This window comes from Aquila chrysaetos, chromosome 2 (assembly GCF_900496995.4).
Source record: "Aquila chrysaetos chrysaetos chromosome 2, bAquChr1.4, whole genome shotgun sequence".
Classification (NCBI taxonomy): Eukaryota; Metazoa; Chordata; class Aves; order Accipitriformes; family Accipitridae; genus Aquila; species Aquila chrysaetos.
Genome location: NC_044005.1, coordinates 10,605,563 through 10,712,544, shown reverse-complemented (window position 1 = coordinate 10,712,544; position 106,982 = coordinate 10,605,563). Strand labels below are relative to the sequence as shown.

Sequence of the window (106,982 nt, the reverse complement as noted above, 5' to 3'; positions counted from 1 at the left end):
CTCATCTTTAATTAGCTCACCTGAGTGAACAATTGTTTTATGAAGAAAAAAAGCACCTTCTAATTGATGCAAAAATGTTCTTGCCATACCAGCTGGTTCAGAACAACTGATGTGAACTCTATATAGCTCTTTATCAACAGAACTGTGCTAGAAAGGAAAGATAGATACTGGCTCAGATAAGTAATCGTCACCTCTAAAATGAGAGTGGGCTTCAGATAAGTACTGTTAGGGCTTTCAGAAGCCTTTGTAGACATCACTTTCTTTCTCATCCATTTTAGAAGGAGCCTGGAACAACAGGTGAGTGACCTGTTCAGTAAATGACAGCAGGTTAATACACAATTCAGGGCAATGTCTGAGAGCTGTATGAGAACTGGTCTGCTAATTAACTAGTGTTTGTTCATTTCCTTGGCATGAGTTATATATATATAAATTCACGTAGAATGGTCTTTGGTAGCCGAATATCTGAAGCAGTTTCATCTAACTCCACATGACGCTGGCAATGCCCAAGACCAAAAAATACCAAAACCAGAGGTCTGAGGTATTGAAGACTGAGGGAGTCTCTCTTTGCTGAAATTACCCACCAGGAAAACACTCTGGTTTGTTACTGGTCTGTCTGTTGTCTGTCACCTGGAGAGCTGAGTCTTATGACTGGGAGGAAGGAAAGAAGATAAGCAGCCTGGTAAAAATGGGAACAATGTGACCATCTTGCCTTTGGAGAGTTGCAATTAATAGATGACTTTCCCACCCCTACCGTCTTCTAGTAAGTAATACTTTACATGGGGTCAAGCTGTAGCCCGCTCCTTACTCCTCGTGAAAGTGGCCCAGCTAGCTTCCTTTACAGTAACATTTCATATCCACCAGAGAGCTGGTTTCAAGTGCTGGATGTGTGCAAGAAGTATGAGCTGACATCACCCTTTTAACTAGGCATCAGGCAAGAAAGAAAATCCAGCTCCAACCATCTTATCTTTAGAACAAGTCCCTGTTTGTGGTATAGGCACTCTATCAGGGGAGTAGCCTGTGGATTTGTTGGCTACTAATTGAAGTGAGTTTGTTAGTGGTGGTATCGTCTCTTTATTAGATCCATGTTGCCAATGAAAAAGAAGGTGCCTGAGGCTTAGAGCCTGCTTGCCTGTCACAGTGCTACATGGGATTCATAGGGTGTGAGAAGTGGTATTGTACAGCCTGCTTCAGAGAGGTAGGAAACTGGGTTCTTTCCTTCCCAAATCACAGGTTGTCCTGGTTTCAGCTGCGACAGAGTTAGTTTTCTTCCTCGTAGCTGGCACAGTCCTGCATTTTGGATTTAGTATGAGAGTACTGTTGATAACACACTGATGTTTTAGTTGTTGCTAAGTAGTGCTTACCCTAAGTCAAGGATTTTTTGGTTTCCCATGCTCTGCCAGCAAGGAGGTGCACAAGAACCTGGGAGGGAGCTTGGCCAGGACAGCTGACCTGAACTAGCCGAAGGGATATTCCATACCATAGGACGTCACGCTCAGTATATCAACTGGGTGGAGTTGGCCGGGAGGGGCGGATTGCTGCTTGGGCATCTGTCAGCGGGAGGTGAGCAATTGCATTGTGCATCAGTTGTCTTTTCTTGGGTTTTATTTGTCTCTCTTTTTGTTATCTTCCTTTTCATTACAGTAGTTGTTGTTATTATATTTCAATTATTAAACTGTTCTTATCTCAACCCACGAGTTTTACTTTTTTTTCCAATTCTCTTCCCAGTGGAGGAGGAGGAGTGAGTGAGCAAGCGGCTGTGTGGTGCTTAATTGCTGGTTGGGGTTAAACTACAACACAGGTCCATCACAAAGGAGCTTTGGTAAGGAACACCTTTTACTCTCAGATGGGGCTGGCTGAACCCTTACATATTGCTCAAATTTAAAGTAAATATTATCCATGTAGATGTCAGCCATAAAGTGAGGCATTAAAGAAGTAAAGTAAATAAGGGTTTCAAGATTTTGCCTTTTAATCTCTTATATACCTACAGGAAATTAGTTGTTCTAAAATACCTTTATGTGTTATTAATATCTGTACAGTTCTGGAGTAGAGACTGTGCATTAAATATTTGCCCATCAGCCCTGTGAGACTGACTGTAAGAAAAAACAACCAAAAAACAGGAAAGAAGATCTTCTATGAGTACATACGCTTTATAGCTTCCTTTAATGTAGAAAATTTTGGCTGGCAGCTGCATTTTGCAGTGGTTGCAAACAGTACAAATTCTAACACTGTCTACAAAAATGTCTTTGGCAAGGAAATGTCTTTGGCAAGGAAATGTCTTTGTCAGGAAAAAAAAAAACACTCATGTATTTGAATGTTTTCACAGTCTTGAGATAATGTACTCTTCCTTTGACAGGCGTTACCTTTTAGAAGTTGAGTACATACACCAGAGTTTACATTACAGGCCTGTAAATAGTGCCTCAAACAACAGCGTTAGGTTTCAGGAGATACCTTTACAGTGCTTGGTAAGTGGCGGAGCACTTCAGACACTTTAGGTGGCTGCTGAAATCCTTAAAATACCCTGGGCAGAAGCACTGGAGACATGTTTTCTTAAGGACTGCAGAATACAGTCAACTATACATGCCCTTACAGCAGAGGTGGCAGTATCCATCTTCATCTTCCCCTATATGAGACAAAACTTCCAATGCTATCTGGGCCTAATTCTTCAAATGCATGGAAACGGTGTTTGCCGCTGAGGTTTGTGAAGCCCGCCTGGCCTGTAAATGGAGATGGTCCCATGCAAGGGGTGCTGGAGTCAGCCTTTGGTGAGTCTGACAAAATTACAAACTTGGTAAATACAGCGTATTACCAGTCACTATTATAAAAAGGTGTTTCATGGTGTTCTTTGCTTCTGAAGAGAAAACTCCCAGTTACAAACCTATTGTATTTACACTTATGTTTCCACTGAAGTTCTTAAAATAGTGCAGCACTCTGCCATGAATGGAAACCTGTCCTTTGAGTTCTGAATTGTGGAGTGGCTGACAACAAATGGCAAAAACCTTGATAAGCTTGAGGGCTGGGCAACGGAAAGCTCATGAAGCTCAGGAAGAAGCGCAGGGTTCCCCGTGTCTCAGTACAGACTGGGAAGCACCTGGCTGAGGAGCAGCTCTGCTAAAAAGGACCTGAGGTTTACAGCAGATGCCAGGGAGAATATGAACCAATGATGCACTTGCATCTTGAATAAAGCAGACGGCCTACTGGGCTGTAGCAGGAGGATAATGACCAGGAGATGGAGGGAAGGTATTTCCCATTACTCATGTTGGTGAGTAGTACCACTGATTCATGCTAAATACCCACTGGCATCCATTGTAATGGCATGGTTTGTGTCCTTAGTAAATGGGTGAAGAAGAAAAGGAGAACTGGGGAGATGATGTGATATTGTTGTTTCAATAATCTGCCTTGCTACAGGTAAGACTAGCTACAGCCCCAGTGCACAGTCACGTGTACGTCAATACTACAGTTAAAACTTTACTGCTTAGTTAGCATCCTATAGCATCAAAAATAGGCAATGCAGTTCAAATTTTGAAATTTGCATTTTGTACTCCAATTTTCTTCTGCTTCAGTTGTTCCAGCCACTGAGGCTGTGCCCTTGTGGTGGCTTCATCCTGCTCTGCAACAACTGTTATCACTGTTCCACACTTCAGTTTGCACTACAAAGTAGTGCACCCAGTATGGAAAATGGGTTCCTTTCAGATGAAACTGAACAAGAGATGCTTTCCAGCAGTGCCCCCGCTATGCTCCAGATGCTAATCAGAGTTCAGTCCATGGGACCAGACAAGAGCTGGTCAGAAGCAACCCTCCACCTACAGTGTGGATATTGGCTCCTGAGCACCAACTACTTTGCATATTTATTCCTGTAGTGCTGCACTGCTTGCTAATATAGACACACCTTTTGAACATCAGCCATTCCATCTTCCCTTATCCAGTTCTTTGTTCACTTTATACTAATCCCTAACTAATTATTCCCTGTATGGTTCTATATCAAATGCTTAATGAAGTCTAAATAGATTATAACCACTGCATTTCCTTTGTCCATAAAATCAGCTGTTACCCAAGCTACTCAGGAGTCATCTATTTTTAAGTCCATCTCGCATTTTATCCCATTTTGCATTTACCTCTATGTTCTTAGTGAGCCTTTCCTTGAAAACATTGCTGAAGTCTTACAAACTACTGAGTCTAGACTATTAACCCTCTGTTTATGAGCATAATTTTTTCACTGCGTCCTTTAAAAGTATTACATTTTCAGTTCTCCAATAATATAATACCGCTCTCAACTTGAAAGGTTATTAGAAGCATTTCTTCCAGCCCTGCAATTGCATAAAGCCATTCTTTCAGAATTCAGGAATGCAGTTTGTACCTGTACCAAAGGGGCCGTAATCGTGTCTATGTGAGATAGATTAAGTAAAGTTTGAAGACACTGAGTAAATTCACAGAAGGTTTGCCTTGCCATTCTGAAACAGCATTAAGTTTCTATCTGTAGCTTCTAAAGAAGAAAAGGTAACTAAGTTACCTGGAAAAGGTAACTAAGACATCAAACCCATTTCCTGAGGATTTGGTCCACTGATTTTAAGTATATACATTCTGCAGAAAAAAATAAGAATATACCTTCAGTGATCTCCACTTGTCTACACTGGGTACTGAAATAAATAGGGGGCTAGACAAAGAAGCATCTCCAACCTTGCCAGAAGAACTGAAGTTGGAATTAAACAGCAGCAAGCTCATGTGCTGGGTGCTGAACTTGGCCAAAAGAATGACAGGTGTCTGGGATGAGTACTGAAAGTCTGTGAATTCTGAAGAGCTAGGAGGAATGTCAGGCTACTCCCCTCCATTATTTAGTCAGTTTTCAATGCCAGTATTACAGTTTTATATTTGCACCAGTTTCAGTGGTGATACATTTGTATATATAGGTAGTCCTTCCTAGAGTTTAGGTCGTGATAAAAAATCAATATTAGAAACAGGCAATACTGAACACCTTCACCATCAATCTGGAGATCTTCCAAATCTTGCAGACAGGAAAGAAGAAGATACAAGTGTGTCACACCAATATCTTTTCTGAAATTCTCATGCAGAAAAAAAAAGAAAAAAGATAAATGCATATACATGACAGGAACATACTGAGCATAAATATATAGAATAAGTTATAACGCATTTTAATATACATGAAAAAGAGGTCAAGTGGAAGAAATAAAAGATGTTAGCTAGTTAACGTATTACAAATGGGTAAGACATTTTTTCTGTTAGAGATTGATTTGCACCAGACTACATAATTAAAATGCCAAAGCTGGTACTGATGGAAGTCTGAGCCCTATGCAGAATGTATTGATGATTTCTACCCAGAGGAAACATGCCCAGCAGCACAAAAAAGTCTCATTCGCTTAATTGGCACCCTGGATGGTAGGCCTAGGACTGAACATTACTTTTATAGCTTATATCACACCGCCCATGCGAACTGCTCAGCAGAGAGCAAAGAAAATGAGTGCCTTCAAGACTTCCCAGTGTAAACAGATTTCAACTGAAAAGGCTGTACTAAGAAAATTTCCGCATTAGCCCTACTGATGGTCCCTGTAGCTGTGGCATGTTATCCTGGCAATGTTCAGGGACTCGCATTGACTCTGTGCAGCTTCTGTTTTCTAGACAGAGATCTTCTCTGTCCAGGATTGACGATACAGCCACACATATTTAAAGTAAACACACTTTGTGGGCTGCTGCTGGGGAACCATTTGTTAGACATGGTGAGTGCAGAGAGCCTGGTTCTTTGCCAGCATGCGCTGACATAGTCCCTTCGAGCTGAATGGATGGACCCTGAGTTATTCCAGCTAAATGGCTGCTTCAGGGAGTGGATAAACGTCAGCATGCGAGGCACAACATACAAAGCTGTCTCGAAGGAAGGATTCCTTTCCACAACAAAATAAAAAGACCAGGGCTGGATGCAGCCGCAGTGTGGAGGGAAGAAGATTTTGCCCAGCCCTTTCCATGCCATGTGAGGGAGAGGATGTTTTGTACTGTGTGGGGCTTAGTGAAAGGGCAGAGGTACCTGTAGCCTCTCCCAAATCAATCCACATTGAATAGTGGAACAGCACCATTTGGACACACATTTAAAGAATTCTTAGGACAACCACCTAGTATTAAATGAAAAACATTGTCTCCTGCAGAGAAAGAAACCAGAACACCGTGGCACCACGTTAGGTCAGGAATGGCAGTTAATCACTGTCAGAGCTCAGTTTTCTTTTTTCTTGATAGATTAAAATAATCAGGAAAGAGGCAAAATAAAAGGAAATTGTGTGCAACAGAAATGAAGGCACACAACTGAAAAGGCCAGGAACAACAACCATGAAAAAAAAACCTGGAGAAAGCAGCCCCTTTGTAAACCCTGCACATTGCTGTCAGCAGAACAGTAACAGCCTTGCAACAGCAAAACCAATTTATAGTCTTGAGAGTGCCCTCTAGTGTAAGTGGGACCTTCGGCCGTTGGTCTGCTGGGCAGAACTGGTCTATCTCATGGCTGGCAGAATAGTAACATGCTGTGAAATTTAACCACGCCATGCTAATTTAAGAGCCAGTACTGTCTGCCGTGCCAAGATGGCAGAACCTTGGCTTAACAGCAGCATACTTCAGGAGCCAGCCCTTAATCCTGCACATTACTGGTTTATCAAATGTTTTTTGATGCACGAACCAACTCATCAAGATGAGGGCACGAACTCCGTTGCTAACAAGTCATAGTAAAACGACGTGCACTTGTGAACAGATAATGTCTGAACTGGGTGTAGTGCTTTGATCCGCGTTGTAAACATGTTGTCTGCTAAGGCTGATGTGCTACGGTACTGTAGGAAAAGAAAAGGGTACAAAAGAAAGGAATCGGCCCCGAGCCATTCTAGTAAAACCAGGTTTATTCAAGGAGGTTTTTTTAAATCTTCGAATGCGTATTGCAGAGCACAGAAAGAAGAGTACAGTGGGACTGAGTGCATGGGGTGCGGTGCTTTACTTCAGTCCTAACAGAGGGTGTGTGTGCATCTTGATACTCCAGCTGACTTACTTAACACAGATTGCATGCTGACGCGCGGCCAATTACATCAGCTACTCTAACATGTATTCCACTTAAAAGATTTTCCAGAATATTCCTTTTGCCATTTTAGCATGAAAACATTATAAAAGAACCAGTGAGTTGGCCAAAATCCACTCTTTTTATATCAATACAAATTGAGAGCAGTCATTAAGGGAACTCCCTATTTAAAGTGGTGTAACAGAGAGTCCTGCCTCTAGGTATTGTGTTTTGATTTCTTTCTAAATGGCCTAATAAGGAAAGAATAGAATAAATGGCGAATTTTTACTACAAGCACGTGGAGAGGAGGGCTTTGGTATAAGTGAAGCTGGAGAGAAAGATAAAGTATTTTTAAGTCCCTTCTGATGCTTATGGGAACCTACTGTTAGGCATTTGGAACAGTTTAAAAGCTAATATAATCTGGATTGCTATTTACCTGCCACCTGTTCCTAGAATGGAACACTTTAACTTGTTATGGTAAATGGATAAAGGTTGCTTACAAAACAAGGCATAGAGGGGAAGAAGTAAAACTGATGAATATTTAGATTCACAAAGCCAAATCAGCCATTGTGGATATTTTGTCTGACCCTGCCTAAAACAGAAGACAGAAGTTTCCTCAATTTGATCTTTTTCAAGTTTATAAGTTCTTTTCCTTTTAAGAAAACCTCCAGTCTCAATTTGCAATGTCTGTGACTTACAGTCTATGATTTTTATTCCAGTCTACCTGTTTATTTCTAATTATATTTTGGAGTAGTTGGAAGCATTGGCTCACAGGCAAACATTTATTGTGATTGTCTTACAGATGGATCAGAAACAAAAAAATCTTAAAATCTGTAATTGCTTACTGGAGTATTTAAAATCTAAATCTACACATTTTGTAGGCAAAGCCTATCGTAGTTCAGGTCTGAATGTGATATATTTAATTAAATTAGTCTCAGTGCAAAAGAACGCAATGCCAGTTCTTACAAAGGGATCGGTGTAATCCTGAGGACTGTATATCGGTAAACCTGAGGAAGCTTCTGGCAATTCAATGTATTTATAAGTACTCTGAGGAAAGGAGATGAGCAGTGCAGTATACGTGTTTACTGCATTATTGTTAGAAGTCAAATCCAAAAGCCAGCTGGGAAGAGCTGCAGCTGTGTATTTTCCAGGCTCTCATGATACCAAACAGGCAATAAATTGGCAGTGTCAGTAAGTATGCAGTACACGTGGGGGAAAAATAGCCTCAGTTATATACATAGAGTGATGGGTTCTGAATTAAGTGAGTAGCACTCAGGGGAGTGATGCTGTAAACCATTTATGAATAGTTCCCTGAAAGCATCAGTTTGGTACTTTAGCAGTAATCAAAATGACAAATCAGATGTTAGGAATTATCAGGGAAGGGACCAAGAAGAAAACACCTTTAGATTTGTGCTGTCCGGTTGCATAGCATGCCCGCAGCTGGTGCACTGGCCACCCAGCTTCAGGAAGGACGTTAGAGGCTATGAGAGGTATGGAAAATGATTTCTGAGGCTGTCTGTACCCTGTAGCTTAGGTACGCTGGGTGCACTCGGCCACCTAGTCCTCCGCTGCCCAGAGCTCTTGGGGCACCCGGGGCTCCCTCCCTCCCTTCCCACGCACCCCAGTCGCTCTCCAGAGCAACAGTGCACGTTCGAGAATTTTCCTGTGCCGTGAACTGGGATGTGGCACGGGTGATGTGGATCGGGAGACACTGCAAAGGAGTGCTTCAACATGGCAAAATATTTCATCTTGAATAAAAGATGAAGGAGGATGATATAGCAGATGTCTTTGTAGTCATGGATGTTATGCAGAGAGTCAATAGGGAATGGTTATTCATTATTTTTTATAAAACCAGACATAGGAGACACCCAAGGAAATTAACAGGCAGCAAACTGAAAACAAACCTGATGAAGCATTTTTTTAAAATAATACATTACTAAGTTATAGACCTTGCTAGACAAGATAAACAAAACATTACCAGTTTTGAGAAGGGGACTGGACAAATTCGTGAAGAGTGGGCCTACTGACAGCTATTAAACATTAAGATCCAGATGGAAATTTTGGCTCAGAAAATTTCTGAACTTTGAACTGCTAGAAGCAAAGAAGGTGCACTATGGCCAGAGTCCTTCTGTGGCTGCCCTGACTTTCTTAGAGCACTGGTAGAAATAGAATATTAGGAAAGACAGACTTAGTGAGCACAATCCATTTTGCTCTTTAAATTTGCTTACTGGAAATGGAAACTATTGAAAAAAAACAAAATTAAATTTTTCTTTGTTCTGTAAGTGACAAAGCTGTCAACCAGGCAATTTGTCTGTAATATTCACACAGGCACAGGAGAAGCAAAGGAGCAAGAAAAAGACTGTCATTTTTATTCTCTGCTTTTTTTTTCACAAACACGTTTTCAAGGATAAACCAAAATCATCGTATTTCACAATTACCATTAGTGGTCTGGGATTTGTTTCGGTTGCTTTTTCACATTCAGAAGCTGCGTAATGTAACACATGATCTCATTAACTAACTTGGGAAGTTGTTAGCATTAATTTTCATGAGCGCTCAATGCCAGCAAGCTTTGCCAGATCAGATCTCAGCCTTTCTTCTACTTCCAAATCATCAGTGGACCTTCCTCAAGGCTTACTGCTATGAAAGTAATAAAATACTCAGAATCATTCTGTTGGGTAACAAGTCAACAGACTGGCAGATGAACCACTTCCCTCCCTGTAGGATGCTAAGGTATGTTGGTACAGACCAGACAGAATTATTTTGCCTTCATAGCTTACAAATAGGGAATAGCTGGTCAGTAACAGATGTTGTTAAGTTTGGGGCTTGCAAAGCAATTAAGAGATGTCACTACCTGAGGCTGACTCAGCTGCAACAGAAGATTTCTGCATCTGCCCTGAGGTGGGGTGGTGGTGGCACATGTCAAACCTAATCAGCCCTCAGGGAAAGTGCCCTTAAATTTACCCTTCAGTGACAGCACCAGAAGCACTGCTGCAGCACATGCTGCTTACTTTCAAATCTACTTCATATTCTGAGATGAGTGTTTCAGAGCACTCCTTCTTCACAAACAGAACAGCACTTTTAACTTTTTTCTTTGTATTTCACGCCGTTCTCAGACGGTCGAGTTCCATCCACACTTATGCTATGCCGTTAATGTTAATGAAACGTGTGATCTGCTGCCCTCTATCCTGACAGGGCTCCATCTGACTGGGATTACATTCTCATTCACCCATATTCCCCAGAGAGCTTCAGGGACATCAGAATGTACATCTAATGAATATTTACAAAGAAATTTCCTTAAAGAGAAAGAGAAGACCATAAGTTTTCAATGTGCAGTGGAAAATTGTCTGCTGAACATCTTTAAGCATGCCTTTGCAAGTGCATGCAGAAAAAGCCAAAGTAGAAATCTTCACAGCTAAAGAAAGCGTGACAGGAGTCAGACTTTGGCGCTCAGAAGGGATTTTTGTGAATTACCGTGCATTACAACTGTAGCTTCCACTCCACAGACCACAAGCCTGGGCTGATCAGCTCTACAGAAAAAACCAAACCAAACCAAACCAAAACAAAGAAAACAAAAAAAACACATTAACCTGTATGAAATCAGTATGGCTGTGCCTGCAAACTAGCAGCAGTTCAGCAGCTAGTGAAACTATGGTTTTGGTGTTCACTGATGGAAAAATCACCCTTACGCTTGGTCGTGATTTTGCTCAGAATCCTAGCATACATACAGGTGAAGGTTTGAATTCAAAAACCTCTCTGGAAGAAATACAACTGTCCTGACTGATTACCTTCTTTAAATGACACAAAGCATTGCACCAGGGACACCACCACCAGTTTTAAAGGTCTTGTTTGCCCTGCGGAAAACAATGTGTTTTCAAAATATACATAGCAACCAGACCGACTGCTACTTGGAATTGAACACGACACTTTTGATCTGTGAAACGATACCGAGACTGCTGTAGACAGTTTACCTATAAATAGCAAATTAATTGTAGTAATTCCCGGTCACACAATGACAGCAGAAAGTCTCAGGGAACTCGGGTGACTGAGCTGAAACCGGGCATCAGTCCCCGCAGCCTCACTGAGCACCGCGAGTGGCGAACCCGCCCTCCCTGTTAGCAGGCCCTGGCCGGCCGGAGGTTCTCCAGCCTCCGGGCTGGTTTTTAAAAAAAAGTGAGTTCTTGCACTCCCACACATTCTCGTTGGTTCTACAGCATTGAGACAGCTAGAGCTTTGGCAGGTGGTTTAAGTTTTAGGAAAAACTGGGTGAGCCCGAACCCAGACGTAACCCGCAGGACTTGTGGAAAGGAAGGCGAGTCCGAAACCACTAACGGGGAAAGAGGGTTTATTGGCAAACCCGAGTTTCAGAACCTCGTTTCGCTTTGTCCTGCCGGGTTCTTCACACCAAGGACCAGACGCACGGAGGAGGAGACGACCTCCGGCCGCCGAGACGCGTGAGGAGCGGCAGGGCCGGCCGGGCGCCGCAGACGGCCCCGGCGGGCGGCAGCGGGCGCTCGGGGCGCGGCGAAAAGCGAAATTTTTCCTGCGGCCGAAGCGCCGGGCTCCCTGCGGGCGGGTCCCGGCTCCGGAGTACCTCAGGCTGAGGAGGGCGGCTGCGGAGGGGCGGGGCGGGCTCCCCGGGGCCGGGCCTGAGGCGACACCGCCTCCCTCGCGCTTCCCCTTGCCGCCCCGCCATTGGCCCTGCGCGGCGATGACGCCGCGGAGAGCGGCCGTCCGTGGGAGGAGGCGGCGGCGGGCCGGTCCCGCCATGCCGAAGCGCTCCTGCCCCTTCGGGGAGGCGGCCCCGCTCCAGCTGAAAACCCGCGTGGGGCTGCGTGAGCTGAGCCGCGGCGTGCGGGGCGAGGAGTACCGGCGGGAGGTCTTCGGTGAGGCGGAGGGCGGGGGGGGGGAGGGGGGCGGGAAGCGCCGCGAGCCGTCGCCGGGCCGGGCCGGGCCTGTGCCCGCAGGCCTCCCCCGCCGCCGCTGCCTCCCAGCCTGCCGGGCCTGGCGGCGGGGTGTGAGGGGGGAGAAGCCGCCCCTAACCCTCCTCTCCCGTCCCGCCGACAGAGCGGACCCGGCGGCTGCTCTTCAGGGGCGCCCAGGCGTACATGGAGGGCGCCTGGCCCGCCAGCCCCGCCGCCGCCCGGGCGGTCAGCCGCTCGCCGGAGCCCGGCGGGGAGGCCCAGGACGGCAGCGCGGGGCGGCGGTGGAGCGGACAGCTCCTCATCGGCCACGACGGGAGACTGCTGAGGGGCCCCGCCGCCACGGAGAAGGGTGAGTGGGCCCGCCGCGGGCAGGGGGTCCGGCGCTGCCCTGCGGTGTTGCCTGGAGCCAGGCTGCGGGCGCTGCTCTCCGCCCGCCGGGCTTCCAGGCACACGTTGGGGGGGGCTGGGGGCTGTCCCCCCGTCCCTAGTTCTTCTTTGTTGTCTTTTTTTAAAAGAAGTGTTAGATTTGAGCTTCCCTGGCGGATTTAGAAACTGTTGCACGTATGGTCTGCTGGAGAATCTCTTGGTGGTCTGCCATTAAGCAGAAAAAGTACCAAGAAAGTTACAAGTAGCGGGCCCTGTGCTTGGTGCCTGCTGCCGCCTGTGGCTGCAACGCTGAGCGGAGATAACCGCGCTCTGCAGTTCTTAGAACTTCCAGGTGCTTTCTCTGTTTTGCTGTAAAGTATCTCTCTTCTTAACTGCATCTTTTCAAAGCAGTTCCACCCGTGGGAGTTTCCAAAGCCTGTTCATCGTGTGTAAGAACTGCTGATGTCAAGGAAGCATGTACACAGTGCGACCAGTTTGTCTGCCAGAACTGCAGCAGGCTCTGCAGCTGCTGTAACACAGTTACCTGTTCTTTGTGCTCCGCTATTGAGTAAGTGCCTTTTGAATTTTTAAGCTTATTTTAATTATACATGCCCTGAAAATTGGCTGTAGCCTATGAAGACCCAGCAGATATCTAGCTCGTCCACGTAAAGGACTTGAACTCTTCTCAGGTTGCTTTAGCAGCAGTAGAACTGTCTGAAACATGGAAAATAAAATGTCTGCATGAAGTAGTCTAATCAATCTTAGTGCAAGTCTCGTTTAGCTTTTCATTTAAGTGTTCTAGGAGGCAAAAATTCCACTTGCTTTCCCACCAGCAATAGAGTATGCTGGCCAGTGATGAATGAATGCACTCCCAAGGAGTAATCTTAAGTTTTTGCCATCGTTGTTAACAATTCTATGATTTGAGTGTGCTGTGTGGGAGTCCTGTGGTTACAGTTGATAATGGAATAGGATGGCATTCTTTATGTTATGTTCCAGAAACAGTAGACACACTGACATTGTTTCTTTTGGTTTTCTTTTTTTTTCTTTTCCCCCTCCCTAGTTATGGTGATGTTGGAGAGCAAGTTCTCTGCAATGGTTGTTCAATATTTCAAGTCTGAAACTTGATGAAATAGCCTTTATGGCTAGGATGTCCATAAATTTCATGAAGTCTCCTCCTTACGGCTGGTCAATTAATCCTTTCAGCATGTGAATTAATTATGGAATTTCTATGTTTTATATCTTTATATTGTACTTTTTAATATTGTAGCTAAATAAACTTTTATATTTTGAGGCTTTCTAGATTATTTCGGGTCAACTTTCTCCTTTTCCCTAGTTGTGATATGCCTATCTGGAAGGGGGCCACTTTGTGCTCTTACCTGGTGTTCCTTATGTGATACAGAATTCAGAATATTCATCCAGTGTCTCTCCACTTGTTGCTCATGTTAGGACACACTTTTCTGGGATCAGAATAGAAATCGCTTGCTCTTCATGTGCTTTCAGGTGAGTGTAAATCTATTCTGGACACACAATGTTTTCTTTGTGAGCTAACTAGGAAAATCAGCTAGGCCTGAAGGTTTTTCCAAGCAGAGAGTTTGCTGATTTCTGTCAAATTTGTTTAAACCGTCACAAACTTCTTATGACTACTGACAGCTTGGATGGTTTTAATTGTTCTTTCCATGGTAACTTTGATAAAAAGAACAATGGTACACCAGGCTTAACTTCTCAATAGTTAAGTGTCAAAGACTAATTTTCCTGTACCCTCCTTGCAAGGTCTTTCTTGGAAAGCGGCTTGTTTGTATAAGTTTATCATCTACACTGTGAACTTCATATTTTCCTGAATACCCACTCAAAAATAGCTCATGAAGTGGTCTGAAAGATGGTCAGCACTGAAGCGTACATCTCCATAAACTAGCTCGTTCTTCATTTTCCTTTGATATCGCTGCAGAGACCAGTTTGCTGAGTATTGTTTGTGCTGTAGGAGTAAGACTATCATTAAGTACTACTGCAAAGCCCCTCAAAGTAATTTTCTTTTACTATTTTTGAAAACACCAGACTTTTCATTTTGCAAGCCAACTATATGTAAGACAAAACTACAGTCGTCTTCATCTCAGGAAAACGATGACTTAAGCGGCTGATTTCAGACTGTAGGAGAAAAGGAACAGAGCTGAGAGAAAAAAGAAATTATCATGGCACTCATAGTTAGTACTCAGTTTCCCAAATTATTTGCCCTGAATTCCCAAAGCAAAGTGTGCCACTCATGCTTCCCAGCCTTCTCAACTGTGATTAGTGTGTTTTGCGTGAGGTAACATTTTTTTACCTATTCCCCTCCACTCTAGCCATTTCTATTTGAAGACATTGAAAGGCCCTTGCAATGCAAGTTGAGGGGCATCTTTATTTGACATGCTTTTGAAAGCACACTGGGTATTTTTACACTTCAGAATACTGCAACTAACCAAAATGGAACAGTAAATGCAAAGGGTGGGGTGATAGCTATTGCTGAATAGCGGTACTTCTTCATAGTTGCACATTGCATGGCTTTGGGTATATGAGCCACAATGAGGTACAAGATGACGTTTTTTTTTCTAGCCCCTGTGTAATACTTTGTATAACTACACAGAGACACTTCAAAAGCATTTGTGCCCTTTAGGGTATCCTGGTGGGAGGCAGGGGTGTCACTTCACTACTAAGTCAACCATCTGTGTGCTAGCCTAGTGTGCCTGATGGATCTGGTTTGTTTCCCTGTTCTGCATGCTTTGTAGCCAATTAAAATGGGAGTTTGCTAGTTCTTACTCCAGTCTTGATTATGAGCAACTGTAAAATGTATCTTGTCCTCACCCCCAAAACAAACACAAAAAGTCATAAGTCAGTCAGGTGAGCTAGTAGTGGAAGTATTAGCCAGTGTGCAGTAATTCCACAGTATTATCTATCTTTTCAAAACTGTAATAGATTAAGGCAGATTGATGCCAGATCTCTGGTGCAGTTCCCAGCTGTCAGGTATCATAGGGCAGATAAAAATGTTGCTGTGGTAATCATCTTAAAACACAGAGATGAGTTTTATGAATGGGAAGAATCTGTGGGTTATTGCATTTAAATGTTAGTTTTAGGAAAAAATTTTAAAACTTGGCTTCATTTCATTTGAAGCCTCAAGCAGTGAACAGAAATGTTTTTCAGTCAAGCATATTTTTCAAACTGAAACCTTCAAGTATGTGTCTGCTTTTTCTCATTCTCTCCTGGCGGTGAGAGACTGAAAATACTGTTTTACTTCTAGGCTCCTGGAGACATGAGACATATTGTTTACAAATGATTTGTGTTTCAAAGTAGTTGATAAATGTGGGGTTTTGGCTCATTTATTCACTGCTGTATTTCATAGAAAGCTGTCCTCTGTAAACAATGACATGGATTTCATGGCTTAAAGTTCTTATTTGTTATCCTCTAGCCTGCTCCTTGAAAGATGGTTGTTCGTTAGGACAGATACCTGATGCGGAGTGAAGAGCTGGGAGAAGGAAGAAGCAGGAGGGGAGGGCTGGAAAAGAGGGGTTAGTGGCTGGGAGGAGCAGGGCAGGAGGAGCACAGAACAGTGTGGGTCAACTCTTGCACAGGGATGGTGCATCACACATGTAAGAAATTTTTCTAGTGGCTTACCAGCTGACTTGCTTCTCTGGCTTCAGAAGGTGTTAAAAACTGCTTCTCATGTGCTTGTATCTCCCAAAAGATTCAAATATTATTGAGGAAGGTTCCTGCTCTAGTCCTGCAGTTCTTAGATGAACAATGGGAGGTAGGACTGGGGACTGTTCTTAAATCTTTATATTGCCTACAGGAAAAAACTATGGGAAGGGAAGAATCTTTGGGTGAGAGGTCCAAAGATTTTCCTCTTTGTCTAATTTACTCCTACTCACAAGGCTTTGTATGTTGCCACTGGTCAAGGAGCTGTACGTTGGGTAGTCCTAGGACTGCATAGCAGAGCCAGAGAAACTGGTTTATTAATCGAGGAGGAAATTGTTTTTTATACTGTGCTTTGTTGTTATCATATGTTCTTCCCCTCCTATTCTGTGCAAAGTGTCAAAAATCAAAGTTTGTCTGGTGTTCAGAGGGAAGGCGATCCTCCGAGGAGCCAGCATAATGTTGGGTGAAAATACCCTACAGTAATGATTTTACAGATGGATGAGAAACTTCTTCTGAGGCCTGTATATAATTACTGGTGAAATAAGTCTCCAAGAACACAGTTTTATGTCTAAAAGGAAGTCAGCTGATCTGATCAGGGTAAAACAATTTCTTTTAAGCCTAGTATGTGAGTAAATACTAGAAATGTATGGTTTCAGCAACACCAGATATTCCTTTAAGGACAGTCTAAGGTGGTAAATTACTTTAGTAGTCTCCAGTATCTACAATCTGCATTAGAACAAAACCACACAATATTTTGAAGAACTTCAGTAAAAAGATCAAATACGCTTGAGTTACCTCCTTCGATAGCATTTATCCATTACATGCATCCCTCATAGTAATGTTGTGTTCTTGGTGTGTAGATCAGATTTAGTGGTTACACAAATAACCTTAGTCCTGTGTGCACAGTAAGTCCTGTATGCTTTGCAGATCAGGTCAGAAGCCTGTTTGCTTTCCAAGAGAAAAGTAAGCCATTCTACAGATGATCCAGACAACCTAAAAAAAAAAAAATTAAAACCCAAAAATCTTAGCTCAGGACACAAATGTAACCACTGCCATCGTGTGATCGGTACATCTTTTGTTTAATACAGCCAGCACCTAAGCCTCTGCTGCTCCTTTTGTTTTAGTGTCCTACGCATTTGGACCTTGACTTGTAGCCAATTCATAGCCTTTTTTAAAATTTTTTCTTCTTTCTGGGCAGGTGATAACTAGATGCAGTTGTATTTTATCTCAGGACAGGGCACAAAAACCGTTATTTGGGTGTAAGCGAAAAATTATGTCCTTTTTTTGTTTATGAATATGGGCAAGATATTTATGCTTTGCTTCTGTGCTATATTTGCTACCATCGGCTGTGAGATACTAAGATGTGGCAGCAATCTACAAATGGTTTAAGTCTTCTGAATCTTTTCTAAAGAGACGCAACCAAGAAGTAGAAATGGAAACTTTATCTTTGTCCCTAGGTTTGTTAGGTCTGATTCTTCTGAAAATGCACAACTAGCTTCAAGGTGAATTGGTTAGACAACAGCAAATGCCAGCACTATGCAAGTAATACATACTTCTGTCTTTTTCCATGCAGGACCCTTGTAGTAGTTGCATGATGGTTTTGAGTTTTGACAAGATCAGACTGTATTAAAAAATTGAATCCTACCAAAACTTAACTACCATTAAACTCCTACCTATGCTGTATGTGTACAAACTTACATATACTACTCCTCTGTAATTTTTGGTTAGTTGTAATATTGTTTCATCATGGCAGGTGATGCAACTATTAGCTATTTGTGCCACCTTTACCTTCCATCCAGATTCCAATAGTGCTGACTACCTAGGCATGAAGTCCTCACTCAGTGCTTGGGGAAACTCCAGTTAGTATAGAGCATGGCAGTATATCTCCACAGTTTATTCTGTACACATCAAGCTTGTCCTCTGTCCTATGGAGTAGTTTACCATCGATTGTTAGACTAAGCTTAGATCCCAAGCTACTGTAGAAATGTGTGGGGTTGTCCAAGCAGGGGGAGGAAAACTTCAAACCACCCAACAGAAGCACTCTACTGATGCGCAGAACAAAACTGCTACAGCAGCACAAAGATTGTATAGCCAAACTTTGTAGCATAACATTGGGTATTACAGCTTTGCAAATGTGAAGTGAGAGGATTGGTGGGAGGCTCTTCCAAGAGACCGTCTTTCTTCCAGCAGGCTTTTGCCTGAGGACAGATAAGGTTAAGACAGACCACGTGTACTGTGATGTTGAGTTTCCTTGTGCTGTTTCTTCCACTGTCTTTAGGGTTTCTCATTACTGAATCTTACAGGGGAAGGTAGCAAAGCTTTGAACATTGTGTTTTGTTCATTTTGAAGCAAATTGGTTAACCTATTAAAAGTAGCCAAGAGGCTTTAGAAAATGTTAATGCTTCTTTAAAAATAAATAGGAGCTATGTAATTCAAAGAAAGACCAACACTGCTTGTGGATAGAAATTGGAAGAAAATGATTCTAAATCTTACTTTCTATTTTACATTAATAAAATTGCAATAGAGTGAAAGTGATCAGACACTGTATATTTTATAATATTTTAATGACTATCACAGTTATATACATAACTCTTTTATTTCTTCTGTATAGATACTTTATTTCTAAAGATACTGAAATACCATAGTTCTTATAGTTGATTGCATTTTGAACTGCTACCATTGTAATACAAGTTTTAATGATATTTGCTAGTGTTGTGTATTCTGGGCTTTTGTTGTTTTGTTTTTTCCCTTAGGAAAAGCTGCAGCTGGAATCAAATGATTATAGCTTACACTTTAATTACAAGTTTTTAGTTCTTGTGGTTGTGATTTCCATTAAAACCTAGTGATAGATGTTATATTACTTATCTCTTGCAGAGGTTATTATTGCTTAAACATTTTGTCATTGTAGGATTTACTTTAAACTTTAGGATTTATTTAATTGTATTTGCTTAAATTGTTTTACTCAAATGTAATAGTTCTGCCCTTCTCATTTGTTCTGTTGTCACTTTCTCTGTAAGATATGGATATTTTTCTGTTCTTTCCCTGACAAATACAGTTGTAGGTAGTGGGGCCAGATGTCCACTTGATAACCTGCACAGCAATATCAAAATCAACATAGTATCACCAGGTACTATCTTGATCTGTTCTACATACATATGCTCTTAAACTTGCACTGAAGTTCTGAAAACTGCCAGCAGCTTCTTGTGCAGAAGTCCACTTTATTCTGATTGGAAGATAAAACATAACCATTCATCCTACCTTTTCAGCAGAAGTTTCATGTTGTAGCCACAGGGTGGCATCACTATGTTAGTTTTGTGTAGATTGTTACCCAAGTTCTTAGTTTTTTCTCAAGTCCTCACAGCTTGATTGATACTATTATAATTGGACTGTTGGGGGGAAGGGGGGGGCTGGTGTTTTTAAAATATCCATCTCATAGATCTGTAGGTCCAAAACAAATGTTTCCAAAAGAGAATTTTTTTCTCCAAAATACTTTTTACCGTTCATAAAAGATAGCCTGAAATTCAAAATGGACCATTTTGCTGTCTACAAAGACAAAAGCAAAATGTAAATCATATGCATAAACATAAATTGATCACATTTTTTCTTTTGAATTTTAAGGTATCAGTATCATAAACAAGGATATTTATATGCCAGACAATATGTAAGTTATATCACTCTTTTCTTAAAAAAACCAAATGCTGACAACAACAAAAGACCCCCCCAAACACCCACATTCCACATCTTGTTGCAGTAAATTAACGTATCACACGCAAGTTGCTTCTCATAAAGATGTGAAAGCATGGCGATAGCTATGCCAATAGTAGGACTGTAATGCTGAACTTTGAAATCTACTGGAGGGCGCTGAGCAAGCCGGCTAACATCACTAGAAGGCTGCTGTCCATCACCTTTGAATGGCAGTGGCAACTGGTGGATGGTCCTGATGACTGAGAAAAGGTGAGGATTATGCCATTCTTTGAAGACAACAATTTTGGGAATTATGGGCTGGTCAGTCTGACCTCAGTCCACAGGAAGATTATAGCGTGAATTCTCACAAAAGCTGTGTCTAGGACTATATCCAGACACGTGAAGGGCAAGAACATAATTGGGAACAGTCAACACAATTTTATCAAGGGCAAATTATGTCTGACCAAGCTAACTGCCTTTTCTGATGAGATGAGCAGCACCAGATGAGAGGAGAGAAATGGATGTCATTCACCTTGACATTAGCAAGGCTTTCAACGCAGTCCCTGAAAGTACCGTTGTAGAAGCTCTATTGGAGAGGTGAACTGTAAGGTGGGTAGAAGCTTTGCTGGACTGTCATACAAAGGGCTGTGACAGGCAGGACAAACCCAACCAGCAGCAGATTACTAATAGCATTGCTCAGGGGCTGTTACTGGAGCTGATGCTGTTTGATGTCTTTGCTAGTGACCTGGACGATGAGATAGAGCAGACCCTTGGGCAGTCCCTGGATGATGCTGGGTTGGCGGCAGTGGTCAGTACCTGAAGGGTGGTGGCACAGGAGCCTCAGCAAGCCGCAGCAGCGGGCTGGCAGGGGCCTCCTGGGTTTGGTGAGGGTAAGTGCAAAGCCCTGCTCTGGGGACAGTCATGCCATCCATAGCCCAGGCTGGGTGCTGACAGACTAGAAAATGGCTTTGCAGAAAAGGACCTGGATGTCCTGGGTTGCACCTGAGTCAGTGTGTCCTTGCTATGGTAAAGGCAAACTGCTGGGCTGCATTAGCAAGAGCAGAGGCAGCGGTTCCCCTTGTGCATGAGATCCAGAGCTGTTACTGTTGCACACGGAGGCTTTAGTTGTCCTGAAGACCATACAGTGCAGACAGACAACGCTAAGGGACAGGAAGCCTGGAGACTTCCACTTCACAGATGGGGCATGTCTGTGGCCTTCGGAGTATCAAAAGCACAAGTATTTTATGATTTTTCTTGGGATTGCAAGGCTCTGTATTCATGTATGGTGCTTTTGAATACACTTGGGAATTGATAGTACTGTTGAAACCCTTCAGCAGCCTTAGACCTGCTACATTCTTTTTCTCTTCTCCTGAGCATTGATTACTGCTAGTCAGAAATGAGGAACTGGTAAATGGATATGTGGTCTGAGTGTGTCCACTCTTACATCCTGTTTACTCTGCTAGAACTACTGATATGATGAAACTTACTCATATCCTCTGTGCTGTAGAGTGCAGCACTTCACAGAATATAGACTCCTGACCCTAAAGAAATAAATAATTAAATTTTCAACCAAGTAGCTTACATACAAAAATTAATGCACTTTTATGTATCTTAGTCCCACTGATTTACATTTTAGGAGCTTGATTCTCCCACGCTTTCTTGCACTGAGTAATACCTTGCTAAATGAGTAGTCTGATTGTTCTGATTCCTCTTTCCATGGTAGCAAGATTATTTACTGCCCCAAACTAGATCTTAAAATATTTTTAAACCCAGTGAAAAGAAGCTTAGAGACCTGGGACTGTAGTCATTTTGGATGAACAGTATAAGGAATTAAAGTATAGTGAAATGTAAGGCTGAAAATACATAGTCAATGTGCAAGTTTTCATGGTCTCCTCACAAAGGTTAGAAGAAAGCCAGCTGAAATACTTCCTTTGTACCTTGTTTCATCAGAAGATGAGTGGTTTAACTCCAGGTTGTTCTGGAAGTCCTCACTTCTCTGAAAATGAGAGAACTTAGTCTCAGTTGGATATAGTCACATGTATTGCTACTTTACAGAGCTGGTTTAGGATACCTGTGTATTTAGACAGGTCAGATTTTCACATGAATGCAAGAGCTTTCTTACTCAGCCATTGCATGGAGTAAAGAAGTTCTGTAGAAAACTGCTTCATTCATGTGAATTCTCATGAGCACTGTTGAACACAAGCATTTGTAAGTCTGGAAAATATCCCGTGTTCCTCACCTATCCAATATTGGAGTGCACTGTCTTAGTGAGACCAAGAACTAGAAGTTATTGTAAACCAGGTTAGAGGAACTTTCCCTCTTCACTGGTACAAGTTGTCTATTCTTTGTTTACTTCGTGCACTTTCATGTATCTATGTATTTGTGTTTAGGATCATTGCTATAACCTTTTTTCCTTACATCTTGTACTGACTTTGTCCCTTCTGTGCTGATGCTACTGATATGGATACAGCAAGAGCTTGTGCACTTCTGTTCACTTTAACACTAGTAAGTTTTCCATTTGTGGAAATTGTGCTGGCCTTGCTCTGCTGAAGAGTTCATCAAAGCTCATGATGCTTCATTGCTGCTGGTGCTTGTAATCTACTGCAAAATGACATGATTTGGGGTTCTTTCGTTTTTTCCTTAGTGGCAGGTATTGTCTTTGGTTGTGTTTTATAGTGCAAGTGTAGCTTAATACGCAAGAGTTGTGGCTTTGAGCTGTATCTGAAATGTCTGTAATATTAATTTCACACATAGTCTCTTCTGCCCAAGTTAAATGAAAACTTTCATAATAATGAGTGCTTCAGAAACAAGACTACTCTTTAAAGTTTAGTGGTATACATCACTTGGACATGAAAACTAGTTCAAACCTCAACACTTGTTCTCTGTATTTTCTCAGGAATTTCAGTTCTTGTGAGGCTTTTAACTTTATTCCTCCACTCAGAATGTTTTCTTAGTTTGCTTAACTCATGCTACCATCTGTTGTTCAGTAACTACTCAGAGCCAAGACGGCTGATGGAGATCTGAGTTCTCTTAGATCAGCACTTGGCACTGTGAGCTTTTTCACAACCCAACAAGCAGTTCCAACAGCTGCATGCATGAATCACTTAAGTTATAGTACCCTGCAGCACCCTGTAAGAATGGGTTTTGACAATCTGGTCAGATACCACACAAGCAAAAGTGCTATGAACTGAGCTCCTTGGAAGGTGTGACATAAATTTAAGATCATTATTTTGATACTTATTTTAATGTAATGTGCTCTAAAGTTTCATTACTCTTCAAAAAGCTTTGGGAACACCTAGATTGCATATAAGAATTTACCATTAATTACAAAAAAAATCCAGTAGGCTGGAGGGGGGACGTGTGCGTTTGTTACAGCAAACTGTTCTGACACATTGCTTATGGCATTTCATATTACTGAGAGACAGTTTGCCCCAGGAGTAGAACTGCTCTTCACATGCTTTTGGGTCAGTCTATATTTAAACCTGTCTCCAGCAGTATTTTATTTCTGTTGTTTTAGTCTGGTTTGCTTAGCTGTGGATACATTCTTGATTATGCTGTATGTTTATTGAAAGATTTGCTATCATAGAATCATTTAGGTTGGAAAAGACCTTTAAGATGATTGAGTCCAACCGTTAACCTAGCACTGCCAAGTCCACCACTGAACTATCTCCCTAAGTGACACATCTATATGTCTTTTAAATACCTCCAGGGATGGTGACTCAACCACTTCCCCGGGCAGCCTGTTCCAATGTTCATGTACTGTTCTTCCGCAAACACTACACAACATCATTTCATTCACAGTTTAGCAGGCTGCAAGAGCACTTCTTTAAGGTTTGCAAGAGGATAGTGTGGGTTCCTTGTTGCTTTCGTAGCACTTAGTTAGCTGACTGCACCAACACCAAGCCCAAAGGACTGGTGTCATTGGGCAAACCGAGCTGCGCAGCTGAGGATCTTGTCCTGCATATAACTTGTGTTATGCTCTAGTGTTGTTATTTGTTTAATGATAACCATTGCTTTGGCTGAGTGTTTAAACCAAGGCCGTTCACAAAAGAATTTATGGTGTCCATATGTTTTTATTTCACTTAACTGCCTTAAGGGGCAGGGGGGGAAAGCACTATGGAGGTTATATTGTCTTGATTTTTATTTTGAAGCTGCATCTGCAAACTAGCTGGAGCCAAGCAGGGTAACTATAGGATGGGACAGTATCATCCAGGAATAGAGTGTTGAAACTTCTTGGGCAACTTTCACAGAGCTGCCTGGCAGGACTTCCCCCACAGCTCCTTGTAGAAAATTAGATCAGTGGGTACGCAGGGGATAATGAGGGATGGGTGCCAGAGATGGAAAGCCTCAGTGGTTCTGCAGGAGGATGGGAAAGGACATGATTAATTCTTGTGTTCTAAGAGTTTAACCAGTTTTGTTGAGTTGGACTGCAAGCCTTTCACACCACTAGAAAAGTGGTCTTGGGATGTACAGTCTGCAGACTGAGGCAGTGAACTTGAGGATGCTGAAGAAGGTTGGTGTTAAGTTTCCCACATTTTAAAGAGTTCTTAAAGAGTTTATAAGAGTTTTTAAGATAATATGTAAGTGTCTTCCAGCAGCAATTTTCAGTTAATGTCTTATCAGGGATTTAACTCTATTTTTATAGAGACCTCTGGGTAAGTTAAACTTGATAGTTCATCCCACAATGAAAAGATAGGCCAGATAAAGGGCAGAGAAATGGTCTATTTTGCTTTCCCCAGGTTTCTGACATTTATCAGCTGAAAACGACACAAATTTAGGGATGCCCTGGAACAGAAATGGATGCCACACAGTAAGGGATGACCAGATTATTTTTTTGGAAAGCAACTGATTCCACACATTCTTATTTCTTTAGTACAGTTAGAAGGATGAAAGGCACGGGGCAGTTACCTCCTCTTCATACCCTAGTAATTTCTACTTGTGCTTCTGGAGCAGAATTGATATGGAAAATACCCATGGGAATAGGGAATCACTTTAAAATTCAATGGGAGACATTCTGTTTATTTTGGTTAGGCCAGTATTTCATGCCAAAATACACCAATCAAGATTCTACAGGAAACTTGGGGGTTTAGGTTCATATAGACAATGTAAAGTGGTCCTATAGGTTTGGGTCAGATGACAAATTTCAACTCGCCCAGCTTTGCTACATTAAGGAACTGTAGTATCCAAACAAGCTAATACACCCATCCCTAAAGTCAAATATTTGGTTGTCTTCAGTATTTTGTATCTTCTAGTAAAGTCACCCACACCCAGACCAGTCCTGACCCATGCTGGTGCCTATGGCCAGGACTTTCTCCCAGGCCCTGTGCCACACCAGACAGTGCTGATGGGAAGAGGAAGGACTACACTATAGGCTTTAACTACCATACCTCCTTTTGCTCATTAAATCTGCACTTGTCTGAGAGACCAAGTTTGAGGGTCTTGCAGCTTCCTTTCATTATTTAAAAGGGAGCTTAATTGTATATTGGGTCTCTGAAGTCTCCACAGTGACCCAAGGAACATCCACCATCAGGACACTGCCCAAGATAAAGTAAATTAAAGAGATACTATGTCAGTTCATAACACACCCTCTAGAAAGGACTGCAGAAGATCAGAAACAGGCTAAGTCGGCATAAAAAAGAATGAGAGAAGGCAGGGGAGGAGGAAGGAATCCATTGTTGTCTGCTGGGAAGAGAAGGGAAGGAAGAAGGTGTCATAAGGAAAAAGGCAAAATAAAGAGAACTGGAATTCAGACAGAACTGACTAAGATAAGGGAGTGGGGACAGAACAGAGCAGCCTGGTCTCTACAGGTAACGCCCAGCAATCTGCATCCAACCTCCGTGCAGCAGGGAAGTGAAAGCCCACCTCCATGTGCCAGCTTTTTTTCTGCTCCCAGGAGAGGAGGTCTGCTCTGCAGAAGACAGACAGATGGCATTGCCATTGCCTGTGCTCCTGTGGGGGATTTTTCCAGATGGGGAGTTGGAAGCTTCTTTGTGCTGCTACAGCCTTCCTCTCCAGCAGCCCTCGAGTGCTCAGGGCCTCCACCAGTCTGCGTACCCGTATCATATGCTACTCAGACATGTGCGCACATGCATCTCAGTACTGTGAAAATTTCAGCTGAATCTGTTAGAAAAATAGCTGTATTTATATCTAGGGTTTTCTTCATATTTGAAAAGTATCTGTGTTGACTTTTCCTTTCTTGTAACATGCACCTGTGTTTTTACATTATCGAGAGATTGCTAATAAAAACCGAGTTACCAGCAGTGATCTGAAAAGAAAGTTGACACGACTGTTTTGCAGAGAGGAACCTCAGACAACACTGTGTCACTCACACACTGACTTCATCAGTCAATCTCAATGCCTTCCTATGTTCTTAGGGTACCTCCTGTACCTCTGACAAAGCACAGGTGTGACAAGTTTCTCAAAGTTACCTGGAAAAACCACTGGGCAGCCCAGGAAGCATCACCCTCCTCACAACTCAGTGAGTTGCTTACTAGAATTAAAAAAAAAAAATCCATTTTAAATAACAAGCAGCCACCTTTCACCTCACTTCCTTAACAGATGAGCAAATGAGCACAGAAAGTAAAACTCTGGAAAGGTAACGTGATTTCAAGTTTTACAATCAAGTAAAGGGAGATAATAAGTTTAATCCCTTTCTCTTAGTTACACATTAAATTTATGACAACCTCACCTGTGTAAATAAGTACATTTTGTTCTGCTTTCTTGTACTTCCCTTCCTCTTCAACTTTCCAGTCTGCAGTTGAACCAAGTGACCTCTTTTTTTTTTTTTTTTCTCCTCAGTTTCAGTTTATACTCATTACTGGACTGTCAGCAGGTATTCCTGTCTTCCTGTTCAGTTTCATTTCCCCCAGTAATATCAGAATAAGGAACAATTGCAGCAGCTGAATGTATCATATGGAAAGCTTACTATATGCTGCAACCAGCTTAAGAATAGAATCACTCCCTTTTTCATTACTGAAGTTCATTAAAGGGCTTATGTTTTGATCTTTCTGCACATCCATAAAGCCTTCAAAAATCATTGGAGCAATTTAGCCCTTCACTAAATTAAAAATAAAAAGCCAATTTCAGGGTAAGGAGCCCCCACAGCGCAGACCTTGCCCTCAGCCATGCTGGTGCTCCTTATTGACTGAGGCACTGTGGAAATGTGGTGAGCTGCTGGTTCAATTCTGCCAGGAGACCAAAGTCAAACTGGCATTTTCAACAGCAGTCAGCAAACTGGAAGCATATATAAATCCACAGGGTACAGCTGTGCAGCTCCAGGTGCAAGCTACCTTAAGGGAGCTGGCAGCTCCAGCCTGCACTAGAAAAAATTTATGAGTGACTTGTGTCAGAGAGGTGAAAAGAACATTAAAAGGAATCTATTCTGGGCATGACACTGTGGAAAGGAAAAGCTGCAACCACCAAAACCAAGCAGAGATGGAAGTGCCTGGTGGCGATGCTGTTAATGCAGCCTCTCAGAAACAGCCAAAGAATCCTGTTAGAGTGCAAATGCTAATGCAAAGCAGACATCATCCTTCACCCGAAAGAGTAATCACTCAGGGTTTTCTCTCCTAGTCATGCCAGGAGGAAACCTAGAATATCCAGCCTGCCTGCAACCATCTCAAGCAATGCAAGGGCAAGCGGTTGGTGCTCCTGCTTTAGAGGAATGCGCCAATAACCTCCAGTTCAGTAAGTGACAAAATACTAGAATAGAATGTACTCTTCATATCCCTGAGAAATTACTTGCAAAACTGTAATGCAATAAAATGCATATCAATTCAACAAAGATACATACTTTGCTTAAAACAGTAAGTGCAGTGAACTTGGGATGACCAGGGCCAACGACATAAAAGAAAATGAGAAAAATGCAGGATTTGTACTACTTGGAAGCATCTCAAAGCAAGGCTGGTGCCGAGTCACATAGATTGTATGACAGTAGTAGAGAGGTTGTGTCAGTCTGGAAGTATAAATACATACCAGAGATGATAGGAAAAAAAAACAACAACACAAACCATGAAGAACCTCCTTCACTAAAGCACATGCTCTCAAATCCAGGACCTAAATCATGGAATAGACTCACAGACTCGTTGAGGCTTGCAGGGATTTCTGGAGATTGTCTAGTCCAGTGCCCCTGCTCCAAGCATGGTCAGCAAGACTTCCCCAAAGGGGTCCAATTTGTTCCAATCACTGTACTTCAATAAGATGAAGGAAGAACAGCACTACTGGTTTTGCTTTTTTTCCAAAACAATATAAAGTTTAAAAATGTATTTTATGATCACTTTAATCCAATTTCTATGAATTCCTAGGCACTGTGCTGAAAATCACCATCGCTATTTTTTTGTTCTGATACAGGTTTTCTCAGTACTACACAACAGTTTTCTGGCTAACAGCATCAGTACTGTAAGAATACAATAGTGCAAGGAAATAGATATGGTGGAGTTTACAAATAACTAAAGATCACAGCATTTGGGGTCGGGATTGTGTCTCCTCTGTTTCTGTGAAGAATTTTCACTCTTGTACTCAGAATAATTACAGTATCTTCTGTGGGATGAAAGTTATGTATTATTATAAAAATGTGCAGAATTTGAGACCCTCAGAAAGACAGCAACCGCCATCTGTGTTGTCATTATCTTCTTGAAAGAAACTCAAAGACCTGATGAAGATGCAGAATACAAGCAGTGACAGTAATATGACAGAAGACAATGAAGAAACTGTGTGGAAAAAATTCCTGCAAATAGAATCTTAGGTTAGACCAGGGTTACATTTAACACAAGAGGAAGTTCCTGAAGTCCATCTCTAGAGAAACAGGTAGTGAGCAGTAACTAGCAACCAACCACATGAAGCAGCGCTTCAGCAAAGGAGAAACTGAGAACCAAGCTACCAGCACGCTAAAAAACCACAGAGGGAAGAAGTGTTTTCACATACAAAGTCTTTGATCTGATGCTCAAGAAAGAACCCACCATGCTTACAAAACCAGGATGGTGACCAGCAGTTACAAAAACTAAAAAAGAAAAAGGAAAAAAAAAAAAAAAAGAGAAAAGTGGCATGCAGGGACTACTGTAACAAAATGGTTTTGTTTAAAATTATTTCAGACACAGAGCAACTAGTCATCACCTGATTAGAATGCAACATATGTTCCATTAGACAGCTACCAAACGTCTGTAAACTCAGCTGCATTGGGAATAATAAGCTCCCATTTGCTATAGGCACTGTGTGTTCTTTTCGTTTTACTTCTAGTGGCAATTAACCTCCCTGCTATTAAGAAAATTGAGCTAAAAGTGGAAGACAAACACACTTGTTTGCAACACTGAAGAAACAAGATCCTTTTACGTTCGCTCATTTCTTCAAATGTGTTTTTACCTCTGAAGCTCTTTTAGACACAGTGAAATAAATCAAACCTTCCTCCTGAATTACCATTTCTGAAACTTCTCAGGCAGAAAACCCATGCAACAGTCACAGGTGCTTTACATGTGTGTGCTTCTCTTCCGCAACTCCGTCTCCATCTTGGAGTCTGCATTCCCACTACAGGTTGTGACCTCCAATTTGGGACCACCATCCTAAATCCTGCTCCTGGAGATAAAAATCTGACAGCATATGCTCTAAAAAGCAAAGGGTTATCTTCTCTGATAAAGATTTAAAAATCCCACAAACACTTAGGAGTATGAAGAACACAGTACTTTTGTACTGAGCATTTAAATGCACATAAGCAATCCAAAGTAGCAGACAAGAAAATTCACTCTCAATTAAAGCAAAGATCATCCAATTCAAACAATCAAGGGAAAGTTTTTACCCTCACTCAGATGTCCAAAAACTATCATAATTTTTTTCTCAGGTGGAAAACAGGGAACAAATTCAAATAGCAGCTGAGATACTCAAGGCCTGCATGAGAGCAGTGCAGCAGCTGGAGAGCATGTGGAGGTTACCTGCTGGAGGGGTGATGGTGGAGAAAGAAAAATGAAGAAAGCAGTTTGTTTTATTGTGGGGGGTGGAGGTCACAGTTTGTGCAGAGTTGGGAATGCTATAAAGTACAGTGATCTTCACCCAGTTTAAAGGGAGAACAGCCTGCCATATCCTAATGGGATTGTACTGGATGTTTTAGTTACACAAGAGAACATAAAATGGAATTTGCAGAATTACCTGGCTTCTGCCAATGTCTCTTAACCCCAAATAGCACGAGCAGCAGTGTATCTCTTCTGACCAGTGCTCAGCCGACCTTATCTTCTGAGTGCAGTCAGAGGCACACAGAGAACTGCATGTTACTTACTTGCTCTTGCAAAGGTTTTTTCCTATTTTTCTTCCAATCCGAGTTTACAACCAAGTTCCTGCGCTGTAACGTACATACACTACCAGTGTTCTGCACTTGGGATGCTACCATCTTTGCTGCAACGTACAACACCAGAGCAAGATGACATTTGTCAATGCCAGAAGGAAGAATGAGGAGGTTTTGGCTGTACAGATAGAAAAGTTTTGGGTTTTCAAATAAAAAAGCTAAAGGAACATGCAAGATTTAAGCAGTCTCCACGTATCTGGTACAAAAGCAATCCAAGGTGAACGACACTCAGGTTATACAGACTTTTGTGATAGGATTTTCTGTGCTAAATCAAAATTTAAAGGACACATTTTATGTTTGCAGGTAGACAGCTGCAATGCCAGTAATCATTCAGTTATAGACAACAGGCAAGGTGTTTTAATAATCACAGGCAAAATGAGGGGAAATATCCAGAAGACCCTGCATTCAGGTGTGGCACTCATGGCTCACTGTTGCTAACAATACTAAGATTCCCAGACTTTTTTGGCTTTTTTTTTTTTTTTTTTAAGTTCCATTTTATAGATGGGAATTAAAACAAAAATCCATTAGCAACAACTGGCAGAAAAATACTGTTCTGAGACATAATCAGCCTCAGCAGAACCACCAGATCCATGTCTGTTCCTGCATTTAAAAGACCAGATTTTCCTGGGGCAGATTATGGTAACCTTTGCTCATTCGCGTTGCCTATATTTGGATGCACGAAGTGTGTTAGTTCAGAACTTGTCAGGGCTTGTAGACTTGCAGAGGAGTTCTTTGGACTTCGTCCCTTGGCTGGCTGGAAACTCAGATGAAGGTTTGGAAGCAAAGGAAGGAGAGCAGTTAGGAGATCATACTTGCAGAATGGGACAGGCTGTCCAGCATCAGTCTCTACAGAAACACACATCACTTCTTTCACCTTCCCTCCTTGCATAAAAGTGCAGTAAATTGTACTGGGAATTACAGCTTATTCCTTGAACCAAAAAATGGTTTGCATGTTTAATGGCTTACTACAGTCGCAACTTCTGTGTTCGCAGTTGTTCTTAGACGTTCTTTTATTTTTCTCTGTATTCTTGTTTGAAAAAGGACATTCCAGCCTTGTATAACTACCTCCTAGAAGCAATTAATATTAGTCCCTAGAAAGGAAATGCAGTATTATATATTGTACTGGCCCAAGTGACTGGAATAGAAATACCTTTTAAGATTAGGGCCTCAGTAACACAATCTCACTGGCATCAGGAGGACAGCAAAATGAGGCCTGTCCTCATTTACCTCAAGATAAACTATTTCTGGCACAGGGTGTATTTCTTTTAACAAACATTTTCCAAAATTATCTTTGCATAATGATCAGCACAGAGATGAAACAACTGAGGAGGGGCTAAAAAGCCTAAATCCCTCAGTAATACGCACATCAAAACTCGAGAAACTGGAGCAGTTGTTGCATCTCTACAAATTCAGAAAGCTCCTACCACAAGAAATAAGAACCTAACTTGTTAAAGCAATTTTTATTTAAGTATTTGGAGGGAAACTTTCATACCATGAGTAAAAATACTAGAGTTGAATGTTGTTAAAAAAAAAAGTCAAAATGATGGGCTCTCTGTGCAAACACAGCAGTTTCTGATGGAAATGGGAAGCGAGGGTTTTCATAACATACTCCCTTTCAAATAAAAAAATTAAATGCTAGTTAACTGCAGTACATGTCATCATTTTTTTATACAGTCAAGAGAATGAAAAACAAAAAAAAGCTATTTAAGAGAACGCAACCTACAATGGAATAAATTCATTCGCAGCAGAGACAGAATAAGACTGCTTTTATGAAAATTACAAAGAAACATGATACAACAAAAATATGGTGTGGGGAATTTTCCACTAAGATTAAAAATGAAAAAAAAAAAAATATTCACTTTTTGAACACCATTATTATTCAAACACATATGAAGTTTCAACCTAGTTTTTTTCTTATACATGGGAAACACTGTTAAAGTGAATCTTCAAGAGTGAGAAGGCACCATGAACTGTTGGCTGATACCTTTAATGCACACTCAAGAAAGAAGAAATGATCTGGCATGATGCAAAAAATCATTAAGTGTTTATATATATTCATATATCTTTTCATAAAAAAAAAAAAAACAGCGGCAACAAGTCATTACTTCAGTGCCAAAATGTACTTTTGTCTGGCTGACTCACTCATTAAGATGATTTCTCACTTAGACCTGCATGGTATTTTTATACAGTGGTGAAAAGTGGGTGATTTTGTGTTGTTGCATTTCATATTAGATTGGTAAATCAGGCGTTTTCTAGGTTCTGAGAAGCCAATCCTATGAAGTATTCCTACACTCTATGCAAATGGAATAATTAAATGCACTGTCTAGAATGGAATACTCATCTGTACGACGTGGCAATTCCACTGGATTCAGTTTGATATGTAATGTCTTGTAGCAGATGTTATAACAAAAATAACTTTTGCTTTTTGATTTACCTCACTGAGGCCATTAATGCTGTTCCTATAGTTGGTTTTCTGGAGTTGGATGACACTTCACTGCTGTCCAAAATGAGTTTGAACCTTAACCCTCCAGAGTTTGTTCACTTTGTTGCTTATATTATTGCACTAGCTACTAAAGTCTTATATCTTCCTATATAAATCTAATTGTTCAGAGTGCAGATTCTATATTTAGATAATGAACTGTATGAAATAAATAAAATAAGGGGATTTTCTGGTCAGAGTTGCTGATATGTTGAATACCTTAATTATTTCTAAAGTAAACAGTTTTGGTGTATATTCTTAAAAACCTGTGGTCATTCAGCATAAAAGCCTTGACGTAATACTTTAAGAATGGATTTGTTTTCCTTCTCAAAAATGCATCAAAGAATTGTTTTAAATACAGAATCTGTGAGGCTTCCTACAAATTCATCTAAATTGTAATACAAACACAGTTTGTAATTCAGATAATATAGAAAGTTCTCTAGTGTCCATTGAAGTAAGGTCCCCAAAATGCAGTCTGTTTTGTTTCTGAATGGGAAAACATTGCAAAACATTAAGCAGTTCCACTGGCTGAATAGGAGAACTGAGGAAAATGAGGTCTTCTCTCGTTATCTACACAATCCATGCTGTCATCTGAAAAATGGAAAAAAAAAACAAACCAAAAAAACAGTAGACAACATTTGCCTCCTTTTTGATTTTAAGTAAACAAACAGTAAGATAATGCATAGCAAAGTTATTTCAGAAAATTTCACTGTCGCCTTTTTCTTCCACAACTTGAAGGGACAAAGAAACAGGAAGTCTTAAATCTCACCCCATTAAATGGGCATCACAGAAGATCCCGATTGTTGTATGTAAACAGTTGTTCAGATGTCCATTTAAAATTGCTAAGAGCTGCATTGCTTAAATCCATATTCAGTGTTCTGAATTTCTGGCAATTGCTATTTCAGAGCATCAAGTGTGCTCAGTTACCATGAAAATAAAATATACTTTGATTGAATATGAACATTAGTCCACATTCAATTGACTGCTTGCATACACACAGTGTGTGTGCAGATGTACACATGCAAAACTCACGAACAGAATTATTCTCCAGTGGGAATGTGCAGATTTGGAAAAGACAACAGTACAAATAATTTCACTGTCTTCTAAAACAGGTTTTTCATTTCCCAAACTGTAAAGACAGGTGGAAAGTTTCACATCAATTTACCAGCTTCTTGGTCAAATACATATATGGAAAACCAGCGAGTTTAAACTGATGCTTTTTCACATGGTCTAAAGAGACCAGGTAACATTACAGCAGATTATTTCTGGTGGTCTGGAGAACACAGTGGGAAGCATTTGGGAAAACTTTACCTTGGTCAGGAGGAGTGATTGTTATCATCTGTGCTGTAAATTCTTCATCAAAGTATCTTGTATCTGTTTCAGATGTAACTTGTGGCTTAAACAGAGGTACAAGCTATGAAAAGAAAAAAAAAATACTGTCCACTTACAGGTTCTTGCAGTACTGTTTGAAACAGGTAGAATTTGAAATAAAGTTATAAGCTACAGTGCCTTTTCCTACATTCCTAAAATAAGTTTAAAAAAATGACAGTTCATAAAGAAGGAACCATATACAGTAAGAAGTATTTATTTAGGTGGGCCCTTCCTATTGATGGGGCATTTAAGGCATTTTGTCCCTAGGATTTAATTGCACAAAGAAAAACCTAGAATCCTAACATTTCTTCAAGTAATAAATAACAAGCTTACAAGCATTTAAAAATAATAGTATATACTGGTTCCCCACCTAATTATAAGGCAATTGTCAACTGCATCTAGTCAGATTTATGCATAAGGAGGATGAAAATGAGTAAAAAAGATGCTTAGTGATACCAAACTGACTACCTAGACTTGCGTATCGCCACAAGGGCTGTAACGTTCACAAAAAAAAGTCAGCTACAGAGCTACCGTGCCCATGCAGCTCTGACTGCAACTGTGCTGTCGGTCCAACCAACCCAGGAGAATTTAGGACAAGGCAGCAGCAACATTAAGCTTTTATACTCCCAGTTCCCAAAAGCAGTTTGATATCAACTCTGAACTTAGAAAATCTGGAGCGCTTCCAAAAAAGCCAAGCACACTTAGCAGTGAACATCCTCCTCTTGTTACACCACGAGTCGCACTATTTGGGTTTTATTCTTGACACTCGCTTGGGCAGACAAGCTAGAAATCATCCATGTGTACCTAGGCAAGCTCTGGCAAGAGGAACTCCAGATGGAGCAGAGCTGCTTGACTGGGGCTGGAGGAGGAGCCCGCCTGGGAAGCGGAGTGGTGGAGCTGGTTGCATACAGATGCACAGAGTTGGAACATGTACAATTTTGGAGGGCAACGGAGCTGGGATTCAGACCTCGCTCACCTCCCCGCTGCACGGTGCGGTAGAAACAAGAATGTAAACACTGTTCTTAGCCCTCCCACAGAGGACATGTAATAGCTCTCGGCGCTGGGCTTCACTTCGCCCACCACTGGGGTTAAGCATGGGCATCTTTTAATAGCACAGAGCCACACCAGGCAACAATTTAGGAGCGTGATTGAGGAAGTATACGGCTTCCAATCTGAAACTGCAGGGAAAGGTTTGTCAGGGCAAATGGTAAATTGCTCCAACTGGAATTAAGCAGTGACCCCGAGACTTGCACTTCTGCTCTTCCAGAAATAAGAACGATACCAACAGAAATCACTACCTGGAAAACATCAGCAAATCTTGAATGTTCAAAACACCTCTTTCCCACCTTCCATCTGAATAATCATTTGCTTGGCAAGTTGGTAAATAAGAAAAGCACTAGCTTCAAGCTCCCTATCGTCAGGATCACCTTTCTGATCTGTTTTGAGAGCAACTAACAGAGTGTTGTCCTGTCTTACAAACAACAATCCAATGAAGCTCCTTCATTTTCAATGTAAAGACTTTAAGAAATGCAATCTACACATATTGTAGTATTTCCAAATACAAAGAAACATTTACTGTTTAAAATCAATCTATAAAAATTCAGGGGCATAAATATTCTGTTGATTATAAAAGAGTACAATTATAATATACATTCTTTTTTTTTTTTTTTTTTTTTTTTTTTTTTTTTTTAGTTACTAATGATCCTCTGTCCCTAAGGACAGCTTAAAGGAGCCTGGCAAATGTTCCTGTCAAAAAAAATTAGGTCCTTCGAAGTGGTCTTTATGTCCTGAATTTAAAAAGCAAAAGGAAACAGGATATCCCAAAGTCACAAGTCACTCTGAGCCTTACAGTCCTCCTGAAGCTATTGAAGAGGGAATGCTTCACATTATAATGTTAGTAACACTACTCTCAATCAAGTCACACCAACATATTATATGTAAAAACCCTGCCGAGGATGAGCATTCTTTCTTTCACATTTTAGCTCTATTCTCTTTCTCCTTATACCAGTTTTCTGCCTACTCCTTAAAGTGAACCTTGGCTTGGTTTTGACAAGCTGTGTGTGCTCACATGTGTGAAGTTCTATCTGTCCTTTTAAGCTAATGGTGGTTTTGGCACTTGCAATGCTCCCAGTTGCTCTAGCTCGCTGTGCGCAGCACAGAGTGATTTAGGACTTGGGCACTGCAGCAGACACCTGAACTATGCACATCGGAACGACTCGGAGCAGCAATCCTAAGTCAGAACACACGTGTAATGGGCTAGTGCTGCCTGTATAATTTTCCCTTTCATTTTAGTATCTGTTAAAAGCAATTTGAGACAGATTATGATGCACCCACAAGACAATTTTTTCTTCCCCTAGCTGTCAAATTCAGAACATTAAGCTGGAAACAGAGGGGAAGCCGCAGAAAGCTCTAATGCTGGCTTTACCAAGCAAATATGTTGCTTTACTGAAAAGCTGTCACTGCAATAGCTCTGCAGTTCAACTGGCAGAGAGGTGCCACCTGTAGCCTCCCACTGCTGCAGACCAGCGTGATACCCGCAGGCTTATGTTGGTTTAAGAGACAAAAAGACCAGAAAAAAACATGTGATTAAAATATCATGGTGTATGTTTCGCTTGTGGGTGGGCAAAATACTGCAAATTAAATCGCACCTTTCTTTGCACCAGAGACAAATAACAACACTCTTCCAGGAGAGTCTAATGAATATTTTAAATTCTTGGGACAACCCCAGTTATTCAAAACTCCTTATAATTCAAAGCAAAGCTATGTTTCCAAAAAGCTTAATTACAAAGTAAGTGTTCTCGATTACCCCAAATCTATATTCATCAACATATTCACCATTATCTGGAGATAGTGGGTAACCAAGCTTAGCACATAAACACCTCTAGGCAGCTCACAAAATTCAGCTTTTATCCATGAGACTGCATTTCAGGTAAACGCTGCAAGATCCTCTCTGGACCACCCAGAACATAGGCAGCAATTACTCACAGGCTTTTTGAAATCTCTTCATTTGCACAGCATGGCTATTTCAGATGCACGTGCTAACGGGACAGGAGCAAAACCAGAATCTAGCCTCCCTGGATATGCCAAGGTCAGAAATAGTCTCAATTAGCACACTGTTTTCTCCAAAATATGTAACATTTGGAATTTCCTGGTAATTTCCACAAGAATCTGAGTCAGTACTACTATGGGACAATTTATGAAGGCTTTCTCAGTCCCACAGATAAATAAATTGCCTCTAGCTTGTGTGATTTCTCCTCCATTCAGGAAACCAGGACTACCATCAAATAACAAATAACTTCACTGAAGACATTTGAGCCCCATTATCAACTTTTTACCTTAAACTACAAAAAAAAAAAAAAAATCAAAACCCCAAGTATTCAGCTTGTCAGCTGGGTGAAAATGGGGATAACCTCCTGTTTAGCACAGTAATTCAGATATACTTTTTACATTATACTGAATAAACTCCACGCAACTCCCTCCTGCCCTCATGACTGCACGCATCTCTCTCTCAAGGGATGCTTTGAAAGGACAGAGGTCTAAACTCTATCTACACTTTCAAGGCACAAAAACTTATTTTATGATTTTCCAATTCCCTTTAGCCACACAAATCTGTGAGGAAGTGAAAGAAGAGAAGGAAACAGAGCACTCTTTGTAGTTGTATACAGGCACTGGACAATTCTCCGCCTACGGTATAGAAACCAGTGGTGTTATGCTCTGTTTTTTTAAGAATACAAACATTGCTCATAGATCACCATATTAGTTTTACCAAAAGAATCCAAGGAATTAAAACTCAGTTTCTGCTAAATTTCTTACCTGCTCCCACCAACAGGAGGGAGAACTAAACTGTATTTAGAGATCAAACAAGATCTGGTATTGTGAGGGGCTGCAGGGGGAAGGAGGGAAATCAAGAAAGGCTGGGATTGAATGAGATCATGTAGCACCAATAGATGGGAGCCCTGAATCACCATATCCATGTTTTAGTTAGCTGCATTTCACATGAGTATTACAGAAAATGTGGCTGGTGAGAATCAAATGGAAGAGGACAACAGCAGATTGCCCTGAGAGCACAAAGCAGGGCATCTTGGAGGAATGGAATGTTATCTGTGAATGAAGGGACAATGAGGCATAGACAACTGATGAAACACACTCATACAGAAAGGGCTGGGCTCTTTGACTTCAGTGGCTCCCACTGGAAAGCCTACAAACTCAGTGGGTCTCAATGAAAACCAGTGAGAAACACCATAAAGTGCAGACACTTCACATCAGCCCTCTGTCACCAAAAAAACCTAAGTATTAGGCTTGGTTTGATGTAAAAGCCTACACTTCTCTGCACTTGCCAATTCAGTCTAATTTCATCATTCAACACAGGAAAAATGCAAAGGGAACAAACAGCCCATCTTCCACTACTGCTTCTAGGAAGTTTTGCTTCAGGTGCTCAGGAACCAGCAATAACTCCTGGGCTTGCAAGAGATATGTTAGTTGATAGCAAGGAACAGCAACAAGAATTCACAGGAAAAGTCACTTTAAAAGCTTATGTACGGTCTAAATTTGGAAGCAATTTTGGTTACATCCTATTTATTCAGTCACAGAAACAAGTATCTCATAGAGATACTCCTCTCATTGTGAAAAAAAGCTTTGGTTCAGAAGTAATCTGATTACAGTATTTTAAGAAACATGAAGCAATTTAGCCTTGCTAAAACAACTGCAAACCTCTTCCGTGGAGGGCTTCTGTGTACCTTACAAAGGGCAACAAAATTTGAAACATTCAGTATATCCACAGCTACAATTCACCTTGGGAAAACAGTTGCACAAGTACCTTTTTCTCGTATACATCTTGCCAAACAATGCCAGCAAAGAATTTGTGCTGCATAATCTCCTTGGCATCATCAGGACCGCCACCTAACCTGTTTGGGGCAAAATAAGTAATTAAATGTTTGAGCAGAGTTATTTTTTCTCATGCAATTTTTATTAAACTGTAGTGAAGAAATTCTGAGTTTATATAATACATTTGGGAGCAGTTCTAGCATTTGCTTCGTATTTGTTTTTTTGTGCAAGGGCTGCAGGATAGTCCATTTTAGGCTCCAACACAGTTCCACTAAAAGATTTGAAAACATACTAACAAATAGAATTAGAATAAAGGTCTCTCTTAAACAAACAAAGAAAAAAGAAATAATAATCACAATTCAAAAGACCTGCCCTTCAGGAAAGATGTTGTCCTAGGGACCACAGCAGATCCTGCAAGTAAAAGGTCTGAGCCACACACCCTTCTCTCTTTCTAAATTAACAAGTGACTACCACTTAGAATTTTCTAGAGCAGAGTGATGCCAGCACTAAAACTGAATTTGATTTTGAAGTGTAAGAGAGGCAAGGATTTTTAAGACAAACTGATTTATGCAACCTGATTTAAATTTCCATTAAAGAAAACAGTTGACAACTGCAGTGATAATATCGTGTTGTATGCAAATCTTTCCTCCTCCTCGGCTTCATGAAAGCACAAAGGGTGTTTTATTGACTTAAGGTATATCAAGATAAAGCACTTTTATTCCAAAATAAAACTGTCCACACAGCTTATAGATGCAATCAGTTTAGTTGCAGTCTTGAGCTAATAGATGCTTAAATTTTGCTGTGGAGGTTAAAATGTTCTCTAAAAGACTGAACCACATCTGCAAGCAAAGGCATGCACTGAGAAAACAAAACACATACTGAGTAATCAGCGGGAGACTTACTTTCAGGTAACAAGGTTAAGAAGACGCCCAGGATTCTAAGTACAAGAGGTGCCACCACATTCATCCAGGCTGACCTCTAGTATCTGCCTGTTCTCCGAGTCTTCGTACCACTGGCAAACTGAGATATTATCCCCATTTTAAGAGCTTGGAACAATGCCTCTACGTGACCAAGGCTAGAGTTATACTGCTACAGAAAAAAGGGCCAAAGACTGTTCTTTGAACCCGAAGCCAAGCTGTCCGGTCAGGCCTCCACCCTTGCTGCACAGCAGTTGGCCCTGAATCTCCTCCAGGCCACCTGCAGTAACGTTGCAGCCCTAATACATGATTATTTGGGGACAGAGGGGAGGGGTTTGGTTCAAAATATCAGAGATAATGTGAAGGCTGTGCTAAAGCCCACTGAAGTGGTATTTTTACAGCTTGAGACTGCACTGCATGGTGTGGGATGCAGCTTGAAGGCACAGTGCTACTGGGACAGTGTTGGACGATCGTTTAGTGCAGAGGAGACAAATACCGTGACGCTTTGTCCATACTGCCGACTGGGAAGTGATCCCGGTGCATGCAACCCTCTCAGCCATGCCCGAGCACTGTCTTCAGAGAACGCAAGCTGGCAGAGGCCAGCTGTACCAGACAGACCAAGCAGCAGAGGTGCCTGAGAGTTCAGAGTCCATGCTTGCTTCCTGGCTCTCTTCCATTTAGCAGCACAGCAACCTAAAGGGTCTGCTCCTTCACGTTCCTTCAGGAAATGTGCAGTGGAACAGCGAACGGGTCCCCAGTCTTCCAGTACCAAAGTGTTGGGTGATGCTCTCCTTCCCCAGGTAAGCTCTAAGACCAAGCCTAAGCTCACCCTTGAGCTCCACAGGCCAAACCAATGGCTCTCCCATCCGCCTGGCAGCACCTTACACAGCTGCAGAGCAGCCTGGAACAGAGACAAACTCCAGGGCAGCCTGGGAACAGAGACAAACTCTGCGAGTAATCATCTCTCAGCTGGCTTCCCACAGGTCTAGAGGCTTTGCCAAGTCTCTACCAGGCTCCTTGTTGCTTCCCCAGCACAGATGATGATGGCCAGTGAAGAAGAGGGTGGAGTCGATCCTCTTTATCCACAGATGACAACAGACTGCACTTCTGCACGGAAGTCCAGGAGTGACTATGAGCTAAGAAGAACCTGAATCGCGTTTTGCAGAAGCATGCAGGAAGGCTGGCTGGCTGGCTGCACCCACGTAGGAGTGTTTTGGAGAATACGTTATCTAATACGAGCCTTTGTTCCATGAAGGGCAAACACATACTCGGGGAAATGCCAAGAAAAACCCCAGATGTCTTACTTACCTTTTAAAAATCTATACTATTAAACAAATCCATTCAAAGCAAATGGGGAAATGATAGAAACCTCATATTTTGGATATGGGCTTATTCCAAAATACACTCTTGTTTCTCAGAATTATTATGAAAGGACCCTCTCAAGGAGAACAAAATTATATCAGCACCTAACGCAAAAATCATGGTTAAACACCACTGAGAACTGAAAGAGCAGCAGGTTTGTCTTTTGTAAGGACATGCAACAACTGCAGAAAAATACAGCAGGAATAAAAGTCTTGAAAAGCTTCTTGTATAATAAAGTTAAATTCTGTACATTTAAGTCTTCAGACAGAACCAAAACCAGTTTTAATAGGACTTCAAGAGAAAAAGCTACTGAGATTTACAGTATACAAGGAAATATAACAGAAAGTGTAGAGGCCAAAAAGCAATTAAAACCCCCCCCCCCCAAAATCCTCAAAGCCTAAACTTCTGTCTAAATTGGTCTCCTTAAAAAATACCTGCCAAACAATTCTCGTTATTCATTTAACTTCCATCTATATTTGAGAGCCTTTGTTTCTGTATTTCAGCTAAATCCCAAGGAGAAAATTATTAATAAAGTGCAACATCAATATTAAACTGAAACAATTTCCACATTTTTAATTTTTCATGAAACTGTGTATTGCTTGCAAGTTCCTTTAATCATTTAATGACAAATGTCTGTGCTCCGCAAATCAAGGACAATCAGCTATCAAACTCCACAGATAAATCATGTGCAAATATTTTTAAAAATTTATGTAATTTTTATATGTATATAAAAATATAAATATAGTGTATAAACACACAGTCAATAGTGAAAGTAGTATTATCACAGGCCAGAAGATTGCAATTAGTGGATCACAAGAAAAATGCTGTTTCTCTACTTGTCCATGTAAAAGTAAGCAGTGCTCAGCACCCAGGTCCATTCCCACCTCTTTAAGAAGAAACCCACAAACTTCTAGTTTTATAGTTAAAAAGTTTCTATAGTAAGGACTGCCAGGGTCCAACACAGGAAAGTGGGCAGCAACCGCCTTCACTCTGCCCTGCCAAATAATCCCATTCATAAACTCGTGCTTCACCATATTAGGAGCCACAATACAGATTCTGACCGTGGGCGAATCCTCATCTGAAAACTGTCATACTTTCAGGTGACAGATTTCTGTTGTTTACAGATTTGCACATGCACCACCCTCGTCTGAGAAAACGGCCACAGTTTTAGACACCACTTCTGCTGCCGTTCTCTTTTCACATGATTTCTCCGACTCTCTCCTGCCCCCAAACCTGGTTCTACACCAGTGCAAATGTACCCACCAGGCTCGAGAAAATCAGTGCAGCAAAACCTATTGGTGTTCACCAGCTCAGAGCACACAGACGCCTATTTCTCCTTCCCTGATACAGTCAGGATGGAGACTAGTAACTTATTCTACCATGACCCTTACCTTCAGAGGCCTCTAATAGCCACAGGGAAAAATTTAGGAACTGCATCTACATCGCTTTCCTGTGACCAGCACTATCAGCACAGAGAAGCTCTGCCTGGCTTTGGGAACAGCATGATTTGATGACTCCAGATTTGGAAGGAAAAGGCCACATTATTCCCAAAGCCCTGTACACATACTTTGGGGGCTTTCCTGCTTAGAGATTAAGACTTTGGAAAGCCTAATGCAACTCCCTGCTCTGTGCTGAGCTTTACTTCCCCATTTTTTCATTAACCACCTGCGTACAACACAAAAGTAGTGGATCCAGTAACACTGGAAAAACTCCCACTCCCCAACATTAGTAACCACAGTCATGTTTGAGGATACTGAGGCTTGGGAAGTCTCTGAACTACTGATTTCTAGAAAGCTGGGAAAAAAAAAAAAAATCTCTTTAAATTTGCCTTTTATGTTTTCCTCAGCTTCAATTTAGATCTCTTATGGGTGAACTGTTTGAGTTTGTCCAAACTTGCTCTGAATAGCTTTGGACTGAACTGATTTAGACTAAAATTATCATATAGAACAGCTAAATCTCAGTCTACTTCAAAGCACCTGGTGAAACATGTATGAAGACTTGATGAGCACTCCGCAGTTCAAGTGATACCCAGGACACTGGAGCTGTCTGGAGATAGAAACACTTTTGTACTCAAGACACACCTATTTCGGAGCAAACATAAGACACTTGTCGTGTGGTTTTAAAACTCCGGATGCCCACAACAAATGAAGTCTGCTGCCTAAGAGGACCAGCTATTCAAGGTTACGTCCTCCTGCCTGCCACCAGCTAGCTGCAGTCCCCATGACTGTCACCTCTACCTCTTCCAAGTCCAGCAACAGCTGCATGGGCTGCAGACCTAGCTGTGTCTGAGAGCAAGTTTGCTCAAGCCATCTACCCTTCCTGTAGCAGAGCACCACAAACAGAGGACACAGACATACGCCTTAACTACAAATCGCCTCCTTTCATGAGGAAAAAACCCAAGGAGTTTGGTTTTCATGCAGGTAAAGGCTTGATTGACCCTGATATTCCTGAGCATCTGCAGCCGAAGTTGCACTCCAGACTTGGAAAGAGTGACCATCACTAGAAAGAACAAAGTGCCAGATCTCTGTGTGGCTGCAAAGACTGATCACCAGATCCCAGCAACCACCTTCGGCACTCCAAAGCCACAGCTACAACTCTGTGAAATTATTAAATCTTTTAACAGGCATTTGTGAAATGCTGCATCTTCTTCCTCTCATTCTTCCTGAATGGCAAGGTCCAACAGTACCACAGAAGATAGAAGTAGATGAAGCAGCTTGTGACAAACCCCACCTGAAAGAGGCTGAACAACCCTGACCTATGGCAGGGAGCACTAAGGCATGTAGTGAAAACACATGATCAAAATTCAGATGAAACTATCCTGAAGTTCTCTCAAGTTTAGAACCTGCCAAGATTCAGAGCTTGCAAGACACTCTGCTGATTACAAACCCACCCACTCATCTAAACTCAGCCCGTTTACATGGATCACTCTGATCCCTGCCCACTTTCACAGGTTGCAATCTCCACAGCCAGAGAAAGAATAATAAAAGTTAAAAACTTGGCTGTTTTATGTGTGAAAAAATGCTCTGATTACCTCCTTCCATTTGATACATGCCACAAAGCAGTGAAAGAGAATTCCGGGTCACATTAAAAGGAAATACTTACAGAACAGATTTTTTTCCTTCTTAGGAAAATTAGGGGCTCACATTACAAGATTAATAAACTTATATCAATCCCAAAAGAAACTTCAAAATTCCTTTTCTCTTACAAAATGGATTTTATATGACCAAATTTAGAAAACAGCCATGATTAAAAGCAGAATGCAATTTATTGGTCTTCACATTTTCCCCATATGCCTGTGAGTGTGAGACTGAACCGGTATTACTGAGCGCAGAGTGCTAAGACTGCTTCTACATATCCAGCTCAGGTACAACAGGTAATTTTTAAGATTTAATTCACTGACGCAGGTCACAATGCTCTAGCTCCTTGATATTTAACTTAAAATATCCTCATCACGGAGCTTTCTTATATCAACCTTTTTTATTGTTGGGTTTTTCTGAGGATTTTACGGGAAGGGACAACATCTCCCAGTTTCATTTTTCTCATGGTTTTGGCCGTCTCCTCCGTCTCACTCTGAAGTTCATCAGCAGTTACTAAATGCTGCCAATTCTGACGTTTTCTGCCACAGACAACATTACGATGACACCAACTTCTGTCTACCACTGGGCTTTGTGGAAGAGAGGATTTCTGTTGAATTACACAGTGGTTCCCCAAAGCATCATCAACGGGCTAATGTCAACCAGACCACTGCACATTATTTAACTTTTCACTGAGTGCATTTCGTAGCTATCTGGCTGTTTTTCTTCAATATGGCTCCATGAACTCACTATGAGTCAACTACCAAGTATGCCAATCACCCACCCCAGCACATAGACCACACAATAAAAAGAACATAAAACTACAAGGCTAGGACTCAGGACTTCTACCCCTGGTGCTTCCAGCTCAGTTCTCCGTACTGTCTGAAACGCTGTGAAGTCCAGGGGATTTGCAGAATCACAACTTCAATTAAAAAGTTGGGTGAACGGTGATTGGTGAGAAACCAGTATTTAAGAATGGTCCACGATCCAAAAAGCTTGGGAAGCACCAGTGTAATTAGCAAGCTGCGGGCCTGTGTGCAGGCTTGTCTAGTCTATAGTTATTTCTATCAGCAGCATGAAAATCATCTGTCCAACAGATCAGAGCATCACTGGTTCAAAGCCTGCAGAAGATACATGTGAAGAAGTGGCTATTTGTATAAAATGAGCATATTGTGGAGTAATTATTGGCATTGGGAAAACCTTGTAATTAGAAACAAGTGGCATTCTTTGTTTGTAAACAAATTACATTTTGGTTCATCAGAGATGCTCCTTTAAGAACAAATTACAGCAGATGCTGCTTGTTTCCAGTGATTGAAAGGCCCCACCTGAATAAGCTACAGAAGGGTCACAATTGTATTTAACCTGTGCTTTCCTGGACAGGAATCCTGTTGGCAGGGGCTGCAACCACACTCGCAGAGCACAGTACCTGGGGGGGCTGCTAATCAATTACACAACCTTCTCCTGGAGGTCCCCTTGCAGGCACTGGGTTCAGGAGGCGCGTGCAGCTGTTGCCCCCTAGTACAAGGCTGGCCATGTTCCTGACTACAACTGTTCGTGGTTCCCCATGTCACTGCTAAGTTGAATCCTCTGGCAGTACAAATTGTGTATTTGCGTTAGAAGACCTCTCAACAGGATTTTCCATCAAAAACAGCGATGCAAATAGCCTACAGCGATGACAAAAATCCTTGCTACAAGTATCCACATACTGGCAAAAACCATTCTCCTGCTATGTGCATGCGCGCGCACACACACAGGGAGACTAAACAAACATCAGAAAGCAAACCGGAATACTCTGCTTGCACCTCACATGAAAGATTTCCTATTTGGGGCCCATTTACAGTGGAAGGTTCAGGACAGGAGATCAGGGGCAGAGTCACAATATTATTTGTTTTTAAAATGTCTGGGTTGACAAGATGGCAGGTTTTTAAACTGATGTTTATCTTTGTGCAAAGGTCAACATCCTTTTTGGATCTTGTTCTATTTTCTGTTTGTTAGCCATTAAGAGCTTGGGGTTTTTTTGTTTTGTTTTTTCTGGTTTTAAATCAAGCATTACTTTTTAAATAATACCACATAGCAAGAAAAGAAAAAAAAGGAGAAAGTAGGAAAAGTAGATTAAGCATGGTATGAACTCCACCACAAACATGGTACGAACACCACCACCTACTGTCTAAAGCAGGATCTTAAAACACTTGCACGGATTTAAGCAAAAATTCAGAAAATGGACAGCAGCCTGAACTGGGACAGAAGGTGAAAGCATTCAGCATAGAGCAGCTTATAACCCACAGCAGCCATTGGATTCGCTATGACCGAAGGCAGGGTTAACTTGCTTTGTCCCAGGCTGTAGTTTGAGTTAATGGCAGCCATCATATTCTGAAGTTCAGCCTTCTGATCACCAAAGCTGCTCCATGTCACTAGTTGCAGTGTCAGCGCATGTCAAAAGTTAAAACAAAAATGAGTAGGTCCACTTGCTGCATCTTGGTGGATGATCATTTTGAATGGATTAGAAGCAAAACTACCATTTTGTCTGAAATACCTTCCTCAACTTTAAATAAAGAAAAATGGCTGGCACGCATACATGCAATAGCCCTTTCAGCAGTACCATTTTCAATTGTTTTTCAATGATGGCGATATGGGCATTTCACAAGGCAGCATAGAAACAGTCACTTTTAAGTCGCCTGTCTTGAAGATAGTTCCCTTTCATAGACATGCCTCTGCATAGCACAATTATTAACTTCTTTGTGAAGTTTTTTTTGTATTTCTGAGGGCATGAGTGCTTAAAAGCACAACTATTAAACAAGTGTCTCACCTTTGCTTGGGATCTTTCTTCAGCAAACCTGACAAGAGAGATTTTGCTTCAGGTGACAAAGTGCGTGGAAATCTAATCTCCTCCATAAGGATGAGTTCAAAGAGCTTTTCATGGTCCTGATTGTAGAAAGGGAGCCGGCCACACATCATTTCATACATCACAACTCCTAAACCCCACCAGTCCACTGCACGACCATAGTCATTGTCTTCCAGCACCTGCAGAAACGTAAGGAAAAGGCTTTAGAAGACATTCCCAAACCAGGCATAAACACAGAACTTGAGAGGCAAAATCTACCCCAGCAAGTTCATCTTTTCACACGTCACAGCCGTATCTACCAGCAGAGTATTTGCAGAGGATCCATTTGAAAAGAACTGGCATCCACATTCACCGCACGATGTGAGCAGAAGGGGGAAAAGGAGGCAGCAGGTACGTTACGGCAGCTTCCTTCTCTTCTTCCTCCCACCCTCCCTCACATTATGGTCATAAGCACAACCTTTGAAAGCCCAAAGGCTGAGAACTGTTCTCATGTTACAAAGCCAGCTGTTAAATTCTCACTTATTCATCACAAACTGTTCCAAATGGGATCTAATTTTTTAGAAAAATCACCAAGGAGCCAGTACAGGGAGAGCGGAAAAGACGGTCAACCTGTTATGTCACAAGCAACAAGCCAAACTTCCCCATCATCTTCATATCAACCTACACCCCTCAAAGGGTGGCTCTGCACATCCTGAAGGACCACCCACATATACTAAATGACTAATCTACATTAAAACACTAAGAGCCAGAACGCCACTCCTAACATTTGACTGGCTGTAAAGGCCATAAAACAGCAGCCAAATTGTCTGGAAATGTTTCCCCTCCTCCCTCTCCAAAGGCACTTGCTTACTAGCTCTAACACTCCTGCCTCTGCTTAGAGGGCTGCAAACCCAGGAATTGTCAGTGGGGTGGACTTCTGCCAGGTCTCACAGCAGAAGGAGTCCAGCACAGTTCATTTTTCCCTTCCCCTGGGCACTTCTACCTAACAAAGCCCCAGCTGGTGCAGGGACCTGGGACTCCAGCAGTGCCCTCCATCTCTCCTGCTTGTTCTGGAGAAGCCCTGTCATAGTGCATTTCTGATCTTCCGCACTGAAGGTTGCTGAAGGGAGCGGGGAGTGTTTTGTGGCTTGTGGAGTGGATGTTACAAGGACTTCTCTAGACTTTGTGTCTCCTGCGCAGTTGTCTGTAGCTGACACCAACAGTCTCATGTTCCAGACCCTGTCCTCAGGTTTTAGTTGCCATCTTTACTCTTTTCACGGGTCTGCACTCAACTGCTTACTCTTGCTAAGAGCACAAACCACAACCGCACCACCATCATGTTTTCTCACTGCATGGTGTCTGTGTGAGCTTTAAATTGCTACAATTCAGAATACTTTACACTCAGAATTAAAAGGGTGAAAGAGCCAAACAAAGTTGACCCAAATTTAACAAAAGCAGAATCTGAACCTCTTACAAACCTCGATAAAGGTTTTGCACACAAAAAAGAAGCATTGAGACACTCCACATAACAACTGTTTGCGTTCTGTCTCTCTTTATTCACTAATTATTCCCCTTAATTATCTGAACGAGGGGAAAGGGCCTGCAGTAAAAATCAAAAGGCTGCCAGGTATTAGATTACCCCACGTTGGTCTATTTACAGCATCCCCTGCCGTATGATTCACACCAAACGACAGCTGGCTGTGCAGCTGCCCCGTATATGTATACGGCCGACACAGCTGCTGGCCGGACAGGATTCCAGGAGCCGGCCCTGTCCTTCCCAAGGCATCGCGGCCCTTCAGCTCACAGGAGATATTGTGTGACAATGCAGTTACCGCTCTGAGTCACCCTGTTCAATAAGCGCTTCCTGTTCACACTCCCCTACACTTGGGTTACCTAAAATAAAACAGTCATGGGGCCTCCGATTTTTATTTTTTAAACTGCTGCAAGAGATGCAATAGGAGAGACTGAAAGAAAAAGAAAACCACAAAGGCCTTCATTGTGTATGTAATAAATGCTACAGGTGCTTTCGAAATGCAGCAAATACTTCAAAAGTTACTTTAGTAAGCTTATTAATAGTCTGTATTATAATCTAGATTACCAACTACAACTCTTTCCTTCACCTCCATTAATTCTAAACAGAAAATAAAACGCTTATTTCTTCAAAGTTCTTTATCACAACGAGCATACACTCTTATTAGTGATTGCACAAAACAGAGCAATGGTGTTAGTATCAAAAATATATTGCAACAAAAAAGGTATTGCACTCATCCATGATTTATTGCAACACACAGGATAGCTAGGGAGTAGTAAAGTAACAAGGTCATTTCACTTAAATTAAAGGATCATCATTTCCTAACGAGCAGCTCCAGACTGCTGTGAGATGGAATTTGAAAGAGAAGGCAGAACAGCTGTAAACATCACAGCCATCAATGCATTTGACACATCAAAGTTGACATGGTTCAGTCACTGTCATCCATGCACAAGATTCCACTATGAACCTAAAAACAACGATGCAACAACTGTACAAACATGCCGCTATGTCAGATTCAAGTTACAAATGCAGACAAGAAGATCAAGACCCCTGCTTTTAAGGATGTATGACCTTAAATGCACGGAATATTGCTCGTGCACAATTTCCAGATTTTTTGCATGCTATCGACCAGATGACAAAAGCCTCCAGAATTTAACACTCCAACTCACAGATGGGATTTGCAAGTAAGGGAGAGAGCGGGGTTAAACAAAAGGACTTGTCCTTCAGGGTTTTGGATGAGCCAGCTCACCATAAATATTAAAAAGAAAAATAACAGCAAATAATGTAACAGAAAGAACAACATAACGCCTGCACAGGGAATCCCCACATTCCACGTTAGGAAAAAACAAAACCAAAACAATAAATATTTTTAGTCTCCTCAAAATCCTTGATGAGAAACTGAAGTTCAGCAATTGATTTTAAGAGGGAAGCTAAAATAAAAGCCATGTTTATGAATAATAAACACTCTGTTGTGCTTGCTGCTAATTACTCCCTGCATCAGTAAATCTCAAATTGTGGTGCATAGACCCCAATTTAGATTCACTGAAGACTTCTGGTGATCTGTGGAGAGCTGGCAGCTATCATGAGACTGGCTCCACCTCCTTGCTGCAAGCTACTTCGACAGGTGCCCACGTTCTTCATTATTACGAAGAGACTGGAGGCCCTTGAAAGCAGCTGGGAGTTAAAAAGAAAGAAAGAAAGAAAGAAAAAAAAAACAAACAAAAAACAAGAGCACACTGCCACCGCTATGCAAGCAAAAAGTGCTGATCAGCAAAGCCATCAGCTCTCATTAGAAATATTCCTCCTCCACTTTGGTTTGCCATACTTTGTACTTCTGCATACTTCAACTCCAGAAAAGTTTGCAATGCTCAAGTCTCCCATCTCGGAGAAAGGCTACATCCTGGCTGTGCCAACAATATGTAATCTGCCGGCAGTCCAAGGCTTGCTTCTGCCTGTGCTCCGAGCTGGGTGGAAGTCTTAATGCCATGGGTAGCAAAGGCCACCCACTACAAGGCAACCAGCCCTTCTGCGAGACACGCTGCATTAGCTCAGGCTTGGTGCCCTACTAATACAGCGAGTCTGCTTCCAGACAGCTCAGAGCGTGGGCAGAGAAAACTAGCGTCTGCCTGCAAAATACCATGTATACATATATTCTCTATCACACAATTTCACTTTTGATCTGCCTGTAACTAACTCACAGCTATAACACCACCTGTGTTGCACAACTCTCGGAAGGAGTATTTCCAGGATGAAAGTTGCAAGGACACCTTTGCTTTATACTTAAAAAACAAAACCAAAAAAACCCCCAAAAAATATCAGTCCAAAAAAATCCCCCAAACATACAGTTTGGGGACTGAGATCCCCTGCTTGGATTTATTTCCTCTGAAACTGAAAAGTTCAAATTAACATTGAGAAACATCTTGTGCACTTACAGTCACAAAACAGTTGGCACTTTTAATGCATACCATGCTAAATACTGCAAAAAAAAGCTTAGTCTGTCCTGTTTGTAAAAACATGTCACCTTATATTGTCTTCAAAGAGTAAAAGAATTGGACAATACTTTTACTTCTTAATCGAAGTCCTGTTAATAGCTTTCAAATAGGCCAACACACAGCAAACAAACTGCAGAACAGTCACCAATCCATCACGTAGTATTTGAAGTGATTTTAAAGGGTTTTTTAAAACTAGATTTCTGACACAAGAAGCAAGCACTGTTCCAGTAAAATGTAAATGTTCCCTAAAGTGGAAGGAAGATACTACCCTGCCCCAAAATTATCACATATCGTTATGCTAAGATAGGTCCCAGAACATGATGAATAAAAGATTTTCACTATGTGTTGTTATATAACAGTAGTTACTGTATGAACACATTATGTCACAGGAATTATTCTGTATCACTAGTGCTATCACAGATGGCATTTAAGACAATAATTTAGTACAATAGCCAACATAAACATACCTCTGGTGCAAGATACTCTGGAGTGCCACAGAAAGTCTTCATTGTTGCTCCATCCTTGATGCCTTCTTTGCACAGTCCAAAGTCTGTTATTTTTATGTGTCCATCTTTATCCAGCATAAGATTTTCCAACTGAGAAGAAAATCCAAATGAAAGACATTATTACATGTAACATACACCGCTCCTGAGCAAGTCAATGAAAGACATGAATTTCTGCAGATTATTTTTCAACCTTGTTCTCACTGGGGTCAGAACCATAGTAACTGCCAAAGCACGTATGATGTAAATACACATTTATATCACTTTCTTAAGTTCTTTAGGGAACATTAGGTAACTAATTTGCAGTCTTTGGGTAACCGACCATATTCCCCCTCACACAACTTCATCCCTGCTTTTACTCTAAGTGATTTTGTGAAATATTCTGCACCAGTAAAGGATAGCAAATGAAACAAACAATCAAATGCAAGGCTAAGGAACTACTTCCAAAGAGACCCTTTACATGAGAATCACTTTTTACATTTACTCAGCACCTAGCCTGCGCCACTAATTTGTCAGAAAGCCATCCAGATTTCAGGACAGAGTTTCTACTGTGTATGAAATAAAGCACAGAGTCAAAGGAATCATGGTGGTATGGGAGACGAAATCCCAACAGGAATCCCAAAATGACTTTGACATAGCCTAAAAATATTACACAGCATGCTTCATTTTAAATTGCTCCTAAATGAACTACCAGTATCCCCCATCCTCTCCTGAAAACACTTCTCAGGAGAGGAAAAAAAAAAAAAAAAAAAAAAAGCTATTGCTGCATTTTCCTCAAGAATTTCCCAAGTTTGTTTGCTCTGAGATTTCTTGTTTTTCTGGGTTTTGGGGGTTTTTTTCCCCCCTTCTATGCTCACCAAACAAGCAAGCAACTTGAAGCTTATCCAATTTTCTAACTGCAAACAGGTACTATGAAGATAGTGCTGCGCAGCATATTGCAAGGAAGGACAACATCCACAGTATGAATTTGCATCTATCTGATAAGACCTGGGATGAAGAGCCCAGGATTATGTTACACCACGCAGAAGAGCCAGCAACGTTTCTCTTAACATAACAGAACATAAGCAGGCAAGTGAAAATGCAACCCAAGTAGCTCAGTAACCCTTCATATTCTCTGAAAAGCTGCCAGGGTCCTGATAAATGCATTATACAACCTCTTAGACTATAGAAGTGTTTAGATACCCTGTAAAGTCAAGTCCAACAGCTGCAATAACTGTTATGTTGAAGTTCAGTCAGGAAAGGCTTTCTTGTAGTTCAGGCTCATTTGCTTTTGTGACTAAGACACAAAAAGCACAAACCCAAAAAGCCTATGAAATTATTTTTCTATGTACCTTCAAATCTCTATAAACCACATTCTTCTCTGAATGCAGGTAATCCAGCGCTGAAACAATCTCGGCTCCATAAAACCGAGCCCGGTCTTCAGAAAAGACACGCTCTCTTGACAGATGGAAAAACAACTACAAGAACAATAATTTGTTACCTTTAGATTGCACGTTTCTGAGTTATGTCTCGCACTTTGCAGCCCATCCTGCTTGGAATGTGATACCACCTAAGAGAAAATCCCTTCCCATCCTCATCCAGCTGTGTTCCCAAATGTGTTAAAAAGCATCATAAATTAAATGATTAGACAATTATATCTCATATTCACAGATGCACACTTATAACCAGTTTGTGAGCTACACATTCTTGTATGTACAGAAAATTATAAAAACTCATTGATTGAACTACAATTACATATTAAAACTACAGCTTAATGCATGATTTAGAGACATGTTAATATTCCAACTTTCCATTCTTGACTAACAGTAGTTTGCTGTTTCTAGTTCTCTCCAAAGTAATGCATGCTCACAATATTCATTAAAAAGTGTTAAAAAGTTGTCTGAAGAGCAACTAGAAAGCAACCTTGCCTTCTTGAATTACTGTCAGATTACAATATGTTGCTGTCTTGTAAAATATGAACCTACACCCAAAAACTCTATTCTCTAAAAATGGAGTTAAGAAAATTAAGAGTCTTAATTCTTAATATTAGTTAAACCTGCAAACAGCTGTTTAACTGGGACAACTTGGATTAATTAGAATTGCAAACATGGACCTTAGCTAAATAATGTCAAACAGAATTAGTAGTAGTACAGGAAAATCCTAAAGTATTAAACATTATTACATTTCCCTTACCTCCCCTCCATTAGCATACTCCATAACAAAACACAAGCGATCATGTGTCTGAAAGGAATACTTTAAAGCCTGAAACAGATTTAAACCAAGACTTAGAAGACAGATCACACTGACAGTTATAAAAGCATTTTAAATAGAATTTCAGAAACATAGACACATATGAAATTTTCTATTTTAGTGGACGTTTTGTCCTTGGATCTTACATAATACTTACACTTTCCTGTTGCAGCTGAGGACTGATCCACCGCCAACTTATTTCATTAAATAAATTTAACAAAACATTAAAACAATCCCTTTCAGAAGCTATCAGTAACACCTACAATGCCGGGAAACAAAGTCCTGGGCCATTAACAGTGATATAAAATGTACCAATAATGGCTCTGAAGTTTCCTCGCCAGGCCACAAGCTCCCCCAGTTTCATCCCACAGACAAGAGACCACAACCAAACCCCAGAGCACAAGGTTTTACTGCACTGGCTATAAGCCCTCTTACACGAAACACATGTATTTACACACACCAGCACCCTGGTCTCTGCCCTGCTGCCTCCAACTGCTCCCCATTGACAGCCTGCCAGAGGATTGAGCAATGCTGCCGTCAATTTGTAAGCAATTCACAAAAACAGACCGGATGGAGGGTGTGATGGAGCGTCACAAGGTGCCTTTGTACAGTCCTGTCACATGTATTCCTGTGGCAAAAGTAACAACAACTTGTTTGCCACAGTCTTAAGTTTTTTGGTCATAACCCAGTCTCCTAGCCGACTTCTCAAGACAGCCCTTGTTTTGGATATTTGGGTTTATGAAAGCATTAAAAAGAAAATACCGCATATGATATCATCGTCTTCATTACTAGGGGTGGCATTTTTAAACCAGTCATATTTTTGCAGAGAAAGGGAGGATTGGGTTTTAGACATGTCAACAAATATTTACTGATTATACCCAATACAGCCAATATTTACTTCCAGAGGCCACGCTTAAAAGGTCTAAATTCCAGTTAAGCCCTTGCGTACCTGGACGAAGGAAACAACCGGAATCCTACAGAGGTCTCTTAGAGGGCTTGAGCGGTTGGAAACAATTCAGAGCCAACTTGTAATAAATACTAGAAACAAAATCTTGAGGTGGAACTTTGGTATCTAAACTCAACCCAGAGAGACTGCTGGTGTTGGAGGTCTAAACTGAGAGTATGGTTTGATTTTACAGCTAAGCCAATCCAAAAGGAAAGCAGCAGATAAAACATGGTCTTGCTCTTCCCTGTCCCATCCCACATGCTCCCACCACTACCCTTTGGCTGGCACTACCAGTGCTCTGATTCCATAGTAAGCTGCTTCTGGGAGCTTAAAAAAAACAACAAAGGCAGTCAAAATTAAAGGGTTTTTCCCCCACTCTATCTTCTTGAACTTGTTTGTCACAAGATCAGGGTCACCCTGATCTCTGATACAAAGAGGAGACTAAGCATTTGGAGGACAACGAAAGCAGATACTTCTCTCAGAGATAGCAAGCCATTAAATGGGTGAGCCATAAAGTCAAACCACACCCTAAAACACTGTCTTCAAGAGGTACTGAGGACCTGCTCTGCAAGAATCAGAAGACTTAAAAAAGCATTTTAATTTGTGCTTCCCAAAAATGGAAGGGTACAAAAATACACAGCCACTCTGAAAACACAGCTCTCTGATGTATTATATAAATAATAAAAAACAAGGAAAGTCTTGGTTGTCATGATGTTAAGTTACACTCAGCAGAGAGAGAAATGCTTACTGTTAAGAATGGATGCCGCGAGTTCTGTAAAACACGGTTTTCTGTCAGCGTGTGCGCTACTTCATCCTGAAACACAAGCAGAAGGAAATCAGCAAAGTGATTCCTCAGATCAGGGGTCCATTTCAAACAGTAATGGAACAATTCTTTACAAGTACTCAGAGAATCCTTGGTATGACTTTCTCAAAGGCTGTATCAAGGGTGAACCACATTCCCAAGTTTCCCATCTACCCACCTTTGCTACAATAACTTCCTTCTTCAGAATTTTCATAGCATAATACCGTCCAGTTGCTTTTTCTTTAACTAAAATGACCTTTCCAAAAGTGCCTTTTCCCAGTAGTTTAAGGTATTCGAACTCATTCATGGTCTGTTAACGATACAGATAAACAAGAACTGAATTACATGAACTAACAATAAGCGTATCATTCTCAGAATAGAATTTCTCATTCACGTGAGAATACATTGCATATGTTGCATATGTGTTTTTCTAAATCCTTTTGCTTAGTAGAATTCAATCAAGGACACAGAAGCCTAATGGCAGCTACAACTCAGAGTGACACATAAGTAGCCAGCCCCATCAGTGTAAAACCACTGACATGACACAAGGCTGGCACACATACTTGGGTGATGACACTGGTAGATGGCTATCTTTTTTTTTTTTTTTTTTTTAAACTTCATTGGTTTTCCCCAAACTGAAACTTATGAAAGGAAGTGGGGATGACAGTGGTGAGATAAGGACACAAAGAAGTGCCTTGGTACAATCCACACACATAGCATTTGCATGGGAAAAGGTTCTATCAATTCTTTCTTACGAAAGCAGGTGGGAACGCTTTGGAAAGTGGAAACGCAAACAGGAGACCACAAGGAAGTGAAGGGAGGCTGAAGACAGATACCTAAAAGGGCTCCACAGGGCAAAGATCTCCTCTGGCACATACTCCTTTCATGGAAGGTCATTGCTGAGCTGACCCTGTGCATTTAGACAATGCTGTGACTGATGCAAAAACCCGAAGTCTAGGAACACTATGGACAGACACACAGCAGCTGTCTGGGAGTTAGCCTAAACCCTTAATCCAGAGCAATTAAATCCACTGGACCCACCCTAAATCCTGCAAATCCACTGGAATATCTTTGCACGAGCCTGCAAAGAGTTTACACAGTCACACGGTCCAGCAGGAGCTATGATTTCAGCCTCTGTACCACAGAAAAATAGGCAAACCAAACCCAGAAGTGAGTTGGCCTTGAAAGCCATCCAGTAAGGACATCTGAACTCAGAACTCCAGTGGACCCAGACAGGCTTTGCTCAGCACAGAGCTCAGCTGGTACCTGCTCAGCTCAGACAATTGTTTCCTCCAGAAGCTGCATCTACAACCAACTGTGAATTGTTATGGGAACGGATGCGTGTTGGTGGCTATTTGTCTACATTCGAGAAGACCTAAAAAATACTGTTACTCCTGCTACGCTGACTTACCACTTTGTGTTTTGGCTTTGTCATAGAAACTTCCATTTCTTCAGCACCTGAATTATCACTGGGAGAGCCAGATCTAAAATCCATCATCTCTTCCTCTTGTTTCTTGAGGCTGTCTGCTACTGTTTGGATGGCTTTTGTCCATTCTTCCCTGGCAAAATATAAGCAAAGACATTCATTACTTGTGACTTTGGATTACCGTCTGCCATGGCAAGAGTCACCAAAGAATACAGAGTAACTAATGTTCTTTGATGAATCAATGCAACATACAATGAATTACGTGCATTTTCAAGCACTATAAAAATGCATTTTTAAAAGCACTTTTAACATACATCTTTATTAATTGTACTAGAAACAAGAGACAACTGAAGTCCTCCCAGTCTGGATACAGTATAAGGCTTTTCAGACAACAGAATTTCTAATAGGCATTCAGTCAGCAGCTCAAGATATGACCTGGTGATACAGAGATTTACATAACAAAAACAGACTTGCCAAAACCAAAAAGCAAAAGGCTCCCATGCAGCACAAAGCAATTAAACACAGCTTCTCCATTCTTATGGTGCATTGAAACACATATATCCAACTGCTGGGGGCACTATGCCACCTCTTCGCACACATATCCTGAATTTTAATGGCAATGGGTGTTCTAGAAGGTATTAAAGCCCAGTATACTTAGGTTATTCCTCTGTTGTAAAGAGGATGACAGAAGTAGAGCAATTCCTGTGTATATTTTAGCAGAATGTCAGCAAAAGCAGTGACATTTTATCTTGGGCACAGGTCTTGGTTATGATACAAGTTTCCACAGCTGTTTCAGCAATGGGTGCTCTAATACTGACCCCTTCGACTCCCATGGAGACCACTTCCACTCCAGTGTCCTTTGGGAAATTTCACACCTTTGGAAACTACTGAAGTGAAAGTTCTTGGCCTTCATTTCACTGCAAATTTATTGAACGTAAAGCATACAACTTGTAAGGGCTTACGGGGTTTTGGGACAGGCTTGAAGACAAACAGGGGCTGAAGACATGTTCAGTGGACTATGTGAATTTACCATGTTTTGCTATCTTTTGTATCTGTGGGGAACGGGATGTGGTGGTTTAGTTGGTATTTTCTGGGCACTGGCTAAACTCTTCTCCCAAGGACACCCAGGTAAAATACTTTGCTGCTATGGCAGGAACAGAAGTAGCCAATGCTGAACAACTCTATGTACAACCTGCAGTGAAGCGATGCCATCCTAATCCATGTCAAATTTTTCACTGGTTCTATGAAATTGTTAAGGGGGAAAAAAAAAAAAAAAAAAAAATTGTATCTGAAATGTGAATTTCAGTTTGTGACAGATGGAAGAGGCAGATCATTTCCCAGAGGAAGCAAAGTCCATGGGAAAAAGTACCCAACATAAGATTCTAATAAAACCTGCACCAATTACACATAAGGTCTTTCCCACCCTGTGCATTTTTTATTTTGGATTTTGTCTGAACGTGCACTATCCAGCCCTGTCTGGGGCAGCAAGGTAATGCTAAACGTTCTGAACGTTCTCCCTATACTCCCAGCACAGACTACTTCATTTACCATCATAAACACATTCCTTTATTTACTAGTCATTTTTCATATTCAGAACAATTACAAAAAGAACTTTTTCTTCTGTGTTTTTATCTCTCCATCTCTCTCAAAAAAGAAATGTTGGTTTTAAAGGCACAGAGAAAGCTAAAGGCGTATCAACCTTCACATCTTTTTTAAGATTTGTTACTGACTTGGTTGAGATCTCGGCCCTCCTGAAATGAGTATCTTTGATTTCTGGGAGACCAGAATTTCACCCTCAGCTTTTATGTCTCAAGCATACACAACAAAGGTGACTAACACTCCGAGCCCTGAAGTATCACAAAGCTGACTTAATTGGCTAGGAGGGAACAAAACAAGACTGAAACACAATCTTCCCCCAAGTGGAAACTGTTATTCACTCCCTTTAGGGTCACTGACCACAAAGCTACTAAAAGAAACAAGGACCAGTTTCTTTTTCTTTGCTTTTAATTTGATTTCACCTTCTTCTGATCATTGTAACAGAATCAAAACCAATAAACAGGAACCTTCTTTAAATCAGGGCATGCAAAGGCTATGGAAGAAAAAAGCAAAGATTATTAGGTAGAATTTGCTGATCTTAAAAATAAACATGTGCCAGTATCATATCTAGGGAGGACAAGGGTTTTAAAATACCCCTTCCCCTAGGGCAATGGTACTGGAATAATTTAAGTTCAGTTCCTGAAGAGCAAGTAAATATTTAAATACTCTGTAGTTGTAGAATAGCTGTGCTGGAAAACTGTTCTCTCAGGAGGTAAGAGATCAATTCTCCAATGATGAGAGCACAGGATGCATGCTCTTAGCTTTGTTTCCTAACAGCTGAAACAGAAATCTGCACCTGCAGCAGATAACTATCACTTTTATTATCTAATTTGCATAAAACATTAGCAATCAGCAATGATACAACTAATTTTTTTCCTTTAAATACAAGGTGTCTAAAAAGACTTTAAAGGATCAGTATTCTGATACAACTCAACTTTGCCTGAATCTCTGTTTCACTGGTGCTCACCCTTCCAGAAACTCCCAGGTCAGAAACCCTTCATTTCACATACCACAACATTTCCAGCGAGAAATGAACCTTAAGTTTCCAGAAATAACTACCTGTGTGCTGGTACACACCTGCACCTGTCCGTTTTGGATACCCAACCTAGCAACACTTCATTTATAAGTACTACTCAAAATCCACTCTCTGAAAGACCCTTTAAGGTACCGTTTATACTGGAACACGCACTAAAACTGAGGCGCTCAAAAATTATTTGTCGCTTTTCAGTCTAGACGTACATCATCCGATAAATAAGAGCTTGAGCAAAGGACTCGCTATTAATGCTGAACGCTTGCATCTGCTTTTGCAAGTAGTTTATGTATTAAATATGAATGAAACATACCGCTCCTCTGGAGTCTCCACATGAAATGTTCTTTCAATTACTGTGGTCCACTGGAGGCATCTAATGATAAATGTGTTTGGTTTAGGTCGTTCTGTCTTCATCAGCTGGCACTCTACCACAATCAAGGAAGAAAGAGTCATGGTACATAAGCAGGTTTAAATAATCATTTGTCTTTATTCTTATCTAGCAAACTGTTGCAATTAATCAGCCATAGAAATCTCTGTAAGTACTTCTTTAGGAGACTTGAGACAATTTACTGTGTTGATGAAACCAATAAATAGCTTGGGAGATAGTCATCTAAGCAGCACCGAAATCAAATTCTGCTTAGAACGGCTCCACATTCGGTCTGCCCATAGAGGTAAGTAGAAATGTGATGTGATAACACAGAAGCTGTTCAGACTCAGGTCCTACATTCCAAAGGTCATCCAGAGCAGAGCACACGGACAAAGTCAGCTGATAACACAGCAATTACATCCACTGAAATTGAAGCCAAACCCCCACATTCCCTCCCTTTTGACTTTCCCGACATAAAACCCTGTCCTTGGCTTTCAAGGAGTTGCTAGAGAGCATGTTTGGTCATTTTGCAGTGACCTGACGATTAGACTCAGCATTTCCAATCCTCAAACACTAGAGGGAATATCAAACTGCGGAGGCACCCCCAGAAAAGACCCTGTTCAGAACGCCTTTGGGACAGCTGCCGCAGAGTCGGATGCTGTACGGACAGGCAGCTAACAGCTTCCATCATTGCCAGTATTTAAGCACAACCCAAAAAGGCTACGGAAGTACAGCTACATGCAAAAAACACTGCTTCCTTCATAAAAATGCTCTCTCAAAACTGAGCATTAATATTTTTTTTTTAAATCACACCTACTATTTTAAGCTTCATAGGATGTTATGAGTATTTATTCTTCAAATTTAGGCCTGAAAATGCACCTGATTAAGGGTACACTAGCTATACTAAAAGAGAGGCTCTGAAAAACAAAAGAAAAATCAATTAAATAACAACAGAAGCCAAAACACCACATTTTTCAGATTTACATTAACAGAAAATCTAATGCTAATTAAACAGCTCCTGTTAAAGGAATGTCAAATTAAGAAACAAAGTGAGCAGGGCTGGGGGAGGGGAAGACAGATAACTGAGGGTTTTTTTCTTATATTAAACTCTTTTCCTTGCAGTTAATAAAACAACAAGCTTGCTATTATTTGGTCTTCGGGTTCTAAACCAACTTCCAAGTAAATAAAAAGGCACTATGAAGACAAGAAGAAATTTCTGCTTACTGCATGAACATCCTCCACCATCAGCAATGTGCAAGTCAAGGACAGAATCCGGCCAGAATAACAGTGCACATTACTAAGGCTACACTAGTATCGTTAGGTTAATTTTATTATTGTGATAATTTAGAATGCTCAGTTTTAAATTCAAGCTCTTAATTAGCACCAAGATAAAATATTTACCGCCAGTGTTTTTGGGCACCGTATTTTTGGCAATATATTTCATGCCTCATTTGGTACTGGAATTATAAGCTTTTCAATGAGTAACTTTACATTTTTCATGACAAGAAAATCTAATTTTTCTTTAATAGCACGCTGAGGTTATACTGCATCCTACTAAAGCACTGCAATTAGATAAGAGAAAGTTTATTAATGAGTCATGAAAAGGTTTTAGTGTGATAAACGGCACTCCTTCATTCACCGAGATTAAAGAACTTCCACACAGTGATGCAGCCGTGCTTGCAGAGTGCCGTATTTAGCCTTCCAGCTACCTCTATCCTCTTTCACAGAATGGCAACGAAAGCCGAACACAACTGCACAAGCCGACGCAGCCCAGTAAGTCCTGTTCTGATAAATTCAGCTCAAAATATCTCGTTCCTGCTCCCAGATTGCCCACCTTACCTTAGCTGCTCTTCTTTTTTTTTTGTTGTTGTTGTTTGCTTGTTCTGTCTCCCATTTTTGTCTGCTTAACGTGATTAGATTAAGACTGGGGTTGTTCTTTATGAGCCTGCACAATGCAGCCCTAATAGATATTGAATTTGGCTGAAGACTCAAAGAAGAAAATCAGACTATGTCTAACCTCATGCTAATCCAGAGCTGTTCTCCTATACTTACCCAGAAGTGCAACATTATGAAGAAATAAACTGACTTTAGATTCACATTTAGTGCCTCCGATTAAGCATTCTGAAGTAGCAGCACAGATATTTAAACTAGCCATGAACTCTAAAGTTTAACCATTTAATTTCAGCATAATAAACCACACAAGGCATTTTCTGTCATAGAAGGGGACCAATTAAACATCACCACTTTTCCCCTAAATCAGCACTGTCCATTGGTATTTGTTAAGCTTGCTGATCCAGCAATCTTTAAGGCATACAGCAAGATGAATAATAGAGATTTGTCAGTTAATAACCACTATAATTCAAGTATGTCACATAGAAGTGTTTTGTTTAGTGAACAATATGCTGTCTAATTACCCTGCTCAATCATAACAGCACATATCAAGAAATACAGAAGGCTTTATTTTTAAATTGCTTTACCAAAGTGCTGTACCACATAGGTTTCAGAAAGTTTGAAGCTACCACTTAGTTCTCCCCATATACAACAATTGCATGGACTTTATCAACAAAACAATGAAGCAGTAGGGTTTTTTTCTTACTTTTAAAACTAGCTCTGTGCTCTTCACCATAGTTGGCAAGCTAGAGAAGCACCAAACTTGCCTTCTGTAATCGGGTACCGCAACATGCGCCACTACAGCACAGCACAGATAAGATCAGGTCTGATTCACAGCATGTTGGGGATTCTGCTATAGGAACATTCACATTTGAAATACGGGCCGAGGGTCGCTTACCCACTTCCCCACTTCGAAGACAGTTTTTCCTGTCAAACAGGCCAACATAAGTATTTCCCATTTGCAACAAATTAAGTACTATAAACAGCAGCCTGTTAAAAATGATTTAAATTGCTCTAAAGAGCCTCAATTCTTTCCTGGCCTTTGGTCTTTTAAAGTAAGTAGGACAGAGAAATTGTTCCTAACAGGAATAGACACTAAGGCATTCAAATGTAAATTACCATTTTGTATTTGAAAGACACTTAGTATTATCCCAGTGACTTTCTAAAATGTCACAATATTTGCTTCCCCAGCACTTAAGGTAAAAGGCAGATTACTTTCGATGAAAGTGTCAGATTCTGCTCCCTATATAATGACATCACACTTAAAACAGTAACGTCAAGGAAGAATCCTTCCCATTCCTGCTTTGGTTTCTTTAAGGAAGGAGATGGGAAGAAAAAAAATAAGTAAATCAGGCAAGAAGAATGATGAATAAATAAAACTTTGGATAGGCCAACAGGAATATTATGTTGAAGTGCTCCTTTTCTGCTAGCACCACTGGATAAATTAGCCCCCAAACAGCTCAGCATGGCAAAGGCAAGGAGCTGGGAGCCCTGAGTTACAGACCTGGACTAAGGTGGCCCCTAGTAACAGCAGACAAAAAAGCCTGTTCACTAATCTAACCATCTCATGCCCTCTGATAAATGCTTGACTGCAGACACGCATTCCTGTCCCAAAAGGAGCACTCATATTGTTGAGCAATTATGTTTTCAGCTGCACAACAAAACCACCACAGTCCACCCTCCTTTTTGACAGTTGGAGAAATAATCCCTTCTTTCTAACAGGAATAGCCTCTCTCCATGTGGTTTTTCACAATATACTGCTCTTCTCAGCTATATGGTTTTAAAGGCTTATAACCTAATAGGGAGACATACATGATAATCCAAGATTACAATCGGCATGAAGGCTACTTATCTCACAGATTTACAACACAGGCTCTATTGGTTATTTATCTGCAGGGTCTCTGGAGCAGAACTATTTAGTTACAGGCTTTTTTATTCCTTTTGCCTTACTAGTGGTGAGGTACAGAACATGAACACAAATATGACAAAAACCGCAGTTAAATACTCAGGCACCATCCTTCAGAAGTTTTGGGTTGTTTGTTTGTTTTTCTAAATAAATCACCAATAGGTTACTTCCAGGGAGAATAAACTCCTTAAACATATCATTAAATTACAAACATAGATATATGGCTATTTTAAATGGAAAATTAGGTGAAGAAAAAGGTACTTTAAAAGTGAGCCTCTCTACCTACCCATGGGGGGCCCTAGAAACAAGTTTTTGAAGATGTATTATCAAAACCCTCACAGACTGAAAGGAAAAGGCAGGTATAGGAGAAAGAGGAGACTGTCAAGCACATGGAAAGCATGCTCTATTTATTGCTAATATTTTCTTCATACCTGTTAAGGGAAAAGACAGATCATCATTAGATGCTACCTTCTTTCACTGTTTTCTCCTGAATTGAGTATTTCCTACCTCTCATGGGTTGACAAAATCACTTAATATGAATTTTATACTACAAGTAAGAAGAGTCCCCTATTCATGAGAAAAAAATCTTTTACTTGCAAAGATAAAAAAGCCTACATTATTTTACAGCAGAAGAGGGTAATGATTTTAATCAGAAACATGGGACCACTTCCAAAGAACAGACTGACACAGACAGCCTGCCATCTCATTAAAAAAAAAAAAAAAATCTAGTTCACTAATTAACAAAAAAGTCAGGAGGACTATCATGGTCTCTTGGGGAAAAAAAAAAAAAAAAAAAAAAAAAAAGAATTTTACAAAACTTTTAAGCTAAATTCCCCCCACCTTTCACTGGCAGGAGGCTTCTACAGGCTGCCTCTGCAGTGCAAGGCTGTGTTCTGGCCTGAGCCTTCCTCCAAAGGCAGCTCAAGTTCACTCATGCTAACTCAACAAGTTAACCCAAATGAAAGTACCAGGCAAGCAGGTTCAAAGGCAAAACTTGTGGTGCAAAACACATCCAAATGATACAAGTGTGGAGGGTACCCAGAAGGGAACCGCACATCAGGTGTTGGCAGCACTGCATGCCAATGCCTACATAAGAAATTAAATCCTGGTGGGGCAACAGCTGCTTCTGTGAGCCCAAAACCACAATAATGATTTCTGGCAGTGAGGCCCAGCCCCCCAGTCGTCAAGGCCTTCTCAACCTGCCACTGGGTCACCAGGCAAGAGCCACTGCTAGGAACATCCTTCCACCCACCACCCTCCCTGCAATCCCTCTTACGGGGGCTACACCTTACTCTATAGGCATGTGTCTTGTCTCTTTCAACAATGCTCGATACCATGGTAACCAACTTGTTTATCTATAAATGCCAAGACTGATGGGCTCAATCTGCCAAAAAAAGCACCATATTCCTGTTGTGAAAACCGATTCAAGTTAACCCATTCTGAAGGCAACTTGGACAAAGAGAAGGCAATGGACACATCTTTTTTTACTCCTTAGCACTGAGCTGCAGTAAATAATTATCATAAACAACACAGTTAGCAGCAACAGAAGTGTCCTGCAAAAAGTGCATTTGTTAAAAGCCTCTGGCTACAGACCAAGTACTGAATTAATTTATGAATTAATGGTGCTCTGCTGCTTTTCTTTACCTTCTTGATCCATAAGGAGATACCAGTCTAAAGAGGGAAGTACCGTGTCATTACCGAAATGAAAACACTACGACAATTCGCCCTCTAAAACGAGACAAAAAACCCCAAAGCACTCTTGGCATCCTGCACAGAGGCACCAGGCAACAGCATGTCCATTATTTATTCCCATCATCATCAGAACAGGTATATGTTGCTACCAGCAGAAAAAAAATGAACATTTGCATTAATTCCTAGTGCTGCCCAGCCCTCTTCAGGCCCAGGATGTTCCAAAATAAATCTGCCTGCTTAAAGGTTAACTATAAAGATGAACCCCATGTATTTCAAGCTACCCTATAATGAAGAGAGAAAGCCCCTACCCTTCTCTCTGCAGAGCTTCGCTTCCACTAGTCACCAGGAACACGGAACAGATCGTTGTTAATAACAGGTGCCACAATGATCTATTTTTAAGTGGTGGAACGAGACATAGGCAGATCATGAGACAGGAAAGATTAAGAACAGGAGAAAATAAAAGCTGGAAGTATACAGCGAAAGGTTAAAAACATGAGCAAGAAAAGGAAATTATCTTCAGAGTCTTCTATCACATCCTGTGCTGCAGCACCTGAGCAAAGTCGGAAACGTTTGCATAGGACAGAGTGCAGAGGTTAGGAGATGTTATTATTTCCAAACCCTTTTGTTGGCCCTAATAGAAGAAATATGGGGTTTGCTCAAAATTAAGAAAAACTGAGTGTGTTTCATTAAAACCAGTGCTCACTCTGCATTCTCTTATGCTAACAATCAAGTAACTTTGACCTCTGTCAAAGCCACTTGAACCCAGATCTGGTGGCAGAACAGAGTCTGAAACACTTCGGCTGCGCCTACCTGCCAAGAACCGAGACACATGCCTGGGTTAATTTTCACTTTAAAGCAACTTGCTGAGTAACAGACATACAAAATATTAACAAATAAACTTGTTTTATTCTATAACCAGAAACAGTGGGGAAAAAAAACAAAAAACAAACAAACAAACAAAAAAAAACCCAAAACCAAAAAAACCCCTGCAAAAAAAAAAGCAGAGCATCAAACCTCCACATCCCAGTCATTCCTGAGAAACATGGGGCAGGGGGGGTTCATCTCAGATAAACACATTTAATGTTTAGATACATTGCTCTGGGCAGATTTGAATGTTACTGATGCAGCTTTCCAGCACTATGACTACAAGATGACATCAATCCCAAACTGGACAAGGGAACAGGTAAAAACACTTACGAGCTACTGAGAAGTTATTTAAAGGTGATTCCCGCTGGTCAACGTCCTGTGGTCGTTCCTTGTAGCCAATGAATGTGCCATCATTCTTCAAAAGAAAATACCGCGGCCTCCATGTTTTTATGTATTCTCCTGGAAAGAAAGGATGGACAAAAGGAGAGAACATCAGAAAACACCCCAAAATACTGACTCACCAATATTATTTTTTTTTAATATTGAAACTATATGTCATCCTGACATAGCAACAGTTTTAAGAACATTCAGTTCATTCTGATACAAACAGTGGAAAAATACAGGCACTGAATCAGATATTGCTAGTGATATTAACCATAAAAATGGGACTTCATAAAAGGTAAACAGCTATGTTTTGTTCTTCCATCTACTCCGATTTCCATTCAAATTCTGCAACATCTGCCTTAAATGCATTTTAAGTTTTAAAAAAATCAGAGCAGATGTCCTATGTATTATTTTTGCTATTGTCATTTTTCATACTGACAAGTGGAGAAATTTTTTTCATTTACATTTTGCAGTGCAAGTATTTTAAACAACAATGGGTAATTTACTAATTAGTCAACTGCTTTATCAAACCAACAGTCACTTTTAGAACATAAGAACATAATTCTCTGCTTAAGTTACATAACATCACTCACTCCTCTCACAACATCTCTAGCATGAAACACAAGATGATGTATCACAATATGAAGGGGAAAACACTGGATGATGTATAACCACCACAAAGAAGAAAATTCCACCTTTTCTTTGTCAAGAGAAAAGATCCCTTGCTCACACTATGCTACTGCTCATCTGAGTAACCTGCACAGGCGACAGTTCCATGACTGTGTTACAGCCACATTCCAAACAGTAGAATAAAGAGTTGATCAAAACCTCAGTTATTTAGTGGGTTTACTGAGTTGGGCTTCAGGGAAGGAAGAGAGGGGTTCCACCTGTGGCTCTTCTGGGTGACTTTGTCAACGTGCCTCAGTTTCCCCCTTTGCTCATTGTCCATCTTGTCATCTTCTGAGGCAGTCTCTCCAGAACCTCAAATAGCTTTAGCTGGATGGTGTCAAGCTAGCCCTCTAGGTCCTACAGGGTCCTGCAGTAATGTTTCTATTCGGCTGAATCACAAAAGCCTCACTTAAGGTGTTATTCAAATCAGGGTACCAGCCACACTTTTCCAACTCTGCTCACCCCAACAACAACTGATTTAAAATTAAAAAAAAGAAGTGGTCACTACAAAGCACCCACAGCTGGGCAGCAGCTATACCCTCCTCCCTCCAGTATGGTTTCTCACTTGTTTGTTCAACATCAAGGAGAGGACGAGGGAGCAGACTAGGAGCCAAGCTTCTTTCTGGTCTGCCACAGCAGGAGCACGCCTGCGCACCCCGTGATGCTGCCCCTGCAGCGGCTGGTACCCAGTGCCCACGGTTTCATCTGCTGGCAAGCTCTTCAAACAACCACCAAGAGCAGTGAGAAGAAAAGACTCCCCAGATTTATTGGCTCTGGCAACCTCCTGCTGCTCTCCTGTTCTCCCAGGCTCCACTCACACCCTCTTTTCCTGCTCCTCGGCTCTCCTCCACCAGTAATTTCTCTCCCAACGATGTGCACCCTGCCCCAGGAACTCCCCTGCAGCTGCTTTGCCTCCTTCCTCTCCCCACAGACCTCCTCTCCTTCTGCAGAGCAGTTTCAACCTGCTTCGGGCACTAGCTGGTGTCTTTTCTTCTCCATTCAGACTCATACTTTTCTCTCCTGCACACAGAAGCACAAGCAACCCCAATGCCCATGCCACTCGGCCATGGGCACGTGCACCCGTAGCTGCTGCTTTCACCTGTTTACCCCTTGATAGGCTTTTAATTTTCTAATCTAAAGCAAAAAACTAAGAGTTACTGAACTGGCGGAGATAGTCACACAGAGCTACATTTCCAACAGCGGCCACGTCTGCAGAAAATATCCATTTACACTGATCAAACAGGGCACAGGGCAAGAAAGATGAGAGGAAAAGGAATGAGCCTTCTCAGTCTTTCTTTTAGAGACGTCTGTTACAGCTGTAAGTGTTACACTAACCTATAAGAGGTTTACAAAAATGTCATCGTCGCTTTAGGAATTTCAGAAGAACTCACCTATAGCTGTCATGCCTTAACATTTATAAGCAAGCTAGTAAATGTGGAAGGTTTTGTTGTCATCATCTTTTTAATTCTGACCTTAATTAAAAGCTGAAAACTTTCTGGGATCAGTAGGAGATTATGAAGCCTTTCACATTTAAATTATCAGTCCAACTCAGCCCAGATCAGTGAGATTACTCCAATCTCATTACTATTAGACCACAGATGTGACTACAGGGACAAGAAGATACATGGCACGCTCAGCCTAGCTCTCGACAAGAGGTTTGTCAGGTAAGCAGGTCGGGGAAGCAGCTGCCCAGACCATCACGATTTTGGAACGCACTGTTACATACCTGACTTGTTGGTATTTTCTTCTCTTGCATAAAGCAGACCCAGGAGACCCAGGAACCATCACATAGCCCTTATCATACCTGCATTTAGGACTAAATCTAGATTGGATGGGACGAAAAATATCTGAAGAGGGGCAAGACACAGAGTTTCCATTTCCCTTACTCCCTAATCTATGCTACACGTCTTCCCCATCAGTATTTACAGAGGAGACATTTATTTCTTGCAGATTCTGAAATTATTATCTGGTTATTTTCAGTGAAGTATGCATAATTTTACACCAAATTACACTGTACTGTCACAAGAGACCCTTCCTCTTAGATTAGATGCTTATGTTTGGCTCTCATACTTTCTTACAGCTTTATTCCACCGATCTGTTTCTCTGTTAGAAACACATCATCTAAGAGATTAATCACATAGTCTTTAAAATGGTGTATTCCATACATATATAGCATCCTCCTCCACACTCACTCTTTCTTCACTCTTTCTGCATGAAAAATCAAGCATTTCGTTACTGCCAGGCATTTTGCAAGGACCATTCTACTTGGACCTTCTCTTATCCACTGCTTTAGCTGGTTCGGGTTCCTGATCCACCTTTTTAATTTGCAAACAAGATTTTAAACTTTTTTCCACATGTCTGGAGCTTGACAAATCCTGTAATATGGCAAGCATACATATTATTGATTATTGCTCTTGCCAAGGACAGTACGAGGCACACTGCAGCATCTGTGGTATAAATTCTATCATATAACACACTGAGGTTATACTTCCGCATCTTGCGGCAAAGTGGCAAGACGTTGCCTGGTGTGTGACTTCCCAATCAGGTATCTATCTGTAAGTACAGTTTTACATTCAAGCCTGAGCAAACTATCGTTCCTCTACAGAAGTTCTGAAACACAGATTCACCAATGCAGTCATCAAGAAAATGTACAAAGTGCATATTCACAAGAAACAAGTTTATATTTTTATGATTAGCTAAAACACTACAAACTTCCTACAACCTGTGAGGACCACATTGATCACAGCAGCAAATCTGAGTATTTTAGGCAGAAAAGGAGTTTGTCAATACAGACAAAAAATAATTATGTGGAACTGCTGGGACAAAGCTGACTGAAAAACATTAACACCTTTTCCTTCCTCTGATATATTCAGTAAGCTGTCATGCCTGAAGAGTGAACTGAGCTGTTTCAATTTTTGCCATGTGTTTTTTGTTCCTGTTGCGGTTTTGTTTTTAAGAATAATAAGCAAGAAGTTACTTGAAGTCACTAATATTAGTAGTTATGTAGTCACACTAGAAGAACTGTACCGAGTACAGTAAATGCAAGCATGTGTGGCAAATTTTATCAGACAACCCTAAAAAAAAAAATAATAATAATGATCCACCATGGAAAAGTGAACAATTTACAAAGCAAAACATTTTTTCCTCTGTGATTCATTGCTTGTGTAATGCCCTGGCAGAGCCTTCTTTGTTTTCAGTAACAGAATGCTAACACTGCAGAGACAGGAAAGTAAAAGCATGGGTTATAAATCCTACATATAAAATCCTGGAACCAAATAGACTCCTCTGTAGCTTGCTAGCTTTATTATTTAAAATCTTTATGTACCATTCTGTTCACTCCAAGCAATTTCCAAATTGCAAAGATTCCCAAACTGTATATATCTGGAAATATACACGAAGATTGTTATAGACCGATTTCCCTTTATTGCCTTGTGTCTGCCCCCACACACTGCACATTAAAATACTTAAACACACACTTAGAATGTAAATCCATCTCATGCCAGAAAAGCTTTTTCACAGTAACACATACTGCAAAGCACGTTTACGCCTGAATATTTCAGAAAAAGTTAAACACAAAACTCTTTTGGTTCATGAAAAGTTAATTCTACTGAGGATTTACAATAATGCAGGGTTAGGTTATTTTCCTCTCTTCCCCACAACAGTATCTCACCGAATCTGGAGCTGTCTACCACTGATAGAGTGTCTAACATCAGAAACAGCTGCCACTCCCTGGGAAGCTCACGGGGTAAGTGGAGAATAATGAGCAGCAAGCACCAGCAGAACAAAAGAAAATCCATCTTTATTTACCAACTGCTGCATGCTTGTTGCTGCATCAAGCTCATTCAAAGCCAACACCACACCCTTTAATTCAGAACAGACTATATTTAAGAAGCCTCTGCCTTTTTTTTTTTTTTTTTAATCAACTCATACATACCAATGGTTTGGGAAAAAAAAAAAAAAATCATTAGGTTAACCAAGTCAGCATCCAATGATACCCTTGATATTTACAAAAGTGCTGGACCAACCATTAACTTTCTTATGCCCCAAAGTAACCAGAACAAGCCCAGGAGCACCAACTGAAAACAAGCTCTCAGTTATATGAAATGCACTCAAGTGGCTACCACAAATCTATGGATAAATAATGCATTAAACTTTCTGCTCTGAGCATCAGAAGTAGCACCATTAATTACAATTAAGGTTAACACTCAAAATATTAGAGCTTTTGAGTTACGCAAGCCTTTTCTACGTTCCCACATGCTTCGAAGATGTACGACATTCCTTGACTGTACAGCCCTGAACCGTCTGAGGGAAACACGAAAGTTATGCCAATCGCAGCGCTAACGTGCCACCGGTCAAAGGCAGAATGACTCACTTCTGAGACTTCAATGGCCACGAGAAGTGGTCTGCATCCTGTCGGCCTAATAAGGTTTCGGTGAAACAGATGCCAGCTTCCTTAAAGACATGAAGCTTTCAGGAGCTGCCATGTCGTGCGTGCTGAAGAGCGGGACAGGGATTTACAGTTAGTTTCTGCCGCTTCAGTAAATAGGGTAAGTGTCCGCTCGCTTCAAAACCAGCAGAAATCAAACCAGATTTGGAAAAAGAAAGCAGGGCTTGAAAACTTGCCTTTGCATTTCTAAAGGACTCGGAAGCAAGCCCTTTCCAAACACAGCGAGCTAATTCTGGATCTTAACGACTTGACACCGAACAATTAAGTCTAGGGTGACCCGAATGAACACTCTCAGTTCAAATATGTTGTTTTTTTTTTTTTAAAATAGCTGCACAGACACCCACCAGGCTGGTGCAGCACTCTTCCCTTCCCTCAACAAACTGTCAAAACAAGATATTTAAACACAGTGCCAGGTTTTCGGTAGCTTGGGGAAAGCAAAAAGAAAAAGAAAGAAAAAAGAAAAGAAAAAAAAAAAAAAAAAGGAGGTTATGCTAATGTCTTTCCCAACACGCTCGCGGAGAGAGAAGGACCTCTGGTTTGTCTGCCTATTCAGAGGCGCAGCGAAGGGGGCCGGTTCTTTGATGATTTTCTTTTTGGCCCCTCTCTGGACGCCTCCTCGGCCGCCGCCTCCAGCGTACAGCTGCGGAGGCGACGCCTGTGCCCTGAATCTCAATGAGGCGACCGGGCCGGCCGCCGGGGCTGCTCCCCGGTGGGGAGGTCGGCCCGCGGCCTGCCCGCGCCAGGCCAACGCTCGGCGGCTCGCAGCCCGGCTCCTCCGCACCTTTCACGGCCCTAACGCGGGGTCCCGCGGTCGCAACGGGCTAATTCGGGGCGCGGCAGATCCGCTCCCCGCTGTATTCTCCGCCGGGCAGCTGGACGGTCGTGCGGTGCGCCGGCGGCCCGCGTGGCCGTGACCGACGTGACTGCCAACAGGTTAAGAAGTAATGCCGCCGCCACCGCCGCCGCCTCCTCCTCCTCCAGCTCGGCTCCGGCTTTTCTAAACCTACTGCCGTTTCTCACGCTCACAGAAAGCTGCGATGCGGGGCACCTGCTTCATTATCATATCTTGGGGGAATCTGGGGAGGGAGGGAAGGAAGAGGGGAGTTGGAGGTGGGGCGAGGGGGGTGGCGCAGCGGTCTGGCCTTCGAGCGACAAAGGGAGCCCCGTGAGGACGACTGCCGGTCACCTGGCACCCCACATCTGTAAATTAACTTCAGAAAGCAGCAAACAGCCTCGGCTTAGCGCTTCCCGCAAAGCTCTATAGGCGCGCTGTGTAGAAAAATAAGCATACTGGAAGCTACCCCTGCCTTGAGTTACACAACAGCGCAGATGGGGAACACCTAACGAAGGCAAGGAATGGGTGCTCTGATTCACAAAGCTTGGGCATGGGAGAGATCAGAAGTCAGATTATGGAGAAAGAAAAACAGATTCTCGCCCAATACTTTCTCCATGCAGGGGATGGACAACTACCATGTTCTCCGATTCCATCTCTGTCCAAGAGTTTGAGATCACCAGCCAACACCACCACTACAGAAGATGACACCTCCCTATTTTTTTATCACTGTATTTCAACTGTATGGTTATGTAAAACTGAAACACAGAGGTTTATCTTTTTTTTTTTTTTTTTGCTGAATTTCAGTTTAGAAGGTCAAAAATGTTGCCATATTGCTTACAGCAATCAATTTAAGCAATACCAGATATTCCCAAAGGAGCGAAAGAGAATTAATCAGCATGTAAAAAACTCCTTACTCCTACCTTTGGCACAGCTTAGTCAGGCTAGTCCTAACCTACAGCTGTCTCCAGTGGGAGAAGATGTAAATGAAGTTTCATTAAAAACAGCAGTTTTAAGGATAGCTACATAAATTACAGGAAAGTATAAAGCGATTTCTTAAGCTATGCTGAAAACAATCTTGGAGTGAATTGCATCTCCGCTACCTCATGGTGGGAGCAAAAGGACTTAAAACTACCACGAGGTGTCCAACATAATTAGAGAAATCTCTTCTGTAATATGATCGCAAGCAACTACAGCATTTTAACAAAATAAAACATTCCTGTAACAGAAAGTGCCATCACGTATTCCTCTGCTTTTGACAGGTGCCCAACTCACTCTCGTTTTTATAAATAAATAAAAATGACAGAGGAGGTGTCAGATTCACTGAACTGAATTAAGCATGCTTGGAACAATTATTTCTCCCCAAGTAATTTTTACCTTGATGCTATAATGGAAAATAGCACAAGCAGCTAACAAGGCACTTAAGCTAATAAGTCTCTGCAACTTTTTAAATATCTTCCCTTAGAGAGGGAAGGTACCTACAACTATTCCTCGAGCTCAATCTGAAGTCAATACAATCAGTATTTCTGCAAATCAGGCTCTTAAATACACCGAATGTATTTATATAAAGGGTGTGCCTTAATCCTCCAAAGATTTTATGAACTCTACTAAAAATACAAAGAAAAAAATCCAAACCAAAACACCAAACACACCACACCCTGGTGTATTTCAACAAGGAAGGGCTTTTCTAGACATCATCTAAAAGCTGATTTAATTATTTTACCTCTTAGCATAAGCATCCTTAGCCATGACTCTTGCATTTATCTGAACACATGCCTTATTTGAATATGACATACCCAGTTTTGTTCTTCACTAAATCCTGTCTAGAGACTGACAGATAGTGTAGAGAAGGGACAAAGCAAAGAAACACACACAAACCAAAGCTCTTCCAGAGATTAAACAAAGTCCGAAAGCACAGTTTTAGCTTGTATTCCTAGGGCTGCCTACACAGAGTACGTTCAGAAAAAGCATCGTTAGTTGCTTAAAAATTGATTTTTAGGTCCCTTCCCCCACTCTGCCCCATTGAAAAAAGATTCAAGAGCCAAAGACTCAGGCGAGAGTGAATTTTTATGATGCATTCATTTGCTTTGTGAACTTTAAACCTGAAAAGTACTCAGCAGAGGCTCCCCATTAAAATCCCAAAGTTGGTGAAGCTGAGAGGTGAGCTGGTAGCTTCAGGGGTAGATGCACACGGGAAAGCAAGAGCAGGGGAGGGAAAAAGCAGGATGCAGCCGCGCAGAAAACATCAGCGGCGAGGACTCACGAGCCCCTGGCTTGGTCTTCTAGGCTCCCATTACTAGATCATTGTGTCATTCACAAAGCGAATCAAAACCTCAGGGAATTGTAAAGAAATGGTGAAAAAAAGGCTAAGGGACATTAGGGGAGATTTATGGAAACAGCAGCTTTTCTAAAATAGATGATATGGACCAACTTCAGAGGCGGTTTGAAATGGGAAAAAAAGCTCTATTGGTAAAAACTAAGCTGCAGAACATGGACTTTTATAAATAAGCAATTTATGGAGGGTTAAGAAATTAACACATCATATTGTTATCCTTTAGCTTCTGGGTTTGAGTCCTAATTTTCAACATAAATACACAGAGTTGTTTTAGGCCACTTACAATGAAAGCTCTACCAGTAATTGTGTGATCACACTGTGCATCAGGAAATTTCTTAAAAGTGCCAAGAAAAAAAAAAATCAATGCAGAATTTTAAGCATGTTTATACAAACAGTTACTGGGTAAATATTTCATAGAAAGATGCATAAAAGCCAAGTTAAGCAAATATTTCAATGGCAAAAATAAGCAGCAACATAAAAAAAGGGGTGTGCTGTTTATATGGCTGGGGCTAATTTGGATTTCCCTTCTTCATCTCATCACTAGCAAGTCTGAAAAACCCTGGAGGGGCACACAGAGACCACGTTAGTTTCTAATAAAAAGTTTCATTTATCTTGAGCCATTTAATGGCCATCAATGGAAAAATTACAAGCACTTCCCAGAAAGCAAGTTCTAATATTTGTTATCATGGCAACCTCCTGGTTACGCCTCCAAATTTAGTACTCCGCAGATAACTTTTACTGAGTCACTACCCCAAACTCAGCAATGAAAGTCTCCACCAGATAACAGGAGTGCCTGCCTCAGTTCAGAGGAATTTTGCAATATAGTAACTTAATTCCATACTGAAAATTTATTAAAGCAACTTCACCACTGGGTAACCTGAGAGCAAACAGCCACCGTAGCTGTGGTGTTAAGCTTAGCCAAGTAACACAGGCATAAGAAACTTTGCCAAGGACTTTTGTGCCTTGGACTGAGGTGTGTTGTCACTGTAAAGCAGAGCACAATCCACGCTGCTGCCTCAGCAGGGTTATGGGCTCAGTTAGACACACTTCTGTCACCCTAAACACTACTAAAATTCATTTATTTTCACAATATACAGTAAAAATATTGAGTCTCAATATAATCAAACAGCAAAATTCCTGCTGGATTTCAGTGGTACCACAAATTAGCCCTGTAATTTGGAAATATACGCATATACTGCTAAAAACAAATATATATAATAGTGACTTATTTTTTGAAACCCAAAGTCATCTATTATAGTAGACTCCTCATACCTCTTCCTCACAGCTCCACACTCCAGGAGAGATGCATTCCAGTCAGTCACACGAAAATCTGTTTCTTACATAAGAAGGAATGAAATAAAGACCCACCTACCTTGACATAGTTACCATGAATTAATTTTCATGTTGCAACAGCATCTTGGTATATTAAAGCCACTTTTCATTTTTAAAAAAGTATCAAAAATGAAAGTTATACACCACAGAAGTGAAAAGCAGGTGGGCACAGGAAGATGGGAGCTTGAATTACACTTTCCAGCTTGCAGTGCCCTATACTGTTGTTTTGGGAAGACATGGCAAAAATTCCAATCTCCTCTTTTAAAACTGCTCCTATTCCCAGGGGAAAAACAAACACCACCCCCTACCCCCAGCCAGCCCTAAACTGACACCAGTTTCCATGGGTATCAAACCTGGGACCTGGCCCACCAGATTCTCAGAGGTCAGGGACTGCTGCATCAGCCCAACCTCTCCACCGCATCTGATTTTCCAAGCACAGTGCACCACGCGACTGCTCCTCACCATGCACATCCCCTCTACCACCTGAATCCTAAAAGCCTTGTTCTATAACTGAGCACAGTCTGCTCTCTGTAGTTCATCTTCCCACTCCTACTAGCATGTCCCCAAAGAACAGAAGCAAAACAAACACGAAACACATCCCTTGCCTAGCTGTGTTACAGCTACCCTTCAGGTTTGTAGAACTTGCAACAACTACAACAGCTGTCCAGGAGAGTTTTGATTCCCACACTTTAAGCATAACACCAGAAAGCCATAAATAAAGCTTTAAACTCATATGAGTTGGTTTTGGGTTTGGTTTTTTTTTTTTGCTTTGTCTTGTTTATAAAATATTTGGGGGAAAAAAAAAAAAAAAAAAAAAGAGAGAGAAAAAACCCTACAGGTCACCTGGGGTAATGTTCCTGAAGAAGGTCATCTGGGGCCATGTTCATGCCTCAGGAACTTCTGCAAAGGAAGGTACATGCACACATACAGAAAACCCTGCATGCAAACCCTGCTTTGTCGTTCAATGCTTAGCGCATGCTCTGGTTACAGCGTTTTCTTCAACTGGTCCCTGATCTGACACTATCAGCTCAGGTGGCAGCTGCAAGGGGCTCCTCTGCTGCCCCAGGGGTCAAGCCAAAAGCAAGGCCACCCTGAAAACCCTGCTGCTGCTGCCAACAAGGCAGGAGGGGAGCAGGAGGAGAAAGGGGGAGAACAGAGGCATCTTGTGGAGGGGGAAGAGCGAGGTAAACATAAGCCAAGATGTGGCTACCGTAATTCTGGCTGGAGTCTGCTGCATCAGAGAGGTGAATGCCGACAAAGGGACAAGCCGGGGTGTCCCCGGTGCTGGGTCTCTGCTGGGCAGGGGGGAAGGCACTGGGCTGCTGAGAGCACAGGCAGGGCAGGGAGAGGTGGCAGCTTCAACCCTCACCCCAGGCCACACCAGCTGTGCCTGTAGCCATCGCCAGTCCTGGTCCTGGTCCTGGTCCCGGTCCTGGTCCCGTCCCAGGACCAACGGGGGCAGCTGGAAGGGCAGGTTGTGCCCAGCCCATGGGGAGAGTACTGCTCCCCATTCAGGACCTCATTCTTGAAACATGGCCAAATCCGAGCAAGTTTAAATAGCAAAGCTACATCCTTTAAATACACACACACACACGTACGTACGTTAAGCAGAGCTAACACAGAACCTGGCCATGAGCACACATCGCTGCACTGACCCTGCTCCTTCACAGGCAGAGCCAACGCTCACAGTGAAATCTTCCAAAAGTCAGGCTGGCCACAAAGACTCAGCCCACCCCCTGGTCTGGGGAAGCTATAAAGTTTAGATTATTCCCAAATTAATGCTTTTATGCATTTATTTCCCCTTCGCCCTCCATGCTGTGAGAAAACCATTTTAACATCAGGATTACAGTTTCAGTATCAAGCTAAGAGACAAAAAATCTTTCAAAAAAAGCAGTCACTGCACACTTGCAGTGGCTAATCTGCAATTTTCATTTATCCACAGCACACTAAATGAGTCTTTGTAGTGGGCAGGCCTTCTTGCAAATTACGGTTTTCTAAACAAAGCCACGCTTGGGTACAGAAATTGGAAGGTACAGGTAACACCCTCTCCTTTAAAACAAAAAACGAAAAAAAAAAAGAGAGAGAACAAAGGACCCACGTGAAAATTACCATCCTGATATTATATTTGGTGATAAAATTGCAGTTCAACTAGAAAATTAAGTACACACCAGTCCACTACTGGGTCACTGTCATTGGTTTGAGAATAAGTTTTTCTACATACTTTTCCTCCCCTCACCAGAGAATCCAAATTTCCTAGTTTAATCATCTTCCCTTTTCCAAAAGAAATGGGAGTCTTTTTAAGACATTTAGTTATTTAATCACAGGGGCAGTACAAGATTAAAATGGATTAGAAAAATTAATCCAAACTAAATGTCTCCTTTATGAGAAAGTTTCCCAATGAACCTTAAATCAACAGGTTCCCAATTTCAGGTATAAAATCTGATTGAAACTCTGCTGCTTTGAAAAACTACTGCTTTCTCCTGCTCCTCCTTACTAAAAATGCAGGCCAAATTGCTATTTCCATAAAGATATATGTCCAATATTGACAGGAGTTCTATGAAAAATTCTTGATGGCCTGAAGGGATTCTTGTACTTAACCCAAAGGCAAAATTTACAGTAATTTATCATACAAGAATGAACTGCTCTGCAGATCAGGGCTCCTGTTCCATGCTGCAGTCAGAATTTCTACCAAATGGGGGGGGGGGGGGGTGGTGGGGGTGGGGGTGGTGGTAATTAAATAGCTTCATTTGCAGTCCTCAATTCTTTGCACCTAATTCATGACAGCACACAGGATAGAGAGAAAGGTAGTTATGGCACCCTATACACTTTGCATTTCATCGGGTATGCTTCCCTGTCTTAGTCTTTAAAAAGGAAACTGTAAACAGTAAGCTGCAAAAAGATTGATGATGAAACAGCAAAAGACAGACAGGGGTGAGGGAAATAAAAGGAATTAAAAAAATGGGGTTTAGCATTACAAACATCAAAGCCTTTTAAAAAGAAGAGATCCAGCCATATTTTCCCCCTTCCTTTGTACTGAAGTTTAATAAACATTTTCTCCAAGTTACCAATTTTGAGAAAATCGCTGGATAAACACTTGTGTTAACCCAGTTACATGGCTCAGTGCCAAATGTAATGCCAAACTTCCCAGTTGCAAAACGAGCTGTTTTTACACACCAAAGTAACCACGCAGCAGGCCTGCCGAGCCTGAAGACAGCTGACAGAGATGACTGTTGCTGTCCCCCCATTGCACCGACATCCATCCAAATACCAACATCTGCTGTGCTACAATTTACTTTTTACACAACATTTAGCAAAACAGTGCCTCTGACTGCAACATCATTAAGGAAGTAACAACAAATAAATCGCAAAGTCCCATCAGACAATTGTAAAATTAAAGCATAGTTTGTCTTGCATACAGTGAGCTTTAGTTCAGACGTATTGGACTTCAGAAATAATAAGCATTAGAATCTGTATTCTTTTATTAAACACACAAGACAAAATTCTGTAAACCATGACAGGCGTAATCCATCATTACAGTGAAAATTAGAGTTTTGAGGATATTGACTTGACTCAATAGGCAGAGAAGCAGATGCCTGCGAGGCAGCCTGGCCTGCCCAGTACTGTCGCAGCAACCCAGACTACTAACAGGATTACACTGTGCCTGGAAGTCTAAGAAGCGCACTCTCAATTCGGGGCCTGCTCCTTTTCAAACACCCAGAGTGCATATTTGTGCTTACGAAGTAAGGAATTAATGTGCCTAAAAACTGAAGTGCCCTTTTCTCTAAAAGCAGGACAAAGCACAGGGGCCAAGGCAATCGGATGCCACCCCACAGAGGTGAGGTGGCAAGGCAGGCTCCAGGAGTCCCGTTCCAAATTCATAGCCTGGAAGTTCAAACTGGGATTTAGGCTCCTAAGTGAAAGCCAGGTTTGGTCAGTGGTTCCACTGTACTGCCCAACATGTTTCGCATCACAGAAGTCCCTACATAATCTGGTGTCCTCCAATTAGCTGTCCTTCACACCTGCGTCACCCAGGGTGCTGCAAGTCAAAATGGGGCAGCGCTGCCACCCTGACACTGCCACAGGACTTGGGCTTTCATCGGTACACATGTAAGAGACGAGAAAAAAAGGAGAATTTTAATCTTTAAAACTGTGACCAGTTTTCAAAACCAATTCTTTCTTCCTCCTGTCCTGAAGTAATTCTATGAATGCAAAAATAAGAAAAAAAAAATTCTCACTTTCTTTTGAAAAACAGATAGCGAATGAAAAGTTTCATCAAGAAACAACTTGAATTCTGTTAGGCATCAATTAAGGGGCTTTCCCTCAACCTTTCCGCTCCTCATCACCACCTTTAACACAACCTAAACATCGCTGAAGCTACAAAAAGTGACTTTTTTGTGGGAACACTCCCCCGACATCTCCAGACAATGTGTCTGTCAGGAACAAACAACATACCCAACACTCAGCTCAAGATACAAGAACTTGGCAGGCTGTATCTCAAAGCAGTTTCACCAAAACAATACCATTTCCCTCAATCCCTATCAGCGTAATAGTGGAAGACATATTTCAGATAACATTGGCAGCAAACATTTTGGTAAGTTCAGTGGACATTCTTTATCCAATTCACAGATAAAAAACAGTCAACGTCCATGGCTAGATTAAAAAGAGTGCTTAATTAATTTTGTGCTTAATTCATGCTAAAGTCAAGGGGTTAGGCACTTAAATACTTCTGGGGGTTTTGGCCAATGTTGATTTGTGTCAGACTTTATGTATATATATATATATATATATATGACCATCATGGGACCCAGGAGAAGCCGTGCAAAGCACAACCTATGCTTAGATCCTCTCCCGAGCAGGGATATAGAGGACAGTTTTCTCCGTGCTAGCTACTACATGTTTGCACAACAGGAGTCAAGGTCCATCGGAAACTTATCTGAAGAGTTACTCCTGCGCAAACTTTAGGTCCAACCTCTGATTCAGAACTGAAACACTGTTTGTCCATTTATCCCCTGGCACGGTTGGCTTTTTGTCAGACAGATGTATGCCACATGCAAGTTATTTCCCAACCTCTCTGCTCCACCTCCCTCCACGCACTCTGCACACACTCTGACCCCTCAGCAAATGTTGTAAGAGAGGAGGAAGTGTTTCTGACAGTTTGCATACTCTTCACAACAATTTTATTGCGGGGTATAAATGTTCTCTCCTGCCCCCCAACCCTCCTTCTAATGAGACAAAGCAAAACAAACAAAAAAATCCACCACTTCCCAAACAACTGGATGCCCTAAACCCAGCAGCAGGAAAGGAAAGGAAAGGGGAGGGAAGGGGTGGAGAGGAAAGGACAGAGAGGATGGATTACACTGAAGTTATTTTTGTCCTGTTCAAGTGGATGGGCAGAGGCAACTAAATATAGAATTTATCAAAGCAGGTGAACAAGGAAGATGACATGAGCCACATATTTCAAGGAGCAAGCAATAAACGAAGTACACTCCTACCTCCTGGCCCGAAAAGCTCCCAAAAAACACACTTCAATTTGCATGAGTGAGATTTGATTGAACAAATATTCAACTCACCACAGCCTTCCCTTTGGACATGTGACAATGTAAATGTTAAGCAGATAGGTTTCCTGCCTCTTACCTGCTCGTACTATATATAAACACGTACTACGAAGTCCATGTTAGAATGGAAAGAGGTTTGCACTCTTCTGTGGTGTCTTGGACAGAAATTCTTCTGAAGAAAGTATGTTTGCATGTACAGCTGGGTAATACAGCACCACTTGAAATCAAACATTAAGGAATGTTATGTTGTCAGTGGCAACACAAAGGATGTGGTTTCTATGAAATTTAACCAGTTATGTCAAGGACAATTGCTTTCTTCTGGTCAGACTGCAGCCCATGGCTTGCTCAGAGTAACTGCTACAGTAGTTTGAATTTCACAAGTGAAAATCCATTCATACATATTAATTAAACCAGTTATGTCAAGGACAATTGCTTTCTTCTGGTCAGACTGCAGCCCATGGCTTGCTCAGAGTAACTGCTACAGTAGTTTGAATTTCACAAGTGAAAATCCATTCATACATATTTTTAACTCCTTCCAGGGTCTGAGTGAGTCTGTGAAATGCACTGGGTGGCTGTTGCCAGAAGCATGTACTCCATTCAGTCACTGTGAGCAGCCCACGCTGGCAAACACACGAGTAGCAAGTCTCACCCAGGCTCTTGAGCTCTCAGAGCCTGCAGCCAAGGATGCAAACAATAGTATTTAGCAAGGACGTTAAGTGCTTTGCTGGTATGCACGTAGTAGTGAGCAAGGAAACATTCAGAGAAAAGACATGGCACCACTCAAACCATGACATCAGTGGAAGCCACACTCACATCAGTGCTGTAACCTACCACTGGGCTTAAAGAACAGAAAGCTTTTATGCAGAACATTTCCCTTCTATCTGTGCTCCCAGTTACCACAGTATCCAAGAGCCCCACAGCCTGAGATGCATTTGTCCTCACAACATCCCTGTGAAGTAGGGAAGTGCTGTTATCACCATGTTACAGATAGGGAACCAGGGCACAGAGAGATAAAAATAACCTTATCTGAGATGATCATATAGGAGGAAGTTTGTGGCAGAGCAGGGGAGGACAGGCTTCGATTCTCGGTTCCAGGATGGTACTCTAATACACCAGCCACCTCTTAAGCTTCTAGATGCTCTGCCTTCAGTTTGACCAACCTACCGATCTCCCCTGCGCAACAAGGAATGGGGAATGCCTATGACTTTTATTAAGAGCATTTCCAGCCAAGCAAAAATGGAAGAGGGTATCAAATGCAGGCATTGTTTGCATTCAGAAGTCCAAATCTGAACAAAGACAACAATTTCCAAAATAGTCAGCACTATCCTGGTATTGTGGGAAAAGGAAGGAAGAAACATCAAGTTTTCAAAGTAGAAAAATAAAAAAAATTCCACGGCAGCTCATAAGTACAATTTTAAAATAATTAATAAAAGTTTTAATAGGAAGCTGGTATTAGACATGCATCCTTCAAGAACCTCCCCGTTCTGGAGATTTGAGGCTATAAAACAGTAAGAAATAAAAAAATCCCTTTGGAACTACAGCTATCTCATTTCAGACACAGATCTAAACACAGATCTGATGTAGTTCCATATGGAGACCTTGGCTCCAAACTTCACACAACAATCTTGTCTCAGATAAAACAAATTCCAGAGTCTGGAGACTGCTCAAGGTTTCCCATTTCTGTCTGAGCCAGACTTCAACCCTGCCCTTGAAGGCTCTCTTTTCTAAGTGAAATGGCACATCAGGTCCAAAATTTACTCTGTCCTTTGGAACTCCAGTTTCAGCCATCTAGAGCACCAGTAGCAAAATAAGCTTCTACAACTTAAGGGCATTCATAAAGCAGCATTTCATGTCACCTATTTGAGGTGACTATTATCCTGGAACAAACAGCATAGATCCATCACCCCATGGATCACCTCATTTATCGAGTCTGACTCCAAAAGGCGGCTGCTCATAACAGCCAAAGGACGACAGACCACCACTAAACCATCACAAATAGGCCTTGATGAAGGACACTGTCACTATACTGATTGGGACAAAGGAAGAAATTTATGAGTTGATACTAGCTGAGGGCACCAGATCAGCCATGCTCAGCTTCCAGGTTGCCTCTGCTATCAGTAGACCATCTTACTAACCACTGCTGATAACCTGGACCTTATTGCTCAGGCCTCTACTTTTATAACAAGCTGTTGCTGTAAACTTCAGCCACCAGTAACTCAACGTGAATCTAAAGCACATCTCCTCTGCCATGGTCAGAGTCTCAAGGAGCTGCAGCCAACCAGCTACTGCTGAAGGTGACCATCAAAGCACCTAATTCAACTTCCATCAGTGACATAAAATAACTGAAGCCTTGCTTGGAAAGGACCAGAAAGAACAGAGCCAGTCCCACCACACATCCTGCTACCCCTATTTCTCCCCCTTCTTTTACACCAGGACTACAAAAGGGTGAAAAAAAGGCTGGGATGAGGTTAGAAACATTTCTGACAGCGAGCCTCACTGCAACAACAGCCAACCAAACAAGCAAAAGCAAGCAAGCTCCCAGCAGTTTCACAGCTACATAGCAATCTTAGTAAACCAGGCATTCTAGTAATTAAAGCAAAGAGCAACTTTTGGTTCCAAAGCACAGACCCAGAACACTAAAAACAAGTAGTAAATTAGCAAGGTTTGTTATTATTCCATGTTTTGAACCTTTTCCTTGGAAAATCCCAAGTTCTGTATTTGAACAGATCAGCCAACACTAAAAAATGAAAAGGCCTGTTGACAACAGAGGAACTGCTACTTATCTTCTGTTTCACAGCCATCACAAGGAATATCAAAACTAAAACCAAGCACCTCTACCAATGGGGTTGTTATTCTCCTTCAAAATCAGGCTGGGCTTTGCATGAGATTCCCAATATCAAACCGGTCAAGAAACACAAAATCACAGAATACTTTATGTTGAAAGAAGCCATTAGAGGTGATCTGGTCTAATTGTCCACTCAAAGCAGGGCCGTTCAAAACACTATAAAAGAAATCCTAACACTTAGTAGTACATGTAGGTAATTCAGGAGAATTATAAAAACACAATGGTAAAAAATAGAATGAATGTAACTTTATCAAACTGCAACTTTCAAATCAAATTTGAGGAACAAAACCTCAAGTCTGCTTGGCCATGTGCCCTCATTTTTAATCACCTTGCCTCCAGTAACTGGTTTGATGATTTTAACAGTCAGCAGAAAGACGATTATCAATAAACATTGTGCATGTACTGGGCATAAAAAGGAGAAATGAATTCTGTGTTCCCCCATGTTTTATTTCACCACATGAATGATGAAAGATACAGCACAGGATTGTACACAGTCAAAAAGGTACGCACAGTCTCTGAAGCATGAACATGTACCTACAACCACACATCCTGTTGTGTGTCATTCCACTTCTAAAATGGTCCCTAAAAAGAGAAAAGTCTCCAGAAACATGAGGTTTTGCCATAAGCACACCCAGTCTAGTTGCAGGAGTAAACAAACCTCTCCAAGACACCACCAAGAGCTGTTGTAAAGTAGCCCATTCCTAGTAGCCTGGAGCAGGTGCTGAGAAGAAAGCTTTCCTCTGGCCACATGGAAGAAGATTCCTTAAAATGGGAAGAAAACTTCGTATATACTGGTTTTTGCACATTCCTGCCAGTAACCTGTGAGAGGATTAACACAAAAAACTCCCAAAACAACCACAAAAAAAATCCACAAAAAACCAGCCCTCAAAAATGCATAAAACTTGTCACAGTAAATCTGATCTCCCCCCCCCATTTTAGATACAGCTTTCTGTAACATAATGATTTGTATTACTGCAGTACACTGCAACTTCAGATACACATCTGGAGCTGAGCCACCTGCTGTACAAATAAAACAATGAGACAGTCCTTGTTCTGCAGAGTTTATTGTCACAGGACAGGGACAACGGAAGGCCAGGCAGATAGACACACAAAAAAAGGGGGACCAATACTGGGCATCGCAGTGAACAGCAGTCTCAGTACACATGCACTGCAAGTTCGTCAAGGCCTTTTATAAGCAACACAAGGAGCGAGAGCTTTTAAAGAGGATAATAAAGCAGTACTGCAGCTGTTTACAGGGACCATTTCCCAAGTGTGAAAGGGTAGCACAAGAGAATGCACAGAGTGCTTGCTTGCCCCCATGTTGTAGTCACAGTAGAGAGACATGCTAGGCTAACTGGAGGCAGAAGTTAACATCTTAATAGCAAATTAGAGATGGTAAAAATAGGTATGAAAAGCAAAAGCAGATGGTTTTGCAGCTCAATGCAAGAGGAACTAGTAGATAGCAACAAAGCAGCAGCCCAAAGAACGAGCTTTGCCCTGTTCAGAGCAGCACTCTGAATGGGACAAGGTTACATGCCAAGCATACAAAGATGCAAGATGATGCAAACCTTAGAAAAGTATATTCCCCCCCTCCATGTTTTGCTTTTGTTTTCTATTTTCATGAATAACAGTATACTCCAACAACTACTGCAGCTTTGAAAATATCAACTACTTTGAAGATCAAAAAATACAGTCTCTGCAATCTGGTTATATTTGCTTTAGAGCTGAGACAAGTCACTATTTCAGAAAGAAATCTGGCCACCTGCTGCTCTAAGCAGAGAAGGCAGTATACATGTAAAATCATGCTTTTCTCCGAAATAACAACTGATATTACCCAGGAAACACAGACTAGACTGGGAAAAAATGCATTAACTCCAAATGGCACAGTTATGCTGAAGTGAATTGTACATGGCTGGCCAGTAGTCTTCACTCAGTTGTCACAGGTTTGCTCATCTTAAAATCATTTTATGTTATTCCCGATGAACAAGCTAGTACAGCCACTTTAGACCTCTGGCTTACTTTCAAGTCAGAGGGTAGATACCACTAAGGCTGGGACATCCCAATAACTCAGGCATTTAAAAAAAAAAAGTTATAACAGTTATTATGGAAGGATGAAACACCTGCAGTACAAAAGGTTCCTATTGCAGCAAGAACAGCACATTCTAACCCAATAAAAGCAATCACCAAGTCCAGTCCTAGAGCTCGCTTGGGATCAGATCAGTCTACGCCAATGACAAGGTGCAAGTTTTAAGCAACTGCTCTTAATGCAGCTGAGCCACCACGGCTGAAGAGAAGAAGCTGCTCCACTGCATCTGTCTTTAACAGGTCTGTCCACTATGTGCAAAATGTAAGGCCAGATTTGGCTGCTACATCTTTGCAAGCCCACTGCGTAAGGGGGGAGAATTAACCCACCTTGTAAAGGCAACAGTCCAGAGGAAAAATGCCTCGTTTTACCTGAATGTGCTGAACCTGGCAAGCGCTGACAGTCAGGGAACACACAGAACCCTTTAAAAATACACAACATCATTTATTACACTGGGACAGTACTTTGTGTTGCACAATCCAAGCTTTTGTTTCAAGCAAGAAAATGTTTTCTAAATATTTTGTCACCATGACAGTCTAGCCTTGGACTCGAATTCTGCCCTTGGTTACTCAAGAAAACCCCTGTGAAGTCAACTGTGTTGTAAAGCTTGTTGCCGCGTCCCGGGCCTCGGAAGGCTCACCTGGCAGTGCAGCTACCGGCGTCCTGTCGGCCCTCTGTGCTCTGTAAGGCCCTCTCATCCCAAGCTATTTTGCCCACTCACAAACTAAACCATTCAACGTAAGATCCGTGTGAAGAAACAACAACGAATGTAAGAGGAAGACTGTTTTGCAGCTAAGAAATACTAAACATCTCCCCGACAGGTTCAGCTTTATCCCAGGAATACAGGCAAAACAAAAACCATTCCCAAGATAGCAGAATGAAATATTTTAAATACATGGAGAAAGAGAGACATAGAAAAACACCCCAGCTTTGAGGGCCCTCTTCCAAGTAAAAACATTTTTTTCAGGGACATAAATTTGGCAAACTAAATCTGAGCAGATACAGCCTAAGTCCACAGCACAGCCCCAAACAAGCAGTGGAGAATTTCTGTATGACTCAGGAAGCCCAAGGAAGACTTCTGCAGAACAAGATCAACAGGGTGTTTATATACAACCAACAGCGTCATGTGAATGGGCAGTTTAGTTTGTTAAATGAATGTTTGCATTGTCATTTAAAAAAAAAAAAAAAAAAAAAAAAACACCAACACCCTCCATTCCACACTTACAAGTTTCCAGCATTAAAAACATAGCAGGGGAAGGAAGTACTCCAGCAGCCAAAATTTACAAATTCTTACCATAACTTTGGCACAGTAAACTTCTCCAGTGTCACAAAGGCCTATTCTTCAGGGGGCTTGGTTGCCTTTTTTTTCAGGACTAATCCACATGTGAAGGCTATTAAACAACACACAAAATGCCAACAGAAGCATAAACATGCACACTTTTTGTGCATGCATGTGTGTTTTCAAAGTTTTATCTGTCTTTCCTTACACAGAAAGATACCTAGGAACAGCCTGGAGGCAGGTATTTCTGCTTTCTCTCTTTTTACTAAGTGAAGGTCAGTAAGGTTTTTCCCTTCCCCCCAAAAAATGACAATGCTATTTTATTTTAATTCATTCAAATTGGTGACAGAGATTCATTCTCATGAGTTGCATTCAGCAGCCAGGTTTCAAGAATTTAACAAGAAAAAAAAAAAAAAAAGATTTTGGTATGGGGAGGGGGTGGGCTGTTTGCTTGTTTTACTAGAAAAGAAATTCCTAACAGTAACCTTTTAATTGTTTTAGAGGCACCTTACCAGAACCTCAAAGAAAATGCTAATACTCTAAGTTACAATCGGCATTTCTGCACTGCAAAAACAAATCCACGCTCTGAAAGTCAGCACTTTTTCCTCTTATTATCTGAAGCTATATAAAAGCCCTAAGATAGATTTGAAAGAAATACAACAGAAAATCCTGCCTGATCTAAATACATAGAGCTAAATTTATCTTTCAGTTTTCGAAACACCGCTTAAGAGATTGAGCATTTAGAGTTCTATTCACTGGCTAGAAAAAAGCCAAATGGTACATTTTAAAAAACTGACTTTGAAATATTGTTATGAGAACAGGGACAAGCAATGTAAACCCTAAAATTCTGTGGGTCTTTGTATTCACGATTATTGTCACAAACTAAAAGGCTCATATTCCCTACTAAGCAAACATTTACAATTAAATCCATTCTGCACAAGGCATTTGCATTTTGAGATAGAACAGTCAGTTGTTCAGCTGCTGTGATTTAGATGGATTGGTTCATTATTGCTGCAGTTCGTTTTCAGCTACACTGTATAACAAAGGGGTGCCAATGTAGTCTTGAATGGCTTTAAAGCTAAGTATGCTGGTATTCTTCCATGATGATGTAATTTAACTATCTCCCCATCTCTCAGATCAAGATTATCTTGACTTTACAGGCTAAACTTCAGCAAAAACGACAGAAACAAGCTGTCACAATAGTGTTCAATAGGCAATATCTCTCCAAGTCAGCTGAAGGCTGTTGCTGGCAAGTTTGCAGTGATTTTCCATGTATGAAAAAGTAATTTTTCCTGAATTCTTACTTAGAAAAATACTTCTCTTATGCAAGTAACAAGGCAACTTCGACTTCCACACTGGAAGATACATCAGTTATATACCTTCGAATGTTCATGCTATAGTAAAAATGAATCTGTACCAGAAAAGACCTAGAACTACAATGATCTCTGATGTGAAGAAAATTTCAAGTTGAAAAAGTCAACTACTATCCTACTCCTTCACTGTCTGAAACATATCACCAAAGGCAGCATTAGAGAAGCAAAACTATTTTTCTATTAACAACCATGTAAAAAGGCCAGACTTCTTTTTTAGAAAAATTACTGAAGAAAAAGCCATGATGATTGGCAGCATTTAACCTCCCAATCTAAAGCATGGTCTTCTTAAGACACTGCCAGAGCAGCATAAAGAACACTTACCACAGAATGACTTAATTACTGAATTTATAGTGACAAAGGATTCATATCCCATGTCCAGAAATCAATTTCCAACTATAAAACTACTTCCAAGCCCCACAACCAGCACTGCCACCATAGAGTATCACAACTAAATTCTAGTCTGCTCCATGCATAAACTTCAAGTGGAACAATAAACATATAATATAGCTAAACCTATTCAACTACACATTTAAGTCAAGTCTTGAATTAAGAAATAAATGCCTTCTCTTCTCTTGGTGTTCCCAAAATTTCATTTCTACTTAATGAGGATAGGAGGGGAAGGATATTGCATGAGCGAAAGTTAAAAATTAAAAAACCAACCCCCCCAAAAATCTGCATTACAGAGAAAACACTTTCATTTAGTTAACTGACTGCTATTTATAAAAGGTTTACAGACCACAGAATGGTGCAGGGATATGTTTGACACACAAAAAAACACCAGTCCAGAAAATCCATGCCTGGAAGTCCATGAAAAGCAACCAGCAAATAAAAGGTAGTATTCCCACTTTGCAGCTATGAAGAAGCCTGACAATAGATTTTGAACTGCTTAACAGGTTTGTTCAAGGGCATAACTTTTTACTGACACTCCAACTGTGAAGCCCCAACATAGGCATAATGGCAAGAACATAGAAAATAGTGTGTACCCTTGTATTTCAGGGCATAAACCTGACTTAGTGCAAGTATCTTCCACACCAGTGTAACTACATCATTCTGAGCAAGGCAGCATTACATTGTCAGCTGTAACATGGTATGTGCAAAGGCTCATATGGGAACATAGTGTAAAAAATTTTAAATAAGTATTTTTTTCTCTTAAATCTTGAGATTTAGTTTAACTGGATTTTGATGGATGAAAAAGCAGTTCAAATATAGTTTCATTTGTATGTTTCTATTAGCCATTAGACCTGTCAAGCCTCTTGCAGAAAACGTGAAAGTTATTCTTTCATATCGCTTGCTTTCAGAAGTGTAATCAGGATGCACTTCTTGATCCCCAGATCCTTTGACAAAATTGCAGAAATAGTAGGGTATACTGCTAAGGCCAAGAGTTCAGAAAAATAAAAACGCACATTACAAATTATTCTAAATCCTCTATTTTCTGAGGTTTTTCTTTAAAAGTAATTAAACAGCTCTTTTTCTTCTCCTTAGTCTAAACTGTGAAGAAGGCACTCAGGTTACATTTTCCAGGGTTTTTTTACATCATGAAGACTAGCAAGCTCCTCTGCTTCAGAAAGAAAAAGGGGTAAAACTTTCAAAATCTTGTGACTTCTACAGCTGGGAACTGATGTATAAAGTCACCACAAATGTAAGGGCTGCACTTAAAATTTGAGAATTAGCAGCGACTGCTGTAAGCAGCCCTGACCTGCATCAGCACCTGAAGTCCACTCAAGTAACACCAGTGTCAACCTCATGAGTTAGACTTTCATATCGGCATACTAATGCTTGTCTTGAAGACTCTGCTACGAAGACAGGCTGAGAGGGTTGGGGCTGTTCAGCCTGCAGAAGAGAAGGATCCAGGGAGACCTTATTGCAGCCTTTCTATGTATAACAGGGGCTTATAAAAAAGACTGACAGAGGCTATTTACCAGGACCTATAGTGACAGGACACGGGGTAATGGTTTTAAACTACAGGAGAGTAGATTTAGACTACATATGTATAAGGAAGAAATTCTTTACTAAGAGCGTGGTGAAGCACTGGAAGAGGCTGCCTAGAGAAGTTACGGATGCCTCATCATTGGAAGCATTCAAGATCAGGTTGGATGGGGCTTTGAACAACCTGATGTAGTGAAAGATGTCCCTGCCCAGGGCAAGGGTGGTTGACTAGATGATCTTTACAGGTCCCTCCCAACCCAACCCATTCTAAGACTGGAGCTCCCACCCAAAACAGGTGTCTCCTATGAACGCCATGGTTCACAACCAACACAAACCCCACTTCTCTGGCATGCATGTTCTGTGGTCCTCATTAAGAGAACATTGGTAAAGCGCCAAGCAGAGGAGACTGATTTGAAAGCCCCGTAAATGATTCAGATGCTGCACTCAGTCTCAATATTAGCACGAAATACCACTGCAGTCATGCACAGAACCACTGACTCCAAAGTGTATTTCTACATGCAGTTCATCAAAGGAAGGCCTGAGCTTTGGATAGCACTTCAAAACATGCTCTCCTTACTTGCCCAAGAGACTCAGGAAAACAGTAACTGACTTGCCCACAGTCTGTGATGATTGTTTACCTCTGCTGTCGTCAAATACGACCATGCACTTTTGAATAAATTGACAAATTTCACAATATTGTTTGACCAGCTATCTTTTTCACATTTTTGGCTCAACTTGAAGAGGTGAGAGAATAATCCCAGAGTTCTGTAACATGTTTTCCAACTGCACTCAAAGTCAGTCTTCTTATTTCCCCCTTTCAGTTGCAGTAAATATTTCTCACAGAAGCACAGTACTTCACACCTAATATGGTGCTATTCTTTCTCCATTCTTTTTCTTCCTCTTTCCTCGCATAGTTTCCTGGTTTTTGTTCCCCCATTAAGAGGCACATTGTACCTGCAACATAATACATCTGAAAATAATAATCCCTCCTCTGTCTTCCCCCCATGAGAAATTACTTTTTAAATAAGATTTAACCCATTTTTTTCTTAGTAAATCAATTACTTCAATATGTAAAAGGGGAAAAAAACCACAAGGCTGACAGTTGTTTGGTTTTTTACAATGCTCTCTCTTTTAAAATGCATCCAAACTAACTGTTCAAATGTTAAGCAAATCCCTCTTTCCAATGCATACTAAGGCTTGTTTCCTGAATGAGTCGGAGACCAACCACCACACTAATTTTTAAGAGAATTATTAGTAACATAAAAAGTGGATAAAAAAAGATACACTACATGTCACCGTGTACTGCTCTAAGAGCATCCAAGTCCTCCCCAGCTTTTCCAGATGGTAAAGTCTAGGGCTAAGAGTAGTAACACAGAGCAAGTTTAGGCAGGGGAAGCTGCAGGCACAGGCAAAGAGTGCAACTGATGGGGCTTAGGCAGGGGGAGCACCAGGAGGGAATGTTGGAAGGGAAGGAACCTTCTGGCATCCACAAAGAGGCTGCAGGGGAAGACATTTTGAAGTGAGGACAAGGTACCAAATTTAAAATGCATGGCACAGCACCTTGCCTAAAACCACTCCTGCAAGAACAACGAGCAAACTTTACTCTCTTGCTCTCTTCTTTACCTCAAAATAGCATACTCACTTAGCACTTCTTCCTTCCTAAATCCAGACCTGATGACTTCTCAATATGCCTACTGAGAGAAAAAAAGAACAGAAAACCACACGTGGAGAACTTCCCCACCACCACCACCGGCCTACCTTTTCCTTCTTGAAAACGAAGGAACCATGAAAAAGAGGATCAAAGCCAACGCAGGCAGTTTCTGCATGATCCACTGTATCAAGCATTCCCAGGCTCACTTTAACAGGGCTTGCAATGTCCTAGATCCCTCATTCTCAGATCTCTTTTAATGACAAGTAACGGTAATTTATGACGCTACCCCACTCTTAGAGATAAAATTGAGACCTAGTTTGTTTCGCTTCTGATGTACAATAAAACAGAATATGAAAGTAAACTTCTAGGACTGACATAAATAATGTGGGCATCAACATCTGAGCTCTTCCTCTTTGCCATTCAAAGCGAGAGTGTCACTTGCACATCGCATGTAAGTTCCAGACAGTCAGTTTACAAACACAGAGAAAAACATCTAACCTAGCATGTCATCTCTAAAGAACTGAAAGTATTTTGCAAAAAAGGTGGGGGAAAATGGTGGAACAACAACTTTTTTGGAGTAATTTTTACTGAAAAAAGAAACATTTGGACTTCACCCTGCAAAAATGTGAAGCTGTGGCTGGAAGAAAGGCTTTTCTAAAAGGACACTGGAAAGTAACAAAGATGGTCAAAGACTTAAGTAGTCTGCTCAGTGGAAGGAAGATGAGCAATCTCCAGGCTATGCTAGCTCTTTCAAAGATGTAATACAGTATAGTTACACTGTACTAGGTAATTCTCAGCATCTGACTTCCCTGTCATCCAAAGCAGACTTTTTACAGTACACTGGATCCAGCCCTGTTTCCTATGATCTCTCCACAAATAATACCATCAGATGAGATTTACCCTCCAAAAGTCTAGCTGACTAGCCATTATCAGCTCATATTTCTCCAGATGTTTTGTGATCTCATCCTTTCTTAATGTCTCTAGCATCTTGCCTACCATCAAGGTCAGATTTATTGGTCGACGATTTCCTGGTTCCTCCCCAATCCCCTTTTCCCAGAACAGTGCAAGCAAAATGAAAGCAACCAAGACCTAGCATTGCAAAACTATTGCCCCTTGTGTTGAAAAAGAGACACAAAAGAAAAACCACAAATTGACACAGTTTATCTTTTGGTTCCAATAAGAAGAACAACGATTTCCCTATAAACCCAACCCTTCAGCTCTGGAAGTAGCATCATCTTCTTTCCGTCTGTTACAAACTTCCCCCTCTCTGTTCTTTGTTCAGCCCCTATCTTGTTTCTTACCTTTCCTCTTCCCCTCAGTTTTTCCTCTGAAGCAGCTGTGCCCTCTATAGCTGGCATCTTCAGAGTTCAGATGTGTCTTAGGATCCCTTGTATCAAGTGCCACAGCCACTCCTTTGAAATACCATGAAAGACAGACGATCCTTGAACTAATCTGAACCTTGAAGATTCTGGCTACACAGGTCATCAAGAAAGCGCACCGCTACATCCCAGGGACAGACAGAAGCCAAGGTAAAAAATTAAAAACACCCCAAAATAAAACACACACACATATATATATACAAAAAGAGGTAGGGAACACAGTGAGAAGAGAAAACAGAGAAGAAAGAAGAGGTGAAGAAAAACAGTGACACAAGAGACCCACTGGCTTAAAGAAAAAAAAAAAGTTAACTTCTGGTCATACCTCGTAAGATCCTGTTTTGATTCATACTAAACAGAATACTCAAAGTATGAACCTGTGCTCAAAGTAACAAAGCTAAAGTTCACCATCGGAACTATTCTGCTAGAGAAAGTTAAAAGAGCAACAATCAGCATTTGATTCCTGGCTTGTATTTTACATATGGATTCTGCATTCATTTTATGCAATGAAGCTATAGGAAGACAAATCACAACGGACTACTGGTTATTTATTAGGATATCTGTTTATCACTCCATTTCATTACAGAAATAATTCTTTAACAAAAGAAAAAAAATCAGTAGTAATTCCGTAAGTGGAATAAATATTTTTTGTGTAATTTCTTATTTAAGGACCTCTAGTAATTTTGATCAGCTTGGAAGCTAGACTCCCAACCAGGCAAATAGTTTTACCTGCCTAAAGTCCACACAAATTGACATTTGGAGGACATGTTCTGGCCTTCACGGTCAAAATTACTGTGTGGTGTTTATGTACTACTTAAAAACAAAAGCAAAAAGTAGCTCCATATTTGCTGCTAAATATTAATGAATACACAGGTCTCTCCTGCTGCTTATAATTGCTTCAGAGTTCTCAGAGTGAGAAATCGAGATTTCTATTTCCTTTTTTAAATGTCAGTGTACATTTTTCCCTCCCCCTCTTTCCCTGCCTCCAAAAGACTCCTTTTTCCATATGAGTTTATGCCCTAATAAGAAAACCGGACATACTAGGGAAGACAGAGATGACAGAGTATCAAAACGCACAATCCCCCTCTTTGTTAGCCTTGCAGAAAGACTTTTAAAAAAAAAAAAAAAACAACACACACCACAGGATGAAGACTGAAGACAATAGAAGGACCTTCATAAACAGGGACCAGAGCAGAAAGATGCAAAAAATCCAATTAGACCTTTAAAATGGATCCGTAAAGTAAATAAAATACACTCAGGCATACCTCTTTTATCCAAAAAGTTACACGATACACAACCAAAATTCAGGGCACTCATGACATACATCCAGAAAACCTGCAATCTCAGAACTCAACAAGCGGCAATTTGGGCAGATAGTTTTCTCCTTCCCCCCTCATATTCAGTCACAACTACAGCACCTCTGCATCAACCCATTTCCCTCATCCTTGCCCACTGAACAAACCTTCAAAATAACACAACCAGGGACTATATATTCTGGACATACCCATACAATACACCAACCCCAAGTCTGAGTTTCTTCACGTTTTCTACATGTGTGCTGGAACACTTCAGCCACTCAGTCATGCAAAGAGTGTTTAGTATTTTAACTACTGTTTCAGTCTTCACACAAGAGTCTACCACCTCACTGTGATTAGAGTAACAGCACCAAGCACTGCCAACGGGGAAAAGGGGGGGAAAAAAAGTTCATTCATGAATTCTTCTATTTCTGCCTGGTTGAGGTTAGACATGTCATGGAGATGACTCTGGCCCCTGCACAAACATCTGCGCTACTGGAAGTAGAGCTTCCTTTAAGCGACCAACAGAACTGCCAAGAGCTCTCGGCCAGGCAGTGATGTTTAATTTCATTTCTCCATTTGTATTTTTAATCTTGGAAACAAAAACAGAAATGTAAAGCATGCTGACAGAAGAAAACAACCCCACAATTCTAGAAAGCCCTGCTATTTCCCTGCCAGAACAAAACACCTGCTCCTGCTAATGACAGCTTTATGCTTATATACACCTGCCATCCAGAAGGGCTCCAGCGCACTTTGCAGCCTGATTTATACATACACAAATCATTAAAACCACCAAAATTAAGCCACTGCTGGGGTGAGATGTAGCAACTGTTTAACTACACACAGCCATGCTGTTCAACTGCTCAGGACATGAACTAAGAGACACCATATCCAACCAAAGCTATGCGGGAACGTTAGGTAGAGAGAACATCATTGCCCAATCTGGATTTCGGCCAGTCACTACTTAAAATATTTGCATGTGGAGGGCCCTAGGATCTTTAAAGAACACATGCAGTGCAACCTTCGGTTTTATAAATGATCCAAAAGACAAACAATATACATTTCCTGTATCTAAAATCCTCCTTTAGCAGTCCCTCCCTGCAGTAATTACTGTTTATGCCTTAACATCAGAAGCTCACAGTATCAGACATCAGTTTTGGAAACATCCTGTGGTTGAAGCACTTGATCTTGCAGAGCCAGCAAACTGATAGGGTCTGGCAATAAATGCAGATGATTTAAAAAAAAAAAAAAAAAAATCCTTTACAAAACACACACACCAGTGGATCAGTTCCCCCCAGAAGCACCCCCAGCCAAAAGAACTGAATCTGTCAACTGATCCCGAAACAGCTACAAAAACCAAGAGAGTAACGGAGCTGACACACTGGCAAGCTGAGGAGGAGAGATAGCACTGCTTTCTAAAACCCTCCTCACATGGACAACGCTGAATTAACAGTTGCAAAGTCAATGAAGTAGAATGAAATAGGTGTCACGGCACATACCAAGAAGGCAAAAAGGCATTGGGGAACAGGTTAAAAAGATTAGGAAACCTGGCATCCAAAAAACACCAAGAAATCTTTTAAGAGTTTGGGCGTTCAGGCACAAATTTGCAGTCTCAAATATGCAGAACATGCAGAGTAACATTTTGGAAACGGGAAAGTGTTCAGCAGATAATCTCATCATAATATTATCAGCAAACCATCAGAGATAGTAATCTGTTCCTCTAAGGTAATTCAAAAAAAAAAAAAAACCAGATCAGAGCATCTTTTACTAAGACCTCCTCCAGAGGTCTCCTTACTTGAAAGTAGCTTTATCATAATCGTAGAAACAATGAAAATTCAATTCTCAAGAGTAGATATGGACAAGCTTGAAATACAACACGACTGTTTTAAAGTTTCAGACACATCTGTCTCTGAATCATCCTGACAATACAATTCCATTTTCATACTTTTTAAAATAAAAGTTTCTCCCCCAGATTTTTGTACAGTGCTCCTCAAAATAACAAAATAATTTTTTTGAAGTTACAGGTAAGTACGGAAAGAATTGTAACAATAGATGGTTAAGAAAAACTCAGCCTAAAACCATCATTTAAAATTAAAAACATATCTCTTTGTTGAAGAGTTTCTAGATTAATAAATGGGAATAGGAAGCATAATTCTGTGTTTCTTTCTCCTATTTTATCCAAACACAGCATAATTCTCAAATACTTTGTCAGAACAAGGTAGCCTGGGTACACCAGAATTATCAAACGAGTTATTTAAAATACTGAGTGGAAAGGCATTTCTAACTGAAATAAACCAGAACAACAACAACAACAACAACAAAAAAAAACCCAGAAAAAACTTTATCAAAACATTTTTACATCAAGCATCAGACAATTTGCTAAACTAAGCTGCATATCCAGCTGTTAGAAATACATGTTTCCACCCTTTTAAAACACGGATTATCAACACGTTTTCTAAATTCTTAGAAATTTCTTATTGTTGCAGAAGTACCATCAGCCTTTATCAAGGTTATGACAACGTATTTCCATTTTCTTCCAGAAATAATTATGCTACACCTTTGCACCTTCAGGCAAGTTGTTGCAAACCCTCTAGAAAAATCCTGAGTCTGCAGAACCACGCAAGCTTCCCTACTGCTGGAGTACACAGATTCTGGTTTTGGTCCAAAAAAATGATGATATTATGGAAAGTACCTACACTGCTCTCTCCTTTCCAAGAAACGATAGTAGAATACAAAGAAACAGGTAAGTCAAGGAACTTATAGGAGCAATGCTGTCGTACTTGAAAACAAACAGCCTCCTACACCCCCAAAAAAGAATAAACCCACTGTTTTGGGAATAAAACATTCAAGAATGCAAAAAGCGTAACAGTACACATGACTCTGTTATTTCAGTTTCGCCACCCAGTCAAGAATAAAGACTTTTTATAAAAATCAAGTATCATTAGTGGTACAACAGAAATGCACAGAGTGCACAAACTCAAGGCTATTCTTCCTGTCTAGGACACTGGTACCAAGTGCGGTTCGACACAAACAAAATAGCACATTCTCTAGCAAGACTCTGCAAGAGCGCTGCATCGCTCGCAAAATACAGGCGTATTTTCCACCATTCACGTGAAGATTCACCTCAAGACAATTCTATCTTCTAACACAGAAAGAAAAGCTAGACTTACATATAAACTGAAACAATTTGCTACAGTTTAACCTTTAACACTCTAAGTAGCATCTCCTCAGTTGCTATCTTTATCATAATTTTCAAAGCAGTTGACACAGTTGGCAGTGCACACACACACATACACACACATGCACCCAAAGAAGACCCCTCACACGTGCGTTTTCTCAAACTTGAGAGAAAATCATGCACGCTCCTTATATGCTGTTTCCCATTAGGGTGAATGGGAAAATAATGGACTATCTGAAGATACACTGCTGCTAAAGGACAGATCACTGCACGAGAGAAAGTCAATCTACTGTCCTGAAGCAAAGAGACACTTACCTCGTTTGTGAAGCCACCCTTCCTTCACTATTGCTACTTCATTCATAATGGCAGGAATGTCTCTTGAAAAACCAGTTTATGCCAAAAGATCACTCTGTTGAAATTCCTGAACTCCCGCAGAAGGCTCCACAAAAGGGATGGGGGTTTTTTTTCCGTTTTTCTCCTTCTCAGCTATTTCTAAAAGGATCAAAAGAAGAGCGCACCATCATTTTGAAGCATGTCACATGTGTACAGTAAGGTATAGAACAGGGACTAGCTTTCATTGCCGGGTTGTTGGTTTGGGGTTTTTTTTAACTATTATTACAAATCCTGAATGACGGCTTAGCTCTTCACAAGGATTTTTACATCTTGGCGGGTAGAGGTGCCAAAATATGTGCTTGCTAAAGTCCTGCTTCTTCACCAAGCAGGCTGATCATGGGCAGATTCACATCATCACCAGACACTGTCTGGATTAGAGGCAGATGCAAGACATTGCCCAGTAGGCCTCCATCTCTCCAACACCACCTCACTCTCGACAACAATATTTCCTGGTAAGACGACTTCCAGAACCTCTTCTTGAAGGTTTCTTTACAGCCTGGTATAGCAGTCTATCAACTATCATCCTCGAGATAAACCTCTGACAGTAAAAATTCCCAATACTCTGCTTCAGATTTTCCTACCTTCAGCATCATCCCTGTTAATCCCGCTCAGATCTCGACTCCCCAAAAAGTGTCTTCTCTACCTTCGATTTTTATAACTCCTACCTCTCCTAGAGGTATACAAAGAATCTCAGGTAAGCTCACATACCTTTCTGTTATCCTAAATCAGCCCTTATAGCACCCTGATCAATTTTATTGCTCTTCCCTGCAGTTTGCTGCTGTCTTTCTCACAATGAAATACACCTAAGTAAAACTTAGGAATTTTACCCTTCTGCTTTATGAGATGAAGTCCCTATCTAAATAGCTCAAAATTGCCATATCTTATTGAAAATGTGTCTAGCTCGTGGCTGACTACCACAGAAATGCTCTTCGCATTTCTCTCCCTCATTGAAAGTAATCTCTTCCCAAATGCATTAGCTTTTATTATTTTTCTAAATTGAATCTGATTATTTTTCCGTTTATGGTACAAATGTTCTCTGTTTGTTTTTCTTTAATGACTTCTGTGCTCTCCGAAGTGTCCATACTGCTATTCAATTCAGTATTACTCAGGTGATCAAAAAATGTAATTGGTGACAAATTCCCAGCAGTAACCAAGAAGTCTAATAAAACAAAACCCAGCAGCATTTGTAACCTGCCACCAAAGACCTGGCTTTTACTGGAGTCTCTCTCCAACCACAAAGATATCACATTCCCACCTAACAAATATACACCATCTCTGCATGCATTTGGCACGCGTGCATCAATTATTTCAGAGCATGCAGGTGATAGCCATCCATCAGAAACTAGATTAAAAAGCAACTAATTCCCCATAACTCACTAAGACACAACCCTGGATGGAAGAAACAGGTGGTCAAAATGAATCCAACCTAGAATTGAAACCCCAGCTGAGACAGAGGGCTCTGTACCACACATCACCAGTGCTCTGAAATGGGCAGCCTTCAAAGCAAGGTCAAACTTGAACAAGTTCCATCACTGCCAGCAGAAACGGACTGGGAGAAACGAGGTCACTCTCCTGATCCGTTGCCTGTGAACTTTCACTGTTTATCACTATTCCTCAGCTTTTCCAGTAACACTTTATTTTCCAGTTTTTCCCCAGAAACAAGGCAGTGGGGTTTTTTTTCTACATTACAAATCTGCCATATCTCACTGGTTATAATTACCAACTCCAAGAAACAGACAAGACATTTGCCTGAGGGAGGGAAAACACAAAAAATTACATTGGAACAAGTGACGCGTAAGAATTCCTTGATTTCACAAATAAATATGAGAAGAGAGACCAGTAACCCAGAGCTGCCAGAGTTACCTTGGAACAAACTCCTTTAGCTCCAGAACAATTAGGACAGAACCTGACAAACACAGCAGGCTTTCGTTCTCCTTTCAAAATTGCATGCACAATAGTCATGCGAGCTAGACTTACTTGTTGATGTCAAGAGGAGGCTATACCTCATTTAGAGGCTTCGTTTAAGCATCGAGCCATTTGCAAAGTGTTGAACAAAACCCCTAAGATTATCACAGCTTACGTCTGGAAATGCAACACCCAGCTGTGAAAGTTAACGCTTCTAATGTTGTGCTGTAACAGAATGCAGAAACTGTGCAACCTACCTCTGCATCTTGAATTCAGCGATGTAGCTGCAATGATCAATCAATATCCTTTTCAATAACCATACATAAAGAAGGAAGCTACGAGCCAAATTAGTCTGTAGGAAGGACAATCCTATTATTAAAAGCAGAAAAAAGCATGAAGGCCCAAAATTCTGCAATCTGCAGCTAACTTACTGCAGGTTTTTCTGGGTTAATGCTTGCCAAGATTACCACTTTGCAGCCTCCTGCTCATCGGCTAAACTGTCATCTCATAATCTGAATTTGAATGACAATACAACCCAAAAAAGCAGATCAACAAAGAAACCCAAAGTTCAGAGGAACTACTTTTTCTACTCTCTGTGGTGTCCAGAAAGTTTGGACTGCCTTTTCCCTACAATTTCTACCCACGAAACACTGCCCACGTGCTACCGCAGCCCTGCTATCAGGGATGTGTCTTTATCTGCCCATCCGCTTCAAAGGGAGAGGGGTGGTGAAGGGAGTAGAAGAGGGTATTATAAAGGACCCATGCACAGAAGATTGGGTAGCACAGTGCAATGAAGTGGGAAAACACTAAACATTCCCTGACACCAACCTGCAGCATGGGCTCTGCCTTGGTCCTTCAGTCAGCTATGCCAGAGCGCTTATTTTATAAGGAGGAACTTAAGCTATTTTTTCTTCACACTGCAAAGAGCTGCAGATCCCTTCTCGCTGTCCAACAAGATGTCCACAGACACAGCTCCAACAGCAGCAAACCCGCTCTATCTGGTATATTTTAAAACACACTTTCAAGCTGTGCCTAATATATCTATTTTAGTAAAAGAAGCTATTGAAGACAGTGGCAGCAAGTAAGAGTAATTTCTCGGAATAGAAGAGCAAGTTAACTACAGGTCAACGTACTACTGAAGATGCGTAAACCAGAGAAAGTTCCTTTTCCATAAAATCCTTAGAGGGGAAAGAAAAAAATAAAAAAGAAAAAAAAAAAAGGAATGATTACAGTCCTCATTTATGGCCATCTAGGAATGGTTCCCAGTGAACTGAGGGCATCTGAGGTAAGTATGACCTGGCTGCTCCAGCCTGTGTCTGCACATGACTGAATGCTGTCAAAAGCTAAACAACTCTGTCTTTCTCTTAGCGTTCTGTTTGCTTGTTTTTCAATATGCATTTCTGTAATACCTTTTTCAACACCAAAGTATTCCTCACGCAGCTGAAGTGCAGTAAATCACGAATGGCATGACATCAGCATCGTATCATGGTGACGCTGGTTTTACGCCTATGTTCCTTAAAGGTTATTAACTTCTTCATAAACAATGAGATAACTCACTTCCCTAGGCACTGCAGCAGCGAAACCTGCTTTAAGGAGTCAGTCAAACCAACCGACCAACAGAAGGTGGAGCAGAACAGTCTTTTCCGTATTTGGGTGAGTCGTGTTAGAGCTCCTTCTCTCGTTCTCTTCCATTTATTATGCTCACCTTCTTTTGTCTCTACAAAATCAAGAGATGATCTGTCCTCCTTGTCCTCCTTCCAAGATGAAATTTTGTATTTGTTTCTACTCACAACCTAAAGCAGAGCAGGAAGAAAAGGAATTCTTCCGTAACGCTGAAGGCTGAAATGTAAGCTTACAGGATGCAGGAGCATCTATGGTAATCACCTCATCTTAGAATCATAGAATCATTTAGGTTGGAAAAGACCTTCAAGTCCAACCATCATCCATGCCCACTAAACCATGTTCTGGAGTACCCCCTCTACTTGCTTTTTCAACACGTCCAAGGACGGTGACTCAACCACTTCCCTGAGCAGCCTACTCCAATGTCTGACAACCCTCTCAGTAAAGAAATTTTTCTTAATATCTAACCTAAATCTCCCTTGAGGCCACTTCCTCTCGTCCTAAATGAGGGAGAGTAAGCAAGAGACTGAAGGAGGATCAGACCCACCAACCTCGGTCCTGCTGCTGCCTCACCTGGCATGTTAGACTGTGTCCAGGCTGTAATAGTTAGCCCAGATCAGAAAGCAGGTTACAGCGAAGCATGCTCCTGGACTAACACTTTGCCCATCACGCCACCAGCTACCAATGCCCACCGCCCTGGTGTGGCACGGTCCTGATGCCCCCAGGACACCCTGAGCCCTAATGTTCTTATAATGCACAGCAGCAGGACCAGGCAAGAGGATCCAGCTGCCCATGTTTGCCTACCTTGGCCACATGACACTGTCATGAGAGCAGATAAAACACACAGGAACTGGAGCAGGGCAAAGGGGTGTGTGTTTGGGCCCATTACATGGGATATCATGAGCAACCTAAGCTCTCTTCCCACAGTAGATCCCAGATCCCCATGTGAGCTCACAGCTGACAGCCAATTGCACCTGAACAGCACAGACACAACAAAGTTGGGCACCAGCCAACATTTCAAGTGGAGCATACAGATAGGTGTTCCCACCAGGCTTTGACCAGTGAAGTACATCTCCTGCATTATGTAAATCCTGCCTTGGGTGTTTCACAGGAGCAGCAGCGGTTCCAAGGCACTCACGGCCCACTAAGCCTGCAGTAGCTTCGCACCGTGACCCAGTTACCAAATCTGGGCAGACAGCTTTCAAAAAAGCTTAGAAGGACCAGGTTGTTCCAGCATCTTAGCTTACTTTACAAAAATGCACTGTGGGCCATGAGTTAGGTGTGGTCACTAGTACTTGCTATTAATGTTCTGTGTTGAATGACACCACCACTAAACTGGTATTTCATGGCAGCAAGTGCAGCTTATCACAAGGTTCTGAAAGGGTTCTCTGATACCAAGCTATAGGGAAAATGGTAAGCAGAGAAAAAGAAAATCTCTAAAGTCACATCCACTTTTCTTTCAATCTGTTAGCCTAATCTAGGTCTAGGAAACTGTAATTTGAAATACTTATGCTCTCATGCCTTTGCTGATCAATAGACAGGAGGTTAATATTGTTCAGGTGAGGGGCCAGAGTTACGACATCCAGCTGTCCAAGCTGCAACCACAACTACAGTTTGATAGGACAAACTAAGCTGCCTATTTCAAAACTGAGTGATGGCAGAAAAGAGACTTCTTCATACCCTCTCTGTCAAAGACACAGCCCAGACAAAATCCTCTTTATGTTCCCAAACAAGAACAAGTCCTTTTACAGTTTATGCTCATATAATTTAAGAACTGTGCTGCTCAGAACTTCTGTACCAACTTGAGATGCATTTAATCAAATTCCATTTTAAAGTATTTATAACAGAAGTTTTGTTCTGTCCCCAAACAAATCAAGTCAGTCATGAACCTATTTAATTCTTAATGTAATCACTTACAGGACGTTTTTATAAGCCAGCAAGTGAATGCTGGAGCTACAAGTTACTTGTAGACATTGGATCAATTCTTAAATTTGATTTAGCACTGCTGCACACCAAAAACAGTTCTACAAACACTGCACACAACAAAAACTCTCCTATTTAAAAAAATCAAAGGCAGTTCCACAGTGTCTTTAAATCTGTTAACTCAGACAAATGTTGTGGCTGTCATCAGGAAATTAACTACTACATAAAAGTAATTACTAGTCATGCAGTATGTCAAATTTATTTACCTGTAAACAAATATTCTTCTGAATTAAGTGTTAGTAACTCCCCTTTATAACTGTATTTTGAAATGTACATCCCTCCTGTGGTATAAATAAAACAAACAAGAGCAAATCAGGGATTTGCTTCTTATATGTTAGTGGTGGTATGAAAACAAAGCAGAAAGAAAAACAGTTAAATACTTTCCCTAGGGGGGGCAGGAGGAGGGGGAGATACCGATAAGGTGCAAGCTGCATTAGCATCAGTAGCGTACTGTCAGTAAAATGTATAAAAAGTCCCAGCACGTTCATATACTTGATTATAATTATGTATTTATAAAGAAACAGGAGCAAAAGTCCTAGAAGTCTCCAAGAACATTTCGGCAACTGCAGAATTTCACCTGGGGGGGCAGGGGGGCATCTGCAGACAGCTCCCTACAGCTCTGCAAAACACGACTGCAAAAAAAAAAAAAAAATCAAGTCCACAAACGCTGCACAGCCACCTACACACGCCAAATGCCCACGGAGATAATCTCACCCCCGTCGGCAAACACTCAGTGGTCCGCAAAGCGGAGCTGGGCTGAACAACGCGGCTACAGAAGACAAGGGGAGAAAATGGGGGCGGGTGAGGTGGGAGAAGGCGGGGGGGGGGAGAAGAGGGGGGCACTTGGCGACTTTATTTGCCACAGTTTTAGAAATACGCACACCCCCCTCCCCGCCACCCCCGTTTCCCCGGGGGATGCTCGGGCAGGTCCCGGGCGGCCCCAGCCCCCCCCCCCGCCGGCGCTGGAAGGGCCGTGGCTCCGAGGGAGCCGGGGCCGGCCCGGGGGCCGCCGGGGGAGCCCCCCGCCCCGCCGCCCCTCTCACCCACCGCATCCCGGGGCAGCCAACGGCTTCCTGTCCGCCCCGGGCCCGCCGGCAGGACGCTGGCCGGGGGCCGCCAGCAGCCCGGCCCCCCTCGGCCCCCCCCAACCCCGCCCGGCCGCCCCGGGGCGCCGCAGCCCGGCCGTGCCCCGGGAGGGGGGGGGGGCGGTGGGGCAGCCCCCCCACCCGCCGCCGCGGCCTAGGTGGGTCAGCGGCCGCCGCCCGGGGAAGGCGGAGGGCGGCCGCCCCCCCCCCTCCCTCCCATCCCCTCCCCTCCCGGCCCGGCACAATGCGGCGGGCACGGCCCGGCACGGCGCGGCCGAGCGGAGCAGGCCCCGTCCCCGTCGCTTCCTTCCCCCAGCCCTTCCCAGCCGGGGGAGCGGGTCACTTACATGGCTGGAGCCCGGGGAGGAGGTGATGGGAGGGTGGCGGCGGCAGGGAAAGGGAGCCGGGGAGGGAGGCAGGGGAAGGGGAGGGAAGGGGGGAGCGAGCCAGCGAGCGAGCGGGGGGAAGGGGGAGGCTGGCGAGGCGGGCTCTCCGGCGGGTGCCGAGCGAAGGCCTCACTGGGCTCCCGGCAGCCGCCGCCTCCTCACCATCCCCGGGCGGCGGGCGGCGGGGCGGCTCCTCCTCCCCCTCTCGCAGGCGCTCGGCCCATGGGGCTCACACGCCCGCTCCGGCTGCCGGCTTGCCTTCCCCGCCGCTCCGCCTCGCCCCCGCCGCCGCCCTGCCTCCGGCCGGGAGGGGGGAGGCCGCCCCTCGCCTCGCTCAGCAGCCCCCCCCGCAACCGCCGCCGCCCCCCCCACGCCACCGGGCCGAGCTCCCGCAGCCGGGGCCGGGCTCGTCCCACACGCGTCTCCGCGGCGCTCGCTCACATCCTCCGGGGAGCGGCCGCCGGGTCCTACCGCCGCCGCGCCGCTTCCCGCCCGCCCGCCCGCCGCGCTGAGGGGCCGCCCCGCTCCGCGCCGCTCCGCTCCCCGGGGGGGGGGGGGGGGGGGGGGAAGGACGGAGGGGGTTGGGGGGGGTTCGCCGCCGGGGCCTCGCCGCCCGGCCCCGCCTCGCCGCCCTCCGAGCTCCCCTCAGCGCGGCGGGGCAGCGCCCGCCGGCCCGGCCCCCCCCCCCGCTGCCGCCGCCGCCCCCCTCCGCCCACCCGCCAGGCCGGCCCCAGGCCCCGAGGGCGGCGTTTCCGGGCCCCCGGCGCGGCCTGGCCCCGGGCGGCCCGGCGGCGGGGTCCCATTCCCCCCCCCCGGGACCGTGCCGGCCCCTTGACCCGGGCGTTTGGGACGCCGTGCCCCGCGAGGTGATGTGGCCTCTCCTAACTGGGCCCTGCGGGAAGCCGCCAGCGTTAGGAGCCTGGTGCC

General features: G+C 41.8%; 2 protein-coding genes across 9 annotated transcripts; one reads left to right on the top strand and one right to left on the bottom strand.

The window, feature by feature from the left end:
• Window positions 1–11,738: 11,738 nt before the first annotated feature.
• On the top strand, window positions 11,739–18,842 carry SIVA1 (SIVA1 apoptosis inducing factor). Of its 5 annotated transcripts, none has more exons than XR_003925696.2 (5): window positions 11,739–11,919; window positions 12,101–12,307; window positions 12,736–12,892; window positions 13,658–13,824; window positions 16,413–18,842. XR_003925696.2 is itself a non-coding variant. In XM_030029655.2 (4 exons), exons 1-4 carry the CDS (start codon window positions 11,745–11,747, stop codon window positions 13,716–13,718), a joined length of 600 nt encoding a protein of 199 aa, XP_029885515.1. In that variant the 5' UTR covers window positions 11,739–11,744; the 3' UTR covers window positions 13,719–18,842. The 5 variants fall into 5 exon arrangements, 2 of the variants coding, with proteins under 2 accessions (XP_029885515.1, XP_029885538.1); XR_005933613.1 differs by having other exon boundaries at window positions 13,658–14,884; XR_003925694.2 differs by lacking the exon at window positions 16,413–18,842 and adding an exon at window positions 14,763–14,884.
• Window positions 18,843–31,443: 12,601 nt separating this feature from the next.
• On the bottom strand, window positions 31,444–106,515 carry AKT1 (AKT serine/threonine kinase 1). Of its 4 annotated transcripts, XM_041127509.1 has the most exons (15): window positions 106,017–106,417; window positions 104,791–104,865; window positions 98,999–99,175; window positions 66,454–66,582; window positions 59,715–59,826; window positions 56,761–56,908; window positions 55,528–55,659; window positions 55,296–55,361; window positions 53,545–53,613; window positions 52,704–52,829; window positions 51,337–51,465; window positions 46,832–47,046; window positions 38,665–38,752; window positions 33,789–33,891; window positions 31,444–33,068 (listed from the first exon to the last, which is right to left on the bottom strand). In XM_041127509.1, exons 3-15 carry the CDS (start codon window positions 99,042–99,044, stop codon window positions 32,989–32,991), a joined length of 1,443 nt encoding a protein of 480 aa, XP_040983443.1. In that variant the 5' UTR covers window positions 99,045–99,175; window positions 104,791–104,865; window positions 106,017–106,417; the 3' UTR covers window positions 31,444–32,988. The 4 variants fall into 4 exon arrangements, with proteins under 4 accessions (XP_040983443.1, XP_029885505.1, XP_029885472.1 ...); XM_030029645.2 differs by lacking the exons at window positions 104,791–104,865; window positions 106,017–106,417 and adding an exon at window positions 106,497–106,515; XM_030029612.2 differs by lacking the exon at window positions 104,791–104,865.
• Between the last annotated feature and the right edge of the window lie 467 nt (window positions 106,516–106,982).

Excerpts from the sequence above, each read along its gene's own strand:
- SIVA1 (XM_030029655.2), top strand. The coding sequence starts at position 11,745 with ATGACGCCGCGGAGAGCGGCCGTCCGTGGGAGGAGGCGGCGGCGGGCC. Across the intron at positions 11,920-12,100 it reads GTACCGGCGGGAGGTCTTCG|AGCGGACCCGGCGGCTGCTC; the intron begins GTGAGGCGGAGG and ends TCCCGCCGACAG. Across the intron at positions 12,893-13,657 it reads TCTTTGTGCTCCGCTATTGA|TTGTGATATGCCTATCTGGA; the intron begins GTAAGTGCCTTT and ends CCTTTTCCCTAG.
- AKT1 (XM_030029645.2), bottom strand. The coding sequence starts at position 99,044 with ATGAATGAAGTAGCAATAGTGAAGGAAGGGTGGCTTCACAAACGAG. Across the intron at positions 51,466-52,703 it reads TGGTTTATAGAGATTTGAAG|TTGGAAAATCTTATGCTGGA; the intron begins GTACATAGAAAA and ends TTTTCTTCTCAG. Across the intron at positions 38,753-46,831 it reads AAGAAAGATCCCAAGCAAAG|GTTAGGTGGCGGTCCTGATG; the intron begins GTGAGACACTTG and ends TGCCCCAAACAG.